Raw genomic sequence first — 144179 nt, forward strand, 5'->3', positions numbered from 1 at the left:
ATTTAAATTAATTTATGAAAACTATTTTTTTAAAATTAATGTTAAGGCAAACCATTTCTATTTAAATTTATTCTAATTTAATTTAATGAAAAAACATTTTTGTATATATTTTTATATATTTTTTTTGTTAAATTGAAATTTTTATTTTTTTTAAAAATTATTTTGAACGTTTGGCCATGCTAACATTATTTTATTTTATTTTATCACTGATAAATAGATATATTTAATAATTTTTATATAAATTATTATATTCAGTTTATTTAATATTTTATAAATACAGTATATCTGATAATAAAAATAGCAATATAATAATGAAATTGTTAGACAAAAAATATTTCTAAAAAATAAAATTTTTAATATAACTGTAGCGAAAATTTATGTTAAAGATAAAGATAATAAAGTATTATCATTAATCGTTTAAATAATAAAAATAAATATATATACTGTATAATTAATAATTGTTAAAAGGTTTCATATATTTATTTTCTGTTTTTATATGAAATTTAAACATTACATATATAATAAGTATATTTAATATGTTGTTTTGATTGTTAAAAAAAGAAAAAACATTTGTAAATTTTTTTGTTTACTTTTTATATTTATAATATTTTGAATGCAATTTTATATTTTATAAAATATAATATTTGTCGCGTTTTACGGGTGGTAATGACATATACCATCTCAACATTACATGTCATCAATTGTTGAATCCATACAAATATTTTTTTTGTGTGTATATAACATTTAGTAAATGCTTTCATTTTTTAAAAGGGTTTAACAAAAATACTTATGAAATATACAATATATGATATATAAAAATACATAATAGGTTTACTGCACTTACAGTGTGTGATATCTTATAGAGTGTATTATATATGTGATTGAAGTATCTCTTTCTTTCTTTTCTCTCTCTCTCTCTCTCTCTCTCTCTCTCTYTCTTTCTTTCTTTCTTTCTAACTTTAAGCTAAAATATTAAATAGTAAGAGTCAAACGCATAGTTATTTATTTGATAGCCCTGTGCTGTAAGCAAACTATTAAATGTTGTTATACACAATGTTATAGTAAACTATTACCTAAAAGGACCCATAGATTAGAGATAATGGCAGTGAATGGCACTGACTTTAGCCGGTGATCGAGTGTCCGACTATTCGTTTACTACACTCAACGCAAAAATGCATATTTAATTCAATCCCTGAGAAAATAGCCATTTGTTTAGTCGATGCTATTATATAATGACCTACCACTGCTCCACTGGGAAATTGTGTGCTATATTATATTTATTTATTTTGAAAAAGTCAATTGCCTTAAACATTGGATTATTTAAATAGAAGTCATAAAAATTTTTTCCCAAACTTATGTCAATTTACCGGTAATTGTGTCTACTATTTGTAAAATATATAAAAATATAACAAAATATTGTGTTTATGCTACGTTTTGTTAACTCAATTTGAATCTTTAAAGTCAATGCAATAAATGCTTAAATAAAAACTTTAATAAAATATTTATGTAATCTCTAAAGTATTGTCTCAATGCTTTTGGTTTATTGTTTTAATGTTTTTGGTTTTTATTATACAATAATACTATTTGTTTATTGTATAAAATAATAAAATTATTAAAAAGCGTAAACTATTTATTTTGTTTTCTATATAATTAAACTTTTTTTTTACTATATATTTATTATATTATATTATTATTAATATTGCTTTATTTTTTTATTTACACTACTTATTATACCATAAGGTTTAATTAAATTTTGTAGAGATATTAAATTAATAAGTTTACTTTAAGAATACAATTGTTGTCAACAAATATATCATTTTTGTTTTGCTTTTTCTTTATATATACTATATATACCTGTATATACTGTACATATATTATATTTAACGTATTAATGTAAATATAAATTATATATATACCGCATATATATATATATATATTGTTTTGTTGCTGTAGCAAAATACAATATATTATTAAATTTATTTACAAAATGCTTTATCTATAGTATTATATTTTTATATACTATATAATTGTATTTACTATTTATTTTGTAAGATAAAAACACTAAAAAATTTAATTTGTTAAAATTAAAAATAGACGTGGTTGTAATATAATTAAATGCATAATACATTATAATAAGATAATGTACTTATAATAATAATAATAATAATTTTATTTTATTATATGTAATTTACTAAATGTTACAAAATATGAATAGAATTTTAAATAAAAAATATTTTCAAAAATTTAATTATATTTTTTATATATTATTAAATTTATAACTTTAATAAAGAGAATAAAAATAATAATGAACTTTTATTGAATTTATTTTTTTTAAATGAATGATATAAAAATTTTATAAATTTTACTAAATTGAATAAACAATTTTTTTGTAAAATAAAAGATAATAAACATTTATATATAACAACAATTTTTAATTATTAAACGTAATATACACTTTAAAAGACAAATCTATCGTTTTATTGATGAAACATCAAAGAGTAAAACCAAATGTTTTCTTTAAGTCAAATGATATTATTTTTTCTAAAACACATATAAGATGTGATTTTTTTTGGTTGTTTAGGTTATAGGGAAAGAGTGAGTAACTATTTAGAGCACTGTTAGCTACGGATAGTGTTGTAAGAAATTTGGCGGAAAACAGAATAACGAGAATATTGTCGGATAGTGTCTGCGCTTAAAAACTCGTGGATGTGTTTTGCAGTCAAGAATCCCACGATTCTCGGGAACGGCAGTTGAGAGCAGATGTTTGTGTCAACTCGTGAACAGTCGCTCCTCTCCTCTTCGCTCACTCTCTCAACTCAAGCGTATATATAGTCTACACTTTTGGCTTTTCATTGCTTTTGTATGTGCGGTATATGTTATATGAGTTGTCATTGTGTTGTATGTGCTGGTGGTGCGAGTGATAGGCTATGTTGGTGTCAGTGACTGTAAAACACTGCAATTGTCTTTCATTTAAAACTATTAAAAAAGCCGACGCAAGACACCAAACCTCTTTCACTTCAAATAACTTATTTTTATCAAATAATTGACTGATTATTCAAACGGTTCGTCCTTTTGCTCAGAAATAATAGCTTTTCATATATTAGTTTCAATTGTTTGACTGACTGATGGACTCGAAAGCCGAATTAGATTTCAATAATTATTATTTTTATCTAATGTCGATATAAAAATCATAAAATACTGGTATATCGATAAACAATTATTATAATTACTATTATCTTTAATATATCAATAATAATAACTATTACAAGAATAATAATAGTAATAGTAATGATAATAACTATATATTTGGTGTTTCATTACATTTAAGGTTTTTATTAATAATATTTTTGTGTTATTTTGGTGACTCGCAAGAAATTGTAACGTTATCTTTAATCTTATAATACAGTATAACAATAATCTATTAATCTATTATTATTATTATTATTATTATTATTGATATATATAGTATATGTAAGTGCAATCATATAAATACACATAAATTTAATACACACATACAGTACATCATACAGTTTAATATATTTATGAGTTATGTTTAGTATTATTATTATTATTGTTTGTTTCGGGGAAAGGGTTACAAAATGCTAAACACGTCGACAAGATTTATACGGACACCCAATTATGACGACTTGTTTTTCTTTGAAGATGACTGTAAGTTATGAACACTTTTATTGTAACTTATTTTTGTTGTTATATTTTGATTGTAACCATTCAATTGAGTTGTTATGTAATACTGTGTTATATAAATAAGTTTGCTTAACACACAAATACTAAACATGTCAAATATTATTTGTTTGCATTTATACTTAAGTCTACTATTATTTTATTAATATTTTTTATTATTATTAATAATTGTTGGTATTAATTGTTGCTAACAAAACCATTTTTTGTAGATCTATTACAAGATAATTAATTATTAAAATTTAGATCTTATCTAATGTTATTTTTCATATTATATAACGGGTAAATAGTTTTTAGCAAATATAATGAATATTTAATTTTAATATATATATATGTTTTGGTGATCACTACTATTTTATCCTTTTATTATGACTTTTGAACTTAACTATACACTTGAAACACATTTTAATGTATATAATTCGATAAACAGTATGTTTTTCAGTACTTAAATGTATATACTGTTAATATATTGCATAAGAAAATATTTTATAAATTATTTGCTCTAACTTTGCAAATCAATAAATAAATAGATATTAATCATATTTTAAAAAAGTTATGTCAGACTTTATATCAAAAAATTTCTAACATTAATCTCATTAATGATTAATAATTGAATTTTAAAAGACGTTTAAATATATTTATGCTGTGATATGACTTTCATTAAAATTTATGACAGTTTTTATAGAAATTTTTGTTGCAATATATATACAATATTAAAAAAGTTAACAATATTTTATTACATGTGTTATTTTAGAAAAACTTTAATTTTTTCCGTTTTATTATATAAATACATTACATTAGAATTATTATAACAAAATTATAAACAATCTAAAAATTAATTTTTAAATTATCGGAAATTTATTATTATTAAAACAAATTATTTGWTTTTTCTGATTTTTTTTTGAATTTTTTTTAAATCGCGGAAATACTAGAAATATTAGTAATTTTTATTCATATTAAAAATAGATATTAATTAATTCTAAATTGGTTGTAATAATAATAAGTTCATATATTTTTATCTATATGTTAAAAAAAATATATTGAAATATACTTTAAAAATAAAACTACTGTATAATATTGAACAGTTAAATTAAATCAATAAACTGATATTTATAGAAATTTATTGTCGATCCGCAACATTGATTAATTTGAATATTTATTATCATTAAACTGTATATCTGTTTAATATACTGTTTTTAATGCCTGATACCTGTATATACTTGTGTATTATTTTTTTACATTGCAAATACTGTAATTATAAAAAACTTTTAAAAATATTAAAAACTTATTTAAGTGATTAAATGACATTAATATTATAATCAATGCATAATCAACGTTGATACATACGTTGCATTTAGTACATAACATTTTTATAATACAATATTAATAAATAGTAAAACAATATACAGTATAAGTAATATAAATTAATGATTGTTAGGTTTATTTGTATTTCCAATGTATTTGACTATTTATCATCTAATATATTGCGAGTCATTTCCCGAATCCCGGTTTTTTCTATATTCCCTCACAATAATTGCTTGTCTGCCCTAATATGACTGACCAACACATCTAATAAAACGAGTAAAGAGATCCATAAAAATAAATAAAAACTACTATTTATAGGAATCGCCTAAAGGGCTAAACAATGTCTGCACTGACTCATACATACCACACATTTTCTTAAACTTTTTATTATTTTTCTTTTTCATTGAAATATTTGTGTTGTCTGTCATTTTAATAGACCCATTGGCTACTCATTTATTCCCTGACAGTCCTTACAGTATGCTCTCTCTCTCTCTCTCTCTCTCTCTCTCTCTCTCTCTCTCTCTGTGTTTGTGTAATATTTTGATCAGTTATACATTACATTTTAAGACTATTCTCAGTTTTTTTATATCACTCAACACAACACATAATACAAAACATGTAAAGAATTGACTGATTCTCTTCGGTCTTCATCTCATTCTTTATCATAAATAACGAAAGAAAAGGCTTTTCAAATGAAAAGTTGCCTAAAATTGCATTCATGAATACCAATGGATAGTTAACAGTGAATGAGAGGCCACTGATATATTGACAGTCACACTGTGCACTGGGATATGATTGTGTATGTGTATGTGTATGTGTATGTGTATGTGTATGTGTATGTGTATGTGTATGTGTATGTGTATGTGTATGTGTATGTGTATGTGTATGTGTATGTGTATGTGTATGTGTATGTGTATGTGTATGTGTATGTGTATGTGTATGTGTATGTGTATGTGTATGTGTATGTGTATGTGTATGTGTATGTGTATGTGTATGTGTGTGTATGTGTATGTGTATGTGTATGTGTATGTGTGTATGTGTATGTATGTGTGTATGTGTGTGTGTGTGTATGTGTGTGTGTGTGTGTGTGTGTGTGTGTGTGTGTGTGTGTGTGTGTGTGTGTGTGTGTGTGTGTGTGTGTGTGTGTGTGTGTGTGTGTGAGTAAGTTAAGGAAAGTATTGTGTATGTGTGCTGAATGTAGAATATTCTGTGGGTATAAATGAAACAAAACCAACACAAGAAAAGAAAAGACACTCTCTATTACTGATATGTGAAGTGTTGGACTAACTCTTTCATTGACATTAAAAATTGTTACACTTTTTTGTCAATAAATAAACTATATATCTATTATAGACATCATCTCATGGAAATGTATTCAACAATAGCCAACACATGATACTAACTGAACAAAAAGATATCTATTGGCACCATTAAAAATAACAATAATTATAAAAATTGTAATTTTTAATCAATCACTACTATTTTGTTTTTAATTTTAATCAACAAATCACTTTATAATTTTTAAAAATTATAAAGTATTTATTATTATTAATAACTACAGTGCTATAACTTATTTAAAATTGTTGGATGCATATTATGTTTTTTAAGTTAATATTTTATATTATTGCTTATTTTTGGTTTTTTCTTATGGCGCAAACAGCAATAAAAGATTATTATTTTTATTTTTATTRTATAACATGATTTATATTGATGAAAATAAGCATATACTGTGTAGGGTTACATTTGAGGAAATTTCCTATAAGTATACACATAAATCGCGGTCAAACATCATTATAAGTTATATTTACTTAATTCAGTAAATAACTGTTATGTGATATAAATGTATTTACAATAATATCTTCATAAATATGTTGATTGCATTTAAATGCTATACTATATATATATATATATTATTCTAAATAATAATGTATTTTTTAGTGATATAATAATCAAATTTTAAAAATAAAATTCAAACAGATATTTATATGTATCGTATATATTACATATATTTAGCAACAATTCTAAGTGAATATCTATTGTTTCATTGATACACTTTAGCTAAAGTGTATATTATACAGTATATATCTACAGTATATATATATATATATATATATATACCGGTATAYTATTTATAAAATTATAACATATTGATACACATTTATTGTTATATTGTATAGTCTATAACAATAGCAATCGATATCAAGAAATGAATGTAAAGATTATAGTGTTTGTGTTTTACTACTACTACTACTACAGAATGAATGAATGAAATAAAAGTTTATTTCTATTTTAAAAACATTTCTCTCGTTTTACGATTCAATAGCTTTCTCTTGAGTCGTGACTTCTGGTCATATATTTATAGTAAATGTTTAAAGTTTTATATTTTTTTCTTTCTATTCAATTATTATCATTGCTTTTAATAATATAAAACCATAGTTTTTACCGCAAAATACACTTATTTTTAGGCTTCTCGTTACTCTCTCTCTCTCTCTCTCTCTCTCTCTCTCTCTCTCTCTCACTCACTCACTCACTCACTCACTCACTCACTCAATAAATATATCTTCTTTATCTCTTAGGATTAAGATTGTTGTTAACACATAGATAATTACTTACACTTCAAAAATAAATGTTTATGTTTATTGAATATTGAAAATTTTTATTATAAATTTTAATTGTACGTTTTTAAGCTTAATAAATTTAATTAATTAATTTTRAATAAATTTAGAGTGCATATCTACAGTATTGTTAATATAATTCATAGCTTATATATTTTTTATAAATATATTTAAAAATTATATAACTTTTAACGCAATAATCAGGTATAAAACATTTTATGATTAATGATTGTACGGCGATGTGTGTGTATATATAAATGTTATATAAAAATAGGGACATAAAAATGTATTGAAATTGAAAACAACTTTGAATACATATTAAAAGTGAAAGCATAATACGGTATAATAATATTTTAAATCATATATCAATTGTTTGCAACACAACAGCATAAATGAATTTTTGTATTTTTTATAGTATATTGCTTTTTATATGTTATCTATTAGTGAATACTCCCTATACTGTATAAACATCCATTGCCTGTATATACTGTATTGTAATTTATATAAAACCTCATAACATACTATTTAGAATATTATAACAACAAAAATATATTATAGTCTATATATTTTGAAGTAAATTGTGGAAAATTTTCTTTCATATTTAAACATTATTTATATATAATACCAATATTAAAGCTAAATTACATAATACTGTAGAAACACACATAATATAAAAGGATTTGAGATTATTTGTATGACAACACCTCCTATACAAACAAATAATAGGCAATCATATAATATATTGGTATTTGTGTTGTTTTTGTGTGTTTCTGTTATCATATTTGCAATGAGAGACCCATTGAATTCAGAGCTCCAGGATTTCAATGATATATTTTTATATCTTTATTTATTGACTAATATTTCTTTTATTTTCCGTATGCTATTTACTATATTATTATTAACAAAGATATTAGTAGTGATCATATTTAAAGAAATAATGAGTCAGAGAGAGGGTTAACAATCATTGGTGTGCTTTCATCAGTGATTTGTTTCTCACTATTGTTACGCTCTAATTGATGCCAGAAATTGACCAAACAATGTGTGTGTGTGTGTGTGTGTGTGTGTGTGAGAGAGAGAGAGAGAGAGAGAGAGAGAGAGAGAGAATGTGTCCCATAGTTTTTCTAACTCAACCTTAAATATCTGGACATTATTTGCTTCTAAGCACTAGTAGATACTAAACAGGGAATGATAGAGAGAAAGAGAGATATTAATAGAGAGAGAGAGAGAGAGAGAGAGAGAGAGAGAGAGAGAGAGAGAGAGAGAGAGAGAGAGAGAGAGAGATGAATAGTAAGGCCATCATTTCATTACAGGATTTTATTTTATTATTAATCTCTATCTCACTGTAATATTGGCTCATTCTATGCCATCAAACAAATACCATATTATATATAATAAAATAGTTTCCACACAACAAGTCTAACGCCTAACAAAAGTTTGTGCATTACTTTAATCCAGTTTTTCTGTTTGTTGTCAAACTTGGCTATTGTTTTGCCGACAATAAGGTCCAGTGTTTGCAGTTTCAGTGATGAGATCCGGTATAGTGTTGGTTGTAAAAGTAGTAGTAGTAGTAGTGCTGAGTATACTCTATAAGCAATAGATTTTGACAAACCCTTATATTGTATATTAGAGATCAGCCAAACTTAATCAATAGTATAGATGAACTCATTGTAAAAATTTAATTTTTGACAATTTTCTCTAATATTATCCGGTTTTTACTCAGATTTTAATGTATTTTCTCAATCTCTGTCACTAATTGTTTGCTTATTTGTCAACTCTATTCCGATAAACTATTTGCTGTAGTCATGAGATTTAATTTAAAAAAATATGTTTATTTAATAYACATTAGTAGATATAATAATGCATTAAATATTATAATTTAGTAAACTGTATAAATACGATGTACGATATAAAAATTAATATAATTAAAATAATGTATGTTTGCTAAGTTTATAAAAATAATATATTGTAAAAATATATAGTTGTTTATAATTTTWAAAAAATCATTTCACTAAAAATTTAAACAATTTCATAAGTCTTTTAGATTTATAAAAAAATGACAATTTTACTAAAATTTTATAGAAAACTTGACAAACGTTTTTTTGTGTTAAACAAATATATTAATGTGATTTGTATTACTGTATTTATTTTATACTATATTCTACGGTACTATTAATATACATATATAGTATATAAATAATATTATTATTTAAATATGGATTATATATATAATTTATAATAATGTATTTAATAAATTATTCTTTATACAGTATAATTATGTCAATAAAATGAATTAATAAAAATAGCTAATAAATTATATTCATTATTATCATTAAATTATATTTGACTACATTTACAGTTTATATCTGGTATTGATTTGCTAATCATAACATTATTTGCAATTTTATAAATACAGTATATATTTTACATTTGCGTGTCATCTTTTAGTCATTAATTTTAGCACAACATTTAAAAATTGTAATAATTATATATAATAATTGTTTATGAAATAATTTATATAGTTAGATTGTAAAAATAATTAGCTATTTTATATAGTATTATATACCCTATTAATAAACTATAATTAGATCTAAAATTTTAATTGTATTAACAAATGTTACTTTTTCATAGTCAGCAAAACATTTGAAACCAATTTATTGCTATATTACGTGTATATACATTATTTGCAATATATTTATGAAAAAGTTAAATTTATAAAATTCTACATATATGATATCATATAAATGTAAATTTAATTAATTATTGTTATTTAAAAATTGTCCATACTCGTAAAATATATTGAATACTACATAAAATATTATATGATTCAAAAATATTTTATCGTCTAATTAATTTTATGTCAAAATTATTTTTAATAAATCATTTATATCATGATTTATATATCCATAAAGTATATTATAAAAATATAGAAAACGAGAGAGAAAATGGTGATCAATTAAATTCAATAAAATAAATTTAATATGTAAATTTATAATCTAGATTAATTTATAATGTTTATTTTAATTATATATTTTATTTAACTAGCAATTATTTTTATTTGTTTTTTGTATAATATAATTAAATAATAATATCTACTGTTTTTACGCATCTAAATAAAATTTATTTTAATGAATTCAAATATATAAAGATTTTATTATCTACTTTAAAAAATAACAAAATAAAATAGCATTTGCACTAAGATTTATATAAGGTTTTTCATTAATTTAAGTTTTAAAAAAATACTATGTAGTCTATTAATATAACTAATATAAATTTTTATTATTAAAAACTTTTTTTATACAAAAATAAACTCTAATTATAGAAAATACTACACTAAAGCAATAAAAATATTTTCCGATGCATTAAGATATCAAAATAATATTCATTAAAATTTTATATTATGGGTTGTGAGAGAATATATGTTAAACCCAATATTATTTATAATATATTTTAATTGAATTAATGGATAATTTTTAATGAAATTTACTAATCAATAGCAGACATCAAAAATATATATAATTTAATAATAGCCTTTCATTTATTGTGTCATATTATATTACTCATAAATAATGCCTTAATATTATATATATATATATATAGTAAATGCCAAATGTTTATGTACTGTACATATATATATATATATATATATATATATATATATATAGTATATATATATATATATATATATATATATATGAAATGATAAAATTAAAAAAGTAGACAAATAAAGTTATAAAAGTTTAATAAATAAATATTGATTATTTGATTAAAATATTTATAATTAATTTATAATTATTTATAATTCTGCAAATAAAATTTGATATTTTTAAAATTTATGTTTTCATAATTTGCTAAATTAGACATTAAATTAATTTTTATTATTATAATTTGTTTATTGCTTTGAAGTAAATATTAATTTAATCTGCTTTTATTGACTCTTAAAGTTACTAAAAATTGAAATATCATTATATTCTAAATTTATAATATATACAATATTTTATATAAATAAATATATATATATATATATACGGTATATAAGTTTATATCTTAAACGTAAGTTTTTAGTGAATTTATGGCTGTAAATTAAAGTATAGTATTCAGAATAAATACTATTACAAACATTTGGCTTATAATTTAAATATTATGTTTAGCAAATTGCTTATATATAAATTTTTTATATATAAAACTATTAAATATAAACACAACTTTACTCTTAAATATTAATATAAGACATTATGACAAATATTTAATGCAAAATGTTTGTGAAAATTATAGAAATAATATTTTTGTCTAATATTTGAGATATTTACTTAAATTTCTTTTAATTACTTTTTGTTTTGTATATAGTTTGTAGTATTTGTTTAAAAAACAAACCAATTAAATATATAACTGCAAATTTAAGCAATAATTAAACTTTTAGCTGATAAGACATAAGGAAATTACTGAATAATTTAATATGTTTTTCATTAAACATGATTATTGTCATTTAATTCACAAAAAAAATTAAAAACATTATTTTTGATGCAATAGTACCGCCAAAAGTGAAGATTGTGTCTCATTTTGCGAGTCCACCGCTTGTGGCCAACTGTAGCCGTACATCGACTCAATGTTTGGTTACGCCAACCCTTCCCAATATACTTGTCTGGTGGACATTTCGCGGCGACAACGCCAGCAAATTGCCATCGGTTCACATTAGCCGGACGTCGCCTAACGAGTGGAAACTGTCGATTGAATGCGCAACACTCCACCATTCGGGCACCTGGGCCTGTCACGCAGCACTGGCCAATGAAACACAACGGGTCTATCGCAAAGAGGCCGTCATTCAGGTTTACGGTAAGTTTGACTCAATGAGTTAATTATGTACTACTTTTAATGTATATTTACCGATGCAATCAATTTACGGTTCACACCATTTGATTGAGTGATATCTTTACGTATAAATGTGTTTGTGATGTCACACACACACAGAGGGCTAGCAGTTGAACCAAACATCTATTTTTCCCTCTCTTATCATTCATTCACTGACTTACTATAATATTGGTTAAAACAATTGAAGCACAAATCACAGGCACTGCCCTAATCGTGTTCACACATAACAGATACACACTTACACTCCGGTGCTCTAAATTAGTTTCACTTAAACACAATCTTAAGATACATAAGCTCTGAGACCTATGCCATAGTATTAATGAATAAAGCGGTAAAAATAAAATAAATAAGTCGTTTTACTACCAGTGCTCAAAAGTTAGACTGTGCTATGAATAGTCTTAATCTCATGTCATTTGTCATCATATCTCACCATTTTTTATGTAGCAATCAATTGTCTTTATATATCTATTGTGTATATTGTAATTACAAACTTTAATTATAAACTCAATGTACTAAACGTGACAATAGTTTCGTTAATTTATTACATTCACATATAAGTTATATTTATAGTAAAACCATTGTATAAATTAATGTAAATTATTCTTATATTTTAATTTATTATATTAGTGTATAATTTTGCGTTTTGCACAAATATATTATGTTAAATAAATTTGATATTTGATTTTTCAAAATAAATTATGAATCAAAGTTTTGTTTGTTTAAGTTGATATGGTTTACAGTTTACTTAATGCAATAATATTAGAAATAGTTTGCTTTCTACACTTATATATACATACAGTATATAAATTTATATATGCCTACAGTTATTTGTTTGGTAATACTGTATAAGTATAGCAAAAAAATAGTAAAATGAACATAAAGACAATGTCAGGGTCATTTATTGGGCATTTATTGGGCATTTATTAACATTTATTTTCTATTCAAATATTACATTAGTTCTTAAATCATTGTTGTGTGACATTTGATTTAATGCAATAAAAACTTTTGTTTTGTCTAATATAAATGACAAAAATACAATTAAAACAGTGTTTTGCTGTTTTGTGTGTTAAAACAAATACAACAGACATTTTCTTTGCCTTTTAAGATATGTTTTTGTCAAATATGATTATATTTAATGACAAAACTGCTGTCAAAACATATACCCATATAATAGACTAATTCAATAGTGAGTAAACTTTAAGAATACATTAGCAGTTATCTTAAATTTGAGAAAAATAATATTAAAGAAAATAGTTTATACATATATTTAATATAATTTATAATATATATATATATATATATAAACATTAAAATAAAATACATGGGTTTTAATATATTTTAATAAGCAACGTACATTTAATTTTGACATTAATTTTCATTTATAATGACAAATATGAGTAGTATATTTATGCATAAATTCTCAATAATAAAAACTATATATAATAATTTTTATTATATAATACTATTAAAGCAAAAAATAAGACAAAAAAGGAGAATATTATGGTTTAATTTATAATTATTAAAGAGAAAAGACATAACAATTATTTATATACAGTATAAATATCTTATAAATATAAAGAATATTCTTAGATATAGTGAGATATCATACATATATATATATTACTGACAAAACTAATAATATTAAGCAATGAAGTAGTAATTTTTGTTTTGTAAAGTAATAATAGTATTAGTAGTAGTTTTTTTCTGGGAATGGTTTATATGTATTGCACAGACAGATAAAAAAAGTGAGAATAAAGTGAAAGAGAAAATGCAAACAATATAAGCATTAAGCAAATGCACACAACATTCCTATTTCTGCCCATTATTTTGCATCAAATATTGTTAAGTGCTTTCCATTTACCCAAAAATTTTTAAAATAAGAATTTTTGCATATATTTAAACTTTTAAAATCTATTGTATAATGTACTTTATAAACACACACACATACATACATATACAAAATATATATTTAAAGTCTAAATCTATATTAAATACGTACATAAATATATAAAATATAGTGAATATTTAATTATTGTAAAAATTATTTATTAATTGTAAAAATTGTAAATTATTGTTTATTATAATAAAAAATTAATATATTAAGTAAAAATTAATTCAATTTACTTTAATGAGAAACTAAATGCTTATTATAAACTGTATGTTAAATGTTTTTATGCAATATTATTAAAGACTAAGTATAAGTATATTATGACATAAATAACAATTTAGTTCTTAATTAACTCAAACTATAGCCAAACATGTTGTGTGTGTCTGACTGTCTGTATTGTGGGTTAAATGCCAACCCATCTCTTGTCTTATTCTAACTATTGATGAAATATTCAGTAATATATGCTATAAGTGCTATTGTGAGTGAGTGAGTGAGTGAGTGAGTGAGTGAGTGAGTGAGTGAGTGAGTAAATTATAGTAAAATATAGGAGTGAGTGAGTGAGTGAGTGAGTGAGTGAGTGAGTGAGTGAGTGAGTGAGTGAGTGAGTGAGTGAGTGAGTGAGTGAGTGAGTGAGTGAGTGAGTGAGTGAGTGAGTGCTATGAGTGAGTGAGTGAGTGAGTGAGTGAGTGAGTGAGTGAGTGAGTGAGTGAGTGAGTGAGTGAGTGAGTGAGTAAATTATAGTAAAAAAAAATAGGGAAATTATTATTGAAGTGCACTTCAATCTAATAATAACAACAATAAGAGAATCGATTGTTTTTTTTCAATGAAAATTATTCAAAATATTCCGCTTCTTTGCTCTTTTTATATGCAATTTATAGTAATAATGATAATAATAATAAAGTCTTTAAGTGAAAATTCTGGTTAAAATAGATTTGCATAGATATTGAACTTTTTTGCTGAACAAATCATATCTTTTAAACAACTATATTATCTTACAATAAGTAAAAGCGTTTTTATATATTACTTATACAATATATACTGTATATTAAAAATTGAATAATAGTAAATTATATTGAAAAGTACATTTATAACAACTAAATAAATATAATCCATTTTATATGATTAAACTTTTTTATTTTAGTATTTTTCAATAAATACAACAAAATTATATATAATATATTATATATTCTAATATTCATTTTAAAGTTCATTATGTACGGTAAAATATAAAATTTTTTATTATTTGCACAAATTAATTATATAATTATTGATTCACACACTAAATGTTATTGATTTAACTAAAAAATAATAAATGCAATGTCGGCAAAAATCAAACGTTTTAATTCCTTGATATCATAGATATTACAAGTTTTAATATATGATAATTTCAAATTAATTATCACTAATTTTATTAATTTTTACATTTTTAAATTAATTATTTATAAAACTTACTATTCTTGATCACTTTTATTTTTTAATAAATAATTATTTTTTGCTAATTTTATCAGACAACCACTATATTTCGTAATATTATATGTTTTATTTGTTTTGCATTCATTTACAGTATGTCAACAATTATCGTTATACTGTATAATCAATTATACAAAACATGATATAATTATATTTTTTGTAACATTGTTATTTGTATTAATTACTTGAATGAAACAAAATTATTATTGTAATTATTTTATTATTGTAATAATACGCTTAACAACATATAAATTACTAATTTAGTTTATATATATACTGTATACATGTATATATATTTATTAATAAATAATAGTTAATAAATTAATTAACATGGTTTATATAGTTTGTGTTTATATATAATATGTATATATTTATTTTTAAAATCATTTACATTCATTTTGCGTACAAATTATTATTATTTGACTTATATTGTTAATAATGTAATGTAATTAATTAAAATTTACATAAAATAAATAGCCATTTTTTCAAACATTAAATATATAGTATTGGCATTAATATTCATAAATTTTCAAACAAAAGTAATAAAACGTTAAATATTATAAATTTTAGGTGTTATTCTTATATAACAGTTATTTTTATTAGTTTTCCAAATATTAAACAGTTATTAACAATTTATTAACTATGAATGATGTTTATTATATTTATAAAATTAATACTGAAAATATATATTCTTAAATAATATTATATATTTAACATAGACTTAAAAATATTTCATTTATTAATAAAAAAATATATAAAACATAGATTGTTATTTTAATACAAAAATATTTTAAAGTTTTTGTTAAATATATTAAAAATTATATAAAATTTTATGTATTTTTCTATTTTATTAGATTGTCTGAATAATACACATTTTTATAAATCTTTTAAGATTTTTCGTTTATAAGATTTGTCATTGTTTATAAATTTTAGTTTTTCATATTTAAAAAAAATTATTTTATTTTTTGATATATTTTTATTGTATTTTATTTATTTTTTTATATAAACTTATTATATTTTTGATATCTAAACAATAATGGCTGTATATACAGTAATATATAAATATATGACAAAATAAATTTTATAAAATATAGATAATAATAAATAATGTAACACTAAAAATATCCTAGAGCAACTTTTAGATAGTTGTTATTTTTGGAATACATAAAAACATGACATTTATTTTATATTTTAAACTATTTTGTATTTTAAATTATTTTTGTATTTTAAATTATTTTGTATATGCTCAATTTTCTATATTTATTTTATTTAACATAAAATTATTAAAATATAGATAAACGTATAGAATATGATATATTCTGTTAGAAAATACTCCTTATATTTTGAATTTTGAATGCTATTTTTGTCTTAATTTTTTTTACTAAACAAAAAATATTATAAATCATTATTATTATTATTATTATTATTATTATTATTATTATTATTATTATTATTATTATTATTATTATTATTATTATTATTATTATTATTATTATTATTATTATTATTATTATTATTAAAGTTTAACATTATTTTTTATCTATTTTTTATATAGTACTTTGAAAAACTATACGAAGCTTTACAATTGAAACTAACGATAAAAATAAATTGATATAAATTTGTTCTTTACTTATACTCATCGATCAAATAATTTTGTACAATAATATTTAATATGTGATTTAATAAGCATACAAATTATTATTTATTTGAAAAAAATTAAATAAAAATACTTGAGATAATAAAACTTGACAACAAATAATTATATTATAAAAAATAATCAGTTGAGAATGCTAGAAAACATTGTTCATAAACAAACTTTAATGGCGTAAAATACTTCATAAATAATTATAATCAGGGTTTTAAAAATGGTGGCATAAACAATAAATGCCAAATACCTGCCCTGTCTCTGCAGGTCAAGATGTGCAATACTTTTTAAAATAATCCTATAATACATTTAAAACCTTTCTATGAAATCAAAGTGAAAATTTTTAATTATTTATTTTTTATAATTTGGCCGCCATTTTGTCTATTTTCCTAATGTGATGTCATTTTTGATGTTCTAAGCGAATCTGAAGTCAGAATTTCAAAATTAGTAAATGGAATGCAACAGACAAACAGACAGACACACACACAGACATACATTACATTCCAGAAAACAAAATGTTTTCAAAGTTTGTTTGAAAATACAATTGATTTTAAAGTAATTATGTTATATTATTATTATAATAACAATTATATTGTATATTATAATATAATAGAATAGTTTTATTAATTGAAACATACATTTGTTTAAAAACAAATAGACTGTAGAGATATAGTATTTATTAATGAATATTATAGAATTTTTTTCTCAGATTCAGTAAATAAATCTATTGTATATTAGTATAGAATTTTTAATTAAATTTAATGTAAGTAATACTGACAATAAATATTGTATTGTTTTTTGTTAAATATATTTTACTATAAATTCTTTATATTAGCATCACTTAAGACTTTAGAATAAGAAACATGTTTTAAATTGTTTGCAACTCTTAAAACAGTGAATTCAAATAAAACAATAAATTTATTGCAATTTCTAAAACAAAATTACGATAAGACTATTACTATATAAATAAGATATATATTCAAAAAAGTAAATCTTTTAAATAAACTTACAATTAATTGTAGTCTACAGATAAATGTTAGATTGTTTCAAGCGTTACATTGTTTTGTTGTTTTTTTGTTACTGTCTTTTATCAACTCTAATATAAAAACAAAAGAAATGCTTCATTGAATGCGATTAAAGTATAATGTGTTTTGCGATTACAGTTATTTATAAATTTTTTATTTTAAGTTTTCACTATATAAAGTAATTTAAGTAATTTCTAAATTATATCTGATTTTTAATAAATAAATCATTTATAAACTTTTATATTATTATATTTATTTATTTTATTATATAGTATTTTCAGTCAAATAAAAAAATATAAACTCAAATTTCATAAAATCAGTTATTCATTATACAGTATATAGTTATTATTGTTTTTACTTACAGTTAACCACAAGAGTCAATCTCGACTCAAATGATAACAAATTTATTATTTTTGTTTTTTTCAGAATCTGCTTTTCATTTATTATTATTATTATTATTTATCATTTGTTTTATTTTTTATCAATACAATTGTACTAACTCTGCAATTTTATTAAATACTATACTACAATATTATATATATTACAGTCCATATAATTTTGATTAATTGGAAAAACGATTTCATTTTATATATATATTTAACTGTATATTATAGAGTTATAAGCCATAAGTCTTTATTATTTGCAGATAACAAAAAAGTGTATTATATTTTAACGAAAATAAATTAATTGCAATTAAAAGTGTGTTATAAAACAATGAAATTGCTTATATCATAATATATTTATATGATTGTTTAAATTTTATCCATAAAACTAAAATACATTATGCATTTGAGTTTTTAAATTAAATATTATGTAAATTTAATAATTTTTTGATTGCATCTATATCTATATATATACCAGTATACAATATTGAATTATAATTTTAATTAATATACACAATATATTTTATATTAATATTTATTACACATATTTGAATGCAATCATAGATATCTATATTATTATTTTGTTTAATTTATTGCATTTATTATAACATAAATTTAATTATAATTTTGTTTAATCTTATATTTTTAGTACCGGTCAGTATAGAAGTAGTTCCCAACAATGGTGTGGTTCGTCAACTAATTGGTAATACCGTACAACTGAAATGTTTGGTCACAACGTATCCAAAAGCAGTGATCAATTGGACAAAAATTGTCAATAATGTGGCCGTCAATGCCGTATCCGAAGATGATCAGAGACTTCGTATTGTCAATAGTGATGTAAGCGAGACATTACAGTCAACCCAATTGGTAATCGACAGCATCCGTGAGTCCGACAACGGGACGTATGTTTGTCACGCAAAGAATGAGTACAACAACCAAAGTGAAGGACATATGACACTTGTGGTCATACAAAAAGCTCAACTTTACTTTGAGAGGACACAAGCACTCAGTGCCCGTTCCCTACAACTGTTTTGGCGAGTGGTCACCGACGGCAACGCTGATATCACGGCATTCATATTGGAAATGAAAAATTACACAACAGATGAACACAATGATCAACAATGGCATCGTATTGATGCACACCTGGATGTCAATGCTGTACAAACCGGATCTTATCATATCGTACACTATTTAGCGCCGGCAGTCACTTACGGTTTCCAATTGGCCGCAATCAATAGTGCAGGTTTGTATGTGTATGTATGTATGTATGTGTGTGTGTGTGTGTGTGTGTGTGTGTGTGTGTGTGTGTGTGTATGTGTGTGTGTGTATGTGTGTGTGTGTTAAATAACTATGAGTTAACATTTAGCTGTTATTAATCAAAACATTTTAGTAAATGACAAACATATAGATAGAGTCACCCAACATATACATCACTTCTTAAGCTATCTGTTTTGATTTATTGAAAAAATACTCTTTTCTCTCTCTCTCTCTCTCTCTCTCTCTCTCTCTCTCTCTCTCTCTCTCTCTCTCTCTGATTTGTACATTTACTTACAAACTTATTTTCTTATCAATTGCCTGATTATATGACTTTTATTGACATTTACAGTACACTTATTATTTATCCAAATAATTCATATGGAATACATGTATTTAGTATAGTACTGCAAACATTTTTTTGAAAATCAAATATTTTTACTCATATTTTACTGATATACACATTTAAATACATAACTATGTGGATAAAATAATAGCTTTTTACAACTTATTAAATACAGTATATGTATTATTTGTATTATTGATTTGTTTTAAATATATAGACAACATTTTAGTGTATCTTTTTATAAATAGTATTATACTATTAGTATAATATAAATACAGGCAAAATATTTTAATAATTTATTAACTATTATATTAGGAAATATTGCTAGAAAATTGTCAATTAGAGATAACATCACATACTAAATAAATTATTAGTTTAGATTTAATATCAATATATTAGTTTTATTTTTCAATGTTTGTTAAAACACTTTATTTTAGAATTGTATTAAAAATTTGTTTGTATTTGTTTGCTGTTGACAACACATAAATCAGTTGATATATATTTAAACATATTTTATTTATTTCAGTTTAAGTTTAAGTTCAAATTTTTACTTATGTTTATATATATAAGTCTGTCTGACTCTCTCTCTCTCTCTCTCTCTCTCTCTCTCTCTCTCTCTCTCTCTCTCTCTCTCTCTTTCTTTCTTTCTTTCTCTCTATACCTAAAAGTATTATACATTATTGATGTGTTTGGTGTCCGCAAAAAATCACTTTCAATATCTTATGATAACATCGCAGAACAAATAGAAAACAACGTTTAGTTTAGTGTATATATGTGTGTTGTGTCTATAAATGCATTTAAAAACAACAAAACAAGAAATATCAAACAATATACAAATACTATAATATATAAATTATATATATTGTTAAACATTACAATTTTTTAATGGCAATTTCTCATATATTGCACGAGTCATAAATTTTTAACGATATGTTTGCCATAATATGAGAAATGGTTGTCTATTTTCTAACCCATAACTCCTTATATCGTTAGTCAAATCATTAGTTTTTCAATAATTATTGTTGTCTTAAGTTTTGTGTAAATGGTGTGATTAGACAAACTAAATGCCATAAAAACAATGTTATTGTTGTGCGGTTTTTAAGCGGCATTAAAACAAAACTATACAATAAATGTTTTTGTATAAAAATACACATTAAATAACAATATGCTTAATGATAGACAAATTGAGTGCAATTTTAGACAATTTTGAATTAAAAGATTGACTTTAACTAAATTTCATTAATTTTTATACACAGCTGTTGCCAATCAAACTATACTTTTAAAATAATTTATTAATATAGAGTTTTCATAAATAGTTTATTATTTTTCAGTTATAAATATAATTTATTTGAGTGACAGCTTAATTTTTATTTTGTATTAAAATTATTTTGTAAATATTATCAATAAATATAATAAATGTTAGACTTGTCTCATGTTTAACTTAATTGTCTAAATTGTTATAAGTATAATAGTATTGCAAAATATTACATGACTTTTAGTTTTGTTTTTTATTTTAATAGTTTTTTGTAAGTTAAACATAAATGTTATTTATTAACAACGACGAAAGTTATAAAAATAATTATTGTTACTTAAGATTTAATATAAAAAAAATATATTTGGAAAATCTATAATTATCTGTATATAAAGTTATAGATCTATAAATAATTGACAACATATATGATATCCAAATATAAAAACTATAATTTAATGATTATCTTATGAATCATTACTAATGAAGAAAAGATATATAAAAATCTTTTAATTACACTATAATTTGATTCTTATAAAAATAATTGCAAAATACATAGATGTGTCTAAATATAAAACAATTTTTCATATATACATATCAAGTCAAATAGTGGGAATGACACAAAAATCGTTATTAAACTATTATTTTAGCAAAAAGCTATATAAAAACATAGATATGGGACGACAACTCATTATTCACTTACAATGTATAAAGAAAACTATAATTAAATATCATATACTTTATACAACTTATAGTGTATAATATAATATATGCTAAAAGGAAAATTAGTCAATGATAAGACAATATATGATATGATGGGGAGTGGGATATAATATGATTACCGCATAACATAACAGTACTCCATTGAGGATATAAATTCAATATACAATATAAATCGTTGTCAAAATAGGTGAGAATGATTTTTTGGGTATAACTTCATTATTTAAAAGAATAAACAACAAAAAATTAACTGGTTTTCTGTTACCATTAAATTGAGTGAACCAATACTTTGAATAAACACCGGTATGTTAGCTCAGGGAGGTAAGATATCTCAGGAATTACTAGAGATATTAAAAATTTATTAATTCTAAATTATATTAATTTAAAAATAATTAGACACGTATTTTATCATATTTAGATATACTAAATAGTTATCGAGTAAAATGAAATTTCAAATTTAAATAAAACAAGAATAACAATGTATATCAAATGCAATTTTTTCTATAAGTAATTTATTAAAAATAAAATCTATTTATTTTGATTTGTTAGCTTATGTATTTTTGAGATATTTATAAAAATAATTTTTCCAATAACAATAATTTATTAATTAATATTAAATGTATAATAATCCCATATATACAGAATACTCACAGTATTGGTGACAGAAAACTATAGTTGCATTTAAAATATTTGAAACAAAGAAATAATATCCACAAAAAACCATTCCCACCTATTTTGACAACGATTTTAAATATACTTTATATATACTGTAAATATATAAAATCAAATTTAACTCAAAAAAGTTAATATAATTTTCAAAGTTTTTATTATAAGACAAAAAAATTTTGGGCATTCAGTAAAATACAAAATTTTGATTACAATTTCTATATATTTATAAGAAAAAAATATGATTACAAATTGGAAATTATAGAAAATTAATTATAGGGACAGACAGATACTGGGGACCAACAAATTGACACAATATGGTTATCACTATTTATTAACTCAACTCTATGTTCAATCAATAAATGCTATTTATATATAATGTGAAATGTTTAACTATAAATGAATATAATTAATGAGTTATCATAACTAATGAGAGTCTAATATACTGTATATAAAGCAATATTGAGTAGTAGCATAAATTTAGTTTTAATTATAAAATACAAATTAATATACAGTAATACATAGTATATAAATTTAATGATAATATGGCCGATAATTGACGACCTCTATAGTAAAGTAGTGTCTAATTTTTAGGTCTCAATAAGTTTCTATGACTACTACTACTACTACAATACTATAACTAAACCCCAAATTTGCATATTAAGAGTATAACTACACGTATCGACAAAACAATTGTTATTTCAATTGCATTAGGATTTACCAGTTTTTTGGTGACTTCTCTCTCATTTCTCTTTCTTATCTCATTTGTCTTTCAAATTTTAATTTATCACGAATTCAGTGAAAAGTTTAGTGTTTTATTTAATTATTTGGTCTTATTTTATCTCATTTTATTTGTCAAGTGGTTGACAATTGTAAACTAAAAGTGAAACTAAAGTTTTTTTTGTCAGATAAAAAAAATCAATAATTTATTTTTAAATTTTTGTTATGTGTTCTCTAATATTATTTCCGGAAAATTAGAGTTAAATTTTTGTTGTTATAATTATTGATTTTTTAGACAAAAGTTAATAATAATAACTTTTATTATTAAAAATATTTTATTTGTGTTTTTAATGTGTGATTAAAAAAATATTATATTGTTTAATAAAGTTTGCATTTGTTTTTCTAATCATTTATTAAATTTAATAAAATGAAAATCTTTAAGAAAGTAATTATAGGTGAATAAAAATTCTTAATAAATTATTTTTTTTAAATGTTGTCTAAAAAATAACTAAATTTTAATTATAACATAAATTTGAAATTTATGTTAATAAATATTTTGAACTGTTTAAAAATATAAATAGCAAAATAACACAATATTAATATTAATATATTTTTTAATATTAATTTAATCAAATTTAATTTGATTTGAAATACAAGCGTATATCGATTATTATATTTTAAAATATTTAAAATACAATATATATATATTTATATATATTCAGAAAATTTAAAATATTGAATTGGATAACAAAAATATTGATAAATTTATCGATTGATTCGTTAAACTGACTTTTCATCAATCAAACTGATTGTGAAAAGAAAGGGAGAGTTTTTGAATGTGATTTTAGTGAGAGATATAGACATATGAAAGTAAAATGAAAAAAATATATATAAATTGATATTAGAGTAGTAATGCAAACCAAAGGATCAAAGAAATGGATTAAATATATAAAAAAATGTTTGAATACTTTCACATATTTGTGAACGCAATCATAATATTTATGATATTATATGCACATAATATGTATGTATAGTATACTATATCTAAATAAGTATTATATTTAAATACAATGCAGTATAAACCGTATATATAGATTTATATTTATATATTTACACATGTTTTTTACATCAGGGAAATCAATCAAAACAAAAACAAAAAAATTATTATATTTAAGTAGTTATACTTTATATCTTTATAAAGTAATATATACAGTATATTAAAGAATATTTTTGTCTAAAAATCAGTTGTTTTGTTTGTAAACTTATATTGTTGTGAAAGTTGTATATTTTTATATTTAAATTATATATTCATATAAATGAAAAGAGCACTGAATTTGTTTTTATTAAATTGACTTTTTGTTTTTAAAAATAAAGTAAAACTTAAGGATATAAACTTTATTATATAAAGATTATATATAATATATTTTTGATAGTCTAAGTTCAATAAAAACATTAAACATAAATTTAAATAACAATATTTACCATTCAGTAAGTTATGTGAAACAACGAAACTATGATACTGTCTATGTTTAGGTCAGTCTGAATGGGGTGTAATAAACGCGACGATGCCGTCAGATGTGCCCAATAAGATCGATGAGATGCGAGTGTTGGCCACAACTAACGAAACTTTATTAATTGGTTGGAAGCGACCGCACGATAACGGCGCCCATATATCGGAATATAAAATGGAGTTACGAAATGACGGTCAGAGTTCGGTAATCGGTGAGACTATGATTGTAAAAGACGCACAACAGGAGGTCCGCCGTAATTATATGTATATCTTTGTTGGTCTCGAACCGGCCACCAAATACTCATTTCAAGTATGCTATCTATCGAAAGTCACAAATTTCGAGTATATAGTATAACTATGTTTATTATGTTTATTAGGTGCGTGCCTGTTCATACCTGGGTTGCGGTCCGTGGTCTGAGCCCCAATTGCCTGCTCAGACCAGTGATGGTAACTCGGAAGCACCCGAAAAGCTTAAAATAATTTGCAGTTTTGACTCCCGTCGCTCAGCAAACTTTGCTAACATAACTTGGAGTCCAGCGGTCAACGCTCGGGGGACAGTCATTGGATACAATGTGACTGTTGTCGGCAGTGCTCGGTATCGTAACGGCAATGACCATATTGTTACCGACCATATCGTTGAGTGGCATCGCATTCATAGCAATACGACACATCAGATTCAGGTATTGTCATATATATTCATCCAACAAATTGTGTTATTTATAATTTGTTTGCAAACCATTTATCAATTATAATTATCAATGCTTGTCGTGTTTTATATATTTTTTTCATGTATATATTATATGTATACATTGAATATAATAATTTGTTTTTGAACTATAACCATAGCTTTATATATGCGTTTTAGATATGAAAAAACTAAATGGATGTAATGTAAATAAAATATATTTTGATTTATGATTTACTAAGCAAACTAAAAAGCCAGAGATTGCTTAATATCGATAAAAATGATAGCCTTTTATATTATACAGTATATCTCTGCAAAATATATATTATTTGTATTTAGATATAAGTTATGTACTATATTTTAAGCGATACATTAACCGTAAGTCTATTCATCATATATTAGTTGATGTCCTGGAAAGTCGTTTCCACAAAACATTATTCTCTGTTAGTATTTTATGGACACAAAACAAAATGAATTATAAAACAAAAATATGTCCAAAAAAGTTGTGATCAATTTGTTTACTGTCTCTCTCTCTCTCTCTCTCTCTCTCTCTCTCTCTCTCTCTCTCTCTCTCTCTCTCTCTCTCTTTCTCTCTTTCTCTCTCTCTCACTCACTCACTCTCCGGTTGTGTATTTGTGGTATCATATCATATACTTTAATCATTAAGTAATTTTTCAGATATTTGTCATTTAATAAATTGAATAAAAATGATTTAATTTACAACACTAAAAATTTTATAACACAAAATAAAATATTATAATATTATTATATGTTTATATATTTTTATGGTTCAACAAAATAATTCTCAAAGATATAGAAAATCTTGAAAAATAATTCTAAAGATATTTTGTTAACAATTGATCTTCTATTTTGAATTATCACAACAATACTGATATATAAATATAGAGATATTTTTTCACTGTATTGCAGAATATTTTTGAAGTGTATGAAACTTTTAAAAATCCATTTATTTTACTATTAGTTTATAACGAAACTAATGTATTATTTATTGTTATATTATGTGTATTTTATTGACTTTGCTTTTTATCAATGGATAAATAGATAGATAGATAGACGGATAGACACATACAGAGAGAAAGTTAAACTCCATTGAAGAAATGTAATCCATTTAAACAGCCATTTATTTGGCGATTGAATTGAGAGCCAAAATCTTTAAGCAAAAACATAATATGAAATGAATAAAGAAAGAGAAGGAAAGCACAAACAAATTGCAATGAATTTTGTAGATAAAGACAAACTCATTGACTAATCCTTTAAATTGTTTTTTGATTGTATGTCTTATAATATATATATATATATATATATATATATATATATATATATAAAGTATATATACTGTATCTGCGAGAAATTACAACGAGTTAATGCATTTTCCGGGCAACAGTGCTGTCTGTTAGTAATTAATTGCTATTCAAAATAGAGATATTTTGCATATTTTACACTTGCATTGTAACCCTGGATCTATAAATATTTAATGTTAAAGATTATAAAATTATTTTTTAATTTATATCAATATTTCGTTAAAGTTAGTTGTTATGACTAGGGTTGTTATTTATGCAATTTATTTAAATTGTCAATGTAAATTATGCTGAAAAATAATTATATTTGAATAACATAATATATATCTCAAAAAATGTACTAAAAATATAATTATTTTAATTTTTTCCGTAAATTTTATTAATATTTATTAATAGAATATTCATATTATTTCATTCTATTAATACAGTATAATAAAATAACATACAATACAATACTAAGTGATTAAACCAAAAACATTTTTGTTTATTATTATTAATATTTAACAAAAATGATTTCATGGATTAATGAATTAAAAAATTTGAAGAGGATATTAAATTTTAAAATAAAACAAATTAAATAATTAATTATGTTTTGTTTTTGAAGATATCACTCTGTAATCTATAATAAGTAACAAATCTGCTATTGTTATCAATAGTATAGTAATAATATTACATATATTTAATTGTATACTAAATATATTGAAAGTGAACTATTGTTTTGATATTTTATGGTGTATTAAAAATATAAAAATCTGCTTTTGAATAATTGAAAATTGTATTACAAAATCTAATTGTTGGCGTATTTCATGTGTAAAGCACTTTTGATACATCTTTGTCATAATATTACATACATATTCTCTACCTATTATGAAAATTTGAACCATTTTTCTCTGCATATATAATAAATAATATATATATACTGAATATATAAACTGTATTATATATATATATTAAAGCTGAAGACGGAACTTGTGATTCCTTATGAATAAAATACTGTAAACCTGAAGATCGCATACATATTATACATACATAACAACCAGTTCTCTATTAATGTTATATACATTAGATTATATTGTTGGGCTATATTTTATTGTTAATGTAGTAATGAATTTAGGAAACAATTTATCATAAACTATATATTCTTTTCTATTATATATATAAAACTACTGTTTTTAAACCAAAAATGTTGTTTTATATAAATAAAATTTTAAGCCTTGATTTTTAATTTTTTAGATCAAAATATTTATAATTAGTTGTAGTATTGCAATAGTTAATGTTATGCAGTGTATGCAATATGTGAAATGTTATATACAAAATTTATAGTAATATCATATATATATATATATATAGTAGTAGTAGCAGTACATCATGCATAGATATATAAATCATTAATAAATAAAATTATTTTATTTTGCTTTATACTTCCGTCAAATTTTATCGCAAGAAGTTTTAATTTTAATAATTATATAATGTAATACTATTAATGTATTTACCATAATAATGATGATGAAGTCATTGACTTTTGTTATTTAATATATGAAAATTATTTCAAAAATCAATTTTTATATCCTTAAGAAAATATCAATAAAGTGTTTCAAGTATTTGAAAATATTTCAAATAAAAACTAAAGGCAAAAAAGTGCTTACAATTGTATAAAATTTAAATTTGTTGCACACTTTGTCTTAGATTTTATTACATTTATAAAAAGTTATGCCACTTATGATTGTATCAGTCACTCACTAAATGTATGAATCTAACAGTAAATGTACTGTATATTATATATTGAATAAATACATATATTATTTTATGAGTGAAAAATAATATTAAATTTTTTAAATATAAAATTTCGCATAACATTTAATGTCTTATGTATAAAAAATCGCCCAATTTTTTTGTTTTTACGGAATACGGTATACAATAGTTTTTTTGTTGTATAAGTGAATTGCAGCGAAAACCTAAATAAAATGCAATACAAGTGTATTATATAGTGAAGAGATGGGAAAAAATTGTGAGCGATTTGCATATGAATTGTGTGCACACAATGTCTGTGATGATGATATTGTTGTTGAATGTCGTTTACATTTCATTTCATTCAATGTATTGTTGGCCTCAATGAACACAAAATATGGAGATTACATAATAAAGAGATAGACATTTGACCGAAAAACAATCGATAAAATGACATTTAAACAACATTTTTTCAATAATAATAATAATATTAATAAATAATATCATTAAATAATTAACAAAAAATAAACTCAATAAATATTGTGACTTATTGCTAAAAAATCCATTTATAATATTATATTTATTTTATTTCTAAAATATTATTATTGAATGTAATATAAGAAATAGTCTTATAGTTATATACGGCATAAAACATATAAACAATATTTTGTGTATTTTTTAGGCACTCGACTAACTAACTCATCTTTATATTCTCTCTCTCTCTCTCTCTCTCTCTCTCTCTCTCTCTCTCTCTCTCTCACACACACACACACACACACACACTCTCTCTTTCTCATTCAGTTATATACTAACTCAATGTTATGTAAAAGCGATTCCTTAGAGATTTCTCTTCTTTGCCATTAATCTCAACGGAAGATTTTAGATGAATGTCGAACTCTCACAGTTATAGAGACAGAGAGAGAGAGAGAGAGAGAGAGAGAGAGAGAGAGAGAGAGAGAGAGAAATTGCAATATATAAGACTAGACCTGTTCTCTGATATTGTTTGTGTTTTGACAATACAGTTACTTTCGGCACATAAGTTCACAGTACAGTATATTTAACAATATTTTTAATACAACCGATGCTTGAGTTGAATTGAAACATTTTCCTCACATAGAAAAAGTTTTTTTAAAAGCAAAACTCAATACAAAACGGGTTAGTTGTTTGAAACGACATTTTTTTAAAAAAAGTAAACACAAAAACAAAATCAATGAATTGATTAGTCCTTTGAGAAATTTGTTTTTTTATATATCATATACAGTATATAGTATATTGCAATATATACTTTATATTACTAAAGCTATGACTACAGAGTTAAAGAGCTTAAATTGTCTCTCAATTTGATTCTTAATTTGATTTACTTTTTAACTCATATAATCAAATCATAGAAAGATAAGAAAGAAGAGAGAGAGAGAGAAAAAAGCCTAATTTTTTTTTTGCAAAAAAAATAGTTATGGATTAATCCAAAAGACTATTACTGATGGGGTGTTTGACTTACAAATAAATATGTGTAATATTTGCACAATAATTATCAGTTTGTTGTCTCTATGTGTCTGTCTATAAATGTGTATAACTTATTTCATAGTTTATGTTTGTCATTATACAAAATAAAACAAAAATGATAAAATTCTATATACATATATAATATTGACATTTAATTTATGTTAATAAAGATCATAATATATAATATAAAATCTACAAATTTTTTACAATTGTTAAATCTCTTTTACAAATACGTAATATTATATATTATATAATTTATAAGTAGAATGTATGATATTATATAAATAAAATGCAAATCATAAATAATTATAAGCATACAAATCCATTAATAGGAAAGTAGTCATAAATCAAATAATATTTAATAGTTATATTAAACATAACTTTGTATATATATAGAGCATTCATGACATCCTAAAATAAATTACTTTTTCAAAGCATAACCTAATAGTTGTGATATCGGCTGTCCTAACAACTCGTTCACTATTCTCACCCGATTATCACTCAACTATATTTTTACTTTATATTATATATATATATATATACAGTATATATATATTATATTACTGATATACCAATATATGTATATATATATATATATATATATATACTATATATCATATATAGTATTATGAATTTTATTAAAAATTATCTTTATAATATAATATAACTTATATTATAGAAAGTCATATTTATAGCAAAATATGTTGCAGTATTGGGTCTATATGTTTGATTGATTATATTTAGATCATATATTAAAATGTTTAAAATTATTATATTTATTATTAATATTGTTGTTTAAAAAATAACATATGTAATAGTTTAAAGAGATTTATAAATTTTAAAAAAATATATTAATATGATTTTTTTTGCAGAATAAGTAGTTTTCATTTATATAATATATCGATTAATAATAATTTTAAGCTTTAATAACAAAAATATTTATTGTTTATATTAGTGTCTATCAATATGACAGTTACTGTTTTAGTTATTTAAATACATAATCAAAGGGATAATCGACAGAACCGGCAGTTTATTTATTTAAAGTTTTATTTTATTTTCAAACTCAAAATGTTTGACGTATCAAAATTATTATTTCTTATTATTTTATTATCATTAAAGCATATGTGTGTACGTGTTTTTCAATTGCTTCTCCTAATTTTTTTTAAAGAGATAATACTTGAGAATTAACTAACAATTTTTTGTCTGAATTTTTGTTGTTGAGTGTGTTTTTATATATTGTATTGAATTGAAATTCAATTCTAACTCAATATTGTTAAAACCTATTATGAGAAGTCCATAGTATATACCATATTATTTCTAGAGAGTGGCCTGTGATGAGGATCTACAGTATTTATATACTGTAGTTATAGTATATAGTATGGTATGGGTATGTGATGGGAATTGGTAAATACAATGTCATTGGAAAAAATAGCTATGAGATGACATTAATTTCTTAATTATCTATTGAGAATTGCTGTTAGTTTTCATTTGAAGTCACTATTTAATAGAGGGTTTCATAGACGACAATAAGGAAAGTCTTATATAGTGTATTGAATTTGCAAATAATTTTTTATTTATTTATCTTACATATAACATTAAATCATTAGTTAAGCTTAATCGATATAATTTGAAGTCAAATGGGAATTCCTGTGCACATCCCTGTCCCCGATAATAGTGATGACACATTATTTACACGACTAATACCTTCAGATTAAGGCGCTCTTAGTTGTGTTGGTTAGTCTTATACTGTATACACTAAATACAGTACAGTATTGTATTGTATTAATATGTATATATATATACGTGTAGTATTAAGTATAGTAAATGACATAATAATAAAATTCAAGAAGTTGTTGGATTAATATAATATTTATATAAAGTTATACTAATATAAACTACTAATATATATTTAAATAGTACTGTGGATTGTTGACAAATATGATATTATGTTTTGTTAACAAAAATCTTAATAATTTTAACAAATAAAATAATATCAAATGAATGTTTATATAAATTTAGTATAAAGTTTTTATTCACTAATTTATTTCATATTGAACTACAGTACATCAAAATATTTAATATTTATTTGTTTGATGAATCAACAATACATTACAACAAATAGTTGGAGTTATATTTGTAATACAAACAGGTCTATTATAATAAAATAAATTTTAATATATAGACTGTATGTGTAATACACACTGTGTATTTTTTCAAAAAGAGATATTAAAGAGGAATTGTGTGAATTTTAAATCAATATATCATTTTAAATGTAAAATTGAATAAATTAATGTTTGAATATATATATATAGTACACACAGTATAATAATAATGCCTTTTCCAATACTTAAAGTGGAAAATCTAAGTCAAACACAAGAGTAATAATAATAATGATAATAATAATAACTTTTTATAATATTATTGAAAGTTTGTGAGAATCAAAATGTAAACTAAATGAGAGTTAGAATTTCTAACTTAGAAATGAATTTATTTGATTTTCAAAAAATTTACTTTTAAAATGATTTTATTTCTCTAATATATTTCTATACAAACTAACAGAATATTCTATAGATTAACCCAAATATAAAAAACAGTTATATTCTGTTATATTGTGTATTTTAACAACAATATTATTGAATGTGAAGTTTATTTTTCTGACTCATTAACTCTTATTGTATTTGTACTGTACTGTACTGTATTGTATACACATTAAAGTTAGATATAAGTTGTATCTATATATATATATAATTTTTATATATCTATATATTATAGTTAAGTCACAAATCACTAATAAATTTTTATTTTACTTTGTTTTGCATCACATCATCCGATATATTGATATATTTAGCTGCCATTAAAAGCCAACACTAACTATACGGTTCAGTTGTGTGCTATCAATCTCAGTGGTTGTGGCACATGGACTGACATCACTACCGCTTCTCAATGCTCGACTGGATCCCATTTACAGCACAACTTCCCCGACGATATCAAGTTAGTGATCACTGAATCAATGGGACAATTGAAAATACTATTGCCCAGAGTGTCGGAACGGTTTGGTTTTATTACCTGTTATCGGGTATATATGATCAAAATGCCCACCGGCTATACACTGACCGATCTCAATCATTACCGACCATCGGAGCTCAATTTGACCAGTTATGCAAAAGTACACTATAATCAAGTGCTCAAACCTCAGGCATACATTGCCGATGAGATACCGTCACATGAGTTCAACAATGAAGTAATTATTGGGGATCGCAAGTACTCCAGTTGTGTTAGTGCAGAGAAAGACCATTTGGTGCTCAATGGAGGGGAACAGGTGGCTAATGGTACGACCACTGGTGAGCCAGTCATCGATGACGGACCATTAGCTGAACTCACCAATTATACCGGTTTTGTTGAAATTCACGTATTAGGAGCTAATGGAGAAATATTGCGCAAACAAAGCACATACTTGAGTCCTATACAGACCAGTTCGTCACCATTACTATCAATGCCGACCACCACTAACTCTGTATCGCCATTATTATCATCGATTGGTAATCCCAGTACAACAACAATCCTTTTATGCCTTATTAGTGGAATTGCAATAATTTTGTTAATAATTATTTTGATACTTTGGTTACTTATCCGCCGAAACAGCGATGCCAACAATGACCGGTCGTCATCATCAGCTCGGAACCGGTCAGTGGCCGCTCAGGAAAAACTAAATTCTTTGCAGCGCTCAAAACACATCCATACAAACGGATTGATAGTTAATGGAGTATTGCCACAGACTATCCATTCACTTAACTATACCAGTGATCAACTGACTGATAATGAGACCAACAATATGTCAGGAATATCAACACTACCGATACCAGTGATAAGTTTACCGCAAATTTATAAAGAGAGAAGTGCTAACAATAACCGTTTCTTTGAAATGGAGTTCCAACTGATACCCAAACAGTTTGATGACAGGACATGTCTGGCCAGTGAAGCAGAATATAACGCGATTAAGAATCGGATGCCATCAGTCAAGTGCTACGACCAGACACGAGTACGGTTGTCATTGATTGATGACAAGCCTGGATCCGACTACTATAATGGTAATGTTGTGGCCTATAATAATAAACTATACATTTGTTGTGAAACACCTATGGATGTGACACTTCAAGACTTTTGGCGTATGATCTATGAGTACGAGTCGTCCGTAATTGTGATGTTGACCACCGGTTGTGACGAACAGTGCCGCCAAAAGTGTTGCCAGTATTGGTCTGATGATAGTACCAAACAAATTGGCGACCAATTTATTGTCAATGTCCAGAGTGTCCGCATTTATTCCGATTACATTATAAGGCGCTTCAAACTGTCAACAGCTGACCAAAAGTACACAAGAGATGTATTGCAGTTTCAGTATATGATGTGGAAGGAGACACTAACCACCAGTGCAGCCGAAATGTTACCGTCGGGTATACTCAGACTAATCAAACACGTCAACGAACATTACTGTCCCGATAGGGGACCCATAGTTGTTCACTGTTGCAATGGTTTGGGCCGATCGGCCACTTATATTGCCATCGATAGTCTTCTACCAGAAATAATAGCCGGCTTTGTAAACATCTACGAGTGTGTACTCCATCTACGATATCAACGAAACCGGTGCATACCTGAGCTGCAACACTATATGTTCATTTATAAGGCACTGCTAGAGTTTGCCGTATTTGGCGACACCGAAGTAGATGTCGATCATTTCGGTAATCACTTTACTATTAGTTTTTTTGTTTGTTATATATTTTTCTTTTCTGTGCTATATTTGTCACAAACTTTATTTCATCCTTTGTTTTGTTTTTTCTTGTTATATATGAGTCAACCAATTATTTTTAATCTAATTTATTGCACTTACTTTCTCAACATTAGTGACCAAAGCTATAAATAATGACAATTTGTGTGTATTTTTGTTATACARTACACATACAAACACACACACACACACACACACACACACACACACACACACACACACACACACACACACACACACACATTGTTTTAAGTAGTGTTGTATAGGAGAGTGAAAGTAATGTTAACTATTATCAGTATTATTATAATTGTTATTATTGTCGTTATTATTATTAGTGGCAGTATTTGTCAAAGTGATTGCTATTATTAGTACAAGAGTTGTGTACAAAATTATTGTTAAACACTTTTAAAGTTAATATATCGTATAAAAGTAATAATGGGTTACAAAAATTGTATGTTATTTTTTGATGTAAATTGTATATAATAATACTTTTTTATATCAAAAATATTCTGATTAAGTTTTCTCACGATTTAGTCATGAATTTAAATTATTAGATAATTTTTCGCGACGTCTAATAAATTTTAGATATATTAATAGTATTTTATGGTAAAACTATTTAACGTTAATGCTATTTTAAATTCATATAATATCTCACATATTTGTAGCTAATAAATTTTGTGTTAACTTTATGTATATTTTATAATTTATTATTATCAATCATAAAATATTTTTCTAAAATGTTATAACAGAATATAAATTGTGACAAAAATTTTGATATATTTTATTATATACAGTAAGCCTAAACATAATTAATTTACTTGCATATTTACACTACAATAAATAGTCTAAATTTATAAAAATTTGCATAGTTTTAAAAGGAAATAACAATAAATTACTAAAACTATAAATAACAATAAATTTTTATTGGCTTATTTATTTAGTTATTTATTTTTTATTTTTAAATAATAGAAAGCTATTATCACCAAATTATTGAGGAACAGATCGATAACGTGAATCTACTTAATACACAATTTGATGTAAGTATAGTATCTTTTTTTATTACATTGTTATCTCAAGTGTGATGTTTTTAAAAAAATTGCAAAATTATATCTTTCGTGTAAACAATAAAATTATTATTATAATAATGTAATTTAATATTATTTTTTGTTGCATTAACTTTTATACTGTACTTAATAGAGACTGGAGTTTATAGTAGATGAGTCCAAGTCCTGTGAATTTGCATTATTGCCGGAAAATGTCGATAAAAATCGTTTCATTCATGTGATTCCCTGTAAGTTATTATTATTATTAAATCACTTTTTTTACTGTAGCTATTGAAGTAATAGTAATAGTTGTTGTTGTTGTAGTTGTGCTATAATTTTTAAAAGTATTTTTTTATAAACATTTATAAGAATTTATTATACTATACAATATGTGTAATATATTAATGTACTACACTGTTAGGTAATAATTTTTTTTTAAGTTTTAAAGACATATAGTTTGATCCGATAAACATCAAAACAGTATATGCTATGGATATCCTCAACAACTTAAGTGTAAAATCTTTCAAAAACTTTTATAAAAAGCATTTTATTAAAAAGTTTGTGATATTTTTATTTTTGTTATTATATATTAACAACTTTGTGTGTAAGTGAGTGAATGAGGTGTACTGTATATACTGTATGTGTATTTACGGAATATGTATTGTATGTGTGTTTAATAGGATGTGAATGTGAAAAAAAGTATTTTTAGTTATTGCAATTAAATATATTTTTACGTATACAGCAAACACACAAATAGAGAGAGAGAGAGAGAGAAATTTTATATAAAAAATACATTTTATAAGAAAGTTATTATATATTTTTTCACTACCAATATATTTATTGTGAATCAGAGACAGAAACGTACATAACTATAGATGTCTACTATAATATATAGACATACAATATATATAAAAATTTATATATCATATATATATATATACAGTATATATATATATATATAAAGCACTATAAAAATATTTATATACTTTGTTCAAAAATCAGATTTACTTTTCTTTCGTCGTTGAAATCGATGAGTTGTTATAAAGAAGTCCTTTTATGCGGCAAAACAACTCAATAGTCTCTCTCTCTCTCTCTCTCTCTCTCTCTCTCTCTCTCTCTCTCTCTCTCTCTCTCTCTCTCTCTCTGTCTGTCTGTCTGTCTCTCTCTGTCTCACGATTTTTCTTTCTCTCTCAAAGTCTCAATCTTTTAGGTCTAAGACTCTCTCAAACTGGCGAAACAGTATTTGAATAGAAATTTTTTGTTTGTGGCATTTGATAGTAGAAAATCGATTTTTGCCAAAAAAAATATACATTTATATACAGTATATCTGTAAGAATCGTAAGGACACAGAGATTCTGATAGGACTCACACATCATTGACTAACATATGAAATACTATAACATTTTGATCGCAACAAACACAACATATCTTGGAAAACAACTGAACAGTCAATCAAATTCAATATTTTTTATTCAAACATATAGTCTGATTATCAGTTTTTATATTTGGAGCTTATATTTTGCTTAATAATAGCATATTTGTTATGTTTGTTTAGATGTATATTTGGTGAACAGTTAGCTATATTAGAATCTATACATAAATGTATACTACTTTAGGATTTATTTTACAGACAAAAAAATATTTGGTTTTGTTTTATAAATACTTTAATTCGAGAGACTTGTATTTACAAAAAACAACAGTAAACCCAAAAAAACTATTGTATGTAAAACCAGCAATGGATGTCCTTTTTTGACAGATTCTGTTCGCCCTAAAGAATATTCTGTCGACAAAAATCTGACTTTCCTTATCTGCCATTTAGTGTGTATGTATATGTGAATGTATATATATATATATATATATATATATATATATATATATATATGTGTGTGTGTGTGAATTTGTATTTATATGCGAGTGTGTGTGTGTGTGTGTGTCTATGAGTAAACAAGAAATTTTTCTATAACAAATAAATGTCAATGAAATCTGTGTCAATAATAATCGTTATACAAATACACTGAAAATATAACGCGACACTGATTTACTAAAATGCATACCTTTTTCTTACTTATTTATAAATATTTTATATTATTAGATATAACTTTATTTAGATAATATATGAAATTTCAAGTCAATGCACTTTACGTTTATATAAATTTATTAAATCAAATTGTCTAATCTATGGTGACAAATGCAAATATATACTAGCTTATATTTTATTTGATGTTTCACATGTTTATATTGTATATTTTTTGTATAAAGTTATAAATTTAATATAAATAAGTCATATATGTTATAACTATTGCCACACAAGTTATGGTAGAGTTCACAAGTAATCGTACGCTTCAAATATGACATTCAATTGTATGAGTATTTTTAGCATTGATTTTTCAACAACAAAAAAATACTACATATTGTACTCTATTAATGCATTTATTTAGATTATTTTGTATTAAATTTTTGTTGTATATGTCAAAATGTAAAACAATGACTACTTTAAATATATTGAATTATCAATAGCCAAAATGATATTATATATCATTTTTAGTGTCCACTTACTAAAAATGTATTTTAGTTGAAATGCTATCAATTAATTAATTTAATTATTGTATATATATATATATATAAATTATGTCCCTATAGAATATATAATTTTTAAAGTTAAATTATGATATATTCATCATGCTTTGGTAAATTATTCATCAGTGTTATTAGTTTATCAGATAAACATAATAAATGTTAACATTTTAACAATAACTACAAAGTAATCTTTCACAATTTTGTACATGTAAATATTATTATTAATCAGGGTATTTGCTAAAATAAATACATTAAAAAAGTATATCAAGTTAAATTTTATCATTTTCATAATTACAGTGAGTGAGTGTGTGTGTGTGTGTGTGTGAGAGAGAGAGAGAGAGAGAGAGAGAGAGAGAGAGATTTAAAGTTAAATTAAGTGATAAATGAATTTTTATGGATAAAATCTTATCTGTTTGTCTCTATCTATAATACGAATGTATAACATAGATATTGATTCATTACTTAACTCTTTTGAAGTTTTTTTTTTGTATATCATTTATATTCCGATCAAACCTGTGAAACATTTTCCTCTTTGATTCAAAACTTGGTGTTTGTAGTCCACAACCAAAGCTATGAACTAATTGATAGTTTAAATCTAACTATAATACAAAAATCAAGTTATAAGTAGAAAAAAGAGAAATACACGACACGTTTGATTCTGATTATACAAATATTTTTTGTCGCATTTCTTTCTTATCATTCATAAGACATTGATAAGACTGGTGTCAACATTAAAATAAACTTATTTATTATGATATGTCAGACAAAAACTAATTGTATATCTCAGTAATGACATTATATAACACTATCTCTATTTTTACACAACAAAATCAGTTAATCATTACATGTAACCTAATGGTGGTTAATATATATATATATATATATATAATTATATCATATATAGATTATATTTATATAATGTTTATGATTGATTGTAGATATAAAAATAAATTTGAATATTATAAAAGTATATTTTATTAAATAAATGTTATTTACTAGTTATATATCAGTTTAGGTATTTAATTTATTAATATATTTTTAATTTTATTTTGATTAGACATGGAATTTTATAATATTAATATTTAGCATTAAACGTAATTATATATTATTTATATAACTAGAAAAATGTAATTACAATTTTAATGTGAAATAATGTAATTTTTATTATTGTTACTCAATTTACACGACTGATATTACAACATAAATAAGCATTATTTTAGAAGAAAGTTTAATTAACCTTAATTTTGTTTCAGTAATAATAGCGTTAAGATATAATTAAACGAAACATTTTTATCATATAAATTATATGTAATAGTAATTTATATAAAAAATAATTTAAAAGACCAAATGATGAGCATTTTTTACAATTAACATCAAAACTATAAAGTTATTACAAATTTGTAATACATTTGATTGGAGTAATAGAGTTACTGTATATAACTTTATGTACTTTACTGTAATGTAATGTTGTATAATTTGAAGCACTCTTATGTTTTTTTGTTGGATATTCATATGGGATTTGTGAGAGTAGTGTATCAGTGATTTTTCTGATATCATTTCCACCAGAAATAACTTCAATAAATAAGTTATTAACATTGATTAATAATCAGTAAATGTTATGTGTGTCAATAGCAATTTATATTAATTATAGACATTTATATAAATTTATGTTAATATAAGATATTATATATTTTTAGATGATATCAATCGTGTTATACTACCGGCCAATATCGATGACCAATCGTCTCCATATATCAATGCATCGTTTATTCAGGTAATTGATTTAATACTCATTAATTTGACAATATTTATAACATTTTATTAATAAATAAAAATATTACAATATGTATATATATATTAAAACAAATGTTTTTATTTAATTCTTACAAATTGTATGTCCTTTTTATATTATGTTACATTTAATACAATATATATTGCATTATATAGTATATTAGATAATATTTTATATCCAATCCGTGATACCAACCGATTCTTATGATTTACACTTTTGTTGCAATTTTCCAGTGATTTATTGCACGAAAATACTATGACTTTGAGATATTATTTATTATAGAAAAGTGTGATTACAAGCACTGTTATAATTGCTGTTATCTCTGATAAACCTTTATTTCTAACAATTTTGTTGTTGTTGTTGTAGTTATTGTAGTTGTCATTACTAATAATTGGAAATAAAAGTTTCATTTTTGTTTTGTTATTACATATCATATAATATTTAGCCGTTTGTCTTATCTGTTTGTCTGACCATTTTGTGTATGATATATATATATATATATATATATATTTATATATATAGGGTTACGACTGTTACCTGACATATATTGCAACTCAAGATCCGTTGGAGTCAACCCTAAAGGACTTTATATGTATGGTAAGTGTATTATTGATTTATTTTGATGTCATTTATCATGATTTACATTCACGCAAAACATACCTAATTTATAAATTTGTTGCTAAATTGTCCCTTAAATTTGGTTTTTTAGATATATGAACAAAATGTGACTACAATTGTGATGCTCTCTCAAGACATGGATCTCTGCTACTGGCCTTTAACTGAGACTAAGTATGACAACTACACTATTAAGGCTATCGGTGACATACCTGTCCAAAATACAACTTCTACGACCGCTATTGAGTTACAAATATCCAAACTGAGTGCTGATCAAAATAGCAACAATACGGTACAAATAGTGACAGTGTATCGTCTATATGGTTGGTCAGACCATCCGGTACCAGCAAATGTTACACTGGCTGTACTTGACTTATGTGATACCATACTTTCCAATATGACTGTTGGCACCCAATCACCAATTGTAGTGCACTGTTGTAATGGTTCCCAGAGAAGTGCTATCTTTATATCACTGCTCAGTCTTTTACAACAGATAAGAGTCGATAAAAGACTGGATGTATTTCAGACGGCCAGAGCTCACAAAATGCAGAAGTCCTCAGCCTTCCAGTGTTTTGTAAGTTTGTTTTGAACACTTAATTTGCTGTCAATTTTTTGCCAGTTTTATATCATTTTATATTATAGTTATTAACACAAACCAGTATCAGTAGTTTGTTTTGTTTTGTGTCTCTTTTTCTTGTTGTTATTGTGTGTCATCTAAAACATAATATTGTGTATCATTTTATTTGGGTGTCATATCTGAAACACTAATAACTTATATAATGCTCTCTATGAATGACAGATCTTTATCCCTGAAAACAATCTTTATATATACCGTATAATATCTACTAAATGTCTTTCTTTTCTCTCTCTCTTTTATTTCTCTATTTAGTCTATTATATAAAGATCTTTTAGATGTCTTTTCAGATCTTTAATAAACTATTACCTAATATAATATGATTTTTCTTGTCAATCAATTTCTCACATATTAAAACATACACACATTTTTATGCACAATACATACCCACAAACAAGCAAACATGATGTACTGTATTTATAATACCTTGTTTTTATAAAGCATTCTCTGCAAGTATTTCTCTCAAAGTAAAGTATAAAATCGTTTTCATTAAGATATACTTTAGCATTACTTTTATAATAATTAATATTTATTAATCATTTAGATTTTAATATTTATATTGACATAAAATATTAATACAAAAATTTCAAATAATATAATAAATACAATATATGTGTAACGCATGTGCTTTACCTCATACTTTGTAAGTATGGTTTTTATTAAGTATTTGAAGTCTACTTTCTCTCAAAGTTTTGTGTTTTTGCTAACTTTAAAAGTAAAGTATAAGTAGTGTTTTTATTAAGAAATTTAGAAAATACTTTCAGAGTTTTCTTTATGAAAACAGGGTATAAGGCAGTATGAATTAATTTAATTAATTTCAATATTAATATATGGTATAATCTACTCTAGTTGTAGTATAAATGAAATTTCAAATTATTATAACTTATGAATACATAGAAATATCAATAAATAATGAATTACTTTTTATGTAGAGTACATTATTTAATAAATGTTGAAATATAAAACAAATTCATTATAATTTAAAGAAGATGAATGAGCGGTTTGTATTGTAATTTACAACTAAACAATCAAAAAATTAAAAAAAATTGCGACAAATTTAAGTTAATCTGACAATACCTTTGATTTTCGTGTGTTGTGTTTTTCAACATATTATACAACTATTATATTATCTGACAAACGTATAGTTTTTGCTAACATTTCTATATTTTTTTCTCTACAAACCATAGGAAGAGTATGCCTTCCTCTACACAGCGCTCATGGATTATGTGGTGACACGAAATCTGTGCGACACAAGTGATGTTGTATTATAAATAGGATAACGATTTGGACGGTACATACACTGTAGGAAACCATTGAATAACTGCAGTACTAAAGAAAGAAAGAAAGAAAGAAAAAACATTGTCAACAAAACAAACGGTCATTGAAATGGCTGATCAATTAAGTGGTAAAAACATTATTGGAAACTGTTTTGTCCGGTGATGGACGTGTCGGTGCTCTTTGTGTTCAGTCATTTCATTGATCAATAAAAAACTGGTGTAATTGCTATAGTGACAGATCTCCAAATTATTTTACTGTTTTACATATATTAATATTAAAAACATTTAAATTATATATATATTGTATATGTATGAATTAATTATAAAATCTAATAAATATTGTAAATAGCGATTATGTTTTGAATTATATAGAAATTGTTAATATTATTATGAATAATTTTGATTGAATAAAATTTGATTATAAACTTTTATTATTAATTGTAAATTATTTGATTTAATAGTAAAAAATAGTTGAGTTATTAAACAATAAATAAGTATTAGATCGATTTTTATTAAAACAATTTTTTTGCTATTTGCTATTTATATAATATTTATAATTGACTATTTATTTGTTCACCAAATATTATCTGAGAATCTTATTTCTGGCATTTTATTTTTAAAAAAATATTTTAATAATTATTTTTTTAATGTGAGAAAAAGAAAAATATTGATATTGTATTTGGTTATAAAATATTTTGCAAAAATATCAATAAGTAAATCAAAATACAGTATTTATAAAATCAGTTAATAATAAAAATTATTTTATTTAATGTAATCTTCAAACACATAATGTTTATTGAATAAAATGAATATTTAAAAATAGGATTCAATCAGTATTTGTAATTGTTAAATCGTAAATATATGTATTAAGTTATATATGTATTAGATAATAATAATAATCAGAATTTTTAGCTATAACATTAAGATAATATTAAAATACAGTACTAAACGCAATATTTTTAAAGCTTTTTGTTGTGTACTGTAGGCAACAGTAGGTTTAAAGTAAAGGTTTTGTATATATTAGCAAAATAATAGTTACATAACATAATCATATATAAAGCCACTATAGCAAATAGTTTATATTTATAATAGCATATAAAAAGTGTTAGTAATATTCATTTATATGACAATAATTATTATTAATTATTTTACTAATTTTACAATGAATTTAGTAAAACTATCACAAAAATTATAAGTAATTATTTTATTAATTATTTTGTAATTTTTAGCTATTATAATAAGTATTATTAAATAGTCTTTTTATATTCTATAATATATATATATATCTATATACAATATAAGTAGAATATATTCCTTAAAAATCAATATGTTATTTATTTTATATTTCTATTAGTACCAGTTTATAATGGCATCATATATTTAATATAAAAAAGATACGTTATATTATGTAATAATATATTTTAGTTTAATATCACATAAAAAATGATGCATTTATTAATTTTAAATGAATTTTTATATATATATATATTGACCTAAATCTAAACTCATATTGTTTTCACATTTTTTTACATATTAATTAACTAACATTTAATAATTATCATATTATCATATAAATTAATAATAATAATTTTTATACATTAATATTTTTAAATATTGCAATAATAATTTAATTAATAATAACTAAATTAAGATAAACATGAAGATTAACGGAAAACTAGATGACAAGTTTAAAGACCAGATCCCAAAATTCAAAGAATTGCCGCGAGAGCTGAAGATAAAACTAATCAAAGAGTTTTCTATTTACGTGATCAGTGAGATAAAGCTCAGACACTTTATTATGATTGTCTCTCTAAGCATATTATTATTTCAATCCCGGATTCTTGTTAATAAGTTTCTGGCCTTTGAAACAGTGGTCAAAGTGGAAATCGGTCGACCATTTGAGACTGACTATCCCGGTGTCACCATCTGTACGAATCGGTTCAATATGGTATTGAAAAGCAGTCTCGAAGTCAGATATCCAGAGTTAAAGGAAAGGATCGACAAAATGAAAGCTAATAATGATTCAGACGATAAAATGCTAACAATTTATCGACAATTCAAGAAGAAGGCAGAAAATGAACTGACACTCGAGGAATGGTTTGAATTGTTGGTTAAACCAGAGATGATAATTAAGTGCAAAATGATATCACCGACTAAATGGCTTAGAGATCAAAGAGGTTACAATCCATTAGATCTACCGGATTGTGAAAACTATACCCTCCCTTTTTGGAACTTCCCGTTCGGGGCCGGTGTCTGCTGGACATACTTCTCGCAAATTAATCCAAACAATTACATTACGAATCAGAGCCGACCAAACCTGTATCGGTTGGACATTGAAAAAGATATTTTTGCTTCGTTTAACATTTCTTTTGATATATTTTACAAAAAACTGATAGTTGAAGACGTCATACCATCAACCAATACTGATGATGGCGAAAATGAAATAGCCGTCCTTGCCATTGTCAACCATCCAAAAGCTTTAAGCTCAATGGTTGCACTGGACAGGGCCACTATTAAGCCGGGAACTAATTACGACATCCTCGTCTCGCAGACCAACGCATACTTAATGGGTTGGCCCTATCAGACTGATTGTCGTAGATATCAATATCAAAGTTATTGGAAAAAATTAAAGTCAAACTATCATTGTATGGACAACTGTTTGACAGATAAAATGTACGATCAATGCAATTGTCTATTTAAGAACAGCTATAAGGATCGGATGACAAAATGGGATAAAACAGATACTAAACATTTAAAACTCAAGTGGTGTCTGGAAAATGAAACCGATAACAATCCGTGTCATTCAAGTACTACATGGGATGAGATGGTTGCCGAACCATCCAATTGTAAGATCAAAGGCATCTGCAATAATGACTGTCTCGAAGAGTACTATCGGTTTGAAGTGAAACAGACTTTTTGGGAAAAAGATTTCGACGGCAAGAATGAGTCGGAAATTGAGATGGAAGACGAAGACTACTTCTATGGACCCACTCGTCGACCATTTCGACGGGCGCTGCCAAACGAGTCATGGTATGCAACCTTAACTATCAAACGTAAAGACGTGGCCGACATTACCTATACTCACTCACAAGAAATGCTTTTCGTTGAGTTTGTCTGCTATTTTGGTGGACTATTGGGTCTTTGGTTGGGTGTATCCATACTGGATGTGTATAACCAGTCACTCATTTGGTGGGCTCAGACTCCTATTGAATATGAGAAATGGTTGAACAGACAAAATCAAATGGGATATTATGTGCCATATATTAGTAAAGCTATTAACTATAATAGTAATATCCAGGCATTTGAAAAGGCATACACTAATAATTATGATACCAAATATAGTAACTTTAAATCTAATTAATTAGATTATAACAAATATTATAGTAAATAACTGTTTTATTATATAATATTTATGATATAATACCAATTGAATAACTTAAGTTAATATATTGTTATCAATCACTATATAATGCACAAAATAATAATTAATTAATAAATTATTTATTAATTAGTAATTAAATAAGTAATAAGTAATTATTTTATCACTTCTTTACTATAATATCAGTATTAACAGTAATTGACAATACAGTAAGTATTTCAAGTGTTTAACCAAATAAAATGTTAAAATAAAACTTTTTATTATTATTAAATTAATGCATTAAACAATTTCCTCCTGTAATTTTCCAAACCGGGAAATTTTTGGCAATCGGGTCGAGAGAGAGAGAGAGAGAGAGAGAGAGAGAGAGAGAGAGAGAGAGAGAGAGAGAGAGAGATGACTGATATATTAAGTGTTTATTTTTTGAAACAAAATATCAAAATAAAATCTAATGAGTTATAACTCATGCTCCAGAATCTCAACCAAAAGGCTACTTTCAAACAAAAAATATGTGAATAATAATAATAATAATAATAATAAATTGACTAATTTTAACATTTATATAAACAATACTTAATTCATCAGTTAATTAATTCTTTGGTAAACAAAAATTAAAAAACAAGGCTTTCAAGTATTTATTGCATTCTCAGTCATAAGATTTTTATTCAGATTGTCTTAGAAATGTTGTATCAAAAAATAAACAACAAATTCCACAACTATTAGTCTCTCTCCTCTCTCTCTCTCTCTCTCTCTCTCTCTCTCTCTCTCTCTCTCTCTCTCTCTCTCTCTCTCTCTGACCTACTATAAAATTTGTTTATAGTTGTAAACAAGTGCTTATATTTAGTAATAAATTATAAAATATAAATATGAAATGATTTATAAATTTTGGTTATTTAACACTTTTTTGTCTAATATTGTATATTATTGACGATACCTACAGACTTTAGACTACGGTTTTTCATTTTAATGTCACAGTTTATCAATCAATTATCATAATTCCCCGGTTTATATATATATATATATATATATAATGAAATAACTAGGAAATTGCAAAATAATTGAATAATATTTAAATATAAAAATTATGTGTTTTTCTCTTTAATTTACTAAATTTACAAATACAGACAATTGACAAATAAATTTAATTGATATTTAATTAGTTTTATGATAAACTTTTACTGATAAATTATTTTTATTTTATTTAATTAAAGCATACGACAAAACAATTTCTATTTGTTTAATATAAACTGTATTTAGTAATTAGATAAGTCTTATATCACTTATTCGTGTGTCTATTATATCAATATAATTAGATTTATAATTATATAAATTTATATATATATATCAAAAAATATATATAAATTGTTAACCAAAAATCATTTTGTAGTTATTTTTATTTATTAATAATTATATATATATATTCATTATACTGTATATTGAATCGATGCCAATGTATTAAAATGCAATATTTTAAAATTTTAAAATTCAAGGATATTTTGGCACAAATATCAGTTTTTTAAAAATCAATTATAAATTTAATTCAAACTAATGTATAGGTATTATGCATACGGTTTTCACTGTATATATACTGTAGTATTACTATTTGTTTTTAAAATTTTGAAATTATTTTATGGAAAATTACTTTCATTGATAGTAAACAATAGAATTTATGTAATCATTATTATTATTATACGATTATTATATTTTTATTGTTTTATATTAGTAACAAAAAAAATATATTTAATTATTACACAAAATCTGTATTCATAAAAAAATTTTCCTATTAATGATTAGGCATTTTTTAATTTTTTGTTTAAATAAAATTTGTTTAAAGTAAAATTTAGTTAATAATAATATTATCATTTAATAAATAAATACACAGCAAATAAACTGTTAAATAAAATTCGCATAATTTCTATAAAATAAAATAATTTACATAATTATAGTAAAAATTAAAATCATTGAAAACTAATTTAATAATGAATTAGAATAATAATAAAAAACAATTTATGTATCATTTTTTATTAGTAATAATTATAATAATTTATATACATTAATGTATTATATCTATTAATATATTCAATTAGTAATATATTTGTAATTAAATTAAATATATTAATAATTTAAATTAACTTTTATTATATACACTAACATAGTCTGTAATATACAGTACATAATACTATATAATAAACAAACGGCAGAGATCTCTATAATAGAATTGTTTATTATAAATTGTGTTTAATATTAGTTATTTTTCTAGAAATGATTGATCTAGAGGTGTGTACGTGTTGTACGACACACACATTAATGCATTCATACATTCAATATGTCTGTATTATACAGTACTGTATATTATGTTTACAATTGCAATGTATTAGCCATTGAGTGCAATGCATACCAAAATCGAGTCTCTATTTAAGCAATTGATTGAACGTTTGATTTCCTCTTTATTTAACTCACATTCAATGCGTTTACATCTCTTTAAGTGATTTTGTTTAAACATTTCATTTAATTATTAATTATTTAAAAATTATAAATAAATACTTATTTCAAAGTAATTATATATATTTGAAAAATATTAATTGTTATTATAAATACATCAATAGTAATATAATTTATTGATTTTTTTAGTTATTGTGTTTTTACGTAATATAAAAGCATTTATTATTATTATTTGTAAATCTCTGGTATTGAACGTCAAAATTATTAATTAATTAATTAATTATTAGTTGTTTTTTTCATTTGTGAGACAAACGTGTATCGCATGACATATAATTTATTGTTAGTTTTGATGATTTTTAATTACAATTTTATAAAATCAATTATATGACAAATATATAAAAGTCCAATTAAAGTGTGTATGACTGGACCAATACCTAACTTATACCTAACTTATCATATAATGATCTACCCGTCCATTATTAGTCCATTAGTTAATTATTACATTCCATACCTTTAACTGGTTTTCTCAATATTTGTCATATAATAGCATAAAATATATAATTAATTGAATTTATATGTTATATAACACAGTATTAATTTATATATATATATATAATATAGTGAACAATGGAGACAATATCAATGTTCATCAATGACTATCATCTTAACAACAATAACAACAACCCGTCACCGGAGGACAAGTCGTTCCCATTTAACGGCCAAATGCGAGATCAGGCCTACGATATCTGTAGGCGATTCTTGAGTGGCGAATGGAACCGCATTTCCAGCGATGATATGGTCTTCAAAACAGTCAGGTATGACATCCCAATCCATAACTATCTTATATTTACTAAACATATTATTTCATTATATTATTAAAATTAATTTATATATGATATGATATGTTTAATTTGATAAATTATTTGATACAGATATAGATTATTTAATTTATATTTGATTCTTTAAAATCTACCATGATAATTTATTTAATGTTAGCCATGTCTTTATATGTATTGCATGTTATATTAGTTTATTAATTATTATTTAATTGGTTTTATAAAATTATTAGTCAATTACTTTATAAAATACTCTTTTCTCATTATTATTAAATACTTTAATATCTATATATATTACAAACAATATTTAACAAATAAAATGATTATATATATGACGCCAATCTTTGATAACTTTATAATGTCGTAAACATTTTTTCCATATATCGGATGATATATGATATCAATCATAAGACACTTTGTTATCTATCACTCAATATTTCCTGAAAGTTTAGCAAAAAAATTAAAGTTGTTTATAATAGCATTATGTTTACCGAAAGTTTATTGAAATCAAAGTCAAACCTTTTTTAATTGCATGACTTTTATATATATTTATATATATCTCATACGTTGTTATTATGATCCATAAAAGTGCTATTTATCTGTCGGGTAATGTTTTTTGAGTAAACATATTTTGTTTTTATCATTTAATTGTTTGCAAGGAATGGGCGTAATTAGGAAAGCCCTACGACTGTACTGTTTATGGACGATCTACATGTGTGATACATATATCTATATATGATATGATTTATATTATAATATTTATATATAATTATTGGATTTTAATGTAAACATAAGCTCTATATCTGTCACTATTTTACTATTAATTTTTAAATAATAATAAAATATTGTTATATTAATAGCATATGCTTAGATAATATTTAGGTTATACATACATATACTCTATTTATATAAAACTATTTTTGTTTGTAAAATTATATAGTAATTTGTTTTTACAGACATTGATTGTATTTTTTGTTTTGAAGGAAAAAGTACAGTAAAAATACTGTATTAAAGCTTTTGAATGTCAAAAGTTATTAAACCAATTTGTAAGCTTTTTTTGATTAATAGTTATGCAATGATTCTGTAATTTATTTATGTTTTAATTATGCCTTAATTTTTGTCAACCTATTTGGTAGCCTTGAATATCAGCAAAAAAATATGAGATTTTTAAAAAATGTGAGAAAAGAGTGCTTTCAATGCCACTGAATCTCAAGGATAATATCAGTAAAAACCATAAGATTTTTGTTGATTTAATAAAATATTTTTTTCTCCCCTTTTTCTGATAATATTGATATGTATTATAGTGGAGGACTAAGTAATTACCTGTACTACTGTTCATTACCGTCAACGCACACACCACTCAATGGTGAGCCCAGTCAAGTGCTTCTACGAATGTATGGCCAACTATTGGATGGGAACGATACGAAGGTTACCGATTCGGTGATAACGATGTTGTTATCCGAGCGAAATCTCGGGCCTAAACTGTACGGTATATTTCCCGGCGGACGACTAGAAGAATACATTCCTGTAAGTAACCCTCACATTGATTTGAATTTACAAATTATGTGCAAATTGCAGACCAAAATGTAAATGTTTTGATAACTGTCCACAAAAACACTTGGGATGTCCTTAAACATTAAGAGCAACAAACAATCTGTGTGTCTGTCAATGTGAGAGACAATTTCCCGGCAAATACCTAACCGTTTGTCTGCTCTTGTAATGTGCGGCCAATCCTTAGGATTGATGAACGAAAAAAAGTAGTGAGAAATACATTGAGATAATTGCCATTAAAATTGCTTTAATTGTTTAGATGTGATCGAAGTTATGTTTTATAATTTTTGTTTTATATTTTTCTTTTTATGTTTAATTCAATTAATTGAAAACTCAAACTAAAGGCCCGAGCGATGCATTGTTCCGAACTTAAAGTTCCTATTTATGCCGAAGCAATTGCCCGTAAGTTGGCCACTGTTCACGTACTTGACGTACCTATCAATAAGGCGCCGACGTGGCTGTTCGATACGTTTGACCAGTGGTTACATTCAGTGTTGAATCCACCAGAAGATTGTCAACAACAGAACCCCAACCTTAAAGTGGAACAACAGTTGTGTGCCTTTGACTTCACAACAGAGATCAAGTGGTTGAAAGAGTTTCTGTTGAGTTGCAACTCTCCGACTGTCTTCGCACACAATGATCTTCAAGAAGGAAATATATTACTCCCGGAAAAGTCTTCCGTTGATAACTTTGACGACACTATTGTGTTCATTGACTTCGAGTTTTGTGCCTATAATTATCGAGGCTTTGACTTAGGGAACCACTTCTGCGAACGAATGTTCGACTATTCCAATCCTGACTTTCCTAACTACTACTCCTATTTGGACGCCTATCCCACTGAAGACGACCAAAGGTTATTCATGAAAGAGTACATAAAGAGGTCAAAAGACTTGACACCGGGAAAAGAAACCGAAGATGAGTTGATGAAAGAGGCCAACTGTTTTACACTGGCATCTCATATGTTATGGACTTTATGGAGTATTAATAACGCCCGCACCTCTAAAATACAGTTTGGTTATTGGGTTTGTGTCTATTTATTTGTATTTATAATTTATGGTTAAACTAATAAATGATTTTTATTTGATAACAGGAATATGGATTAACTCGATTGACAGCTTACAAGAGTCACAAGAAACAGGTGCTCAGGAAATACTGTTCAACACATCAGACATTGAAACCTTAGCTTAGTTTTGTTTAGACGATTACGAGTAGAAAATTGTTTATAAATAGTACATAAAATGTATAAAAATGTTATCACTTGTTATGAATACCATTGAAATAATTCTAGTTTTTTAAATTGAAAAAAAAATCATTTGATCAAACCATCCATTAGTTGTTTCTACATATTATAGAAATAATTATATTTAATTTTTTTCAATATAAAGTACTTATTGATTATGATATAAATATTCTTAAAATTTGATGCATAATTATCATAACTATATTTTTATGGTTACCGGTAGTATAATATCATAAAGAGACTTACAATTCTATAGTTGTTTACTTAAGATATTATAAACAATGAAGAAATTGAGTAAATGAGTTGATAAGACTGATAATTGATTTGACAAAATTGTTATTATTTAATATATTTAATTTTTTACATCTATAGTATACTATAAGTTATTTGATATCATAAGTTTTAATTTTAAAGAATAATGAATTTCAATGTTTTGATAATTTTGCTAATGTATGACTTGTATTGTTTTTATGGTGATATCTTATGATTTTCAATAACTTATTTTTTTGCCATTTAAACCATTCGATTAATCATTTATTTATTTTTTAAAACAATTATTTCTATTTTATCAGATATTAATATTATATTTTTAAGTTCATATTATAATATCAATGAGATTTACTTGATTATATATAACTATTTTATGATCTATTTTTATGTATAATTTTATTACCTGATTATTATGTCTATAATTAATTTAATGATAATTATTACTATGATTTGATTAATGAGTTTATATACATATTTTGAATTAAAAAATACTGTGAATTGATAGGAGAGTGCCTTTTAAAAGGAGTGATTTGTTATATTGTTATGATTTGCCAAACGATAAGTGATTTTTGTGATTATTAATTGAATGTATCGATTAATTAATATTATTACTGCTATTACACTATTAAAGAAATATAAATAAAGTTGATTAACTGATTTGTTGGTCTAATTATTTAATTCAAGGTTTAATTGTTGATACAATACCAGTAATATTATATTTTTTAAAACATCTGTTTTATGTAATCAATACTATAGACTACAAATTGATTTTAAGAAATATCAATTTGTTTATGTACTGTAAAAGTAAAAATTTCAATATTTTATCTAAAATTATTTATGTATTTATTTAGCTTTAAATTTTTATTATAACAAAAAATATTTATCCAGTTGAGCTTAATTGTCATTAATATAATCATAAATTATTATTTTAAATATACGTTACGTTTTAAAAATACAATACCAAATATATTGAAAATTATACTGATAATTATAAAATACATAAAAATATTAACAAAAATTATAATAATTATAAATTAATATATTTTTGAGTAATTTTTTCTTATAATTTAATTAATAATTAATATCAAAACATATGGTTATTAGTTGTTATTAATATATTCTGATTTATCGTCATTTTGTTGTATATTAAAAACGGTCCGAAAGTGTCGGATCTGTTCTTCAGTAAACTTCAAGTGCTTTAACTGTTCGGCCGGTAAGACACCGTCGGGTACTCTATAAATGTTTTGCAAGCATTGACCGCCCTGTATGTGTTGGGGAACTTGTTTGGCGTCAATAAATGTAAAAATTTCTTGACCACTGGCCAATTTGATTTGTTGCCGATCCTCTTCCGAGAGCCACATTCGCGAGATTTTCCAAAAAGTGGCCAAAAGCCACGGCATCTCATAAATGATTACATATTTATATGATTTTGGAAAGTAGTTTTGCAATACATCAATCATAAACCGTGAGAAATCCATGTCTACGTTGGACAGACCGCTAGCGGTACAGTCAAACACTAGAACCCATTGGCCACCACTTGATACGTCAATTTGATTAACTTTATGCACAAAAAACTCTTTGACTAATTGAGCCAATTCTTGTACTTTACGGTGAACACAGATCCGGATATACAGTAATGGAAGACCCGTTTTGTCGCAATTATATTGAAAAAGACCACCGATTTTGTAGAAGTCGTCGGGAAAGTAGGCGTCAGTTCTCTGGTTAACTCCAAACGATTTTCTCCACTCGAGTGTATCTTTCAAGTTGTTTAGCGCCAACTCTTGGTTACAGTTATGGGCCAACAAATACCGTTTCAAAAGCCAATCACATTTCTGTACTCTTCGGACATCGCAGTCATCATACAGTCTGTCGTTATCCTCATTATAACTGTTGAGAAATTTCTGTCTTAAACTTCCGATTTTTTCATTCAATTCATTATCATTTGACTCGTCATTATTGCTTTCAGACATGTTTCGACTCAAATAATATTTTACAAAATTAATTAATTTTTACTTTTAAAAAACTAAATTTTTATGAAAAAACTATTTAAAAAATCATTTTAAATAAAATATAACTAATAATAATGATAATTTAAATTTAAAACAAAAACAATTATAAAAACTATAACATTTTACGGTTAACTAAATTAAATGTTTTTTGCCATTCATTGTACATTTCATACAACTATTAACTGGCATTGAATGGCAACGTTAAACATAATTTGATAAAATGCTATATAATTGATATGAAAACTTATTGGTGGTGTGTATATCTGTTTTATAAAAATTATATATATATGTGTAGAGTATATGTAATATTTTAATATATCACTAGTTTTTGATATCAAAAGATACTTTTCAGTTGGTATTACCATTAGAAACTTTATCTGAATTGACAAAAATAAATGATAACAATTTGATATACGTTTATGACTCAGTTATTATTTTTGTTATTTATATTACAAACAAATAATATTTTCAAAGTAAAATGAATTTCAAAAATTTAATCTAAATATAAATATTTAATTAAAATATATTATTAATTTACAATTAATTTATTATAATTTTGTTAATAAGTAATTGTTTATTCAATAATTAATTCAACTTACCTAAAAAATATTGAACTTATAAGTTACAAATTGTAAGTTACAATACAAAATTTAACGAATATTGATATATCATAATAACTAATGTATTTTACTGTTCATCAAAAACATTAACTAATATATTACTTTTTTAAATAGTTATATATTGTTATTATTATAATTTATTTTTTGAATGAATGCAAATGTATAGACCAAATAAAATGTATGCTATTGTTTATTTATTTAACATTTATTCCAATTAAAATTATGATAAAATTTGATATTAAAATATAAAAACCAACATTTTATAACTTAAAGTAAATATTTGTATAAATATTTCTCTATTTATAAGTTATGTTTGATAATATACTGTATATCGACATTAAAATCGGTCAAAATTGATAATATTAAAGATGTTTTCTATTATAAAAGTTGGTTTATAAAACATTTGTTAATTCAATATAAATTTGACCACAAATTCAGTAATTAATATTATTGTTATTTATTTATTTAATATTAAAGTTTGGTTTTCATACATTATATTATTATTATTATTCTAACAATTTTAAAACAAAATTGTTGATCATAGAAAAAGTTTGATATAAATAAAATATCATTATTATCAATATCTGGTTATTATAATTATTAATATTAAAATACATTATTTATGATGAATTAATGAATTCATTAAAAATTACATATTTGCGTCAATTATAACAAATACAGCATTATAAAATTGAAACATACAATTGAAAATCCGCTTATTTTTATTTATAAAATTATCAATAAAGTATAGTAACAATAATAATTACATTATATTTACATATAGTTGTGATTCTGTATTCCAGATTATAATATAGACTTTTACAAAAAAAACTAAATTTTATTAAAATAAATACTAAAATAAAAATATAATTCTTACAATTCTTTATGAATTTTAAATAGTGAGACAAAATAATTTTTAAATGTAGTTTACTTTATTGTATCAAATTTAAACAAAATGTTTTATTATAAGATATTTAAAAAACATTGGGTGAAAATATCGTTAAAACTAAATTTATTAAATAGTCATTTAATGTTTAGTAATGATTACATAATTGTTATTACACACCACAATATTTTGTTTAATTTTTTTATATTATGCTTTTATTTATCAATAATATAAAATATATTTTTTTACATTTATTCAAAATAAATGTTATTAATATAAAACTTTTTTTTCTATCTATAGATAATATTAATATATACAGTATATGTATAATACTGTATGATGTCAGATAAATAATATATATAAAAAATGTATGCAAAATAATGTACTAATACTTGGAATTGAGGAAATTATACTAGGATATTTTATATGATACACATAAACACATAAACAAATAAATACAATGCAATAAAAAAGTTGACATAAATTTAATTACAAGTTTTATTTAAAAATTTAAGTCAATTTTATTTACAAAAATGATTAATTATTGCTTTATATTGTTTTACTCAGGTTTTTATAAATTATAATTTATATTTTAATTCAAATAATTTTTACAATTAGTAAAATTTATTTTAATATAGTTTTAATTATAACAACTATCGATGGCAAAGATGAAAACGATTGTGTTATGCAACGCATTCATGAGTGCCAACAAAATCATAAAATTAATCCCCGATTTTATCCAACGGATTTGGATCAACTCAAACAGTATTGCAGGTAATTAGTGATCAAATCTTTGTATTTTATTTATTTAATAGTTTATTAATGTTTTTAATTTATTTATATATTTTAAGGACTATTGAACAAAATGACGAGTGTTTGAGTACAGTGGGGTCACAGTGTCTGAACGATACGGCAAATGTTAACACAGAGGATGTGATCAATCATATGAATAAACAAACGACTCCTCATTATAGAGATATTTGCAATTATACCTCAACTTATAGCAGATGTAAGTCATTGATAATTATATGATACTATTATTTGTTTAATGACTTCAGTAATATTTGCATTTAAATATTATCACAATATTAGATTATTAATACAATATTAAAAATATCCAACATTTTAAAATTATATAATAATATTTATATTATAGCTAAAAAATAGTAAAAGTTTTAAAAATATAACATTTAATTGAAACGATTGTTTGAATAGTGTTTGTTAAGTATGGGAAGTGTCTGAAGGAAACGGTTTCCGAACAAAATAAATGTCAAAACAAATACCGGGTTTTGATTCAGTCTAAAGAAGACTTATTGTTAACTGTGGGCTATTCACGCAATAATAGCAGAAGTGATAATTACCAGAAAATTAGACAAATTTGTTGGTATAAATCAATTTGATTTAATTGTTATATTTTGATAAACAAAAAATTTTATTTGTTATATTTGTAATCAAATGATAATTATGGTAACAGTTGGTGGGCTGAATACCAGACCTGTGCCATGAAGATGGCAATCGACCGGTGCGGACAACAAGCGGCCGTTCTTCTCAATGAAGAGTTTCATAAACTCCATACAAGCAGTTCTACTGCTAAGATGCTGACCTACAGGTCATGTCTACCGCAGGACCAGTCCTACACATTTCCCGCCTGTTTTCTTGACCATTCACTCGAACCAAACCCAATGTCGGTAATTATGGATAACAATGAATTAGACGTCGAAGAAAACAGTAGAATCAAAGATTTACAGCAAACTCTTCAAAATAAAGATCTCAATGGTTATAATCAATCGGATTTCACGCATTTGATTGAGGCATCAACTTATAACTCGGCCACCGATTTGTGTCCACATTTGATTGTAACATTCACTCTATACTTATTAACTTTTATTAAATTCAGTTAATTGTTATTATATATTATATATTATTTTTATTTTTAATGGAAATATATTTAGCCTGTAATCAACAAATAAAATAACTTTTTAACTTTTTAAAAGCATACTTAAGATATTATTCAAGTAAAAAGTCTGTAACTAATTGATTAAATTGTTTGGCAAACTCCTGGTGTATATTATGAGATCCTTCCTTAAATCTATGGAGTCGGGCGTCGGGTATTTGGCTCATGAGATACATGGGGTGCTCCAAATCAACTAAGGGATCACAGTCGCCGTGCAATATGAATGTTGGACTGCGGATATTTTTAGCCTCATTTCGGCAAATGTCGTCCACATTGATCTGATAGTGATCCACAAGTTTTTCCCACATCGGTTGCAACTCATTGCCGTAAACCCGTTCAAAGCATTGACGAACAGTCGGATTCCAAACCTATTGATAAATACATAATTTTTCAATTTCTATTTTATCAAATATTTGTCATTTAAATTATCTAACCTTTATATTTTTAGTGGCCATCAGCGCCCGTTTATTTTCAGGTTTACAGTAAGCACAGGCACCCCAAACAATGGTCTTATCGATAACAGACTGATACTTGATTGCCATCAACAGTGCTGTCTTAGCGCCGTCACTCCAACCCATTAGAGAATATAAAGTAATGTCTAATTTCTATAGATATTCACCAAATATACCATTAGTTTTCTATTGAAACAAATTCAAGATTAAAACCTGCATTAACTTTGCGGCCAAATCTGCGTCTTTTTGATAAATATCTGGACACCATTTTCGCTCAGGTGGTCGACTAAATCTATATATTTATTTATTTTATCAATTTATTTGATCCAAACTTTAATACAAAATTAAAGTTGAGTCATTAAAATTAATAAATTAAAGTAAACAAACCCATAACCGGGTGGATCCCATGCAATCAGAGTAAATACTTTTGGATCAAAATTGTCTAACTGTTCTGTAAAGTCGGTTCTTGTGGTACCTAAAAAAATGATTATTTATTATAATAAAATAAATATACAGAAACCAATTTAATAAGATTGCATACCTAAGCCACCCGGCAATAGTAGTACCACTTCAGATCCATTTCCAATTTTTTCATAATGAATATTAAGGCCGTCGATTTCAATTATGTTGCCAAACATTTTTTTTTTATTGTTATCACTAATGTTATACAGTATTATATAATATTATTAAAACTTTTTATGAATATAATGCTTATAAATAACTTTTCTCTTATTCTGATGTCAATCAAAATTACATTAAAAATTAATACAACATAGAAAAATCACGATTTTTTTATTGTTGAACTATTCAACATGTTTTAAAACTTAAAATAAATAGATGGGCACAAAATATTTCATTTATGACAAACTATGGTATAAAATGATTATACAAAATAACAACTGTTAGGCAACATTACTATTTTTGTAATTTAAATAATAATTATAATTGTCTATTACTATATTTTTCATTTTTATACTATATTTCAATGATTATGCAATAATATGTTTTTACTCTTTTTTCCTTAAAAAATTATGTATATTTTAAATATATAATTACAGTAATATAATATATTTTTTTAAATAGGTGATTTATGTTTAGTATATATTTATAAATATCATAATTAATATATTATAATAGTTATAGTAATTTCTTAATTAAAGAATATAATATAAATATTAAGATAATTAATAATTATAAACTTATTTTTGATTTTGTCTCAAAATATTGACTTAGTTTAAGTGTTAAACCATAAAATACTATTTAAAAATAGAGATAAATAGATCTTTTTATACAGTAAACTATAATTTAGTTGACTTATCAATGTTTTTACGTATTTTTATAAGGAAATTATTATAAACCTTACATATATAATACAGAATGTATACATATAAATTTATATATACTATAGTTTATATGTTTGTAAATTAGTTATAACTTATTTAAATGACTAACTATACAACACATAAAATATATTATTTCGTATAAAAGTCAGATAAATAATTATATTAAATTATAATTATTATATTTGAAACAATTATAATCTATTTTTCACTATATTAAACATGTTTTAAGTCTTGTCGTTAATTGTATAGATAAATGTCAATTGAATTTATTATGTTTTGTAAATTTAAAAGCCATTGTTAACAATTCCTAAGTTAATAAATAACATTAGTCTGTATAAAACATAACTGTTTCCTCGTCTTCAATATAGTCATAATTTTTAAAATATATATTATTTAAGAGTTTTGGCACTTTTTATGAAGCAATCAATTTGAAAATAATGCCAATCAAATTTATTATAAAAATTATATTTATAATTTATTAATTTATAATCATATACTATGTAATACTATTTAATTAATTTAAAAAAAACAATTTTAGTCATAGTATTAAGCATTTACGAGTCAAATGATTTTTAAAAATTAATTACACTAAAATAGCAAATTTAGTTTTAATAATAATTAATATAATGGTTTACTGAAAAAATAATTATTAAAGTTAAATACAGTAAAATCATAATCAATTTATATGTGTTAATCCAAATGTTTTTTGTTGTTACCCGTCATGTGGCGTAACTGTGATTATATTATTTTACAATTAATATTTGAATTTTATAATTAATATTTTTCAAAAACTTATTGAATCTGATTTTAAAAATGTGTTAAAATTTTATGTTTAATAAGAATAATTCATAATAGAATAACCTTGAAACAAAATTGATAAATTATATAAGATTAGTATTTTTAAAAAATTATTTACTTTATAATATTGTCGACATTTTTATTAAATAGTCAAAATTGAGTTTATTAAATAAAATAAAGTTATTTGTCTTTAAAAAAAAAATCACAAAATAAAACTTTTATAATGCCTTTTGATATATACTTTATCGATGCCTTTAGTGATAAACCTTTTGGTGGCAATCCGGCCGTCATTTGTTTGCTTGAATATATTGTATGTATAATAAAATCTTTTCTTTAAAATAAAATTTTCGTTTTTATAATTTGTAATTTTAATTAAAGGATGAGTTAAGAGATGATATAAAACAAAAAATTGCAGCCGAAGTCAATCAGCCGATGACGGCATTTGTGTCACCAAATTGGAGCAAAAATGATAAAAACAATATCAATAATAGTAGTAATCATTATAATACATATAAAATACAATACTTTACGCCTACGGGTGAGTTCCCACTCTGTGGTCACGCGACTGTTGGCGCTGTCCTCGTGTTAAATGAACGACAAACTGATAATAATAAGTCAATAAAAAAGTTTACATTTGAGACAAAGTTTGGCGAAACACTTGTGACAGACATTGATGACAAACAACAGATCACTGTAACACTTCCGTCTGATGGATATTATAAAACAATATCATTGTCTGATAAATGGACACAATATGTTGTATCAAATGTTTTGGGATCAAATGTCGACAACAATAATGTTGAAGAAGTAGTTTTGTCCAATAAATTTGTTTTAATTCGTCTCAAAGATTCTGATGATAATAATCTATATAAAGTTGAACCCAATTTTCATCTATTAAATCGTTTGGATGATCGCAAAGATATCAAAAACGGCATAATTATCACCCAAAAGGCTGATCTCCAGAAAGATGGCATTCATTTCTATTCTCGAGTATTCTTACCGTGGATTGGAGTCAATGAGGACCCGGTCTGCGGGTCAGCCCATACACTGCTAACACCTTATTGGTGTCAAAAATTAGGACTTAGTGGACAACAATTAATAGCCAAACAGTGCTCTCAGAGATCGGGTATTGTTGGCTGTCGTCTCAATGGGAATGGCATACAATTGAGTGCAAGTGCTGTCATTGTCTTAAAGGGACAAATTTTCATTTAAATAATTTCTTTATTATTAATTTAATATAAAAATCTATTTTATACACTGTTATTATGTTATAAAGTGTTATTTACATATAAATTATAAATACAATATTAAAAATTATATCATATAGATTTTTTAATTGTAATATATTCTAAAAAAATATGCAACAAAATAAAAATTAATTGATTTCAAAATTGTTAAAAATCAATTTTCAAGTCAAATATCGCATAATATTGAATTTTTATGCGTTATTTTATAGATACAATAATAATAATCATAATAATCATATTTATCATAATAATTATATGTATGATTGTATATAAAATACACACATTTTTTACAGATGAATAGATTTGTGTTACAATACAATAAAATTTTTTATGTAAGTAGTTTGTGCACAATTTTCTGCAATAAATATTTTATATTTTGAATTTATATTTTCAGACTTGTAAAAAATGCTAACTTATTAATGCAAAATTATACTGTAAGTACAGTACATTACTACAGTAATAATATCATAGTTATGTGATTTTATTTTAATACAATACAAAATTTTAAATTAAAAAATTTATATATAATTTATTTTTTCATTGAGATTTTATTAGTAATAAGTTATTATTGAACATTGATAGCATGTTAAACTATAGTTTTTAAAAATAAAATAAAATCTATATTTGACTTTATATATTTAATAGCATGAGCTCAAAATATTTTTGTAATTTTTAAAATTGTCAGTTTTTATGATTGATATTCAAGTAAAAGTTTTCATTTTTTTTAATTAAAAGATAATAACAAGTTTTGACATTAATTGACAATCATATGATGACTTTGACGATATCTTTTAGAAGTAAATTTCAATTAATATTCAATCATATATTAATTTTATGTTATTTAATAAATTGTCAAATAGTGTTAAAAAATAAACAAAAATGTTATATACTTTTTTAATATTTCCTGTTATTTATTTAATTTTATTTTCACTTTATTTAATTTGCAATAATATCATATATATATATATATATATATATATATATATATATATATTTAAAAAATCAATTAAGAATTAATGTTATATATTATAACTATTATTGTTTAGACAAATTAATTTATACAGCTTATTTGTCAAATACTACACATAGATTATTAAAAACATGTTGTTTAATAGCCTTATAAAAAATTTTATTAAAAAACAAAACATTAATACTAATTATAATGGTTTAATGCCACGTCTGGCTAAGTAATGTTAGTTTATTTATAATAATACTTATATTATTATAATTATAATTAAGTATTTATTCATATGCTAAAAATATTTATTATAATTACATATCAAATAAATTAAGTTTGACTTAAAATATATATATCATATAAATATATTTATATAAATTGTAATAAATTGATTGTTCAATTAAATGCTTGGTTAGAGACGTCACTGCAAAAGGCTTGATGTTTGAAATACTTGCAGTTGTGGTGATAATGGTTGTGACACCAGTCAGATATATGGCCCATAAAAATGTCAGGTATGTGTCCCAATCCACACAATAATTATTGTCATATGATTTGATGATAATTTCTTTTGGGGACATTATGCACACTAAACACATACACACACATATGATATATAGTTTTGATAATTGTTTTTTAATGTCTCATAACGTTTGATCAAACTGTTTGTTTTGTCTTGAAATGAGATAACAAAACAATTTTGTTAATCACATATCATATCATTGACCACAGGGTTGGGTACATTTTGGGGGATTTATATCATATCTAACAGCTTGTCTGGAGTGGTATTCTTACTTGATTTGTGTCTTTATTGACTTCTTTGGTCACATCTTTTGGTGACTCATTGCCCTTCAGTAGGTGTTCCTCATGTAGTGGCGAATCACTATTATTGTCTGCAATTTCCGAGTTACTGGTGATCCTCATTGTTTTACGGCGTAAACTCATCCAAATAATGAGCGCCAACACAGATATTATCACTAATAAAAAGATCGCAATTATAACAGTAAGCACTGCTCCAGTTAGCGAACTGCTCCGGGAGTCCGTAAATAAGCCAAACAATATGGAACTAAACGATGTCTCCAATAAAGGACATTCGGTAAAGAAATTATGCGGTGATTGCGACCAATTGTCATCATTCAGGTCATCGTCGGTTATATTGAGACCATTTGGCAATAAATTATAAAATTCGCGATCAAACAATATTACCTGTCCCTCATCGGAACCGGTAGTGACGGCACTGATTTGGGTAGACAGTGGCTTCGGTGGCTGAGCAAACACTTGAGTGTATGGGTTCTCCACACATGGGGTTCGGTAGCTTACGTTGTATATTATTGAATCTATATATTGTTGAAAAAATAAAATAAAATTATTTAATAATTAATTATATATATATATATTTATTTAATTAATTAATTTCATGTTATGTTTATCGACAATAATTTTTTAATTAAATTAATTATTATTTTTGTTTTCTTATTGTTTTTTGTCATTAAAAATATAAAATATTTTTTTTAATTTCTCATGCAAACAACAAAAATATCTAAATCATTAAATTTATATATTATTAATATTTCATTACAATATTATTATTATTATTATTATTATTATATCTTTATATGGCATTCTTTCTTAAATTAAAAAATACTTTACAATCAATGGTCACCCCTTGTGTTTGTCTATTATTTAGGAAACCGGTTATACAATTTCAGTATTATTATTATTAGATTTTAATGTTATATTTTTGTATAGCCACTGATAAACAACTAATCTTTAAGGTTATATTGTTATTATTTACATTAAAATTTTTAAAAGCATATTATGAATACTGTTTTTCTTAAATAAAAATAATAAAAACAAAAAAAACTATAATATAACTATTTATAATATTATATAATATAAGCACATCAAAAATTAGCTAATTATATTGGTTCTTACAAAAAAAAATTTAATAAAAATTTATGTTTATCTATCAAAATTAATATTATAGTTATTATTATGTATTAAATATTATATTGAGTTACAGATTTTCTCTTAAAAATGATTAATGAGAGCTTCAATTAACTTTAAGGCAAATAACAATTATAGAAAAATATTTATTATTTAAAAATAAGATAATTATTTTAATAAATTGTTTGGAAATAACGATACAAGCCTTGTATAAAATAGGCGTTATGTCCGACGACCCCAAAAGCGGCGTCCAGTGACCGCTTGAAGTTGAAGTTCATGGTTGCAAAGTAGTTGTCTGATGTGGAGCACACTTTCGAGTCAAGTGAGCACCGGGCGATTCTTGAAGGTTCTGTCCAAACACCAGAATCGCTACCATTTTGGCCCCACTCGCCAATCAAATAATCCATTGTAAGCCATTCCTCTTCACTGGTGCCGGGGATATGCCGTTTCTGTAAAGACATACAGTCACGCAAATAGCTTAATATATTTTGTTCACAATTTTTTTTTAAAATCTAAATATACAGTATATTAACACAATTTTTCAAAAATCGTGAGAAATTGCTTATTAGGTTTTCTCTCATATAATCTCCTTTAATGTCAAGTATACTAAAATATTATTTAAATGGTTTTTAAGGTTAAGCTTTTTATTTTTAGAGAAAATCATTTAAATATTCATCAAAACAATTAATTTTAAAAATATAATTTAATGGCATATCATACAATTTTTGTGGTTTTTAAAAAAAAAATTCTGTATATTATGACTGCTGGCTAATTAAGCCATTCATTTATTATATAAAAACATTAAATATAAAACTATTTTTGCTTTTATTTTGCTTTCAATGACATATAAATTAATAAATAAATCTTACTTTAATTGCGATTAAAATCTTAAATTAAAATGATATTTTAAATCATATACTAAATATACACTGTATGTACTTATATATATATACTACTATATACCGATACTATTAATAGTATATATTAGGCTTTATGTATCAAATTATCTTAAAAAATATTATAAACTATTATATAAGTAGATTAACATTTTAAACTATATAGTATACATTAAAGTTTGTTAATGTTAATTTCATATAATAATCATTTTTTATTTAATTTATTGAATTATCAATTCAAATTAACAGAAAATTTTAAGGATTTATTATTTTTTAAAAACTTTTTTGAATAAATATAACTATAATTAGTGTCAAATTATAAATTTTAAACTAAACTTTTTGTGATAATAATCAGATTTATATTTTAATTTATATAGTTATATCTATTATATTTTCTGTAAAATGATACTAATATTATATTTATTTAAAAATATTTATTTCAAACCCTAAAAGAAAAAAGTTGATTATATTAATTATACTGTTTTTTATTTACAAATATATTACAAACTAAATACAGTATATGTAGTACTATGCAAGCGGTTTGACATAAATTTTAATCACAAAAAAAAAGAAAAAAGGTTTATATATAATAATTAAATCAATGATAATAATTTTGTATTATTATTATTAATAATAAAAATACAAAATAACAACATTTTTGCCAAATGACATAAAATATGATATCATTTGTTAGTAATTATCTCAATAACATTGATTGTATTAACACAATTGCTTAATGACTAAAAAACTTTTACCGGATTTTGTAAATGAATAAAATGTTTGTTGAAATTATTTATCAAAATTTATGAAAATATGCATTTTGTAATAATAATTTAACTAACTATTTAATTATGTATATTAAATCTAATTATATTAGCTTTTATATAACAACAAAACTGTATTGTGAAATAGTTATATAATTATTTTGTAAAAGTATACACTGAAAAATATCAAACTAAAATAAATGAATTATATATATATAGTGAATAATAATTTTCTGTAAATATAAATAAATAATAAAAGCAAATTAATCATTTATTTTAAAAGTCACAAATAAATTAGTGTTTTATCTACAAATAAAACCCGGATATGGGGTTAAGCCAGAAATTTGTGATTTATTTCATATGTTTTTGTTAAATACAATATAATGACATTATATAATACATGCACTGATATCCCACATTTAAAGCCAAACATATATCATACAAAATATAATATTTATTTAAAGCGAAATAAAAATAAAATTTATAATATATCACTAAATATGGTTAACTTACAATTAGTATAAATTTCTAATATTAGAAAATATTTGTCAAAATATATTTATATATCGTAAATCATTTATATTTTTATATTTCAATTATTTTATCAAATGTGTTAAGCATTTTTGTAGACAAAAATAGCATTAGAAAATACAATAAAATTAATGGATTACAATAATTGAAAATCCATTGAATTTAGTTGAAATATATATTATTATTATTACAATCAATGGTATTGTTATGGCACAAGTGTCACATAAAAACAGTTGCAAACAATATACCCAAATATATTGTATATAAATTTATATAATGTCTGGCAGTTAGTCTCACCTGAATAAGCAATAGTGAATAGCGACCGCCCGGGCATTGAGTGGTATCCCTAAGCAAAGCCACATCGGGTTCAAAAGCGTACGGCAATTGACGACCACTTTCAGCAATCGGCAAATCGTTGGTCTGATTGATAAACCAATAGTACCGACCACTGGCCACAAAATATCTTTCTACTTCATCACTAAATATGACTCTCTCGATGGCTGTTACGGGACTACCGTAACAAACGTCCGGCTTATCACAAGTAACTACTGTTAAATGTAACCATAAAACTATGGCAGAGATTACAAGCACTGGTAGTTTTAGTTGATTGAAATACATTTTGATAATCATTGAAACGATTAAAATTTTGCTAATATATAAGATTATTTTATAATTGATTTAACAACAAATTAATCCAAATAGGAAATAATGGTGTCATTTTGCATTACAAATTTGTTAATCCAAATAATAAACAATTATTTTTATAAAAAAAATAATTTCACACACAAACTGTAAACAACATAATATGAAAATCCAATAATTTTGTATATTTAAGACAATTTTGATGATTTATTTTTAAAAATGTTTTTATTAATAAATTATATTAAAGAGTTTTTCAGTGCTGATTGTTTTAAGACACCGTTAAAAATCAATTTAAATTAAAAATTTAAAACAACGACAATTAAAACAATAGAAAAAAATCAATGAGAAAAAAAGTTTAGTTGAGTTCAATTCAAATATCAATTTACAATAAAACAAGAAAATAATGATTAAATTATTGATTAAAAATTCAGTTGTAATGTTGTAATTCAGTTGTAAAACTGTTTTCAGATGAGATTACAAAAGTAGTTTTGAAGAAAAAATACAAAACATAATAACGGCTTTTGTTTTGCAAAACTAATTTGTTTTTTCGTTAATTAAAATAATAGTGACACTAAAAATTGTTATCAAATAATTTGGATCACTTGAGAGAGACACACATTATTATAATAACTTACATAACATATAATATATTATATACTGTATATATAAATAAATAAGTTATATATGAATTGTTGATAATGCGTTGATTCACAATATAATACACAAACTGTTTGAATATATTTGAAAAGTTGAGCGAAAATTTTAAAGTTTTTAGGCGGTATTGGCCTCAAAATAGTCTCACTTGAATAATACCTGTGCGCCTGTTTAGAGCGCCTTTAGATTTTTGGTTTGCAAGTTGTGTTTAGATTTGAAAAATTCAAAGCGAGAGTTATATTACCAAAGATAACGAACTAATGTCTAACTTTTTTTCGTAAAATAATAATAATAAGCCCAATGAGAGGCTTAGGTATACACAACTAATGGCGTAACGCAATCAACTGAAACATGTATGAACTTCAACCACCAGTGCCCAGCAATGATTGTTTGAGGAGAGCGAGAGAACCTGTTTCATACCAACCGACTGACTGAATTAGAGGGGAGAAACTGCTGGTAGTTAGGAGTGAGAGCACTGTTAGTTAAACACAACAACAACAACAACACTGAAAATACATTAAAACGTTAAGTAAAACCTGGTTTTTGGCACTCAATGCCTATGGAGTCAACTTAGTTGATGTCGACCCTCAAGTTTGTTGGATTCACCTTACGATTTGAATTTTTGGCATTCAGTTTTTGTCCAATCCATTGTAATACCGGTGCTGGCATTCACTCAAACATATATAACACTTGTCTCTAATGTATCATAACTTTGAAGTATTACTGAAAAGGTTGTGTCAAAAGTTGTATTAACAATATTTCAATGGTTTCCCTCTCGCTATCTCATCATATACTATATACACACAGATGTATCAACCTTTGACATACAAGTTCTATTGAAACGGTAGTTCCCTCACAAAAGTCTCGATAAGTTTATGACTTATAAATATATATATATATATAAACTATATTATGTTAGTGTATTCTAACTACTCGTAGAAAAAATATACAATAGTTGTGTTGAAATATAGTAGTAATAAGTTATTACTACATATTATTATTATCATAATCGTAACCTAACGTTTCGGTTGACAAATTAAAATACAAACTAAAGTGTCTATTATAATATATATATATATATAGTATAAAAGTTTTGTGAACATACGAATACATTATATTATATAATGCTTTAAAATGACAAAAAAACCAATTTTATGAATAAATAAGAAATATTTATGAATTGGCTTTAATTCATTTTTAAATTCATGTATTAAGTGTATTACCAGTACTACTAACTTATACATTGTCAATGACATTGCCGTATATATATATATATATGAAGGATTTTATAGTAATTTTACTATTAGTTATGTTGCATTAATATATACATTATTAATATAGATACTCATAGGAGAGCATAGGTATTACTGTAGGTACTACTAACTACTACTATAATAGCAATACCTATGGGTTTAAACAGTTTTTGCATTGACAATAAAGTTTAATAATGTACATAAATATTTAATAAATTAAGTCAAGGCAACGCATATTAGTTTGATATTGATTTTTTGGGGTTTTAGTTTTGGCTTCAAAAATACATGATAATTACAATTGTAATTTACAAATGGATATAATAGATAATTAAAAGTATTAATGATATTCAATATTTTAAATATAATCTTTTGATTGGTTTTCACATTTTTTGTAGCAGACCATTGACAATAAAATAATTTTGTTTGTCATTATTATGCACAACAGTATACAAAATATTATTATTATTATTATAGTTATTAAATATAAATTTAATATTTTTATTGTGATTATATTACAATATATTAAACCAAACATTATTGCCTTGAGTTAGGGTTTAACCAACTTTTTGTATATTCAGGTATGGGTCTCACCATTTGTTTATCACCAGTTATTGTGATAATTATTATTATTTTTTCATGAATACATTGAAGAGTTATTAAGTATTAATACCATTAGTTCCTATCTGTTATCATAGCTGTTGTTGTTTTATGCAAACCATTATTGGCGTTCACCACAGTTTAAATCGATGGTCCCTATCATGCAATTCAATGTTATAATTTTTTTTAGAGTACTATTATTATTATTATTATAGTTTTGTTATTGTCGTTAATGTCTAAAAACAAAATATATGGCAAAACAAGAAGTAAGACTTGATTTGGTAGACACTCTCTGCCAGATTTGTCTCGAGATTAGGTCCTAACCTAACCTGAAGTCACCGTATGTTATGTCACGCGAAACAAAAAACAGTTTGAAAGACAAAACAATGCCATTTAAAGTATATTTTAACTGTTTTGACGAATTGATTATTAAAATCAATGGCAATAATAGCTGTAAAAATTTACAACAATAGAAATAACATTATGTTATAATAATAATGTTTTTTTTGTGTTATATTTGTCTTTCCATTTATTTTTATGCTTTTTGTCAAAATTTTTATGCCATCGTATATATGCTTCTGTTATGTAATAGCTTTTTAAGCCATAATTACTTTATATGACTGCAAATGACATAATTAGCAACATATTTTGTATAAAACAAAAATTATGACAATTTTGATTTTAAAATCTGAATTTCGATATAAATATCTAAGAAAATAAATAATACAATAATAATATTAAGAAAATTAATTTTCATTTTAAAATTTAAAAAGAAGATTACTATTAAAAAATATTCATAAATAAGTAAATATAATAAATATTTATTTCATATAATCATTTTTTATTTGGGTAGTATTTTGTATATTTTTTCATATTTTTTGTAAATTAAACAATTTTTACTAGTTTGCTTTAATTGCTTTTAATTGCTTACTATAATAATGTTTAATTAACAATTATTTAGTTTTTAAGTAAATTGGTATCCACAGAAACAATATTTTTTAATGATAAAGTTTAATAACTTAAATTATATATATATATAAATGCTATATAATAGCTAATAATTATATATACAATACATTATATATATATATATATATATATATATATAGATTTTAATAACACTAAAAAATTAATTACAATTATTCATATAATGTCAATGGACTTAATAATCATAGGAGAGACCAGTAATTTATTTCGTTTTGTTTTTATTATCCAAATGACAAACAATTTGATAAGTTTTATATTATGTAATTTGCTTCGGTTTGCTATCTATTAATCTATACTACAATTATGTGTTAAAATATTTATTTTAATGATTACAACATAAAAAAGAAAAACTATTTTTTTATTGTTTTCTCGTATTTTGAAATGAAAAAGTCATTATTATAGGAATCAGACAGTTATTGGCCTCACTTTCCTATATTTAGAAATAAATTATAATTTTATATTCAACTATTAATAAATTTTTAATAACATCAAACAAAAAATTGCTAATTATCTATAGCTAGAGGTAGATTATATAATAATTATATTGAATTTTTTTATTAGAAAGTTTAATGATTAAATAAATTATTATTATTTTGCAATTTTAATTTAATTTTCTAAAAGATAAATAAATTTAAATAAATATTAAATGCAAATTATAATAATGTTTATCAAATTGTTTTCAAATGAGGTAACATATAATGTGTTAAACATCTTTACAAACAAATTTTTTTCTTCATATTATATAAAAACATTATTGTGTTCAATGAATGATTCATAAAAGATAATTATAAACTACAGCTATATAAACATAAGTAATAACTTTATATATATATATATATATATTATTAATGCATATTAAGCGTGGCTTTTAAAAAGTTGATAATTATCTATGACTAAGATATTTGTTTTGCATTAGGAGTGGGCGTTCAACGAGTTGCCCCTCAAACACAAATGGCGATCACTTCCTATATCTTTATATTTTTGTGGATGTAGTAAAAAAAAGTCGTGACAATTGATAATTTAAATTATAAAAAGCGTTGAATTACATAATGACTTTTGTAGGTATAGGAGGCGCGATATATATTGATAGCCAGGAAATGGTATTTTCATAGCTAAAGATTCAAACCATACGAACCCTTAATAGGTGTGGAAAAAATTAATACACAATATTTTTTTTGAATGACTATTTAAAAAGCAAAGGTTTATTCATAGAAAATATGATTTCCAAGAAAAAATTGCGATCCATTGAATCAGTTTTGATTCACACATTTATTTTATAACACAGTCATGAAAACAAGAAATTTATTTCAAATTAAAAGACAAGCAATGTATTAATGTTCAAAATTTTTTTAAAAGAGTAGACACTAATTACTATTCATGGCCTTCAAAAAAAAAATTATTGAGTGTAATGTAAGTATTTCGTTGTACTACTAATAAAAAAAATAATATTGTAATAATCATAATAGTGTTAATTGTTTATCGTTTTTCTCACTCTTTTATAATGAGAAAAATTTTAGAATAGTATATCATTGTATTTAAGATATTATATATAGACTAAAAATAGCCAAATTATCAAAAAAGTTTTCTACAATTATCCAAAACATAAATTAAATTTTTTATACATTATTTTATAAAAATGATACATTATGCAATATAAAAAACATGATTACATAAATCTATATTTATAGTATAGGTTGTACACTATATGTTTGCATAAATCAATTTTTATGTTTTAAATGATTAAATTTAATGATAAATCTTAATATTTAGAAAGTAATTATTGTAATTATTACTTTAGATAATTTAGTCAATAAATATTGCTATTAAAAGTTATTATAATATAAAATCTATCGACCCTTTTAGTAAAATGTTTATATTATAAATAGTTTTGTATGATTTCTGATTGGATAAGAATAGATAAATCTTAGATCGGATCAGTTATTAAAAACTGTATCTAATTTTATTATTATTACTTCTATTATTATATGAAATATTTTTTATATTTATCTATTAGACTATAATATAGTTCATATAGATTGACAATTCATTTAGTGTTTTATTAGATTTAAATATTTCAAATATTATTATATCTTAATTTTAATTATATATATATATATATAATTGCTTATATATTATTTGTTTCTACTTATTATTTATTATTATCCTAAATTAACAACATATTGAAGGCTAATTGTATAATGGATTGCTAATCTTATTATACTATGAATGTTAAGTATTAAAACCAACAAAAGTTTTTTTTCATGATTTTGTTTGAATAGTATTTGAAATGTTGGGAAAAATAGCAGTTTATTGCAAAATAATTTTTCTAATGCTTTGTCAAGACTCACATCAATCATTATGAATGTCCTAAAATCAACTATTAGTATAAAAATATATATTATATACAGTCTGAAACTGAAATAACAAATCAAAGTTAAAAGATATTTATCATAATAAATGATATTCAGTCAATATTATAGGTATTTATTTAACAAAATTTTCAAAAAAGTAAAATTACAAAAATTAAATGTGAAAAATTATATTTTTTATTTGTACTTAAAATTTAAATTTAAATTTTTTCTTCTTATTTATTTTCACTGATATGTAACCAACTTTTATTTAATAAATCATAAAAGTATACATATATTGAAATTTCTAAATTTAGAGACATTAAATTTATTTATTTATATGATTTTTATAGTAAAAATAAAGTAAATTACAGTGTAATATAAAATTTCTATTTCTATAAATACAATGTAGTGAACTAAAAATAATAATTTAAAAATCATGTATAATACAGATGTAATCAAAATATTTATGTGTCATTAGGTTTTCAAATGGTTGACAAGTTTTATGATTATAGATATGATTTATGCGGTTTATTCAACAAAATTGATCACAAAATTTCACCGAAAAGCGTCTTAATATTGTTAATAAATACTGTTTTATATTAAAAATTAATTTAATTTTATAGAATTTTTTTTTGAAAAACATTAATTGCATCATTAATTTCTTTTATATATTTTTGCCATTAATAATGCTAAAAATAAATATATTTCAAAATGCAATTTTATAAATTAATTTTTTTTGCTATTTTTACAATTTTATTATTTAATTTTTGTTGTTATTTTACCTTATATTTAAGTAAGTTTAAAAAAAGTAATTTACGATCGTTAGTAAAAATTGTTTTTATTATATTGTGAATTAATGTCATTTTAGATTTCCTTTAACAGTATATTTAATTTGAAAATTTAAAATAAATATCTTATAATTTAATTTTCTAGTAAAATGGATTTGCTTTTATAAAATTAAGTAATAATAATAACAAAAAAAACAATTATTATTACAGTTATTGTTATTATTTTGGCAAATATTCTGTATTAACTGTTTTAAAGGGTTAACAATGAGTTGATTAATGAGTGAATCATTTGACGGATTACCTGAACATTAATAAACAATAAGAAAATACCTGTCCTTCGATACAGTCCACGAGTTTTCAGTTTACTCGTTCACAGTTATAAAGTTTAGTTGTTGTCTACAATACAAAACATTGTTTTTGAAATCACTCACTCACTCACTCACCCACTCATAAACAGAATAAATTTTAAAAATATTTAGTTTAAAATTTAGTTAAAGATTTTATTTTCGCAAATATACTGTTAAATAATTTATTCGCAAATAATGAAAATATCTTATTTTATTATATAACAAACATAAGACATAAAGCAAATTATACAGTTTATGTAATATAAATTTTGATATATTATGTGTTTTTAAATCTAAATGATAGTTTAACACATTTTTTTGGTTTAAATAATAATTAATAATAAAATAATTATTACATGTATATAATTAATGTATAATTAACTTTTGTATTATATTTAGCTATTTTACGCATCAATTGTTATTAAGAGATGTTTACATAGAAATTTATTTTTTAAAATTACTATTTTAGTAATTATTTATCAATATTTTGTAGATAACACTAAAATTTAGGACAATTTATTTATTTTTAGTTATTGTGTAATATGGTTTTATTTTCAGAAATAATTTTTAAAAAATCAAAATTAAAACAACTTTAATACAATGGTGTATCATTGAAAATTTTATTTGATAAAATTTTTATTTACAATAAAACCGGAAACAAAAGATAAGTAAAAAATAAATATCTAGTATTTATTTAATCGTATAGTACTGTAAATATTAAATAATAAAAATAATAAAATGAAATACAATATAAATATTCTGAACATTATATTCTTTACATTTATTTATTGAATCAAAACATTTACAACAAACAAATAACATTGAGATTTACAAAACAATAAATTTAAGAATAATAAAATATTTAAAAATATAATATTATAATATTTTTTAATACAACGAATTGAAAATGTTATAAAAATGTCTACAATTTGAATAATAACAGCTTAAATGTTATTTCTATTGTAAATATCATTTTATTTATAATAATAATATCTATGTAAGATATTATACTAACAATAATAAACTATTATATTACTATTATTTCTTTAACAAAATTTTAGCATTATTTTGATAAAAAATGTTAGTTTCATTTAAATTAGTTGAATATTCAATATGTGATAATTTCATTGAATCTATAATATAATATGTTATGAATGTAGACTAGGATGAGGACAGGGATTTGCAGTTTTATAAACGTTTTCATATTGTGAGCTCACCTGAAAATGCAAAATGTAAACTAAATAAAATGTTTATTCATTGGAAAGATTTTTACATTTAATGTTTGTGTTATTACTATTATATTTTAAATTAAATTAAGTAATTTTTTAATGCAAATTTGTTTTTTTTAATATCAATTGCATGATTGTAATCATCTTTTGTTAATTAATGTGTTTATAATTTTAATAAAAAAAATACAATAAATGATAATTTTTATGTTTAGACATACTTTTGTAAATATTTATTAAAATTTATTACAATTTTACGTGTTTTATAATTAAAATAATGACTAGTAATAATAATTTAGTGATTGACAAACAAAATGCTTTAGAGATAAGAGATGTTAGTTTTTATTATAAAAGTGGTCATAATATTTTGAATGGCATCAATTTGACTGTCCCTAAAGGTAAATATAAAAACTATAATACATGTATAGCTAATTATTATAATATTGTTATATTTGATTGTCAGCTGGAATTTATGGACTGTTGGGTTCATCCGGTTGTGGCAAAACTACATTATTAAGATGTGCATTGGGTAGACTAAAACCAAAATACGGAAGCATTTCTCTATTTGGACGGACACCCGGAACACCGGGTAGTCGAGTGCCCGGACCTGCTGTTGGATATATGCCACAAGAGTTGGCACTCTATGAAGACTTTAGTATTGAAGAGACACTTCGCTATTTTGGACGATTGTTTGGCATTACCTCACAGACTATCCAAACAAGAATTGAGTTTATGTTAGATTTGCTTCAATTACCAAATGGTCGCAAAATGATTCGTAATTTAAGCGGTGGTCAGAAGCGTCGGGTGTCTATAGCCACAGGTTATATATATAGCATTAGTTAAATATTATGATTAACTTATTATTTGTTATACTGTACTATATATTTATATCATCCTATTGTAGCTCTATTGCATAGTCCACCACTTCTTATATTGGATGAGCCAACAGTTGGTGTGGACCTAATCCTCAGGGATTCCATTTGGAAACACTTAGAATACCTGTGCAAACGTGGTTTTACAGTCATTTTGACGACTCATTATATAGAAGAAGCCAGAAATGCCTCGAAAGTTGGATTTATGCGATCCGGTAAACTGTTGGCTGAAGACTCACCCAAACAACTTATAGCAAATTACAAACTAACAACTCTGGAGAACGTATTTCTTAAATTATCACAATTGGAGGACCAAATGAAAGCTAATAATCAATTGACTTTTAAAGGCAGATCAGTACCAAAAGAGATTGAAAACAATATTTGTAATACAGAAAGTTCATCGGATATACAATTAAATGTTATAAATAAACAATCAATGAATGAAAATCAAATGACAACCAATTGTTATGTTAATAAAGGCTATACTGAAGAAACCATATCTATAATTGAGACAACAAATGAAACAACACTTAAAACTGTCGACAATACCAATGGTACGGTTCATATGAAACAACAAAGTATCGTAAATGAGACCAAATTTATACAGCGATTGACTGCACTGACACTCAAAAATTTTAGACAAATGACCCGAAATATGGCTTTATTAGCGTTTTTTGTTTTATTGCCTACTATTGAGATCAGTCTTATGATAATGAGTATTGGCAATGATATCAAAAACATGAAAGTTTCGGTCTATAATCCCGATAATGTTGACAATCAAACGCTATCGTTAAGTGAACTATTTCTCAGTGCCATTGATGTCGATCATATAATTATAGTCAGATATCCAACACTTGAATCAGCTGTACAGGCAGTTCGAGACAATGATGTCTGGGCTGTCATTCATTTTGAACACAACTTTACCGAAACATTAAGAATGCGATCGCTATTGTCCTCCGATTCCGATCCGGGAATTATTAAAGACAGTTCCATAAAATTACAATTAGATATGTCTAACCAAGTGATAGGTTTTCAGATACAACGACACATTTATACGGCTTTCGCCAAATTTTTAGGTTTTCTGGCTATTAATTACGGCATAAATCCCGACGCTTTAAAGCCGCCCATAGTTGTCGGTCCGCCTATATATGGAGTCAAAAATCAATCGCTTATTACATTTATAGCACCGGGAGCTCTCATTATGGTGGCATACTTTTCCACAACAGTTATGACCACTCATTTATTGATCAAAGAGCGAAACGACGGTTTAGCCGAACGTAGTCTTGTGGCCGGAGTGTCGCCGTTTGAGTTTGTCTTATCGCACATCATATTGCAGACCATACTATTAGCCATTCAAGTCGGTCTCAAACTGATGGTTGCATTTTTGGTATTCACAATACCTAATCGCGGCTCCATTATGTCGGCCATTGCCCTAACATTTCTTCAGGGTTTATGTGGACTAATGTTTGGTCTCATGATATCTGGCGTCTGCTATGACGAGATATATGCAAATACATTAGGTATTTGTGTTTTATTTATTCATTTAACTAACTAAACAATTAGCCAAATCTTACAAAACTAACTGACCATAAATTATTATCTAACATAGGAATCGGCACATTCTTTCCCAGTGTAATGATTGGCGGAATATTCTGGCCGTTGCAGAGTATGCCTACTTGGCTCCGGTATTTCAGTCAAGCACTGCCCTCTACTCTGGCCATTGAATCGTTGCGAAGTATTTTATTGCGCGGTTGGGGTTTTGAAAGATTACCGGTTCTCATGGGTTTCATTGTTACAATCTTGTGGTTAATTTTCTTTTTGATTAATTCAATCATTTTCTTTAAGAAAAAGTTATGATAATTTCATATTACAGTATACACTGTATACTACTGTATATACAGTACAGTACAGTACAGTACTATACTAAATGTATATTATATTTGGCATATAATGTGCCATCTGTTTAACAAATATAACAATTTATTCATTTTTAAATTGTTGAACTATTGATAGAAAGTTTATTAATTTTATATTTTAAATAAAATACAAATATTATTAATATTATATAATGTTTAATTAAAATTATATTAATTTAATAATAATAAATAGTTTCAACAAATTTATATTTTAATACAGTTTATGAATGTATTATTGTACTGAAAATTTATACATACAGTACTTTATAAATAAGTTATTTTAAAGTAGTTTAATTCTAATTAAAAAATTATAATAAAATTGATATTATTTTTTTTAATTTTACATATGTATTGCAAGTGATGCTACATTACATTCAAAAAATAATTAAAATAAATTATTTATTGATCGCAATTTCAATGCACAGTATATTTTAAATTATCACAATTGGAAAACCAAATAAAAGCTAATAATTAATTCGACATTTAATAGCAAAACAATAATAAAAGAGATTAATTACAACATTTGCAATACAATTAAATTCAGTTAATCTGAAATACAATTAAATCATATAACCATACAATCAATAAATGCGAACCAACTGACCACCAATTGCTATGACAATAAAAAATATATACTGAACCTATAATTGGGAAATCACAAGAAACAACACTAAAAACTGCCGACAATACCAATGGTACGGTTCATATGAAACAAAAAAGTATCGCAAAATGTGACCAATTTATACACCCACTGACACCCAAATATTTTTGACAATTGATTCAATAAAATGTTTTTTAAGAGCGTTTTTTATTTATTATATTTTAATTTAATTATATTACTACTACAGGTAGTAGTAGTAGTAGTAGTAGTAGTAGTAATAGTAGTAGTAGTAGTATTAGTAGTAGTAATAGTAGTAGTAGTAGTAGTAGTAGTAGTAGTAGTAATAATAATAATAATAATAATAATAATAATAATAATATACTACCGGTATTACTAATAGTCTATTGTATGCTTTATTAAAGCATAAAAATAATTAGTATTGTTATCAATATCTTTATGAATGGAAAAATTTTTTTGCCAAATTATATTCATAAAATTTCTCTATTATTTAATATATTGCATAATAATTCTATTATTGAAATGTTTTTAATTATATGACTTATTTTATGCAAAATTTAAAAGTACTCAACTTATATTACTACTTATAATAATATATTAGTATAATTAGGCAAATTATTATTACATTTAAAAAATTAGTAACTTTAATATAATGTATAGATATGTTTAAGTTTTTTAAATAATATTTATTGATTCAGATGAAAGTGAAAAGTATATTGATATAAAGTATCTGCATATACAGTACAATGTAAAACAATTCAAATTTCATGTAATTTAATGTAAAATAATCGAAATAAATACTATAACTACATATTAATATAACTGTGTTGATTATTTTGTAAATATAATAACAAAATGTGTATCGATTTATTTAATAAATAATTGTAAAAATATATAACTTAAAACACTGGTACTTCACTCAACGTATAATATTAATATATATTATCACAATCTGAGACAACAATAATCGATAGTATTACAGATTTTTGTTATAAATATTATTTGATTTGATTAGTGAAAGCTAATATTAAATATTTATTATTTAAATAATAAATTATTTGATTTTATAATTAAATTAATAATGAGTTCACAAATAAATTCTTTAGAGATAAGAGATGTATATTTTGATTACAAAAATAGTGTTTCGGTTCTCAACGGTATTGACGTTACGGTTCCTAAAGGTAATGAAAATATAAAAATTAGTTAATTTATAATATATTTAAACTGTTATTTATTTATTTACGGTAACTACAGGTGGCATATATGGACTGTTGGGTTCATCGGGTTGTGGTAAGACAACACTATTGAAGTGTTCATTAGGACGATTAAAGCCAAAAAGTGGTTCAATCTCACTATTTGGTCATAAACCGGGTTCTCCTGAAAGTCGAGTCCCCGGACCCGGTGCTGGTTATATGCCACAAGAGTTGGCCCTTTACGATGAATTCAGTATTGATGAAACACTCGTATATTTCGGTCGGTTGTTTGGCATCGATGGACAAGTGGTTCAGTCGAGGATAGAGTTTCTCATGGATTTACTTCAACTGCCTGTTAGTCGACGTCTGGTCCGACAATTAAGTGGAGGTCAGAAAAGGCGTGTTTCAATAGCCACAGGTATTTGACTGTAATAAATATAATTTAATATTTTATTAAATTAATAATATTTTTTAAAAGCTTTATTACATAACCCACCGTTCCTTATACTTGATGAGCCAACTGTCGGTTTAGATCTTATTCTTCGGGAGTCAATTTGGAAACATTTGTACTTTCTGGCCAGCAATGGACTGACCATTATTGTGACCACTCATTACATAGAGGAAGCTCGGGGTGCGTTACGGGTTGGATTCATGCGATCGGGTAGACTTCTAGCTGAGGGATCGCCTGATGAGCTATTGCTTCGACACGGATTTCCCACATTGGAGGCAGTCTTTCTTAAGTTATCAGAAATAGAGAACAACCAGAAATCGGAAAAAGATCTAACATTTGATTGCAAAACAGTTTCCAATGATATCATAGAAAATGATGTAAACAAAGCTAATAGTTTCTCAATGAAAGTTATTATCAATAATAATAATAATAATAATATCGAAAATAACAAAAATGAAGCACAAATGACAAATTTAAACAATTGTGATTTTGGATATCAAAACAATGGCTACATTCCCGACGGCAATGAGATTACTGTTTTTAGTGACAGTAGTGATGATCTTAAAGAAAAATCTAATACTCAAGAATTACAATCAAAAGATATTAACAAAAATTTTGAACGCAAGAAAAGTGTGGTAAAAGGTTTGAATCAATTACGCGAAGAAATTATTATTAGTGACACTCGTTGTCTGAACCGTTTGATTGCTTTAACATTGAAAAACTTTAAGCAAATGTCCAGAAATCCTATTTTATTATTGTTTTATATATTAATGCCGGCGATTGAGATCAGTTTACTTATTGAGTGTGTGGGCAAAGACATCAAACAGATACCGGTGTCTATTTATAACCCGGACACGAGCGGCAACTTTAGTAAAATGTTTATCAACTCTATTGATGAAAATCAGATCCATTTAGTTCATTACAAATCATTGGACGACGCTATGAATGCCGTCCGAGTCAATGATGTTTGGGCTGTCCTTTATTTTGATCCACAATTTAGTCAACATCTCATTAGTCGCTTCTATACATCAGATATGAATGAAGAATCAGTCAATAGTAGTACAATACAGTTAAGGATCGATATGTCTAATCAAGTGATCGGTTCACAGCTTAGCAGATATATTGCCGAAGCCTATGAACGCTTTGTCAACAATATAGCCATCGGTTTAAAAACAAACTTAACTACAATTAAACCGATTGTCAATAACGGTTTGCCAATATATGGACAAAAAAACGGACTCTTTAGTTCATTTGTAGCTCCCGGTGCTCTTATTGTGGTCGCATTTTTTGCCACAACTACAATAACGTGTCATTTGTTGATCAAAGAGATAAACGATGGTTTGGTTGACCGCAATTTGGTTGCCGGTGTGCGTCCGCTTGAGTTTGTTATGTCACACATTATATTACAGCTTTTTATGCTTACCCTTCAGATCGGTCTCAAAGTAACGCTTGCTTTTGTAGCTTTTGGTATACCACATACCGGCTCTATAGTCATGGCTACTGGACTAACTTTCCTTCAGGGCACGTGTGGCCTAATGTTTGGCTTAATGATTTCAGCCATATGTCCCGATGAAATGTACGCAACCACTCTATGTATCGGCGCTTTCTTTCCAACAGTTATTATCGGCGGTATCTTTTGGCCGATTGAAAGTATGGTACCGGCACTCAAATACATCAGCAAAGTATTGCCCTGTACTCTGGCTATACAATCTCTGCGGTCAATACTATTGCGTGGATGGGGTCTTAATGAGCTACAGGTATACACTGGCTTTATAGTCACCTTATTATGGCTTTTATTTTTTACGATCACAGCATTGACTTTCTTTATAAGAAAATTATAAAATAAATATAGAAATCAAAATATCATAAGTTTATAATTTATTTAAGTTTATTAAGTTTATAAGTATTAATAAAAACTACTGTATATTTGCTTTTATTTATTATTATTTGATTGTGTATTTGTGTATATTTAGTATTTTAAACTTCACTAATTAAAGTTCAATATAAATTATATGTTATGATTAATATTAACTAATAATAAATAACAAATAAAATTATCAATACTTTTATTTAATATTTATATTTGTTATCAATTTAAACTATTAAATTACTAATAGTAATCATTTTTGATGAAATAATTTCATAAAACAACAAAAATTCATAAAACTAAATAATCTTACCAATTAATAATTAATATTTTATTAAAACACAGTGATTTATTTTAATTATGTATATTCAATATTGTATATATAATACACTAATAATTGTTTTTTAAAATTATGATTAATATACTATTAAACATTTATACATATGAATTAAATAAATACATTATTTAGCATTAATAATAATGCATATTTTATATTTGTCAAAATTTTATAAATACTTTTATTTTATTAAAATCTAATATAATTATAAAAACATATTTATTATAAATAATAAATATTAAAATTAAAACAATTTAAATTTGAAATTTATATCAACTTGTTTGAAATAAAAAATCTAAGTTTTTTATAATTATTATTATTTAATAAAACTATTCAAAAAAATTGACTTATATATTAAACTTCACTACAATATAAATATTAATAATAGATTTACTTATAAATTAAATATAAAATGTTTTTGTCTACAAAAACATTGAATTATTTTTAAAATTTCACTAAAAAAGACAGAAAAATTATTAAATAAAAAACAGTCAATGGATTTAAAATTATAATCAATTAATTATCAATTAAACTGCTTAAAAAATACATGTTTTTGTTTAAAAAATTGACATCTAATTTATAAAGTCTATCAGTATATCAATATTAATATAACTATTTAATCCACTTTATTGGCCACATTTCGGGCGGCACCGGACAACCAACGCCAGACACTTTTGAGTCCACTTTTGACTGAGTTTGAGGTGATGGCCACCACTTTCGTCAGTTTTTTGCCGTAAGACTTCATAAAGAAGTTAATAAACAGACAGAAAAACAGCGCATATATGAAAAGGCCGGCACCGGAGGCACTGAGCGATGTGTCGCAGGCTTTGGCCGACCACTTCAACCGAAAGGCCTGTGCGTTGATATAGAGACCGAATACCATTTGGACGATCTGTGCACTAGTGATGATCATTGCTATGGATCGGGAAACCGATATACGAAGTGACTTCAATGCATAGTATGTGTACATCAATGAATGTATGGCAAAGTTCATGTTAACCATCCATCGGGCACTGGCCGGAGCCTCACCGATCACAAAGAAAGCGTAGGTAAGAGTTAGCACGTGATGTATCCAATGAAGAGCAATGAGCGGTTGTTTTCTTAATATAATGAATGCCGTGTCGCCTAACTCTACCACTTTAGACCACACAAATACCCAGTACCAGAAAGTCAGTCGCACGTCATAATAGTATGAGGAGGAACAGTAGGACGACTCAAGACCAGAGTTCCAGATGACCGATACAAACTCAGGTAGACATCGGATAGTACCGAGGATTGAGAAGATGGCCAATATTGCGTTCCAAGCAAACAACGGTACCCGAAGACTGTACTTCTTGGCCGACATTGACATAATATGTTGTCCAAAGAGTACGCCCACCACGTAAGCCGTACATACGTATAGTGCGATCGACCAGTTCTCGTACATCCATTGCCGATGATAATCACGATTAAATGATGCCTCTATATTAGCGGCAAACGGCAGTCCAGGAAACTGTTGCCAATCAGTGGACACTTCGTGACTTAGCAATTGGTTTACAGTTACGTCCGAACCAAACATTGGGACTATTGATACAAATGTTGATTAAACTAATATTTAAAAATTAATTTGTAATTTGTGTCCACACGTGATCTAATAGAGCACAGAGTAGAGGCACTGCAGAGTGGGATCGGGATGTCAGACACTGGTTGTGCACTAAAACAGTCAAATAGACTCCTGAGATAAACCTCAGGTAGTTATTGCTTAAGTTACTGTCTTTTACACTTCAAATACACTTACATATACATACATACATACATACATACATACATTCATACACACGAGCTTTCAATTTTTTAAAAACTTTTTTTTTTAAATCACAAATCACTTGAATGTATCGGTTCAATGTCAAAAAATGTTTTCAAATACAAAATTATTAATAATTTACATAAAATATTTAATTTTTAAAAAATGGTGATATGATGTATAATTACTATATGATGATAAATTACTAAAATTTGAACAGGCACATAATTATTGTTATAAAAATTATTAATATAAAATAATTTTATTGATAAATTTGCACAAAAGTAGGCGTTTTTTGAATATAAAATTTTTTATTAAACTGTATTCACTTATTGATAAATTAATACTTAAATAATTGTTTTTAAAAAATACATTTTTATGTTGAATATCTTGATGTTCATCGTTGAGAAAAAGTAGATATTTAAAAATAATTATATATTTATTAATAAGTATAACATCAAAACTAATCGATACTTCAAAAATAAACTTTTAGAAAAATATCATTAAATACCATGTATTAGTAATCAACACAAGTATTAGTAATATTTTTATTATTATTATTAATGGTTTATATGTTAAGTCAACATTTAAAAAATACCATAAATACTATACTCTCAGTAATAGTAGGAATCTGGTTGTAAAATGGCATATAGTTATGAATATTTATGTGATTTCAATAAATGAGAGATGATATGACATATATCATAACTATATGTTAAAACTACACTAAAAATTATTATTATTATTAGTTGTATTTTATTTACTAGTTTGCACAGCGAATGTATTGTATTATTGTTATTAATTTATATTGGATTATAGAAATTATTACATATTTATATATACAATATATTTTCTCACCAAACATATAATTGGGTTTACCTATCGTTTTATTTGTCGCACAATTATAAAGTTTATTTTTAAAAAAGTAATTCATTAATATTGTTTTGTTGATATTTTTATTTATTAATTTGTAATAAACTTCATGTCGTACTATCAAACTATCAAAATAATATGAGTTAATTTAAATATAATAATTTTAATTTCACAACTTTAGTTTATTGTTGATTTTTTGACTTTTTAAAAACTAAGTTATATATATATATATAATTTATATATAATTAAATATAGTGTATAACTGTAATTGAAATGTCGATTCTTTTTAAGCAATTGAGAGATGATAAGTGTTTTTTTTGCAATATTGATGTGTAATCTTGTGGTGATTCAGCGCTGATGATGTTTAAGGCTTACAAATGTACTGTAAATTACATAACTAATACCAATAACTTGTAATACAGTTGTAAATGTAGCACATGTTCAATACCTATATAATATACATTAAATAGTAAATAGTAGTTAAAAAAATTATCTTTTATATTATATAATAATTTAGAATATTTTATTTATTATTTTAAGAATAAAAAATATTAGGATTAGATTATAAAATTGATAAATTTATTTTTTTATTTTGTTAAAATATCATACTTTAAATATCTGTTTAGTTAGATATGTACAAAACATTAGATACATTTGTATTTAATAACAATATTAAATTATAATTATCATTATCATTATCATCATTACTTACTATATTTACAGCCAAATGATGTAACATGCAATTTACCTAACCTTGTTTATTTATAATTATTGTATATCGGTTTATGATAGCAATTTATACAATAAAAAGTATATAGTAAATATGATATAACAATTTATTGCATTTTAACACAATCATTAACTGAGATTTTGTCATTATAATCAAATTACTGTATGTTTTGTCAGTGAAAAAATTTGTCAATTTATGATATTTTAGTCAACCCGACACTCAATTTTATACTTTTGATAATTGTCTGATCGGAAGTGTAAGCATTGCAAACAATAAAAGATAAAATAAAGGACTGATTGCACATTACACTACTCTTTACACATGGCTTATCATATTGTATATAAATCCATGAGCCAGAAGTTTATATAATATGGTTAAGAGTGTCGGTTGTTTTATTTTATTTAAGTACAAATAAGTACAATAAATAAATATATTTGGGACTCGCAATGTAGGTAATTGTAAAAATCATGCCATCATATGGCCTAACAGTCACTAAGCATGTGTATACTGTTTGTATCAAATCCTGCCTCACTATATACAGGCATATACTCTGTATATATTTTATTATATATACTGTATTTATAGTACTGTATGGTATATTTAGGTGGTTTGTGAATCAGACTCTCTGTAAGCCAAAACCATAATACTAACAACAACATCAACTACAAGATACGGGGCATTTGGGATACATATTATTTTTATATAATATAATATTTCATATATTCAAACATAAATAATATATATATTATTTTTACGGTTAAGAGCTAACTGTTGTTTTTGTTGTCATAGCAGACTTGAAATAAAGATATAAAAATTATTATATTTTTAGAGAATATATAATATATTATGAATGTATGTAACAGAAAATACTATAATTTATATATAATTATAACAATAATGATATAATAATCATAAACTACTGTACATGAAATATACATCTGTGACAAAATATATATACTGTATATAATATTTTGTTAAATTATTTGTTAATATTAGTTGAGTTAATAATTTGGAAAATACCATTAATATTATCACCATCATATTAACAATTAATATAAATAATCTACTGTATAAATACATTAATAAAAATAATTTATAAATTGAATATTTTCAAATAAGTGAATATTAATCATTAACTATAATAATAATGACAATATAAAAATTATTATTTGCTATATTGATATTTTTTGTATAAACAAATATGTAATATTTTATTATATTCAATGCATAGTAAAAAGTATAGTAGTTATAGAAATTTATAAAAATCTAATAATAGAAACAAATACAGTAAATACCTTTTGTGTGTATATTTTGCTATTACTACAGTAATTCAGTTGGCAATGCTATATAAAATTATTTAAATGCACTTTTTAAAAAATAAAATAAATGTAATTTTTAAAATTCACAATATTAAATAAAATTGCTCAGTGCTAAAAAATTTACATTTTATTAAAAAACAAATTCAATGTTAACTGTTTTGGTAAATTTAATATTAATGAAAAACGACAACAAAATTATTAGTATGACTTACTATCAAACACTACATACACTGCAATACTGTCGACTATATATTTAATGTTATTTTGACACTTGTGTTATGTTAATGTATTTATAAAACACGATACCTACCAAAGTGTACAGTAATATGATATATAAATTTATATGATAGAGATATCACCCAAAATAGATTTGGAGTAAAATATTGGAGTACAACTCTGTAATAATAATAATAATAATAAAAATTATTTATATGTCAATTCATTATTAAATATTAATTATTTAATTTCTTTATGTCATTAAAATGTTTAACTGGTTTTTAACTATAAGATGACAACTGAAAATTATCACACCATAACATTTTTGAATCAATTCAAATAATTTTAATTATTATTTTTAATATTTAATTGAGTGACATTTATTGTAAAAATTTATTAATAACAACTATTACATAGTTTAATATCTATTTTATTTTTTAAATATCTTTTTCATTTATCATTGAAACATAAAATTTATTATCGTTTTTTTAAATAAATTATTTATTGTGAAATCACTGCATATAATTATTATGATTATAAAAATAAAATCTCATATGTTATCACAAACATACCAATAATGATTCAGATAAAAAATTTGATTGAAATAAAAAATAATTAATCAAACTTGTAATCTCATTGATATATCAAATATTACATAACGTGTGGATACATATTAATAAATATCAATTACTAACTAACACACACTTATAACAGTAAACTTATATTTTTTATTAAAAACATTTTTAAGTCAATTGTCTACACATGTATTTTATATCGGTACACATATTTTTAATATATATTATTTTATTTTCGTTAATTAAATTTGATAAAAAATATTTTTAAAGTTACTTTAATTACATTAGAATAAAAACACAAAACATAATATTAAAACATTTACACTACTATACCATTCAATATTTTGAAAACATCACTAATAGTAAATGAGTTGTTATGTAATGCAATCATAATGTTTGGGCCAATACTAGTTATATAATATTTATTATATACCTGTTATGAAACATTATATATAGCTTTATATAGTCAGACAACTATTTTTATGTATTATTATTATTTATTGAAATACCTGTTTGTTAAGCATATGAGGATAGAGAGAAAAAAGACACATAAGTATACTTTTATCTCTATCTCTCAGCACTACAATACTACCTGAGCCGACATCAGACATCTATCACTAGTGTGTAAAACTATATAATATTATCTAATTTATTGTAAAATAGGCACACATTTACCATTACATCCTTTTTATGTATTGATAACACAAATTTGCAGTATATGTAGTTTGAAATGCAGATTATATAACAACAAATATTACAACAAAATATATATTATATAAAATGATTCAATACTAAAATTGAATGAATAGTTATATATTTTTTATACACTATAGACTAGTCCGACACCACTATAAGGAACTGTAGATTTTAAGGTCAATGATGTATCTAAAGTATATTAACTAGTTATGTAAAGAATGTATAATTATTATAAATTTTGTTTTTTATTATATTATTTAATAAAATATAATTGTATTTATAAAGCATGTCTATGAGGAAATTATATATATATATATATATATTAATGTGTTAATGTTAATAATTAAATAATCAATAGGTTTTCAAATCAATCATATCTTACATTAATAACTTCATCAAAGAAAAGACTGGAATTTATTAAAATTGTAAAATTAGTTATTAAATATGTATTTTATATAATTTAATTTAAATATAATAAAGATATTTTATCATTATATAATTTTATTGTAAAATATAGTTGTGTATTATTGTTTAAATTAAATAATTATAAATAAAATCAAAATTTATTGTTTTGAATCGCGCAATAGTAATAATTATGAAATAATTTTATTAAATCAATGAATTTCTTATACAATTTAATTATGATAATATTTTTGATATCTATATGAGTATTATTTTTAAAGAAACTAACAAATCTATAACAAATTAATAAAATCCATTAAAAATTTAGGAATATAAGATTTAACATTATTTAGTCATACAATTTGTGACATAAATAAACATAAATATGATATAAAATTTAAATAAGATATACATAGCATTAAGTATTTACATAAACATTTTATATGCTAAGTTAAAAAAAAGGTAACAATTAGTAATAATTTTTTTAAAAATATTTATGAAAAATAACAAATTTTAGTTAATGTTTAAGTCAAATGTCAAATTAAAATTATGTCATTAATAAAAAAATTAAAATAAATAGTTAATAAAATTGAAGTCTAATCTCCAAACTTATTAATAATTAGATTTATAGTGTATTTAGATTAATAACCGGGTTTTTTGTCACTTTTATAGCTTACGGTTTAATAATTAAATTAATTATTATTATCTGTAATATTTGCCATCCATTTAGGTCTGTGTTCAACACGTTTAATATTACGTCCCATCACTTTTGACGACCGCACGCGTGAGTTATGTTTGAGCTCCACTTCTTGTGGGTCTTTATAGGCATATTCAGTGGTGGTTTGACTGGAAGTGGACGGCGATTGTTGTTGACTTTGACTTTCAATAGTGCGTAACCGTAATATCTTTAGCCTATCAATGGGTGTTATGATGGGTGTGTTATTGGGAATTATCCAGTTTTCTATCCTCTCGTACTCACATTTCTGGAACCGTTTGTGTCTGACTTTGGCATCAGTCTTGGTCTTAGTAGTCATAGCCCATGGAGACGGAGCACCAACACCTTTGCCAGACAGTTGCTTACCATTTCGTTCTTTCTTCTTATTTATAATACTTTCATATAATTCATGTCCACTGATAACAGCATCTGATTTCGGTGTACTGGTCATCAGTTTAACAGATTTTTTCAATTTTGGTTTTAAAGTTAATCTTTTGTTTTCTTTATTTTCCTTATTATCGGTCACATCGGCAGACAATTTAACCATTTTTTCATTTGACATCTTATTGATGGTGTTTGTGTTACTATTATTAGTGGACAAGTTGTCAACCGATTTGAGCGGTTGACCTATTAGTTCCTTTGGTTTTATTGTACCGATCCGTTTCGGTAATAGCTGTGACCACTCACTGATAATTTTGGCGGCAAACGCCGTAACATCTTTTGCCAGATTTAGCTTAAGTACTTCATTGACAGTAACGCCTACTTTTGTCTTCATTAACAGATCCAATGTCATCGGTTGCCAACGCAGTTTGGAAAGTAATAGTAGGACAATACCCGGCACTCGTTTGCGGCCAATTGACGGCGATTTCATTAATTTAATTAACTTATAGTTTAATTTAATAACTTCCGTCTCCGAGTGGTTACTCATTTTGTGACTGAATTTAATATAATTTAGTATTTAAAAATTATTAATAAAATTTGATTATAATAAAATTAATTAATAAGAATATTGAATAGTTAAAAACATAAAAATTTCAAAAATATATCATATTAACAACAATAAAAATTAAAGTCACAATCGTTTAATTTAAAGTTTGAATTTAATACACTTAATAACATTAACACTTAACTATTTATATAAATTAATTATAAATGTATATCTAATGCTAAAGTATATGAATATTTCTAATACTTTGTATAAGTTTATTATATTTCCAATTATAATATTATTATTTTTTGGCAATTCATTTGCTTTTAAAAAGTAATATTTCAAAAAGTTTCAAACCTATTATAATAAAATGTTGATCTATTAATACAAAATATTATTACCGGTAATTAATAAAATGACATTTATCTATTATACTGCATATTTTGAAATCTATATCATATAAAACTTTATATACGATTCAACTATTTATAAAATTTACTAAAAATAAAAATTATTCAATAGTATTTATTTTATTCTACAAATTATATGAATTTTAATTAGTAATTAAACATGAATTAATAAATTAATGAAAATTAAACATTGACAGTATTTGTCTATTTACTATAAATATAAATTTTATAGTAGTTTATTCATTTATTATAGCACTTGATTATCGATATGACTTAATAAATAATATATGTATATAATATAATAAATCTTTTTTTATATAATAACAAAATCATAATTATAAAATAATATTACCGGTATATATAAATTTATAACTAAAATATTCTCATAAATAATCAAAATAAATAATATCAATATTTAAATTGAAATAATTAACAAATAAAACTATTAAACTATAAAAAATGATAATAATTATAATTACATTGTACTGTATTATGGAAATACATATTTTATACGCATATGTTTTACACGTATTGTATAAAAAATAGTTAAAAACTAAAATTGTAAAAATCATATATCATTAGAAAAATAAAATAAAAATAATTAAATTCAGTGATGAATACAATTAAATAAACACTAAATCATAACAAGTGATTGATTTTTGTAAATCAATTAATTAAACGGAAGTCCAATTGAGATCTTTTTTAATCTTTGTGCTGTTGATCACCACCTAACAGATCCAATGGTGGCTTCAATAGTGACTCTTTATAATTCTTGTGATAATTTCTCTGAAGTTTAGCCAAATAGAAGAAAATGGCTGAAACAACACCAATGATGAACAGTTTGAGTATCGGATGTCTTACGTATGGCGAAGAATAGTTGGCCACATAATCCCACGTAACCAAAGCCATACCAACTACCAGTCCGAGTGCGGCGCCCACCCACGGGATTTGATAATCGTAGGCCCTTTGCTTCTGTAGCTGATCCAGTGCTCGCTTGATTGACCCATTGATACTGTCTTCATGTTTGTCACTATTGTTGCCATCAGTGTTGCGATCAATGGTCAAGAAGTGTAAAGACAAATGATAGCTCTTAAGCGCTTCCTCGTAAAGACCACACTCTAGATAGACATCTGCGCGTCGGACGTATCCTTTGAACCACTGTTGGTCCAAATCTATACACTCTTTTGCGTCTTCGGCCGCATAATAGTATTGCTGAAGACGTAGAAAAGCCAGACTCCGATTGGAGTACAGTTTGGCCGATCGGTTGTCCTCTTTGATAGCGTGTGTATAGTGTATGAGTGCTTCGGCGTACTTCTTGTCGGCCATACATTTGTTGGCCTGAAGTCGCAATTCTTCAGCTCTTTTAGTATTCATTGTTGTTATCAATTGATCACAACTTTGTCGACAATAACCACAACAACAACAATACTATGACATTACAAATATTATTACATTAGTTGTTGACTAATACAGTGATAAACAAATTGAAATTGTCTACAAAAACTCTTAAACAAACTGTACTTGTTTTACACAAATACTGTATATTGTATTACGTTTACAATTGAATTTAGTTTTGGGATTTTATAATTCAATAACAACTAATGCTTTAATAATACTAATCTTGTTATCTATAATAAGCCCAAAATGTGAAAAAATTCATTAATTAAATTAAAATTATTTAAAGTTGTCATAAAAATGTTAAATAAATTTTATATTGAATTTTGATATTTATTTATACTTTAATTTTTTACTATTGATTATTAGTTAAACAAAATTAATATTTATTTAATATAATTTTTAATTTCACATGTTTGTTGGATCAATTAATTTTATTTATCTATCTAATTTATATATCATATCTAAATACAAGTTTATATTATAAATTAAAATCTACAGGTAGTGTAAACTTCATTAATACTATATTGTAGTCTAATTTAAAATGTAAGTTACAGTTATAGAATAATTTTGAAATTCTGGGAATAAAATATACAGCAGTAAAACAAAAGAATATTCTGTAATATATTAATTATATTTATCGACTTTTTTATTGAATATTTTAATTTATATATTTCATGTATAAGAGTGGAAATATACAATTTGTATTTTTATTATATTAGTATTTAAGTTATTTTATAAAATAATAAACTTGATATTTACAGGTATGTTACGAAATTATGTGTAATGTTTAATAAGTAATATATCTATATATTATTATTAACAATATCTATAGTATTACTAGAAAATCCCAAATTTATGATATAAAAGATTATAAACTCTTTAATTACTTTTATTTAAACAATTATATAGTTTATAATTAAAAAAAACTAATTATATGATTATACTGTATGTATAAAAAATAACAATGTATTAATTGTGGTAACTAAATAAAAATATGTTATTTTTATATACGAATATTTTTTGTTATTATTACTGTTATTGAAAAATTTGCTCTCAAAATATGGTTTTAATGTTTTTAACACATATTTTTGACAATAAATTTTCCATACAGTTATTCTCATAGTTATATTATTCAGTTGATTAATATGTGTATTAAAATTTATAACTTATTTTTAATGTTTATATAATATATAAATTATATAAGTTCTTTATTTCGCATTTTTTTAAACGTAAAAATAGCAAAATATTTATATACAGTATATTAAAAGTTTTATTCAAATTTTTCTTATAATAAGAATGTTATGTTTATTTAATGTAATTAAAATAGTAATATATTTTATGTGAATTTTTCCACAAAATTATCTACAGTATATGTCTATATCCTATAATTTATAGGCTATAAGTGATGTGACTATAAATATAACGGCAATAAAATTATTAAAGTTTTATATGACTTATGTTGTGATGAATTAAACTAATAAACTATTATATTGTATGTATTATATGTTTATTTATATCAATTATAAAGTTATAATTGCTTTATTATAATATGTTTTGTGTATAAGTTATATACAGTATATGATAAGCGTTCTCACAGTTTTATGATTATATTTTAATCACTTTTAGTATATAAATTAAAATATTAACAACATATAAATATCTAATGTTGTGTCCAATGTTTTGTATTTATATCTGAATTTATAATAAACAATTTATTTGCATAATTTCTTAAATTATCTAAAATTATTAATATTAAAAATTAAATTATGTTTATATGAAAATTCTTTGAAAGTAATGTATTATATCGTTTACATAAAGGTATGTTTTAATATTGATTTGTTAGTATTTTGTTTGCTAGTTAAACACTAAAATTATAATAATTTAAAAATTTCATATATTTAACAATTATTGTGTAATATTTAAAAAATTGTAAAATATATAAAATATATTTTTGATTTTTCAGAGTAATTACAAAAAATTGTTTACATTAAGAAAGAGGTGCTTTATTTTATAGAAAGCTTACTTCATATAAAACAAGTTTTATATTAATAATAAACAAAGTTTAGTAATTAATCTTCAATTTGTTTGACTTATCTCAAAACAAATATCAAAACTGACATTTATTAATCAACACTAACACAATAACTGTTAGAATATTAATCATATTTTACTATAAAGTTTTCATTTATTAATTTTAGTTTTTTAAAAATTTACATTACAAGTGTATCATCAGTTTAATTGTGATTTGATAAACATATCAAAATTAAATATTTATCATTCTCTCTATATATGTGGTTATTAATAATTATTAAAATAAATTTTTTATTTTAATTTGTGGTGTCAATAAAATAATGAAATAAAATAAGCTATAAATTATTTTTTAAACTAATTTATAATTTATTAGAGTATTATAACAGATTTACTATTATAAATGATAACATATTCTAATTCTAATACTGTTTGACTATAAAATATTTATATTAATATATATTAAAATTTATCAAACAAATACCGCTGACATAATAAAACATTTTTTTATAATTTTCTGTACAACAAAAGTGCAAATAATTAATTATTTTTATTGTTTGTAATTAGTGTCTAATAATTGACATTTGATTGTCATTAATATTGTTATGGAAAAAACAAATGTGTTTTATATAAAGTATTTTCCAAACTAACGAAAAAAAATCATCTGTGAAAATGTCTTTTGACGCAAATAATAGTAAACAATATGCAACTGAAAAATCTCACGAAGAAGATGAGCGACCAAACATAGAGAGCGGTGGATCCGATTCATCGCTGATGAAGAAACCTGTGTTCCGTAGTTTGGTTACCCGTTTGCAAATAGCCTCCCGATTGGCCAGAAATCGGCGAAATAGTTTCGAAGAAGAGAACGATGTGGTGGCAGATGAACAAGAAATCAAAAATTTTGCGCGAATAACATCTCCTTCAACAACAAAGAAGACATCATTTAGACCAAGAAATCTAACTCTAAGACAGTTCAGTCAAATCAGTAACGGAAGTAATAGTAAAAATTATAAACATTTTTTAAGAAATGGATCCAAAGTATCCGATCTTAGTGTTAATGAAGACGATGAGTACGAAAACGGTATTATCTCTGACGGTATCATTCATTTCAGTAATTGTCGACAACAGTTCTCATACAATGAGGTTTATATTTGTTATTATATAATAAAACTCATATTTTTTACTGTATTTTTTAAATATCTGTATAATTTTTTAATTTAATAATAATAATGATTTGTTTTGTAGGCACATCCCTTTCTTAGAGTGACTACCAGTGCGGACATTGAATTTGTAGCACAAGTAATGCATAAATGTTGGACTCTTAATGTACCTAAAATAGTGACATTCATTTTGTCCAATAAATCTCATTCAACGAACTGGACTAATGAGAGACAGATAAAAAATTTTCAAAAAGGATTGATTAAAGTAAGCAATTATAATAATAATAAGAAAAATAATAAAACTTTAAATTATAATATTTAATTGATTTTACTTTAATATTCTTAGTTAATATTAATTATATATACAGTAAAGAAAAGTTAGATAATTTTAATTTGGATATTATTTTGTTTTAATAATTTTTAAAGAGTATATTTTAAATAATATTATAAATAAAACCTTAACAGAACATAAAATTTAGTGTATAGCATAAGCATAAGGTATACCAAATTAAAATAATATTACAATTATAATGTAATTTAAATTAAATTAAAAACCATTGATTAGGCGGCGATATCAACAAATATGTGGATTTTCACAAATGGTATCGACAGCGGTGTCGCCAATTTGGTGGGAAATGCAGTCAAGAATGAGATTAACAGAATGCGAATCATGAAGACACTGAAGAATCATAACTTAACTAATTTGATTGGTATTGTCGCTGAAGAAGATCTCAGATATGGAGCTCTGTTGGCCATCAATAACAAAGTGTGTCATTATTTTTTTGTGTAATATTTGCCGCTATATTAAATCAATTTACATTATATATACAGTATATCTATATAATTATAAATTACAATTATTTAAGGAACAAATTACGATTGAAAATGAGGGCATAGTTGTTGAGGAAAGGTATGAATTGAACGACAATCACACCCATTTCATTATCATCAAAGATAGATTGAAATATGATAACTGTGTCGACTCTTTTATTATAAAATTTGCTCAATTACTGACACGACAAACACCTACCGATAAACTACAAGCATCGACACCCGACTCATTGGACGCACCGTTTAGTGTTGAAGACACAGAAGTTCCAGTAGTTTCTATATTGATTGAAGGCGACTGTCAAACAGTTAAACTAGTGGTCGATCTCATCAAACGACACATACCAGTAGTTATATTAAGAGGTACTGGTGGTATTGCCGACATAATAGCATTTGCTTATTTAGAAATATGTCATCGATGTCCTGATCCCAAATCGTGGGATCTGGAGTTTATCGACCAGTGTCTTAAACCAATGCTGACCGATAAGATTATACAAACATTTAATGATCTGAAAGACAATACATTGACTCGAAATCTTTTGAGAGACCGTATCATTGAATGTGTGAGACTGTGTCGCACTGAGGATAGGATATATCTAACTGTTCTCAATCTACACAACACATCTTCGCGTAGCCTCGAGAACCTCAGTCAACATCTATTGTTAGCACTATTAAAATCAAGACATACGAAACAAATGAATGAAATGGTATCGTCGGAGAACTTTTTGAAAGATTTAGAGTTAACAATGGACTGGAACTGTCCCGAAGTGGCCAACAATATGTTATTTGTCAAAAACAGTGGCAATACATCAAAACTGGATAAAAGTCTGTTTGAATCGGCACTTATACGACCAAATCGTGAAGAGTTTATCGATCTGTTCCTATCACTAGGCTTTCAAATTCACAAATTTCTATCTCCATCACGACTGAGCCGTATTTTCAAATTGATTCACGACAACGACTTCTATAGTAGTCATTGTTGGGAAAACATATTGAGTCGACCATCGAGTGTCAAACAGCCCAAAAACTTCATCGAAAGTGACTTGAATTGGTTGATCGAGATTCTGACCGGACTCGACAATTATGTCGACATCAGACACCTGAGCTATAATGTTATGGGTTTGAATGACACCAATTCAGAGTCATCTGAAAGACGAGCATTGAATTTATTAACATTTTGGGCGGTTATGCAGAATCGTGATAAACTGGTAAAAGTATTTTGGAAGCACTCGGACCATCCGGTGCACTTAGCACTGGTCATATCCATGATGTTTGACAGGCTCTCCTGGTATGCCGTCGATAATAATATGAAGACTAATTTGAGACAAAAATCCCGTGAGTTCGCCGACTTTGCCAACGGCGCGCTCGACATCTGTTATAATGAAGATATTACTCGAGCTAATAATGTACTCAATCAGTCTATCAGCGATTGGGGCTACAAAACTGCAGTTGACATTGCGGCAAACGCACAGTTACGTCAATTTTTGGCTCATCCATGTTGTCAAAAGTTTCTGACCAATACATTTCTTGGAAATATTCGCATTCGTGAACTCAATTGGGGTATATTTACGGTTCCCGTTTCGATCAAAATACTGTTGTGTGCTTTCTTTATATTTCCATTGTTTATTTGGATTCGTTTCAAGAATAACGATATGGATGTATCAGATAATGGCAACAACGAAGAAGAAGAAAATATTTATGACGACATCTATAGCGAAGACTACGCTCGAGATGTTGTCGACAATAGTAACGAACAAATTGTAGATCCCGTGACTATCGGTTATGTAAATCCTAAGGAAGTGGTTGTGATATCTGACCCGAAAGCGACAACTACTAGCAGTACGGACACAATAATCAGTCGCAGAAAAAATGGATTTAATTATTCGTTAAAAAGCAATCGTCTTTTTGTTGTAAAACAGCCGCCATTAAGCCGAATGTTGGTCACATTTTTCTCGGCGCCCATCACTAAGTTTTATGTCTCACAACTGTTTTATCTACTATTTCTCCCACTGTTATCGTTGTCAGCTATATATCCGGGCTGTGGTTCCGGAAAAATTGATTTACTTGTATGCATTTGGACAACCGTACTGACCATCGACTATATCCGGCGAACATATATTCTCATTAAGAAATACACAGCCGTTCCCGTGTTTTTACGGTGTCTGGAGATCAACTCAGTCATTGTGTTTATAATATTGTTTTCTCTGACCCGAGTATTCAATATACATGTGATCACTCCATATCAGCAAAAGTTAATGTTATGTGCGGCCGTACTATACTTTTATTACCGATTGATTGGCATATATTTGCCGATCTCTCCAACATTAGGTCCACTTTTACATCGTCTAAAATTGATGATTACTGTCGACTTTGTGAACTACATGCGTATCGCACTTCTCATAATTTTAAGTAATATGATTGTCATGCAGGCTGTCCTCTATCCCGATACCGAACTCTCTGTCGAACTCTTTCACAAAGCTTTTCACAGAGCCTTCTTTGCCCTATTCTTGACGCCCGTCACTGAACTCGAGAGTAAGTCTATTGATCTAAAATACAAGTATAACTTGTTGTCTAAAAACCAAATTGTTATTTTTGTAGCCAATGAGTATTGCGAAGAAAATGGTGTCTATAAAGGAGATGAAGATTATTGTACGATAACAGGCAAATACAACATGACTTCGTGTGCCAACACCGGTGTCTGGGCCTATGCTTTCTTTATTCAGTATTTGGTTTTTCTCAAATTGATTCTCTCGACACTATTGATGGCCATATTTGCCGCAACAGCGTCTAAGTTGTCGACCGAAACGGACAATATCTGGAAGTTTCAGCGCTATCTTCTTGTTATTGACTTTGAAAACCGGTTACCACTGCCGGCACCCTTTAGTATCTTGAATTACATTTACTTTATATTCGTATATTTTAGAGATTTGATCTGCAATTTTAGCCAATGCTGTATAAATAAAAAGGTATTTTCAATGAATGTCTAACTTGTGTTTCAGAAAAAAACTAATTAAAAAAATTATTTGTTAGACAAACAAAGTGTTTATATTGAATAGTAAAGACTCTCAGGAAAGAAATAAACTGACGCCTGAAGAGTGCGCTTATTGGAGACAATTAGCTTCAGATTTTATTAAGGAATTGCATGAAAAGGCTGCCAGAGAACAGATACCATTAAAACAATGGGAACAGATTCAAGTGATGAGTGAAGATATGGAATATCAAAAGAAAATTCTTAGAGAAATCAAGAGTAAAGTCAAAGAACTGGAGAGAACTATATATCGCGAAAGATTTGTCAGTAATGTCAGTAATAGTGTTACCGAACAAACCTCAGGGTCAGAGAGTACATGTCTTTCTCATTACTCTCCCTATCCATCGACACAAATAAAACGAGTTCCGCTTTCAGAGCAGTATATTCCGTGGGAAGTATTGCACACCGATTACGAACCAATTGCTTACAGTAAGACCATCGATGAGTTTCCTAATGAACTGAAAGGTTATGTTGACGAAGACATCATTCATTTAAATGAATTAAAATCACGAAATAGTGGTTTAAGAGTTAAATTACCAAAATATGAGTGGAATTCAATGGAAAAGACGACAAGTGATGAAACAATTAATCGTATTTCATGGATGATCAATGACAATGGATCTTCAGTACTGTATAAACTTGAAGATAATTTAATTCCTCGCAATCCATTTGGTCGAACAGGTCTTAGAGGACGGGGAGCTTTTCCGCGTTGGGGACCTAATCATTATGTAATACTTGTGATTACTCGATGGCAAAAACGATCAAAATCTCCATCTAAAGTCAAGAATCTAGAATTAGTTGTCGAAACCGTTGTATCCAATGATCAGTATTGCTTACCAGAGGTTTGTTTTAAATAAATATTTAATAAAAAATTTTAATAATTTTAAAAATATTTTAGCGTTTTGTAAGCGGTGACGACCTGTTCGGTGAAATACAGAAACTGTTCAAAATTGAGTCCATTAGACATCAGTATTGGGTTTTGCCAGAAGTGGTAAACTTTTTTAAGAGCGCCTGCAAACAGTCGTCGACTGAATACTCAATGGAGAGTGTGTTTGATTTTAAACTAATACATAACGGATATATTGATGACTACCTGAATACGGACAACGCCTGGAAAGAGGCCAAAGTCTGGCAAATCCACTATAAATGTGTCGATTGTCTTAAACAACGATTCGATGAGCGAAGACTCGAATGGAGATTACTGTCAGACAGTCTTTTCTCGAAAATGCCTTTAAGTCACAGTCGAGTCGTTAAATCATTGGTCGACACTTTAAATGCAGATATTATTTAATTTTAGTGTAAATTGTTTGATAGGAATTGATTGTAATAATAATAATACAGAAAACATAATCAAATTTTTGAAATTATAAACTATTTTTTTATTGAAAACAAATTGTTTTTATTAAAATCAATTCACATAAATAACAAGAAATTGATTTTTCTTTTATTGACACAAACAATGAAATCTCTTGAATTGATGACTTTTTCTACCTTTTCTTATGTGCCGGTCCTCCGTCACTCCTCTCAGATTTGTCTTTTCCTACATCTGATGACGGTCTGACTTTTGATTGTCCTCCTGGAGGTTTTGCGGCTACCTTTTGTACCGGAGTTTTTGGTGCTCCCGGTTGTGCAGATGGTGGAGGAGGTGGTTGTTTACCTGGTGGTGGTGGAGGTGGTTGTTTACTCGGTGGTGGTGGAGGTTGTTGTGTGCTCGGTGGTGGTGGTGGAGGTGGTTGTGCACCTGCTGGTGGTTGAGGTGGTGCTGCACCTGCTGGTGGTTGTGCTCCATAACCAGGAGCGATATTTGGTTGAGCCACAGTAACCAATTGTTGAGTGCGGGACGCATTGATAAGTCCATTGCCATCACCCGTTACGACAAACGACCCATCATTAGGTGTGTCCCTCTGGCAGATACCGTGATAAATGATCATTCCGTCGCAAACGGGGCCCTGTGTGCCGGTCTGTACCGTCTCATACTTGAGCCAATCAATCTTCATGAACAACTCTCTTTTGTCGTCCCGCTTCGTGTCTAACGTGTGGCGGAACAGAACGTTGCTGTTGTTGTCAGTGAAGACAAGCATATGTAACTCTAAGAGTACATGAGCTCTGGGTGTGGGAGCGCTCTCAAAGTAGACTAGATAGCCGCCGTGCGACACCATAAGCGTGCGATGTGTGATATTGGGTCGAAAGTTGGGCACATCCTGAAAGTTGACGTTTCCATTGATGTCAACATTCATGACTCTCTGATTCTTTGGAACCCAACTATTGTTGTCGACGACTCGCGACGCAAACTTTAGGCCCAATTCGGTTCGATCAAAGGCGCAGGCGATCAATGCGTCCGGAACTTTGTCTTTGGATTTTTGGCCGACAAATACTTGCAGAATGAAACCACACGGCTGTTTCTGACCGACAAATTGTATTTCTTGACTTAGCGGCGATCCTATGATGATGTCATAGATCTGACGACTGTTGGGAGCTATGAGTTGTGTTAAATCGGTATTTTGTGGAACCTCTACAAACGGCAGGTTTTTCAACGTTACGCTCAAACTCTTGGCCTCGATATTTACTTTGTAATCCATTTTATTACCAACGGCTTGGGATCCGCCAGTAGAACTACCACCTGGACCTGTATAAACAGGATCTTCTCTTCGATCGGGCGACGCTGTTCTCTTTTGACCTTTTTGTTGACGAGGTCCACTTGGGTCCGTCGCCCTGTGTGCTGAAGCACCGGCAGCAGCACCAGCTCTATATGGTTGCCTTCCCTGTATCTGTCGCCAACGAGGCGGCGGCGGGGGAGGTTGGTAATGCTGCTGCGGCGGTTGCTGCCACTGCCACTGCTCCTGCGGTGTTTGCCACTGCTGTGGCGGCGGCTGCGGAAAATTTTGCACTGGTAAAACAGTTACAGGACCCGGCGGACGTTGCTCTGGGAAGAAAGGATTGACGATATCTTGAGCATAAACTGCAGGACCTGTTTGCTCAATGGCTCCAGAAGCTGTCTGTTGTATGGGAAACCCTACAGCTGTTGGCTGTTGTGGAGCATTTTGTGGCAGAATAACACTAAACCCCATCCAATAGGTATCGTGTTGTCTGTCGTAACGATAACCCTCTACCCGTACGGGAACCCGCTCTTCATTGAGATACATATCAATGAATGTGCCGTTACCCCTTGGTATTTCTCTAAATCTTTCTCTGCTGATCTGAATCTCATAAAAATTGTAACCCATGTTTGGACAGGGAACGATATGAGGAAACAAATTTTGAGTCCTGTAAATGGGTGGTCGGGCGCCTGCAGGGGGTCGCGGTTCCGGTGCTTGTTGTCGATAGTAAATTGTTTGCTCAGGACGGGGTTGACCATAAATCTGTTGATGGCGAACCTGTATTGGCTGACCCTGCTGTTGACCCTGCTGTTGACCCTGCTGTTGACCCTGCTGTTGTTGTCCTTGAACTCCCCTACCCTTAGGTTGTTGATAGGGTGTACTTTTGTGACTACTATAACTTTTTCCTTGTTTATCTGCCATCACTTTTTAAATATCTCTCACAGATGTTGTCTACTTTTTGTGTATTAATTGGTATCTTATTTTTGGTGTTATTGATAGCACTGATCTTTGAATATCTTTTTTTGTGGTCAATGTTTGCCTAACTGTTTATCTGTCGGTTTTTATTAAACTTTGATTTAAATTTTATTTTTGATAACCGATTTTTAAAAAAAATATATATATAACAATAATAATTTGTAATTTAATATTTAATTACATTGTTGTCTCGTTTTTTGTGTTAAATGTTTAATTGGTTTAATAAATAAATTTTGAATTTTTTTAAATATTTGAATTTTTTAGCGATTTATCATTATTTCTGTCTCTTAATTCACGAGAGATTAAATAATTTGAAATAATGAAAAGTATACAACAATTAAGCCGAATATGTGTTATACATAGTGTACTGTTTAATCTAATATTGATTACTTGATTATAAATTTATAATAATTTGTTGTGTGTTTAATAAAAAATTTTTTTTTTTAAAAACTTTAAGAGAGTATTGTCACTACAGTATAGTATAGTTCAGTAAAATAATATTGAATCCTTATTAGAGAGCGAAAAGTTTCGGACCCGTACCTGACCCGTACCTGACCCGTACCTGACCCGTACCTGACCCGTACCTGACCCGTACCTGACCCGTACCTGACCCGTACCTGATCTGATACCTAAAATCTCGGACTCGGACCTGACCTAACATAGGGTACAAATTTACCGGACCTGACCTGACTATGTCTGTCCGAAAATAATTTTATCAAAAAACAATTTTATTCATACTATACCCGCAACACATTTGTCTAAATTAACTTTAATTACTCGGTATTAACGATAACTGATTGTAGATCTAACTTAGATTCTAATAAAGTTAATATGTTATTATTTATTAGATCAAAACCATCATCTTTTGTAATATTTTATCTTTAATTTATACAAATATTTCATAAATAATAATTTAATAAATTTTGTGTTTGATTGTCATATTTTATAATAATTGTCGTTTAAATAATGAATAAAAAATTTTCGGACCTGACCTGACCTGACCAAAAAATTTTGGTGTTCGGACCCGTACCTGACCTGACCTGAGCCCTAACTTTTACCTGACCTGACCTGACCTGAAAAATCAGGTCAGTTTTCATTCTCTAATCCTTATATTAATATTATATAATACTGTATTATACATATGTATTACATATATGATACATATATTACTGTATGACTTAACCCACGCATACACTACACTGTATAGTCACTACAGTATAATATGTAATACATATTATGTATAATATTTACAGTAGTGTTGTGTGACGTCAATAGATATTACAATAATTATATGATTTTGTAAACACAAGTGTTTGTTGTGAAAGACATATGTGATTGTCATTTAAAGTGGTCAACAATACCGAGTGACTAATTAACCGATTGGACTCATTTGGTGATCAAAACACAAACACCACTTCATTGTCTCATTTGATATTAAAATCTAAATGGAGTCAGTGTTGAACAAAATCCGAGATACGGTGTCCTCGACAGTCATTCAGGTGACCAACAACTTGTCGACCGCATTGCCGGGGAATCCGTTGACCCGTGAGTACGATCTTAACCGACATGTGGCCTCTGCCGGTCCGCATATGTGTTTCAAGATCTACAATGCGGTCAAAAAGTCGACCAAAGAGGAAGCAGCTGTTTTTATGTGCGACAAGAAGACATTGGATCAGAGACTCAACAAAAAAGACAAAGAAGTGTTTCTGGATATCATACGGAAGGGCGTCAATCAACTGACACGACTCAGACATCCGTCACTGTTGACCATTCATCACAACATCGAAGAGAGTAGAGATTCAATAGCTTTTGCTACCGAACCGGTCAGCAATTGATACAATTAGTTATTAACAAAATAATAATAATATCGGTTTGTTTTGTTTAATACATTATTGTAGGTTATGTCCAGTTTGGCAAATCTATTGGGCAATCGGGACAACACACCCACACCATTGAGTCCAGAGATTGATAACTATGAACTATTTGACGTTGAAATCAAATATGGATTACTTAAGATATCTGAAGGACTGGCTTTTCTTCACAATGATTGCAAATTATTGCACAGAAATTTGAGTCCCGAGTCTATAGTTGTCAACCGAAACGGTGTTTGGAAAATAGCGGGCTTTGATTTCTGTGCGCAGGCCATCAATGCATCCGATATACCGCTTAAGTTTCCACACTTGAATGCTATCAATTATATGGACACTCCGGCTATTTGTCAACCAAATCCCGACTATATAGCTCCAGATTATTTGGACAGAGACGTGACCAGTATTGAAACCAATGCCGACATGTTTTCATTGGGATTACTAACCTATACATTGTATAATAAGGGCAAACCATTGCTGCCGAGTGGCGGTAATTTGAAATTAAGACACAGCGACCAATTCAAACGTCTTCCCGATTCGACGTTTAGCTGTATTCCCGATGATTCGCGAAGTCATATAAAGTTATTGCTTAGTTTAGACACCAGACTACGTCCCGATGCAATACAGTTCTCGAAACTACACTTTTTTGACGATATTTTAGTAAAAACATTACAATATTTGGACGCTTTATATCAATGGGATAATCTCCAAAAGAGTCAATTCTATAAGGGTTTGCCCGAAGTATTGTCACAAATGCCAAAAAGAGTTAAATTGAATCGTGTGGTCAGTAGTTTGGCCAAAGAGTACGTCAATCCAGATATGGTTCCATTTGTTTTGCCTAATATTCTGTTGATTGCTAAAGAAACAGATGATGAAGAGTTTCATAAGTGGATTATACCAGACTTGGTATCGGTGTTTAAGATGCGGGAACCCATACAAATCGGTATTATTTTGATGCAAAACATGGATTTTTTGGTTTCCAAGTTTAAACATAAACCCGAATCACTCCGCGAACACATACTTCCACTGGTATACCGTTGTCTAGAGTCAGACGCTCAACAAATACAGGAACTTTGTCTATCAGTTATACCATCGATGGCTCAACTAATAGACTACACATCAATGAAGAACTCGCTGTTACCGAAAATTAAGAATATTATATTAAATACCAAACTATTGTCAGTTCGGGTCAATGCTTTGGTTTGTTTGGGCAAAATCTTAGAGTATTTAGATAAATGGGTAGTTATTGATGAAGTGCTTCCCACTCTATCAAGTGTACCCTCTAGAGAACCGGCTGTAATAATGGCATCTATTGGTATGTCATTGAAATTATAGTTAAAACATTCTGATTAGAAAAAATAGTTTAAATTAAAATTATTTTTTTTATTTGACACCAAAAAATAGCTATAATTAAAATAACAATTAGTAGCAACAAATTAGGTCTGACTAAGGAAGTGATGGCTAATAAAGTTATACCATATTTAGCACCGCTTACTATTGAAAACGGTTTATCATTACAACAGGTATTGGGTGTGTCCTATGATTTTAGTATTCGTACATTAATTGTAATATTATTTATTTGATACTATAGTTTCAGACAATAATGTCATTGATTAGAGATATGTTATGTAAAGTGGAAGACGAACAACAAATAAAATTACAACAATTGAATTCAATTAAATCACAACAGGACTCACTGTTCAACAGTACTGTTAACATAACAAGAAAGTCACCCACTTTTGATAGTTTGTCAAGTTTTACAATTACAACTCCCGGTGCTATTGAACACAATTATAGCAATCGAAGTGCAACTGCGCTGTCATTAGAGGATAAGGAAAGACTAGCGAAACAAAATGAACAAAACGAAAGACTAAGTTCACAGTCGACTTTGGTTCCACAGACGGCCAAACCAGTGACAGAATCACATCAACCGAAAGACCTTACGTCGACTCTTATGAATTCAAATCTAACAAATCTGTCGCTTAACTCACGACCCCAACAGTCCTTTAATAATTCATTTACTAGTCCTATGAATAGTCAGTTCAGTACTTCATTTCCTATTCAGACCAATTCGGTTCAATTCCCGAATACTGTTACCAATGCTTTTCATGCGATGCCAATACAACAGCAAACTGTAAGAACCAATATGTCTTCATTTGATAATCTCGTGATTCCCGAACTTAAAAAACCAATGAATGCACAGTCAAGTCAACCGATGGGAACGATGACTATGAATCCAATCTCTAATTCAATGGCAAACAATTGGACCACAAATTCAAATTCATTTGTAACTAACAATACAACAAATTTGGGATTTAGTGGAAATCAATTGAATAGTAATACTTCATTTGGCGCATTCATTGACTCAAATTCAACATTAAATTCGTCACAAAAGACAACCAAACCGTTATCAAAGAGTGAATTAGAAGACTTCTTAGGCTAAATCAATGGATTAAATTGATATTAATTATTGTTTTAAATAATTTATTTTTAAAAAAGTTTTATAGCTAACACAAATCAAGTTAGTTATTTTGATGACATGAAATATTGCCGATAGTTTTACCGATATTTTAGATTAACTTATTTTAAAATTTATTTATAATTTTATTTTCTTATATTTATTATTATAATAATTCTTACATAACATTGTATAACATAATGTATATAAATATTTATATAATAACTTGTTTTATGAATTTTTGTTGATTTTTGTATTACATGAAAAATGTTTAAATTATTTAATGTATATTTTAAAATACATATCGCTTTTTATAATTAACAATTTCTATATTATAGTATTAAAAGTAAAATTGTTTAATTAATACATGATTTTTATCTGAAAAAAGACAATTTACATATAATAACAACAATAATAATTAGTAACAAAATCCAGTAATTAATAGTTACGTATTTAGAAAAATTATCGGCACTTTGTCGTAATCCTAATACACTTAATCAATGAAACGGTAGAGAAGCTGATTCATGAGGTTTGCTCACCAATGGATAGGCCAATGGGTTAATGAATTTATCTTTGAGCCATTTTATACCAGACAAATATAGCCAATATGACAACAAGTATGCCAATAGCCACTAACAATATGATAATCCAAGTGCTAACACCGGCACAACCCGATTCGTCCATTTCATTGCCGCAATTGTTATATCCGTTGCACTGAAGTTCCGGCCAAATACAGCGTCCATTGTCTCCGCAGTCAAATAGGTCGTCATCGCATGTCTCGCCCTTGTCTACGATAAATGACATGATTTATGAAAATAGACAAATCATTTAAACAAACTATTGTTTAGAAAAATGGCAACTAATTGAACACAAACTTTTGTCCACTTGTTTGTATGCTGTGAATGCAATTTCAAAGCCGGCCATATGGTTGGACCGGTTTACACTCGGTCGGAACTTCAAAAACATATTGCTTTCCTCATTGGTGGGAACGGCTACTATTTCTTTGAATTTATAGTCGTCACCCTTCGGGATCCATACACTCTCCGGATTAGTTCCGCTCTGGAAGGATAGGGTGTCGTTGTCGTGAAATGATACCTTCTTAACTGTCGAAACGATACCCATATTTGTGGGGGCGTATACCAGTATATGGCATTCAAAATCATTGCTAAGTTTAAGTCCCTCATAGAGGTATGCAGTGATAACTAAAACCGATTGATTGCCACTGGCTTTCAGGTGAATCCTATTTGGATTATGACTATATTGAAGTGATTTACAAAATGCAGGGATGAATGCTATATAGTCGACAACACAATAAATTTGAAAAATATTACAATTAATATATATTAATATAAATCAGTAAAATAAAAAAATATTAAAAATTAAAAAATACAATCAATTCTTTCAGATGTAGTAATCCGTGTTAAGCATATTAATATTGCACTTAAACTTATTAAAAACATTTTTATTTAAAAATTGCTAATTTTTTGGCCAACAACTAAAAAAATTATAACCTAAATATAATTATAATTATATAACAATAAAAATTTATCAATGAAAAATAACAGTTTGTTGGATATAACACAAAACAGTGGTTTTATTAATTATTTTTATAATGAGATGAAGTTATGAATAATAACTTTTTAATTAGCTTATAAAACGATAATATAGTAATGATAAAGTGTTTTTCAAAATAATCATTCAATCATTCAACAACATATCATTTAGAATAGAAAGATATAACAGATTTGGATACACTATGAAAATAGTAATAAACAGTTTTTAAATGTGATGGCAAATGTAATACATTTATAATAATAATAATAATATGCTTTGAAATGGGAATCATAAAAATTTCTTCAAACAGATTCACTTATAATCTCATAAAAACAGATATACACTGATATATACACTGCTCTGACTCTTTCAACAACAAAAAATTATTTGAATACAAATCTTAAAATTTGTGCTAATCTTGTCATAAAAGTAAGTGAATCTATAAGTATATTATATGTTTGTATTGTAGGGAATGTGAGAGCAAGCACTGAGAGGATGAGGAGGAGGCATACTTATACAGTAAGATATACAGGAGTGACATTGTATAGCAATTAATATACAGTTTTAACTGAAGAACAAGTAGTTTAGTTTAAAAATCAAATGTTATTAATAGTTACTCACTATTTGGCAATATCTTTGGTAATAGTGTTGTGCGCCTCTTGCGGTTGTTTGCATTCAAAGTAGTTGTATTACTATTGAAAAAGTTGTTTAATAGTTTGCCAGTGGTTTGTATGCGATGTTGGGCTGAGTCATGTATTGTCAGAGCTGGCGACGGTACCGATGTTGCTGGTGATGGTGTTTTTGGTGATAGAGATTGTGGCAATTGTTTAGTATAAGGAGCACAGGGAGCACAGTATGTTCTGACAATGATGTTTACAGTGGCTAAATATGGAATGGTTAGAGTGGAATAGTGCCAAACCGGTGCTTTCCTAACCACCAGCACCAGTAGGTCGGAGTCAAACATCTAAATCACAAACATATATACTGTTTTTAAGTATTTCATTAAAATGTATTTATTTTAAATGTAAGAGTGGTTACAAAATAAAACACATTTTTTTAACTCTCATGTGTTGTTTTTACTTATGAAATACTGGAAAAATTTGAAAAATATATTTTTATCTTTAAAATAAATAAAACATTAAAGCAAAATTTTTGTTTTTTAATTTAGTGATATAATAAGATTGTTTATTATAATTTTTTAAATAATATATAAATACATTAATTGTATCAAATCGTATTGTGTGCTATTTTTTTTGTTTTGTTTAACTAAACTTTGGTTTTTTTACTTAAGTTTCCTACGTATTACAATCATTTAGTAGTTATATTATAAGTTATAATCCAATGTAAAACGTATATCTCTATTATTTTTTCCGCAAAAAATAAGGTCAACCCAGTTATGGGTTGTTTACTGTTTGTCATGACTTTGTTGATTAGTATGGCTTTCAATAGTCGTATATTTATGTGTCTACTTATTAGTAAATTATTTACATAACGTCATTAAAATAAGAAATTGAATTAAAAAAATATTAATATATATATATATTATTATTATTTATTAAAATATTTGTTGATTTATCGATAGACAACTCTCTAATGGTTAGTAAAAATAAAACTATTTGAAGGTTTTACATAATATATAATTTTAAAAAACATAGAAAATATCCTTGAAATGATTGTTATGATACTTATTGAAGACTACTTATAAAAATTATTTTTATTTAGCAATTTATATTTAGTAACGATTTTGTTAATTCTATATAAAGTTATACATTTTCTTTCAATAAGATATTTAGTGTTAAATATAGCTATAAATTGAATGATTATTTGTATTTGTTTGTCATTTTGGTTTTAATTATTATTAAAACTAATTATTTTTATTTCCATATATGTAAAACAATATAACCTCAAACCAATATTAAACATATACGTCAAACAATTTGAAAATGCTATTATATTTTTTTATCAAATTTGAAAAACTTTTTATAATTAAACAATAATATAATTTTTCAAACAAATTAAGTTAACTGAAATTTATTAGTAAAATGATTTGAAAATAATAGTAATATTTATTAATAAAGTACTTATGTGTGTATTATTAATAAATATTTTTTAACTCTGCGTTCAATAACTTTTATACAATATTAAATTATAATGATAAATGTTTGATAATTAATTTAGGTATAAGATAATAAATTTAAGATATACTACACAATTATTATCTTATATCACAATTACTTATATTGTATTATATATCTATTATATTTAACGTAATCTATTATTAAAATTTGTAGTTTTATTGTTCACATTATTTAAACTTACATAACAATAGTTAAACATTAATTGACAAAATAATTTGTTATCAATCGATGAATATTTGAATTTTGAGGCAAACATTATGGAGTCATTGCACATGATTTTTAATTAATATTATTATTATTACTAGTGATTAAAAGCAATGCTAAACAACAAAACTTAATAAACAGATTGACCTTAACATTGATTTTCATTTTTTTTGTTTTTAAAACTATATTAAGAATATTCTGTTATTAAATATTTTTTTATATTTTTGATGTATAATATTATATTACAAAATACTGTAGTGATAGTAATGGACAACGATTTTGTTGAATGACACAAACAATGACTACGATTCATACAAATTCATGAATTATAAGCCATGAACTGACTCTCAAATATCTAACATTCCCTTTAACTAACTGTCCATTTTTTATTACAGCACCCGAATCGATGGTTGCTATTGGCAACCATTGAAATAGCATATTATCTGTAAATACATATTATGTTATCACATGTTTGGTATTGCAATGCATTGAATGCAACTTTGTTTTGATTGTTTGATTACTTTATTTATTTAATAAAATGTTTGATAAAATATCGATAATAATTATGTAATAGATTTAATAAAAAAACAATTATTACTTTATTTATTGTTAATTAATCCGCTATTAAGTTATTATTATTATTATTGTTATTATTATCAATGTTTTTGATACTACAATATAAATGTAAAATAATGAGTGATTTTAATAAAAAATATAATAAAATTGAATTGAATTGAATTGATATGAAAATAGTATTAAATATTGAATGCATTGAATGCATTGAATCCATTGAATCCATTGAATCCATTGAATCCATTGAATCCATTGAATCCATTGCACGAAATGAAAACGATTTGACACGAAGTGACAAAACAAGACATTAATGATGACATCCAACGATTCCCGTCTTATCTGTGATTCAAAGTTTTGGGTAATTTCTGCAGTCATTGATGTCAAGAGATTGTCAGTCATAACGATGTTCTTAACGATAGGACAATCAGGCGTTTTGGTGGACAACGACTCCCCGACTGACCGATTGTTTCCGACAGACTGTTCTTCTGGCGGTCGCGCCGTTGGTCTTGATTTTGTTGACGCCTTTTGACTTTCGCTATATTTGCAGCAAAATGACCACTCAGTCTATCCCATGGCGGGCCAGAAATGTTTGTGCGGCGGTCAGTGTCTCTCAATTGATTGAATGTTATATCATATATAATATGTTTTTAATCTATTAATTGTTACATCACTTAACCAACAGATCCTTAATTTAATCTTAATATCGATTAGCTTTTGGCATATGATTCGCTCGGTTTGGAAGGACGTCGACTTCTGGAGCACAGTATTTGAACCGTTTATCGACTTTATTGGTCTATCATTGGCCTACATATTGCTTATCATTTATCGCCGATACGGACGACGAATATCAATAGCGTTAGAAATGTTTTGGTTGACCACAAGTATAGTGTCTATAATACGTGTTTATCTCGAGTACATTCTCGATGATCAACACATAATCCACAGCCGACACCATATATCTTCACTTATCATATACTGTGTATACATATCGGTGGCAATCATACTGTTTCTATTGTCTTTGGTCACCGATGAGCCATCAGATACACATCCAATACTGTTAACTACCGGTAATCATAACATTCCTCACTACTGTCCTCTTGAAAATGAGTCGTTTGTGTCTCGGATAACATTTCTATGGATTGGAGCACTTCTTAGACGAGGCTTTAAAAGTAAAATTGGATTCAAAGATTTGTTCAGAATTTGTCACTCAATTAAAGCTAAATATATCACAAAAGAGTTTGTTAAATATGATTATGAATACAATCGTCGATTTATTAGTACAGAGAGTCGAGTTTATCGGAAACCCATACGCATACTACCGGTTCTGTGGACACTAAGCTATAAGCGTATCATATTTGCCAGTCTATTGATAATCATTTACATCCCAGCACTTTATGGACAGCCATATATGATGAATAAAATATTAGATTTTTTAAATAATCCAAATGAGCTCTTATGGCACGGAATAGTATTTTCGGTGATATACGCGGCACTGATTTCCATATCATTGGCCAGTCAGTTGCATATAGCATCCATCATTGAAAACGTTGCCATCAGATGTAAATCAGCGCTTATTTCAGCTGTTTATCGGAAAATATTTCGCTTAAGTTATGCCTCGAGAGGCAAATACACTTCGGGAGAGATAATCAACTTAATGGCTGGAGATTGTCAACAAGTTTTCGAGTTTATCAAGTTCTCCATGAATTTGTTGATTATACCGCTTAATGTAGGCATTGGTTTCTACTTTTTATGGCAATACCTGGCAATGGCATCGTTAGGTTTGGTAGCCGTTATGTTAATCGTTATTCCTATTAATGTTTTATTGGGACACAAGTTGAATGTCATACAAAAGAAACACATGACAATCAAAGACAAACGTTTGTCACAAATCAATCAAATAATAAACACAATTAAAGTGATTAAACTGAATGCTTGGGAAGAGTTTTTCATTAGTAAAGTCGTCCGTTTGAGAGACGAAGAACTTAGTGCCCAAAAACAGATGGCTATTATCTATGCATTCATTGTATTGCTTTGGTTGATGTCACCCGTCCTGACAGCCGGAGCCTGTTTTATGGTCTATGCCATCACTGAATATTCACATTTTGACACAAAAAGGATATTTGTATCGCTGGCCATAATGAATATACTGCAGAATCCAATGAATAACATTCCATCTCTTATCACTAAATTAATTGCTGCCATCGTTTCATTAAAAAGATTATCAAAGTTCTTGAGCGCAGAAGAGCTCAACGAGAAATCTGTGATAAGAAATAAAAAAGATAACACATCCAGTATTAACATACAAAATGCAACTTTTAGTTATGGTTTAAATCATATACCGGTTCTCAATGATCTAACTTTTGATGTTAAAAAAGGCCTTTTGGTTGCCATTATTGGTGAAGTGGGTGCCGGTAAATCATCTCTATTATCATCACTAGTCGGTGTTTTATATAAAATCAGTGGCAATATTAAAGTTAATGGAAGTATAGCATATGTACCGCAAAGAGCTTGGATTAGGAATACCTCAATAAAAAACAATATCCTCTTTACCTGTGATGAGGAAGAAATTCGTTATCAGGAAATTCTGTCTGCTTGTGCTCTTACGCCTGACTTAACTGTCTTACCTGCCGGTGACCAGACAGTTGTCGGCGAAGGAGGAGTTACTTTAAGTGGTGGACAGAGACAGCGAGTTAGTTTGGCGCGAGCTGTCTATCAAAACAGTGATATCTATTTATTGGACGATCCTCTGTCAGCTGTCGACGCACAAGTCGGCCATCAATTGTTTCACGAAGTGATTTCGTCCAAAGGCTTACTTCGTCATAAAACTCGTTTATTATGCACTCATAACTTAACCTATCTTTCAAATTGTGATCAAATTATAGTTTTACGTGACGGAGAAATTGTTGGTCAGGGAAACTACACTGAATTGTCTACATTGGGACTGTTGTCTCAAATTTCGTCATTAAAAGAGGAAAAATTAAACGAAAAGCCAACTAAAGGGAAGTCAAAAAAACAAAGCAAGAAATTTCAGAAAAAACAGAGAAATGTAACAAAATATAATAATGAAGAGCAAGCAATTGAAACAATGTCTTCTCGTAATGATTTAGTTGATACTGAAGCTGAAGATAACAATCATAGAGAAGACAGTAAACCAGATATTAAAAGTGATGAAGAAGCTGTCTATTTTGGAGCTGTTCTCTGGAAAGATTATTTTACATATATAGCCAGTTTAGGATTTGTATTGTTTTTTATGATAATATTGTTTAGATTTGGATCAAATGGTAGCAATTTTACTAATAAATATTGGTTATCTATTTGGACCAACAATACAAAAAATGCCGATTATAGAGATCATAAATTTAATTTTATAATTTATGGTTCACTACTGGCTTTCGAAGGGGTATTCATTTTATTAGGAAATATAGTGTTATTTGTGGCCACAATTAAAGCCTCCCGAAAGCTACATCTGAAGGCTTTCTATGGTATAATGCGATCTCCATTAGCATTCTTCGACAGAACACCAATGGGTCGACTCATGAATCGGTTTAGTCGTGATATTAGATGTATTGACCAAATAATACCTGATTTAATCATATCATATATCGACGCCATAACTCTTTTTATAATATCATATGGGCTTATAGTTTATACTAACATGTATTTAGCAATAGGATTGTTGGCTGTTATCGTATTGTTTTATATGATTTATGTAATTAATTTTAACAGTTTTGGGAATATTTATAAATTATTTATATATATTTTTTTGCTTTTTCAGAGGTTTTATGTACAAACTTCACGCCAAATGAAGAGACTTGAGGCCATCAGTAATAGCCCCCTTCAAAATCATTTCTGTGAGACCATCTCTGGCACTGATAGTATCAGAGCTTATGATGTTATAAGAGTTTTTGTAAATGAATTGAACAAAGCGGTCGATTTATGTCTCAATTGTTATTATCACATAATATCATTGAACTATTGGCTTAAAATTTGGTGCACAATATTTGGATCCATATATACAATGATTATATCAATATTTATTGTATGGTTTAGACATGATATACCATTGAGTTTGGCCGCATTGCTATTGGTTTATAGTGTTAGCTCTATCGGTGACACTGCATATATCATTAAAGTCATGGCTGACTTAGAAACTAATATGATTTCAGTAGAAAGACTTAGAGAGTTATGTCAATTAATTCCGGAAAAGAGTTGGACAGCTCTGATACATGAGAGGTCACCGCCCAAAGATTGGCCAAGAAATGGTTGCATTGAATTTAAGAGATTTTCAACTGCCTATGGATCAGATAACAGACCAGTTCTTAAGGATATCACTTGTCGTATAAATGCTGGCGAAAAGGTGGCAATTATTGGCAGAACAGGCGCAGGAAAGACATCGCTAGCACTGTCATTGTTTCGCATTATTGAACCGATTTGCGGACAAATTTTAATTGATGGCATAGATATTACTCGAATTGGTTTACAGAAATTAAGATCACGGTTGGCAATCATTCCTCAGGAGTCAATACTATTTGCTGATACATTGCGAAAAAATTTGGATCCATTGAGTTTATATTCTGATACCCGATTGTGGGCCATATTAGATGTCATTAATTTGACTGAATTTGTTGACACATTGCCCGATAAATTAAACTTTGAAGTGACTGAAAAGGGCGATAATTTGAGTGCCGGTCAAAGACAACTTATATGTTTGGCCAGAGCTTTGTTGCGAAAGCCAAAGATATTGGTTATGGACGAAGCCATGAGTTGTTGTGATATAGAAACGGATCAATTGATTAGGAAAGTAATTTGGGAACAGTTGGCTGATAGTACTGTTGTTTCAATAGTACACCGATTGAACACAATAACCGATTTCGACAAAGTATTGGTTTTTGATTTCGGTTCACTTATCACATGTGATTCACCAAATAATTTGCTACTAAATACTGACTCAATCTTCCATAGTATTGCAAAAGAGACTCAAATTATTTAAAAAATATTTCATTGCAATAATTTTATAATTTTTTATTATATATACAAAAGTAATTTTCAAATATTATAATAATTAGGAAATAAATTTCATCTTTAATAATTACGGTACTATAAAAAAAAAATATTTATGGATAATGTTTAAACAAGATTTCCTAAAATTTTGCTAATTGTTTAACAATCAATTTTTGTTGTTGACTTTTTATATGTTTATAAAATGTTTGATTATTGAATTTTTGTGATTATGGTAGTGTAAAAAAATTTATAAATGTTGATAAACATAACAGTTATTTCAATAAATTATTTATTGAAATTTTTTACTAATATATTGCTAAAATTATTGACAGCCATAATTTGATAATTAAAAAATAATTGAAGCTATTTTAAATAAATCAGTGTTTATCTGTTATTTATAATAATTGTCAATAACTTTAATTTAAATACAAAATATTGATTGAAAGTATATGTTATAACATACTTTATAATAAATTAACAAATTCAATAATTAATATACTGTATAAAATAATAAATTATTTTTTATATACAATATACTGTACAATATAGATAAAATAATCTATATGTGGTTATGTTGACATATAAATTTATTTTTATATAAGTACTGTATAACTACTGTAGTATTCATATTATGGATACAATGTTTTTATAATAAAAATTTGATTGTTAAATAACAAATTCAAAACAAACTAAATGATTGATGATATTATAAGATTTAAACACTAATAAGTTTTATATATAGATTCAGTTTTCTAGACTAACAAATGAGAAAATATAATATAACTGTATTTTGATAGACAATATCTGTACATTAATGAGTGGCTAAATCTTAAAAATAAATGATTAATTTATATTTTATATAACATCAGAAATAATTTATTTATATCATTAAAGCCTTTCAATGTTATTATTTTTACATACATTCACTGATTCAATTCATTTTAAATCAAGTTTTTTTTATTATAAGCATAACATTTTTTTGTATTTCTCAATTCATTGATTTTCTATGTATTATATTGTTTGCGTATAGTTTTTATTCATGACTGTCCCATATGTCAACTCCAACTATAATACTGTATCATTAGATATATAATCTTTTCAACGACAATACAGAATAATAATTTCATTACTCAGGACATCAACCGGAAATACAATACATTTTAATGAATCTTATTTTTATTATTTTCAATCATAAATACATTATAACAGCGGGATATCCACTATATTCACAGTCATTTATATTTCTTTAGGTAATTATGATACCAAAAAAAAAGATTTATATTAAATCAAAAATCATTGTTAAAAATGGCAAAAACTATTATTCAGTTTATACAATGGTATAGCATTGAAAAGTTATTAAATAAAATTTTTGTTATAAATAACTGTTTTCTATTTGTGTGGGTATTAAGGAAACATTTGATGACACAATCTTTATTATGATTATTATTATTATTATTATTATTAAAGAAAAGGGAGAAAACTATAATAATTGATAATAATTTTTTTTGTATACAAGTTTTATGTTGAAAATAGGTTTCAATAACCAGAAGAAAAAAAATATATGAAAGAAATCAAAGAAATTATTCTGCATTTTATTTTTTTCAAAAAAATAAAAAATGAGCGAAGATTCACATGAAATGACCAAAAATTTTATGGCCTAAAGAATATTCTGTTTATGGATCCGATTCTCGTCTTTATTCTCGTTTATTCTTAAATTTTGATTTTTACCATTCATTCAATATATACAATATATAAGACATATATTATTCTTTCATTTCTATTCTTTTTTCATGCATTTCTTCAACATTTTACTCGACTTTATTTCATACAAATCTTTCTCTCATTCGTATATTGTATTGAATTTTGTTGCCTTTAGATATGTTTTTTGAGGCAATTTGTTGTTGTCCTCACAGAAGCTAACATTTTTATTCAATTTATTTCGTTTTTATCTGCATATATGTATTGTTCACTTACTCTCTCTCTCTCTCTCTCTCTCTCTCTCTCTCTCTCTCTCTCTCTCTCTCTCTCTCACATACACATACACATATTATAAAACTGTAAATATTTATATATACAGTATATAATATTATATATAAATAAATGTCTATAAAATAAAAATTATTTTTAATTTTATATGGACTTTGTTTTATGTGTTAAACATTTAGAAACATTTTATAAGTTTTGTAATATTATACACAACATTAAACTGAATTTAAATTTCTCTCTCAATTAATCAATAAATCAAATATATTGATGTCATTTATGAAATTATTACTATATTTATATTTTAATATTATGTAATTAATAACATTTATGATTTAAACTTATTACATTGTATTTTAAAGAATTACATAATAATAATAATTTTTGTTTAAATAATTTTACAATTCATTTATAATTTAATTAACTTGAATCAACACAATAATTAATACTTACAAAAATTATATTATTATGCTTATAAAAAAATTGCTTATTTTTATGAAAAATTAACTCAATGATTTAATTAAATATATATTTTCAAAATTATCTTTTATAGTATAACAATGTTGCGCTCTTTTTAAAAAAATCATTATTATTAATTAACAAAATTTGTATTATTTTTCATAAAAACTTTAACGGATTAATTATGTTTTTACATAATAAAAGTGTAGAAATATATTAAATATAATGATAAGAATAGCATTTATTTTTTTACAACATTAATGAAAGTCATTAAAACAATTAATTACAAGTCTTTTGTTGTCAAAATTAATAACATTTAATTCAATTGTATTTTAGTTTATAAAGAAAAAACAATTTGTTATTTTAAATATTCAGAAATACCTGAACATTAATTTAATTAAATAAATTATAATATGATTTTTATTTTTGAAGTGGATATAATTGAAAAAAATAATATAAAATATGTTTAATATATTGCAAATGAGTTTAAACATGTACTCTATATTTATATTGTTTTTTAATCTTAAAAATAGTTTTTAAATATAATAAATGATTTTCTTTAAGATATTTACATCTACTAAAACATATAATTTAAAATAAATAGAATTTTTTTTGAAAACAAAGTAAAATAGGTTTTAAAACAAATAATGAGTTAAATAGTATTAAAAATACTGAATATACAAAATTTTCATTATATTTATCTATAAATTTTATGGTAAAGAGTATATTATTTGCATAAAACTTGATTATTAAATTAGAAATTCAAATTCAAATTTTCTTTAGTTTTTTTTACTGCTTAAATGTTTGCTTTACGTAAAAATAGTGCAAAAATATTAAATAATTTTTGCACAAACAATAAAATGTATATAAAAATTGGTATAAAATGTACAAAACTTTATGTAAATATTAAATATTAAAACTTTATGCAAAATATTAAATCAATAATTGTACTAAAATTTTATCGAGTTAGTTATTTTGCATGAACTTAAAAACTACAAATTTAATCAATTTATTATATTTTTATCCTTATTATAATATATATATATATTTCCATATAATGAGATAATGATAAATAAATGCCATTAACGTAAAAGACTAATATAAAATTTATATATAACAAAGTTATGTATATAATACCTAATGTTTATTACAAATTCAAAGTAATTGAACTAAAAAATAAAGTGAAATACTATATTAGACACTAAATTGCACGATATCTTAGATAATTTTACACTAAATTTGTTGTTATATTTATCTGAATGCTATGGATAGTGATTATGAAATCACATAATTGGATATAAATCAGTAAAAACTGTATTTTCCACGACATTAACGATTATCTTTATTATATAATGAACTCTATAAAACAATATAAATAAAACTATTAAACAAAATTCTAATAATTTAAGTAATAAAAACAATAAATTATATTTATATAAATAACAAATTTATTAATAATAAACATTTATTTAGGTCTATTATTGCCTTCAAAATAAGTTAAAACATAATGTAATAAAAATAAATTAAAGATCTTTATAATTTAGAAGAAAATAGTAATGAAAACTAAATGTTTGAATGACTGACATAAATACAGCCAATTTGTTGGCATTTGGATCACAAATATTATTTGTCTTCAAATACAAACAAATACAGATTGTTATCGCGTTTAATGTTATATTAAATTAAACCATCAATTTATGGCTCAGTTCTCTGGTCTGCAAACACATCGGCTTTTTTTTGTCTGTCAATACATGCCTTTACTCCGCCAGTCATGTATTGACAATCAATGGATAGTGTGTTAGGCTATCAATGAATTTGTTTGGTTATCCTATCGTTTCATTTAACGCGTGAATTCATCTAAAATTGATTAGCTAGGTGAATTATAAATTGATCTATATACTGTAGATACACTATATTCAATACACTTTATATACTGATTTATATATATTGCTAACAATTGGATTTACAAATTTATTTGAAATAAACATTTTATTAGTCAATATTGTATGTATAGTATACGGTAACATAGAAAACAAATATTTCTATTAACAGATAAAAAAAGATATTGAGTTTTAGTGAAATCAATAAGTTTTTTATTTATATAAATTCCATAAATGTATAGATTTTTTGCAACAATTTTTGTGCTGAGTTTTTAAGTCATACAAATAAATCACATATTCTTTGTTTTATATATATATATATAATATTTCACTTTTTTGTTTTGTTTATTTATCTTAAAGTCTCAAATTGTAAGGATATATTTATATAACTATAGTTGTAGTGTATATTGTATAGCAATGTTAAAGTCAGTGCAAAATCTGATGATAAAAGACTGGTTACAATCAATTTAAAATTACAATGTTATTCATCACCAGATACTCACTCTGTATGTGTGTGTGAATGAGTCAGTAGTGAGAGAGAGAGAGAGAGAGAGAGAGAGAGAGAGAGAGAGAGAGAGAGAGAGAGAGAGACTAAACTTTGGGTATCATTTGTTATCTAAAGAATTTCTGTATTTCATATATTCCGACACTTTTAAGAAAAGAGAAAAATTGTTTTGTGTTTTATCCCTTGTTTTCATTTCTTAAAACATTTTTTTCGTTGGATTTTCACTACGGATTAAATGAGAGGAAAAGGTTTTCGTAGAAAAATATTATTTATTATTAAGATTATTATTATTGCTAATAAATAATACAATAAGACTATTGATGATATGTATGACTTTACGCGTATATCAGTTAAAGCCATTGGCAAACATTTGCGGTCATAAGCTATAAATAGTCAAAAACAACAACAATTCATATCTTAAACTATACCTCTTATGTGATATATTTTCCCTAAACTTTCAGTTGTCTCACAACTGGTATTAAATATTGATATTATACATAATTTTTCACACAAACATTAAAACAAAAGCACAAAATGACATATTTAAAATAAAAATAATCATTTATTATGAGATCTACAAATATTTTGATATATTGTATAATATTAGACAAAAAATATACATTGAATTTCTTATTTGCTCATACATTTTATAATTTTAGTGTTAAAAGTTTTTAGTTTAATATATGTTTGTTATATTTTTTCATTAAATTTATGTAAATATTTGCAAATACTAGTTACATAAAAAAATTTAAATTTTCATCTATTGTGTAACAGTTTTTATTTAGAGTTCACATTATTTTTAAGTTATTTTTTAGTAATAGATCCTAGTCTCTTTTTAGATTTGCTATTTTTAGTAATTATATTTGACGACAAAGGTTTAGCAATTATTTTGTCATATTTATATAAATTTTTATATAACTGAAAAAATATATTATTTAATTTAAGAACTTTTTTAGTATTTTTAATTTATTCAAGTAAAAGTTTATGTATAATTAAATAACTAAATTTCTTAAATTTATTTTTTAGAGCAAAATATTCTTATATATAATATATATATACTGTATATTAGTTTATATTAGCAATTGTTTTGGATAAATAATAGACAATCGATAACAAAACAATAGATTTATATATACGACTGGTTTTATCTATATTTATTTATATAATAATACTGTAATATTTTGTAATCAATTACATTTGAATTCAATCTCATTTATTCATATTATATACATATATAAGGCATAAATTACTTGTGATTTTTATGGCGATACTATTGCATAAACTTTGGCATTATTTGCATGTCATATGAAAATTGAATAAAACGATTGAATAACCAAAATCTATAGACACCATTGCATTGTATTGTATCGTATAATAAATTTCTAAACATTTGTCAGCAAAATAAAAGCTAAACCAAACAAATAAAAAGTGCAAATAAATACACGATTTATATAATATATAGGCATTGGATATGTATTCAATGCAAATATAATAATATCAATATATTACATGTGTTTTGTATATTAAAATTTATAATATGATAGATGTTTGTCTCTGTCTATTAATATTAGTTTTTTGTTGACAGTATAACAACAACAACAACAACAACAACAACAACACTGAGACAACCGTTATTTTTAAACAGTCGACAAATGTTTGGGTCATTTACTTAAAAATATATAAAAAAAATATATAATTGAATACTTAGAGAGATATGTAATATAAATATTATATTTTTGAAGAATTTATACGTTTATATATTTTATACTAAATATATTTAAACGATATATTTTTATTCATCCCTAATGTCAGCTCAATTATGAAGAGTCAGACACTACTATAGAGTTTGTCAGTAAAATAGTCGACACAAGAATTTTTATATTGAAATGCCTGTTGATATCCATCATCAGAAAAGTAGTGAAACACCCATTTTATTAAACATTATGTTTGCTTTAATTCCTGATTTCTGTGCCAAACAACTCATCCAATGATTGCCATATCTCTTATGGATCCCTTTCATAACTGACAAACAACTCTCTCTCTCTCTCTCTCTCTCTCTCTCTCTCTCTCTCTCTCTCTCTGTTCACCAATTTTCTTATGTGTACATCAAAGCATAAAAATATGGGATAAAGGAATCTTATATTTTTTGTGTAGACATAGCTTTATGGCACTCAGAATATTCTTGTGTTTATTATATTTTTGTTCATTATATTATTACTATTACTACCACCACCACTACTACTACTACTACTACTGGAGCTTACAGTTGACTGCCGTTAGAGTAGGAAAAGGAATTACCTATTAAACTATCGGAGACTTAATAAATAAATATATATATGAATGTGAAAGACAATGAAAAAGACAAACAGAAATTGAGCTCAAAATATGAGTTGTCTTCATATTGAAGTCTGTATTGTTTGTAAAGAAACAGTATATTGTGTTGTTGTGTTACTATAGGGACTGGTAGGTCGTATCCCAGGCTAACTTATTTTTCTCAACTCTAATCAATGCTATTCACTAAATTTGATATATACTGTATATATAGCATATAAAATATATTGTATTTGGCAAATAATATGCGATTTTGCTGTGATCATCAAATATTGTATTATCAATCATACAAACGTTGTTTCCCTTATATATATGATATAATCCATGTGTTAGCCCTTAAACGATTAAATCCCAAAACAAAACAACACTCAATATATTGTATATAAATTATATAATATTTTTGTTTATGTCTTTACATCAATAGTATAAAGCTTTAGTAGTTGAATTAAAAATAATAGTAAATTATAATAATTTTATTTTGTTGTTGTTATTGTGTGTACTTAATTTTACATTAACATTATTTTTTGTATTTTTGAATTTTATTGTATAATAAAATGCAATTTTCACAATATATTATATATAGTATACACCAATTGGCAATAATCAAAGTCTATTTGTTTTTACATATATCGTATAGTTTAGTGCACACAATGCATGAAAGCTTTTTATATAATAGTAATGGTATTAAAAAAAAAGTTTTCTGCGATTTTGTTTTGTTTAATATAAAATTATAGTTATACTGTATATATGTTTTTATAAAAGTCTTCATTCACTATTTTTATACAATATATTATTATAATAAAAAAATATTTTCCAATATTTTACATTATTTTTTTACTACAATAGAAAAAATACTTATATACACGAATATAATGTAATAATAGTGTTTAAATAATATGCAAAACAGATTTTAATAAACGTGTAAAACAATTATATTAATAAAATAGTAATTTTATAAAACTACAGTTGAATTAGGCTTAACTTGTTTTCAATTATATATAATATAACACTCAGTTAACTTAATAATAAAATAATTTGTATTTAAAATATGTCAAAGTTTAGAAATATTCAGAGAAAACAATCTTTTATCCTAATATTGTTTATATTTACAAAATAAATAAAATTCATTTGATTAAAAAAACTTCAATTAGTAAATGTCAATAAAACTAAACAATTGTGAGTAAAATAACTAAAAAAACTATTGTTAAACACTGGAAACTCTTTAAGATAAAAATAGATTTAAAATGTTTATGCAAACAATATGGAAAATATGAATAAATAACATATGGAAAAACTATATTTTGTCAAAATAAATTTAATCTATATAATAATAAAATTGCAATATTTGAATTTTGCTTTAAAAATAATAATAATAATAATAATAATAATAATAATAATAATAATAATAATAATAATAATAATAATAATAATAATAATAATAATAATAATAATAATAATAATAATAATAATAATAATAATAATAATAATATTATTTTTTGTATTCATATTATTATTATTATTATTATTATTATTATTATTAGTAGTAGTAGTAGTAGTAGTAGTAGTATTCTAGTATAATATTAAATACTTGAAGACATTTGTGTTAAAAAATTTAATTTTAACGATTTGACAGTCAGGTTATGATAACTTGATTACAATTTTACAATTTTAGTTATCAATTGGTGTTAGCTTACGATTAGACATTTCAAGCATCGCTAACATTGTAGAAAAGTTTTTGTTGTATAATAATTTGCATTTACTTTATATTCCAGTAGTGTGTTATATATTACTGATATTCACAAAAATATCTAAAAAATAAATTAAATTTATATACATTTAAAAAATAATATTATACAATTATCAGAAATGAAATATATTTCAATTATTAAATCATGTAATTTGGTAACAAAATTTAAATAAAAATATTCTATATTTTATATTTAATAAATTAATAAACAATATAAAGTTAAATTAATATAGAGTGTAGATATTTTATTTGTGAAAAGTTGATAATATTAATATAAAAATAGTTTTATTTTTAACTAATAAAATTGAGTATAAACATGATATAAGTTATGGCTTATAATTTATTAATAGAAACTAATTAATAAAATTAATGAAAATTTAATATGTGAATATATTATATAAACCAGTAATATATCTATAAACCAGATTTAAATCTATCTTTATATAATCAAAATCTAAATTAAATTAACTAAAACAAATCTATCTTTATTTAACGATACCTAATCTAATCAATTTTAATGGTTTCTAATAAAACACTATTATTTACTAAACAGTCATATATGTGAAGACAATATATAATAAAAAAATATATTTTCAATTAATTTACAAACTAAACAAATACAATAACTAATAATAATTTATAAACAAAGAAATCCCAATAGATTTTGTTATAACAAATAAACTTTTTTTAAACTCATATTTTATTAATTTATATTTTCAACAACAGCTTCACGTTTTAATACAAAACAAAAAATAAGTTTCGGGTTTACAATAGATTTATTGCTGATGTCAGCACTGATATCTGTTATGGCACTGGTATTTAATATAAGATAAACTCATACTTTAACAAACACAGTGTCACCAGAATTTGCTTATATATATATATCATATTATTGTCCAAATCTTTGATTTTCAGTTTGTTAAGCTAACTGTTCTCATCAAAAATTTAACGTTATATAAATTTATATATATATATATATATTGCTATTTCTAATATAATTTCATATTAAGTCGGAAATGTTTCAACTCTTTTTTTATGTTATTTTTCTTAAATTTTGTTTTGTAATTTTTATTGTTATTTTTGGGGTTATCTCACTTTGTGTTTTGGTTTATGTTATTTTTAGTTTCTGTAATCTTTTTTGCTTATGTTAGCGTTTCCTATCTCTCTCTCTCTCTCTCTCTCTCTCTCTCTCTCTCTCACACACACACACACACACACACACACATACATACATACATACATACATACACATACATACAGTTTCAATGCACTACCCATTCATCCATATCTAACATCCTATGGTCTCATGTTTCCGGTATTTGGGGTACAAAACTCCTGACAGTGCAGACATACACTTAAATCAATTGATTTTATGTTTACTGATGTTTAATATCTTGTTATATATTTTTATTACTATTTTAATGATTAGTATATCAATATAATTTAATGTCTTTTAGTTTTATTTATACTAAAATATTTTGTTGTTGTTTTTATTTTTAAATTAAATAAGGATATTAGGTATTGTTTAGATCAGACTTACAAATTTTAAAAGCATTTTTGACCCCTTTTTTTATCTTAAAACTAAAATTATCTATATTTCAATTTATATTTATATTGTAAGTAATTTTTTGTAAACTCTTTTATCAATATATTCTATTTTATAAGTATTTGCAATGAATATTTGATTAATTAATATTAAATTAAAAATTAAATTAGTATTAATTGATTAATTACTTTATTTGTTATTAAAATTTTATTATTAACTGAGTTGACTAAATTATTAAAAATATGTTAGTCATCATTATTTAAATCTCTGTAACTTAGACTTAATAATCTAAATTTACATAAATAGCATTTATTGTTTTATTGTTATAAATTAATAATTTTTAAAAACAATATGAAGATATTAATTAAAATCACAAAATTATTTAATATATTTTATTCTCCTTACTATTTGCATAAGATTTTATAAGATAATATACAAGTATTAATTGATACCTTTGTTAAGATATTGAATCAAAAATATATTAGAAAATAGAAAAAACAATATTTGTATTGCATATTTGAAATTTAAAAATTATAATAAATCATAAGATTTCAATTAAATTATTCAAATAACTTATTATTTATTTATAACATTAAAAATATTATATTATAGTACATACTATATTTTATTTATTTAGTACATTAATTATTTTGCCATACATTATCATCAGTCATAATTTTGTGATCACTGATAAAGTATAAATTATATAATATATATCATATTATGTTAGCCTTAATAAAAACATTGACGGGTTTTACTAAATCATTATATTCAGACACCACTGGGAATGCATTTCTATAATATTACTACTACTACTACTACTTCTACTAATAATAATAATAATAATAATAATAATAATAATAATAATAATAATAATAATAATAATAATAATAATAATAATAATAATAATAATAATAATATGCGGACACTATATATAAGTTTAAGGTTTACATTATGTATACAGTATTTGAATGTATAACTCGTGTGTTACGGCTATGACATAACCATTGATTGATTGGATACACAATAGTGTGTTTGTTTTTGCCATTTCATATGTAATCCTATATTTATATTTGATTTTCTTATAGTTATTATATGTGGACCCAATCGACACCAAAATCCACAGATATGTCATATTATATATGTGTTTGTCATTCATTTATTATTCAATCATTCAATTATACTATGAATTGATTTTTTCAATACCATTGACCACTCCATATGAAATCATATATTTATAAACTTTGACACACATACACATACACATACACATACACATACACATACACATACACATACACATACACATACACATACACATACACATACATGCAAGACATCAAACATAACATTGTATTATTAAATTCTTTTATTATTTATATAACAATTTTATTAATAAAAACATTTTTATACAATTAATGCATATTGTAATATTATCGATTAGTTAATCTTATTAATTATTATATATATATATATATATATATATATATATATATATATATATTATTTAATATATTATCAATTTATAAAAAATTTATGTAATTTATAACAAATATACAAAAAATATATTAAATAAAATCAAAAATTTTCTTTAATGCAACACTATGAAAATGAAAACTATATACTGTATTATAGTGAAAACATATTATAAAATACTAAAACCATTGACATAGAGTTAAAAGTTGGGAATAAAAATTGCGATAAAGCATTAAATTGAAAGAAATGACAACTAGTTATACAGTGAAAAGGACAGGGAGTTTATATTTTATAGCAAAAGATTGATGAATACACTGTATATTATGTCAGCTATGAGTACAGGCCTATTGATCCCAACACCCATAAGCATATGATGTCAGTCCTTCCCGAGAGGGACACTCAGGCAGTGAACTATTGATTTTTTCAACCATTGAAATATCTGTATTAGGTATGAGATCTCAAACTCATCTAATAGTGTTATAAAAAGCCATTAAAATAACTAAATTTGCCATAAAATGTAGTAAATAATGATTACATGCAAAAATAAATTGATTTTTTTAAAAGTTTTAAGTTTACAATCAATGAAACCCATGTATTACAACATCGTTTGACAAACAAAAGGTCTCCTAAAAAATCATTAGTTAAACTATTAAAAGTGTATTTTAAATATACAGTAAAATATACATATGCTTACATCAAACCTGTTATTAAGATACAGTACTTACAACACAAACTATCATATATTACAGTGTCGTCAAAATAGTTTTTTTTATTGAAAATCACTAAAAAATCAATTTGTAATATTAAAATAAATTTATCTCAATATAATACATTTTAATTTATATGTACTATATATCACAGAGAATAACATTTTAATGATTTTTGATTAAAATGCATTAACGAAGCTTGTGTTTTATTTAAATATATTTGATCTAGCTCAAATAGAATTTAAAAATTATAACAGGTTTTTTAAAAATAAATTATTGTTATTTATTTAATAAGTGTTTATACTTTATGAGACAAATTTATTATCAATAAAATATGAAATAAATTTAATGAGTTAAAAGTATTGAATATAACTTTGTTAATATTACATATACAATATATACTGTACTTATTATTGTTTTTTTTAAAAACAATTAATATAAGAAATTTTATGTTGTTTTGACAGCGATATATTCAGTATATATATTTCGTATATTCAGCCATTTATATTGAATTTATTTAAATAATTAATTATTGATTGCAAAATTTTTAGTAATTTCTTGTTTAACTGAACTACTTATTTGGAAATCAGTCAAAGATTAATAAATAATTTTACTATAAATATAAATTTAATTCAATAAATATTTGACAAATTACTAACATTAAATAAAGTTTTATTATAAATTATATATGAACTTAGTATATTAAATTTTAATTAAATTTTATTGCTTAGATTGTAATTTACAACTCAAAATATCTATAATACATTTGTTTGTAAATCATATCTTTATAGTGTATATACAATAATATATTGAGATACAGTATGACATTTTATTGACGTAAAATGTTGTCAAAATTACATAAATATAAGTTATATAACATATACAATGCAATACAAATGCCTGCAGTGACTCAAAAACTGGTGTCAAATCAATTGTGATCACCAATTGTTGGTCAGTTTAGACTAACCATAGTCTCAAACGTGTGTTGCATAAAAAAATCAAATATATAGTCCAATAGTAATTGTACCAAATTTATGTTCACTCAATTAACTAAATGTTTAGTTTATTGACAGAATAAATTAAAATAATATTTATACTATTAAATCAATGTTAGCTTAAGTGTAAAGTTTATATCTAAATAATGTACTGAATGTATAAATTATTGTATGTTTGTGTTTGTCTGTCTAAATATTTTTATTAATTTAGTCGACAAATATTATTTCTTAAATAAACACAACATATTAAATAAATTATTTAATTATTATGCGACAAATTTAATTTTAGTGACAACAAAATATATTATTTTTATTAAAGTGTTGTTTATATTAGATTTTAATTAACTCGACATTCATATGATAGTTAAAAATAAATAGTTTGTCATTTGAGAATTAAAAAAAACATTTTTGTCTTATATTTGTTGTCCAATAAATTAAGATAGTTTTGAGAAAAGAAATGATGTTTTCAATTGTAGATGTTTTGACAATTTATTTTTATTATCAAATAAATTGGCTGCGATTTATAATAAATCAACATGGTCAAACTAGCAAACATATATGCTTTTTAGCAAGCTAAAAAATAACGACAATGCAATAAATTGAGTGCCAAAATAAGGTTCAACTCTTTACTAAATCTCTCTCTCTCTCTCTCTCTCTCTCTCTCTCTCTCTCTCTCTGACTGTCTCTCTCTGTCTCATCTTTGCTCTGGCAATGTCTGCTCTTTCATCTAAACAACAATCCATACAATAATAAGCCTTAAAATAGTGGACAAATCAATCTTTCATAGTGTCATTGTTAGAGTATTAGCTCAATTTGGACGCAAATCCGATTTAAACTATAGATATATAAGCAAACAGTGAGTGAACACATATAGCACTGGTATGTTATGTAAGTATAGTAGTAATGCTGACTCTTTCTACTTCTCTCTCATTTTCCTACTATAAGTGACTGTTATTTTAAAGAGAAAACACAAAGATTTGTATCAAAATATTGACAACACGTACGATAACTACATTCATGGCTTAAGTTATATAAAATATATATATGTATATACTGTACACTGTATAATACTGTATATACAGTACTATACATACAGTATATATAACTAACTATCATATAAATACAGATACTATATAAAGTGATTGCTAAGCATTTATTTATAATCTAATATATAGTATTAAATATATATATTTCTAATTTACAATTAAATATGATGTATACAATATATAAATTGTGTGATATATATGATATATAGTATATATATATATTTCAGGGTTGACATCGGGGGAGGGAAGGTCGACTTACCCCTTAGAGAATAAGAATTTTTGAGATTTTACCCCCAGACATTTTCGTAAAAATAAAAAATTAGTAAAATTGATCCATAATTTTTTCAAATTTACAAAAATGTAAAAATTAACTACTATTAAAATGTTCTTATAACTTATTTTAAATTAAATTATTAAGTAAAATAGTTAAAAATTAAGTTAAAACATAATATTATTGTTAAAAAAATATGCAAATAAAATCCTAAATATGTATAAAAATAATTATTTTGTCGGTAAAATATTATTTTAAAACAATATATTACTCTTTTAATATTCATGTTTTCAAACAACAGATAAAGAACTAAAAATTTAATAGTAATTCATTTTTATCATAATATTATAACTTAATATAATTGAGTTATTAGATTAAATTAGTTTAAGTTTAAGAATTAAAATTTCGTTAATATAATTTTTTTTATTTTTTAAAGTTAAAAAATGAACCATTTGTTTATAAACATTAATTATAAATTTAAAATTAATTCAAGAAGAGTATGATTTTTAAGTTTTTAATATTTATTAATTATTTCTAAATTTATCATTATTTATGGTAAAATATATTTAATTTTTAAAATTTGTTAAAATTAAATAAATTTAGAATTTTGAGAAAATTTTTCGAAAATAAGGGGATTTTCGGGAATTTTTAGAATTTTCTCATGACTATCGAATATCCCTTGATTTTCAATTTATAAAATAATTGTAGTGTAAAATTGCAGTAAAAGTCGACACCCAAATTAGTACACCCCCAAGATTTTTCTCAGTTGATCCCCTCAATACCCCCTTGAAACTTGCGCAACCCTGATATATATTTATACATACATTATATGATATATTCAATATAAAGCAATATTGTGGAGGATGCGATGGCTGTGCCAGAGGTTAATCGTGTATTTATGTTATATACAGTGTATTTAAGATTGCATGTATAAGACTGGTATATACTTTACTATATAGTAATATATATATATATATATATATATATATATATATATATAACTATAAGTATATGACTGTATTGGACGATCAATTATGTTAGAAATCCAATAAAATGCGTCCGTTTTAATAGGAAATGCAGACATTCAGAGCCAAGATTTAGCATTTAATTTATTGATAGACATGTTTGTGTGTCATCTCAGAAAGTATATGTATGTATGTGTGTGTATAGTGTAAGAGTATATTAAATATTTGATTTTATAACTGTGATTCAATTGCTAAAAATTATTTTGATTAATATATATTTTATGAGTTTATTTTAAATTACATTTTTGTAACAATATTTGATTTTTAATAATTAACATTTAATTTGAATAACATAAAATAATAAATGCCAATTACTTAGGTTATTAAAAATTTCTTTTATTTAATTTAAAAGCACAATAAAAATTTTATTATTATATAAAATTAATTAAACAGATTGTAAAACATCATTAATTAAGCAATAGGTTTGAGCCGTAAAATTTGTGTCCAAATGTGTCCACTGAGTGACCAAAAACATCAAATTTATTTAAGTCTGGGCACTAATCCCATCAAAATTCTGGTATCGTTTGCACCGGCAGTTAAACAGTAGGAAAGGGAACTAATATAATATGAGTCATTTGATATGAATCTACAGTATATAAAATTAAGTCATATCAAGTGATTTGCAGCTACAATCATAGTCATAGATATATATAAATTTATAAAAGCTAATATAAATACACATTACTATCAAAATACGTACAAAAATAATAAGATTTATTTGAAAAAACAAAACTAAAATTATAATTAAATTATTATCTTTAATAAATATAAAACAAAAAATATGATAAAATAATTTTTTATTCATTATTTTATTTCCACTTTTATTACAAGTATATTGTTGTGCAAACGTATAAGTTATAAAAAAAATAATGAAATTTAATTTTTTTGTGCCACATTTAACACGTTAAAGGCCATTACAAGTATTGTTTCACTTTTTTTGCACACATAAGAAAAAAATGATAAAATAAAATATTTTATTTTTTATGTTAAGACTTATTACTACTTTTTTAATAATAATAAAAAGATCTATATATCTATAGTAATATAGTAATAGTATATACCGTTGAGATAGTTAGTGGTCTGTAAAAAGAGTTATTAATCACTTTTTCACTTCTCAGACATCCATACGATTGTAAACTATATAAGCCTTGAATTAACGGTTATTCATGTCTTTAATTATTTATTGAAACACTTTATTCTCTTTTTTCGGGTATTAAATGCCATATAAAACGCTATTTTCTATACAGTCTATCATATATTTTATCCCATAGTTTTGCCATTCATTCACAAGGATTGATAATAATTGAGTGCAATGTGTGTATGAAAAATGAAAATATTTTTTATATAATCTATATTTTGTTGTAAGCAATATATATATAAATTTATATATACTGTATATCGATTTATATATCACACGTTTTACTTAATGGATATCTCTTTAGTAAAGTATATAATGTTCAATTACAAATATTTTTGTCATTGAAATTATATAGATTTTTCTTTATATAAATAATATTTCTTTATAAATTTATTTTAGTAAGTTTAATATAAATAATAAAAAAATAGTTTTTTCATTAATAAAAATATTCTAGAATTATATCAAAATATTTATTCAGTTCTATTAATATTTAAGTTATTTTCTATTTTCAATATTAAAGAAAAATTTATAAATTATAAAATTTGATTTTTACCATTAAATGTCACAAACAATAAATAATAATTAGCTTAAGGTCAAATATTAACAAAAATTTTGTATTATAATTATATTTATACTAAAATATATTTAAAATAGATACTCTAAAATGTAACTAAATAATATATAAATTGTATTTGTTTATGAGAATCATTAAACATTTAAAGTTATTATATATACTAATTATGTAAATTAAATAACAAATTGTAAAGTTGTTGTTTAAATTCAATATTAAATTAAATAATTTAATATAAAATAAAATTAGCTGATTTATTAAATGAAATTATTATCATTTATTTTATTTACAAAACATATATTATTTTTGCACATAATTTGAGAACTATTTTTCAAAATTAATAAATATTTGCTTAAAAATTGTCTAACAAATTATGTCATTAAAGCATTAATAATAAATTGAAAGAAATATATATTTATATAATAAAGTCCATAAAAATTTAATTAATAAATTGAATATTATGAGTTTTAAATATAAATAATGTCAAAATTCAAATTGTCAATTTTGCTTATTTATGTAAATAAATTAAAATTAATAATATTATTTTCTTTATTGAGTTAAAATACAAATATTAAACAAAACATTTTAGCATAATTTAAAAATTTGATAATATTTTTAAAAATTATGTAAAGTACATACAAAACTACTATAAGAATATACATAATAATAATAATATTTTTATTATTATTACTACTGTATTTGTCTTAATTAGACAATATATTGTCATAAATTACTGTAAAACTCTCAAAATAATACAAAACGATTTAGCATTTAAATTATTTTTAACAAATAGTTTGTATTAATCAAATGTTTATATTAGCTATTACATAATTTTAATTTATTAAGTTGTTTTAACAACAAAATATATTTTAATATAAAATCGTTGTAAAATTATATGTAACATCTATAATAACACATTTTATATTATTTGGCGCATAATATTTAGTATTTTTATTATCTAATATGTAAGTATGAAATACAAATTAAATGACATATGATTTATGTTTTTGATAATGGCTTTTAAAAGTTATTAATTAATATTTAATTATGTATTTATAATGTTTTATGAGGTGCAGCCTGGCTTTGACTATAATACTGAATATTGTAATGGTTTTTGCACACATCTAAAAGTATATAAAATGTGTGTCTGTAAGTGTTTAATGTATATAAATTATATTATATATTTATATATTAAATTATGTATACAGTATTCAGTAATACTGAATCAGTGTATTAAAAGTATGTAAACCCGTGTTTAGCCATATATTGCTATTTTCTATTGAAATATACAGTATGCTGTAGTATATCAATATTATATATATACAGTATATTACATTATATAATATTAAATATATAAAAATCAATAGCCACATGAATCAAAGTTAATTACAATATCATTAACAGTTATATATTAAATATATTTAATAATATATTGTCATTTAGTTTTTACGGTTCAAGAATTTTAATAAATTTCTGTTACAATAAAAATCTATAGATATTATACTTTAACAAAAAAATATTGTACTGTAATATAAAAATTTATACTGTATTTTGTTTTTCTAAGTTTGCACTGATATTTAATGAGTATTTATGATCTTTATTGACATCGTATCAGTTTATTTTCTATCTATAATTTAACATCATCATAAATCACATTTTTATCAATACCATTTATATTTATGGGCACCAGTCATACAAATTTATCATATTTCATATATAACTTATACTATTATATTTTTTTAGTAGTTATAGTGTATAAAAAATATATTTAATATTTATTACTTATTTTTATTTATATAAAGTATTTGTATATTGAAAATCAATTTAAATTTAATTTTCTAACACATTTTGTAAGTAAATCATATGGGAATGCATAAAAATAATATGGTTATTTAAAAAATACTAAAATTTGCAATATTTAGCATAAATAATTAAGCAACCTAGCTTTAAAATTTAATCATATTTTTTATTAAATTTAAATACTGTATAAATTTTTTCTGTTCATAAAAGTTGTAATATTTACGAATAAAAAACTTATAAATATTAAATATATATATATATATTTGATTTATAAGTTAATTATTATAGAAAATAACTTATATTTCAAGTTTTTCGTTGCACTTTAAATAATCGCAATTTGGTTATATTTGCCATACATATTGAAAGTAATTCAAGTAATTAACTAACATTTACCAAAAAAAATTTGCATTAGTATATTGCGTGTATTCAATAATATTATATATATATATATATATATATAGTGACCAAATCTTACGGTTTTACGTTGACAGTCCTATTAAAGTTTGATCGAATATTAAGTGCAAATAAATTTTAATAAAAATGCATACATTTTTAGCTCAATATTTGTAATTTTTTTTATTTATCTTATTATTGTTGTTACGGTAGTGATATTGATATAAAAAAAAACAATTTTATTTATAACAATGTCTTGAAATAATTTAGTCATAATATTTGAAAACTATTTTCTAAGTTAGTTTTTTGAATTTGAGCATGTTCATATTGCGCAATCTCTTTATTACACTTAGATATCTAAACTATATTTCTCTCTCTCTCTCTCACACACATACATACCCAGACATACCGATTCTTATACACACAGTGTCAGTATAAAGGCCTGGTATGAAAACATAGTGCCAGTGTTTTAGGAAGTTCTGGCTCACTGTTCCTCTCGTTTAATATTGAAGTCATTATTTACAACAGTTGTTGAGTACATTATTTTAATGATTGTTTGTTACATTTAAACGATTCGTGAGTTTAGTTAAAAAAGAGAGTGAAATATAAATAAGAGAGAAGACAACAACATTAAACATTTTTGTAAGTATTAAAAACATGTTTTAAATTTACATATATATATCCTAATCCTTAAATATAACTTTATATGTGTTGTAACTGTAACTATGATTATACAATTAATTTGAATGTTTATATAAATAATGAAACAATATTGGATGCAATTTCATAGTTATTATTATTATTATTATTATTATTATTATTATTTGCATTTCTAACATAACATTGAGATCTATATCTTATATACGATATATTAAATTGCATGTTTACGTATAAGAAATATACGGTATATTATTTTCAATTGCCTATAAAACAAATAACCTGGAGCATTGAAAAACACAAAAATAATAATATTTTTAAGTTAAAAGTACTTTTTTATAAGTATGAAAAATACACATTCAATATATATTTATATTGATGTATACGTATATACAGTATAGTTACAACAATATTGCACTCATGGTTTGTTGTTTTTTTTTATCAATTTTTAATACAGCTTTTTATATTTGCAAAATGTTTCAGTATTTGCAATAAAATCAATAATTTGAAAAAAGATAAAAATTTTACTTTTAAGCTAACAATCTATTAAAAAACTTTTTTTTTATTGTCTTAAATTAAGTATTTTTAGTGAATATTTTTATATATAATAAATTATGATTTAATGATACTGATTATATTTTTGCATATTTAATAATAATAATTAAGCAATTATTTTAATTTAATTACATATATAATAGATATTAATAGTAATTTTTTAGATATTTATTAAATATTTTTCTAATATAATAAATGATAATTATCTTATATTAAAAGCCTCTATTTTCTCAATAATATCCAAAAATATTTCTAAGTACTCACTTTTTGAAATACGATATTATAATAAATTGTATATTGTTTAATATCAAGGAAAAAAAGCTTGAATGACAAAAAAAAGTTAATTTGAAACACAATATCCCATAATAACTACACACACAGTATTTTAAAGGCTATATAAGTATAACTAATTTTCTCTATAAAAGAGTGAGATATAAAATATATAATAAAAAACGAGAGATATATTGACATTTAAATTTGTCACTCAGTTTGAAGTGAAAAGTCATTCAAATAGATGAGGCGTTTAATGAAATGCGTGAATACATTACATATTCATTACACAATGCATTTGTTGTCTAATTAAATGCTTGTGTTTTGTAGTATTTGTTTTATAATAAAACTTTTCATTTGCATTGTTTTACGTTAATTATCTGTTTATCTCAAACACTATTCATAGCATCAATGGATCTGTTTGTTTGAAAGATTTGATGTGATTTGTGATACGGTTTACACATTGTGTATGTGTTTGTGAATGTTTGTAACATTTGTTTAACAATTGCTATACAAATAACAATCAAATTAAAAATATATATATATATAAACAAAATTGCATTTGTTTTACAAACACGAAACTAAAGCTTTTTTAAAAAGTAGTTTTAAAGTAAAGCACTGTATTTTGTATTATTTTTTCCTTAAAGAAAATGCTGTAAAATAAATCAAAAGAAATGATTTTTCACTTTTAACAAAAAGCAATAATACAATGAAAATTGTTGTTAAAATAGTAGTAGTTTTGTAAAACTTTATATTATTGAATACATAACATTATTATTGATTATTTTCTCATTTTGTTAAAACATCAATTTTCATTTGGAAAAATACATGCAGAATATATATTTAAATAAATATGCACTATATAATATACAAATAAAAAAATAATACAAATAGTAGTAATAAATAATATTTGTATATACAATCAAAATAACAATAAAATATAATGATTTAAATAATAATTTATGTAATGGCTTGAGGGGTATTAACTTACAATACATTTATGTTATACAGTAAAGCGAGCTTTTTTGGCTCACATTAAAGTTATATATCAATATATTCTGTGTTACAAAACAAATGTATTGAATGTAATCTTTTATATTTAATATAATATTTGCTTTTTAAAGAAAATTATTGAGATTACAGATTTCTAATAGTATATATTCAATAGATAATACATTACATAAATCAGTAATGTATTAAGTAATTACATTGACTATTTAAAGTAAACATTTTAAATTTATCAATATATAAAATCAACAGGATTTAACTAAAATGCAGTTAAGTTAGACATTAATGCTATATTCAATAATATAATATTTAATGAATTAATTGCAATAAATAAATTTATTATATTTATATTAATTTTAATGCATAAATACAGTATATTATGACTGTAATATTTTAGTGTTATAAGTTAGATTAATTATACTTATTTTTTATGTGACATAAAAATTTAACTAATAATTTACAATAACAGTGTTAATGAAAATAAAGTACAAACCTCTAGGTTTATGTTGATGTCGGCTTAAAGTCACATTTGGTTAGACTTGTAATGACTGTTTGTAAATCAGGGATCGACTATTGTAGGCCTAACACACTATAAGCCAAGTCTTATTAGAAACACTGTCTTATATTTAGTAATGTTATGTAACACTAGCAGAGAAAAAGGCAATCGTTTATAATCACTATTATATATATCATATGATACAGTATAATGTAATCTATTATAATATTCATATTAATATCATATATAATATACTGTCTGTAATACTGTATTTAAATTAAAACCAAAATATGTCATGAGATATAATGTCAAGGCTATAAAAATCTATTTTAAAATATTAAAATATTTTGTATTAAAATATTAACTTAATTATTTATATTTGTTAAATAAATAATATTATATTTTCAAATATCACATTTGATTAGAATAATTTAATCTTAAATATACATTGGTTTTAATAATTATATTAAGTAAAATTATAGGTAAATAAACATTTTAAGTAATTATGTAAATAATAAATATAAATTACTATTTTGTTATATCAATAGTTATTCAATTATATTATTCTATAAAATCTCAATCAACTTAACTTTTTAATATACATTTTGAATACCACTTTTAAATAATATATATACATATCTATAGTATAATGAATTTCAATTTTTAATATATGATTCATACAATATATTATGAAACATTAATATTACTTTTTACTTCAACCTATTTAAAATACATGAAACTTGTGAATAAATTGAAATTGTTATGTGTTTTTGTTAAATCATGAGATTGCATGGGTATTAAACACACAATTATAGTCATAAATATAAATGTTTAATATAAAAATACTGAATATAAAGAGATATAAGTCATGTATGTAAATGTTGTTTTATTTTTAAAATGTGGCTTTAGTTATGAGCCATTTGGGTATTTAATTCATGTAAATAACAAACATTAAATACTGTACTGAGGATAGTGTTAGGCATTGTTGAGGAAGAGTAGGACCAGTAGTTTTAGACCTAACCAGTAGTTTATCATCAGCTGTTGTTTGACTATTTTCTACGTGAGATTCACATTGCATTAATAAATATTATAAAAGAGATGCAGATATATATATATATATAGTCATATAAATAGCTTTAGATTTAACGCAACTCTCTGGAGAGTGAATGTGCCGTTAGTGGGAATATCATTGCATGAGATCCAGAGATCCGATATGTCGTAACAGAAAGTTGTTTGAAAGTTAGGATTTCTCTTATAAATTAAAATACAACTAATTTTTCAAATGAAAACTCTAATTTCAATTAGACTTTAATTATCTGTCTTTTTGCACAAAAATACTATATTTATGAACACTATATCTCTGCGCTCTCTCTTTCTCTCTCTCTCTCTCTCTCAAAATGTGTTTAAGTATAAGAACTATATGTTTGTGCTTTATATTGCAAATAAAAATATTTATTTTGATTTGCAAACTATAATATATGGTAGGAGTCGTGAGCTTTAATACAATTAGCTATAATTTTATGCTGAAACACCAATGCTATGAGTTAAAGAGTGATACAGAAAACGAGAGAGAGAGAGAGAGAGAGAGAGAGAGAGAGAGAGAGAGAGAGAGAGAGTATCCGAAAGTTTTTGATGTCATGTTTTTAATGCAATTAATTAGTGTTATATAACTAACTAAAGTACTAACTATTGCTTTTACCAACAAAACTGTTGTCAAATTTCTAATTAGCTTTGCTTTACAACTAACTGACTTTAACTCTGTTTAGATTTTTCTCCCTTTCCTTTACACCACAACTATGCTATACTATTGCTCTGACTTTCAATAGTGATACCCGTACTAAGCAATTGTATAATTGTTAGCTCTTTTATTGTCAATAAGAAACCTTTAATTTTGTGTTGTTTATCATTACCAGCAATGAGTGCACTCTATAATTATGGTTCATTATGGATCATCATGGGATCGGTAGCCATTGCTCATCAGTTACCGACTCTCACTATCGCTAACCACCAGAGTGTTCATCACAATCATGTTGGCCAACAAATGGGCCCATTATTTACCTTAGAGCCACCAAATCGTATACATTTTAGCAATACATCCGGTGCCGTGATTGCCTGCTCGGCCAATGGCGTCAACGTTAGGATCAATTGGATTTTGGCCGACGGCTCTCCCGCTATTGACATCAATAGCTTACGATATATTCGCTCTAATGGAGAGCTAGTGTTCCCTCCCTTTCCATCCACACAATACCGTCAAGACATCCATTCAACTGTATGTAAAACTATACAATTGTTTAATCAGATTATATTTAATTTTCATATAAATAAATAGATATGTATTATTATAACATATAACTATAGCTAATTTAATTTACATTACATTACATTTATATATAAATATTTAATTTATTTATTGCATTGTTTTATTGTCTCTTTGTTTGATTATTTTCGTTCACTATTTTCTAATATATATTTATTTTATTATTTAATTTCTTTATCTCAATCTTTTTTCATTTCTTTTGTCATGACTTTTAATATAACATAACAGACCTACAGATGTATTGCAAGCAATAGCTTTGGTACGATTCGCAGTCGTGATTGTCAAGTAAGAGCGGGTAAGTCGACTATCCCCTAAAAATCTAACTGTTTTCTGTATTTTACTTTCTCTATTTCATACACAAACACACAAACAGTATTTTATTTTCATAAAGTTTGCCTCAAAACAAAATACAGAATATTCTGTACTACTGTTGTGCAGAATTTGTGTAATGCTTTACTATTGGGAATTGCATTACAAAGAATAACACTGTGTTTAAGTCAACTCTCCCTCTCTCTCCTGCTGTGTGTCTGTCTAATGATTATTCATTTAAATTGATTAAAACAATATAAAGGATATAAACTTTGTTTTCATTTCATGTGTTTTATCTTCAGTTATATAAGCCTATGCTTAAGCTTACATAACAAACAGTAAATAAAAGAAAGAGAGAGAGAGAGAAAGTAAAATGTTGTTTATTTTTAATTATTGACTAAAATAATTCAAAATGTGTTAAATGATAGCAAACACTAGACATTAGTATTGTTGTATTATTGCATATTTAATCGCTTTGAGTACCAAAACTCTACTCACAGCACAAAAAACATCAATCAATTGATATAAAAGAAAGACAAGCAAAGAGTTGGCACTAACTTTGGCGGTCATTAATGGATTGTATGATAAATAAACCTATCGTTTATTTTGGTAATAAGGCTATACTCGTATTGGGAATGGTATGGCATATAGTATTTATGGATTGGCACTAACAATAAAGTTTGTGAGACGGCATTGATATCCA

At 25.0% G+C, this 144179-nt stretch overlaps 18 protein-coding genes across 20 annotated transcripts in view; 11 read left to right on the plus strand and 7 right to left on the minus strand.

Annotated features, from left to right (window-relative positions):
* Positions 1 to 3149: 3149 nt before the first annotated feature.
* On the plus strand, positions 3150 to 43547 carry LOC128958975 (tyrosine-protein phosphatase 69D-like). The gene is made up of 13 exons (XM_054304945.1): positions 3150 to 3201; positions 3591 to 3669; positions 12147 to 12449; positions 19546 to 20139; positions 25385 to 25671; positions 25739 to 26041; positions 33445 to 35332; positions 36349 to 36416; positions 36577 to 36670; positions 40697 to 40773; positions 41314 to 41388; positions 41501 to 41980; positions 43228 to 43547. The coding sequence occupies exons 2-13, from the start codon at positions 3600 to 3602 to the stop codon at positions 43309 to 43311; spliced, it is 4323 nt and encodes a 1440-aa protein (XP_054160920.1). The 5' UTR covers positions 3150 to 3201; positions 3591 to 3599; the 3' UTR covers positions 43312 to 43547.
* A 5782-nt stretch (positions 43548 to 49329) lies between these two features.
* LOC128958976 (choline/ethanolamine kinase-like) lies at positions 49330 to 53102 on the plus strand. The gene is made up of 5 exons (XM_054304946.1): positions 49330 to 49474; positions 49757 to 49950; positions 51276 to 51498; positions 51867 to 52544; positions 52613 to 53102. Exons 2-5 carry the CDS (start codon positions 49763 to 49765, stop codon positions 52703 to 52705), a joined length of 1182 nt encoding a protein of 393 aa, XP_054160921.1. The 5' UTR covers positions 49330 to 49474; positions 49757 to 49762; the 3' UTR covers positions 52706 to 53102.
* Positions 53103 to 54099: 997 nt separating this feature from the next.
* Positions 54100 to 55039, minus strand: LOC128958313 (motile sperm domain-containing protein 2-like). The gene has a single exon (XM_054304153.1). The coding sequence runs from the start codon at positions 55000 to 55002 to the stop codon at positions 54133 to 54135; it is 870 nt and encodes a 289-aa protein (XP_054160128.1). The 5' UTR covers positions 55003 to 55039; the 3' UTR covers positions 54100 to 54132.
* A 2026-nt stretch (positions 55040 to 57065) lies between these two features.
* Positions 57066 to 58522, plus strand: LOC128958146 (uncharacterized). The gene is made up of 6 exons (XM_054303961.1): positions 57066 to 57114; positions 57186 to 57321; positions 57399 to 57556; positions 57763 to 57931; positions 58022 to 58443; positions 58500 to 58522. Exons 1-6 carry the CDS (start codon positions 57081 to 57083, stop codon positions 58520 to 58522), a joined length of 942 nt encoding a protein of 313 aa, XP_054159936.1. The 5' UTR covers positions 57066 to 57080.
* Positions 58505 to 59591, minus strand: LOC128958147 (valacyclovir hydrolase-like). The gene is made up of 5 exons (XM_054303962.1): positions 59495 to 59591; positions 59341 to 59428; positions 59167 to 59245; positions 58936 to 59106; positions 58505 to 58869 (listed from the first exon to the last, which is right to left on the minus strand). The coding sequence occupies exons 1-5, from the start codon at positions 59589 to 59591 to the stop codon at positions 58555 to 58557; spliced, it is 750 nt and encodes a 249-aa protein (XP_054159937.1). The 3' UTR covers positions 58505 to 58554.
* A 2092-nt stretch (positions 59592 to 61683) lies between these two features.
* Positions 61684 to 62306, plus strand: LOC128958148 (phenazine biosynthesis-like domain-containing protein). The gene is made up of 2 exons (XM_054303963.1): positions 61684 to 61708; positions 61762 to 62306. The coding sequence occupies exons 1-2, from the start codon at positions 61684 to 61686 to the stop codon at positions 62304 to 62306; spliced, it is 570 nt and encodes a 189-aa protein (XP_054159938.1).
* A 1353-nt stretch (positions 62307 to 63659) lies between these two features.
* On the minus strand, positions 63660 to 68086 carry LOC128958332 (uncharacterized). Of its 3 annotated transcripts, none has more exons than XM_054304174.1 (4): positions 67732 to 68086; positions 65449 to 65692; positions 64092 to 64633; positions 63660 to 63885 (listed from the first exon to the last, which is right to left on the minus strand). In XM_054304174.1, exons 1-4 carry the CDS (start codon positions 68062 to 68064, stop codon positions 63877 to 63879), a joined length of 1128 nt encoding a protein of 375 aa, XP_054160149.1. In that variant the 5' UTR covers positions 68065 to 68086; the 3' UTR covers positions 63660 to 63876. The 3 variants fall into 3 exon arrangements, with proteins under 3 accessions (XP_054160149.1, XP_054160148.1, XP_054160147.1); XM_054304173.1 differs by lacking the exon at positions 63660 to 63885 and adding an exon at positions 63896 to 63971; XM_054304172.1 differs by lacking the exon at positions 63660 to 63885 and having other exon boundaries at positions 63989 to 64633.
* Positions 68087 to 76556: 8470 nt separating this feature from the next.
* LOC128958150 (ABC transporter G family member 20-like) lies at positions 76557 to 79008 on the plus strand. Its single transcript, XM_054303964.1, has 4 exons — positions 76557 to 76677; positions 76743 to 77099; positions 77184 to 78671; positions 78761 to 79008. The coding sequence occupies exons 1-4, from the start codon at positions 76557 to 76559 to the stop codon at positions 79006 to 79008; spliced, it is 2214 nt and encodes a 737-aa protein (XP_054159939.1).
* A 1759-nt stretch (positions 79009 to 80767) lies between these two features.
* LOC128958151 (ABC transporter G family member 23-like) lies at positions 80768 to 81699 on the plus strand. Its single transcript, XM_054303965.1, has 4 exons — positions 80768 to 80867; positions 80941 to 81297; positions 81358 to 81608; positions 81682 to 81699. Exons 1-4 carry the CDS (start codon positions 80768 to 80770, stop codon positions 81697 to 81699), a joined length of 726 nt encoding a protein of 241 aa, XP_054159940.1.
* Positions 81700 to 81794: 95 nt separating this feature from the next.
* On the plus strand, positions 81795 to 83171 carry LOC128958152 (ABC transporter G family member 20-like). Its single transcript, XM_054303966.1, has one exon. It carries the CDS (start codon positions 81795 to 81797, stop codon positions 83169 to 83171), a length of 1377 nt encoding a protein of 458 aa, XP_054159941.1.
* Positions 83172 to 84150: 979 nt separating this feature from the next.
* LOC128958153 (elongation of very long chain fatty acids protein 6-like) lies at positions 84151 to 85521 on the minus strand. The gene has a single exon (XM_054303968.1). It carries the CDS (start codon positions 85090 to 85092, stop codon positions 84151 to 84153), a length of 942 nt encoding a protein of 313 aa, XP_054159943.1. The 5' UTR covers positions 85093 to 85521.
* A 5451-nt stretch (positions 85522 to 90972) lies between these two features.
* LOC128958316 (transcription elongation factor A protein 1-like) lies at positions 90973 to 91967 on the minus strand. Its single transcript, XM_054304156.1, has 2 exons — positions 91108 to 91967; positions 90973 to 91040 (listed from the first exon to the last, which is right to left on the minus strand). The coding sequence occupies exons 1-2, from the start codon at positions 91769 to 91771 to the stop codon at positions 91036 to 91038; spliced, it is 669 nt and encodes a 222-aa protein (XP_054160131.1). The 5' UTR covers positions 91772 to 91967; the 3' UTR covers positions 90973 to 91035.
* Positions 91968 to 92687: 720 nt separating this feature from the next.
* On the minus strand, positions 92688 to 93681 carry LOC128958322 (uncharacterized). The gene has a single exon (XM_054304162.1). The coding sequence runs from the start codon at positions 93553 to 93555 to the stop codon at positions 92884 to 92886; it is 672 nt and encodes a 223-aa protein (XP_054160137.1). The 5' UTR covers positions 93556 to 93681; the 3' UTR covers positions 92688 to 92883.
* A 2549-nt stretch (positions 93682 to 96230) lies between these two features.
* On the plus strand, positions 96231 to 101917 carry LOC128958913 (transient receptor potential cation channel subfamily M member-like 2). Its single transcript, XM_054304873.1, has 7 exons — positions 96231 to 96750; positions 96853 to 97032; positions 97333 to 97533; positions 97634 to 100127; positions 100194 to 100561; positions 100626 to 101465; positions 101522 to 101917. The coding sequence occupies exons 1-7, from the start codon at positions 96280 to 96282 to the stop codon at positions 101912 to 101914; spliced, it is 4947 nt and encodes a 1648-aa protein (XP_054160848.1). The 5' UTR covers positions 96231 to 96279; the 3' UTR covers positions 101915 to 101917.
* A 3535-nt stretch (positions 101918 to 105452) lies between these two features.
* Positions 105453 to 108508, plus strand: LOC128957395 (SCY1-like protein 2). Its single transcript, XM_054303139.1, has 4 exons — positions 105453 to 106018; positions 106094 to 107378; positions 107468 to 107586; positions 107655 to 108508. Exons 1-4 carry the CDS (start codon positions 105641 to 105643, stop codon positions 108504 to 108506), a joined length of 2634 nt encoding a protein of 877 aa, XP_054159114.1. The 5' UTR covers positions 105453 to 105640; the 3' UTR covers positions 108507 to 108508.
* A 322-nt stretch (positions 108509 to 108830) lies between these two features.
* LOC128957673 (uncharacterized) lies at positions 108831 to 111107 on the minus strand. The gene is made up of 3 exons (XM_054303477.1): positions 110697 to 111107; positions 109397 to 109813; positions 108831 to 109309 (listed from the first exon to the last, which is right to left on the minus strand). The coding sequence occupies exons 1-3, from the start codon at positions 111037 to 111039 to the stop codon at positions 109089 to 109091; spliced, it is 981 nt and encodes a 326-aa protein (XP_054159452.1). The 5' UTR covers positions 111040 to 111107; the 3' UTR covers positions 108831 to 109088.
* Positions 111108 to 113163: 2056 nt separating this feature from the next.
* LOC128958915 (multidrug resistance-associated protein 1-like) lies at positions 113164 to 117989 on the plus strand. The gene is made up of 4 exons (XM_054304876.1): positions 113164 to 113348; positions 113410 to 113589; positions 113673 to 116699; positions 116766 to 117989. Exons 1-4 carry the CDS (start codon positions 113301 to 113303, stop codon positions 117978 to 117980), a joined length of 4470 nt encoding a protein of 1489 aa, XP_054160851.1. The 5' UTR covers positions 113164 to 113300; the 3' UTR covers positions 117981 to 117989.
* A 20288-nt stretch (positions 117990 to 138277) lies between these two features.
* Positions 138278 to 144179, plus strand: part of LOC128958660 (cell adhesion molecule Dscam2-like) — a 40518-nt gene continuing 34616 nt past the window's right edge. Inside the window, exons 1-3 of the mRNA XM_054304562.1 lie at positions 138278 to 138506; positions 142764 to 143119; positions 143396 to 143462. Of these exons, the coding sequence (XP_054160537.1) occupies positions 142766 to 143119; positions 143396 to 143462 (421 nt within the window). The 5' untranslated portion in view covers positions 138278 to 138506; positions 142764 to 142765. The remainder of the gene's footprint in view (positions 138507 to 142763; positions 143120 to 143395; positions 143463 to 144179) is intronic.

The sequence above is a fragment of the Oppia nitens genome, unplaced genomic scaffold, assembly GCF_028296485.1.
Source record: "Oppia nitens isolate AA-2021 unplaced genomic scaffold, nextdenovo-longstitch-racon4-pilon3 scaffold3_pilon_pilon_pilon, whole genome shotgun sequence".
In the NCBI taxonomy this organism is placed as follows: domain Eukaryota; kingdom Metazoa; phylum Arthropoda; class Arachnida; order Sarcoptiformes; family Oppiidae; genus Oppia; species Oppia nitens.

What these genes read in the sequence shown, in the direction of transcription:
- LOC128958148 (XM_054303963.1), top strand. Translation starts at nt 61,684, where the DNA reads ATGAACGACAAACTGATAATAATAA. An exon ending in CGACAAACTGATAATAATAA is followed by an intron (nt 61,709 to 61,761) that starts GTCAATAAAAAA and finishes CACTTGTGACAG; the next exon opens with ACATTGATGACAAACAACAG.
- LOC128958150 (XM_054303964.1), top strand. Translation starts at nt 76,557, where the DNA reads ATGACTAGTAATAATAATTTAGTGATTGACAAACAAAATGCTTTAGAG. An exon ending in CAATTTGACTGTCCCTAAAG is followed by an intron (nt 76,678 to 76,742) that starts GTAAATATAAAA and finishes TTTGATTGTCAG; the next exon opens with CTGGAATTTATGGACTGTTG. An exon ending in GATATATGCAAATACATTAG is followed by an intron (nt 78,672 to 78,760) that starts GTATTTGTGTTT and finishes TATCTAACATAG; the next exon opens with GAATCGGCACATTCTTTCCC.
- LOC128958147 (XM_054303962.1), bottom strand. Translation starts at nt 59,591, where the DNA reads ATGTTTGGCAACATAATTGAAATCGACGGCCTTAATATTCATTATGAA. An exon ending in TGGGATCCACCCGGTTATGG is followed by an intron (nt 59,246 to 59,340) that starts GTTTGTTTACTT and finishes ATAAATATATAG; the next exon opens with ATTTAGTCGACCACCTGAGC. An exon ending in TGGCCGCAAAGTTAATGCAG is followed by an intron (nt 59,107 to 59,166) that starts GTTTTAATCTTG and finishes GAATATCTATAG; the next exon opens with AAATTAGACATTACTTTATA.
- LOC128958313 (XM_054304153.1), bottom strand. Translation starts at nt 55,002, where the DNA reads ATGTCTGAAAGCAATAATGACGAGTCAAATGATAATGAATTGAATGAA.
- LOC128958913 (XM_054304873.1), top strand. Translation starts at nt 96,280, where the DNA reads ATGTCTTTTGACGCAAATAATAGTAAACAATATGCAACTGAAAAATCT. An exon ending in AACAGTTCTCATACAATGAG is followed by an intron (nt 96,751 to 96,852) that starts GTTTATATTTGT and finishes TTTGTTTTGTAG; the next exon opens with GCACATCCCTTTCTTAGAGT. An exon ending in TTCAAAAAGGATTGATTAAA is followed by an intron (nt 97,033 to 97,332) that starts GTAAGCAATTAT and finishes ACCATTGATTAG; the next exon opens with GCGGCGATATCAACAAATAT.
- LOC128958146 (XM_054303961.1), top strand. Translation starts at nt 57,081, where the DNA reads ATGATTAATTATTGCTTTATATTGTTTTACTCAG. An exon ending in CTTTATATTGTTTTACTCAG is followed by an intron (nt 57,115 to 57,185) that starts GTTTTTATAAAT and finishes ATTTTAATATAG; the next exon opens with TTTTAATTATAACAACTATC. An exon ending in AAAATTAGACAAATTTGTTG is followed by an intron (nt 57,932 to 58,021) that starts GTATAAATCAAT and finishes TTATGGTAACAG; the next exon opens with TTGGTGGGCTGAATACCAGA.
- LOC128957395 (XM_054303139.1), top strand. Translation starts at nt 105,641, where the DNA reads ATGGAGTCAGTGTTGAACAAAATCCGAGATACGGTGTCCTCGACAGTC. An exon ending in TAGCTTTTGCTACCGAACCG is followed by an intron (nt 106,019 to 106,093) that starts GTCAGCAATTGA and finishes ACATTATTGTAG; the next exon opens with GTTATGTCCAGTTTGGCAAA. An exon ending in ACGGTTTATCATTACAACAG is followed by an intron (nt 107,587 to 107,654) that starts GTATTGGGTGTG and finishes TTGATACTATAG; the next exon opens with TTTCAGACAATAATGTCATT.
- LOC128958915 (XM_054304876.1), top strand. Translation starts at nt 113,301, where the DNA reads ATGATGACATCCAACGATTCCCGTCTTATCTGTGATTCAAAGTTTTGG. An exon ending in CCAGAAATGTTTGTGCGGCG is followed by an intron (nt 113,590 to 113,672) that starts GTCAGTGTCTCT and finishes CTTAACCAACAG; the next exon opens with ATCCTTAATTTAATCTTAAT. An exon ending in TATTGTTTTATATGATTTAT is followed by an intron (nt 116,700 to 116,765) that starts GTAATTAATTTT and finishes TTGCTTTTTCAG; the next exon opens with AGGTTTTATGTACAAACTTC.
- LOC128958152 (XM_054303966.1), top strand. Translation starts at nt 81,795, where the DNA reads ATGACAAATTTAAACAATTGTGATTTTGGATATCAAAACAATGGCTAC.
- LOC128958976 (XM_054304946.1), top strand. Translation starts at nt 49,763, where the DNA reads ATGGAGACAATATCAATGTTCATCAATGACTATCATCTTAACAACAAT. An exon ending in ATGGTCTTCAAAACAGTCAG is followed by an intron (nt 49,951 to 51,275) that starts GTATGACATCCC and finishes TATGTATTATAG; the next exon opens with TGGAGGACTAAGTAATTACC. An exon ending in AAATACAGTTTGGTTATTGG is followed by an intron (nt 52,545 to 52,612) that starts GTTTGTGTCTAT and finishes ATTTGATAACAG; the next exon opens with GAATATGGATTAACTCGATT.
- LOC128958332 (XM_054304172.1), bottom strand. Translation starts at nt 68,064, where the DNA reads ATGATTATCAAAATGTATTTCAATCAACTAAAACTACCAGTGCTTGTA. An exon ending in ATTCACTATTGCTTATTCAG is followed by an intron (nt 65,693 to 67,731) that starts GTGAGACTAACT and finishes ATGTCTTTACAG; the next exon opens with AAACGGCATATCCCCGGCAC. An exon ending in TAACGCCTATTTTATACAAG is followed by an intron (nt 64,634 to 65,448) that starts GCTTGTATCGTT and finishes AACAATATATAG; the next exon opens with ATTCAATAATATACAACGTA.
- LOC128958975 (XM_054304945.1), top strand. Translation starts at nt 3,600, where the DNA reads ATGCTAAACACGTCGACAAGATTTATACGGACACCCAATTATGACGAC. An exon ending in AGTAGATGTCGATCATTTCG is followed by an intron (nt 35,333 to 36,348) that starts GTAATCACTTTA and finishes TTTAAATAATAG; the next exon opens with AAAGCTATTATCACCAAATT. An exon ending in CCTCAGCCTTCCAGTGTTTT is followed by an intron (nt 41,981 to 43,227) that starts GTAAGTTTGTTT and finishes TACAAACCATAG; the next exon opens with GAAGAGTATGCCTTCCTCTA.
- LOC128957673 (XM_054303477.1), bottom strand. Translation starts at nt 111,039, where the DNA reads ATGTTTGACTCCGACCTACTGGTGCTGGTGGTTAGGAAAGCACCGGTT. An exon ending in ACCAAAGATATTGCCAAATA is followed by an intron (nt 109,814 to 110,696) that starts GTGAGTAACTAT and finishes TCGACTATATAG; the next exon opens with CATTCATCCCTGCATTTTGT. An exon ending in ATACAAACAAGTGGACAAAA is followed by an intron (nt 109,310 to 109,396) that starts GTTTGTGTTCAA and finishes CATTTATCGTAG; the next exon opens with ACAAGGGCGAGACATGCGAT.
- LOC128958153 (XM_054303968.1), bottom strand. Translation starts at nt 85,092, where the DNA reads ATGTTTGGTTCGGACGTAACTGTAAACCAATTGCTAAGTCACGAAGTG.
- LOC128958322 (XM_054304162.1), bottom strand. Translation starts at nt 93,555, where the DNA reads ATGAATACTAAAAGAGCTGAAGAATTGCGACTTCAGGCCAACAAATGT.
- LOC128958316 (XM_054304156.1), bottom strand. Translation starts at nt 91,771, where the DNA reads ATGAGTAACCACTCGGAGACGGAAGTTATTAAATTAAACTATAAGTTA.
- LOC128958151 (XM_054303965.1), top strand. Translation starts at nt 80,768, where the DNA reads ATGAGTTCACAAATAAATTCTTTAGAGATAAGAGATGTATATTTTGAT. An exon ending in TGACGTTACGGTTCCTAAAG is followed by an intron (nt 80,868 to 80,940) that starts GTAATGAAAATA and finishes CGGTAACTACAG; the next exon opens with GTGGCATATATGGACTGTTG. An exon ending in GCGTGTTTCAATAGCCACAG is followed by an intron (nt 81,298 to 81,357) that starts GTATTTGACTGT and finishes ATTTTTTAAAAG; the next exon opens with CTTTATTACATAACCCACCG.